This window comes from Macrotis lagotis, chromosome 5 (genome assembly GCF_037893015.1).
Source record: "Macrotis lagotis isolate mMagLag1 chromosome 5, bilby.v1.9.chrom.fasta, whole genome shotgun sequence".
Lineage (NCBI taxonomy): Eukaryota > Metazoa > Chordata > Mammalia > Peramelemorphia > Peramelidae > Macrotis > Macrotis lagotis.
In genome coordinates this window covers 76658722-76802900 of record NC_133662.1, presented here as the reverse complement: position 1 = coordinate 76802900, position 144179 = coordinate 76658722, and the positions used below count along the sequence as shown (strand labels likewise).

Genomic DNA, 144179 nt, shown 5'->3' with positions numbered 1-144179 from the left:
AATGTTAAAGAACCATATAATCTAAGTTATTAAACAATTAGAGATCCATGAGATAGATATGACTGTTTATAACTTAGACTACTCAAGCATATAATATGATAGAAAAGTCTTAAGATGAGTTTCTTCAATCTCAAAAGAAGTGGCTTACTTCTGTTCATCAGTTAATGTTTGTTTGAAGACAGGACTTAAAATTTTGTCTTTCTAAACCAAAGTCCAAAATTCTCTTCACTATATCACAATCTGGTCTCAGACCCTTACCAGCTGTGTAGCCTTTGGTAAGCAAGTAATTTGAAACTTTTTAACCTCAATTTCCTCATCTGAAAAATTAGCTAGAGAAGGAAATGGCAAACACTTTAGTCTCTGTTAAAAAAGCCCCAAATAGAGTCAAAAAGCATCAAATATGATTGAAAAATAACAGAACAACAACCAACCTTGGACAAGTCATTTAAATTCTGTTGTACTCAATTACCTTCTCTATAAGATGATGGTGTTAGATTAGATGATGTCTAAAGTGACTTCCAGTTCTAAATCTATGATCCTATGTCTAAGCTCCTCGAGGAGCAACCATACTTGTGTTTTTGTTGTATCTCTTATGATATTAGGTCCATTAGAGTCATCGACTTTTGCTGAAATATATTTATTTACAAAGACAGTTTTACAAGTATGGAAATAAGCTGTTAAATTGGAGAAATATCTTTTATTGTGGCTGTTTAAACTACATAGCCTTCAATTTTATTAATAGCATATTTTAGCCTACTTCCTCAGAGACCAACTACTACTCTTGGGGTCCAGGGATCACCCTGACTAATCCTGTCACTATAATTCATAAGCCTCATCAGTGTGATTTCCAATATAAATCTGGAAGTAGACACAATTTGCTCTTAGCAAAGATAGTTGCTGTAGTACACACATGGAAAGAATAAATATGCCAAGGCAATTCACAGTTCTAGAACTGTAGGGTCTAGAAGTACTTTTATTCTTCATAGAACTCTGGATAGGTTGTTCAGATTCCATTTTACTGCTCTATTTAGCTGAATTCTCAACCTCTGGCTCTAATACTCACTTGATTTAAAACTGAATCTTCTCTCTGCTTCCATTCTTGAAAGGACTGTCTTTCAAGTCCATATCAGCCTAGAGTGTATGTGGTGTCTGTGTGTGTGTGTGTGTGTGTGTGTGTGTGTGTGTGTGTGTGTGTACAAGCTCTATGAACTAGACCTTGAACTCTCTCTGGGCTTGTCAAACTTTTGCATTGTTTGATGGGATATTTCTAGACAAGATGATGCTAGGCACTATGGCCAAAGATTGGAGATAAAAGAGAAATTCATTCCTCTACCCCTTTCAGAGATCTCTGTTTCATTATTGTACTCTCTTTTACACAGTTCTTTTGAACCTAAATTATACTCTTGAACTGATGAATCCACCCAGGGCAAAACTATTTATAACATAAAGTTTTCTTGTCTACTGAGGTTTCTCTTTTTTAATTCTGTAGAGATGGGGGTTCACACTTCATAAAGGTATCATAGATATGGCTGCAAACTTATAGTTTTTTCAACATTATGTTGCCATATTAAAACATCAGTATGTAATTTATGATTATATCAACTCAATTATGTAAGGGGGAAGATATAAACATATACTTTGTGTATATATGTACATAAACATATATATTATGTGCATAAATCCATATATTATACAATCCATATATATGTATATACATGTATATACATAACCAGAGAGAGATAAAGTACAATGTTGCTTTAACTATCTATCTAAAATACCTATCACTCAATGTAGGCCATCTTAGATGAAAGGATAAAAAACTCCTTAGTACATATTTTTAAAAACCAAATTCCAAGTGATGTTTTCCAGGTGTATTAGACTTTGGGGGAGAATTCTAAATAGAAATTTTCCTTCTTTGTTTTGTCATCAGTAGATAACAATTTGCAGTCAGCCTTGGATGTTTTTGAAGGGGACTGTATCATCATCAGCTTCCCCTCATTTCATGATCTCACATGCAAATGAGCATTGAGTGAAAAGGGTTCCATGCCTAAATTTCTACACTAGAGGACAAGATTGCATCTTTTTGTGGAAAATTCATGAATTGAGAGTTTAAGATATACTGACAATTAATGAAGCTGAAAGCTCCAAATTGCCACAAAGCTGTTATGGTTACAGGAAATCTCTCCACTAAGAAAAGTGAAGTCATGGAAAACCAAATAAAAAGCAAAAATATGAGTTGAGTAAGACTTTGCCAAGAGGGGGAGGGTGATATCAAAAAAAAGAAACTTAGAATTCTTTGGCAAAAGGGAAGAGGGACTTCTTGTCTTTTTAGTAGGCCTACTATAAAATGTGGAGAAAAATCTGTTGGAGCACTGACATCTTTTATCCCAACATGAAATCAGGTTAGTTGTGAGGACCCATCACCATTTCCCCTGGAGGCTGTGATCAGTTTCTAATGTTCCTCAATGTACAAAATAAAAAGAAAAATGTGCTATTCCCTTAGAGACTAATTTATTGAAGTGAGGCTTCCAAATGCCTTCTTTGCGGTAAAACTGGATTATTGGATAAGAACAAACATACTAACCATTGAAGACTGGCATCTCCTGAAATCCAATTTAATCTCTCTCTCTCTCTCTCTCTCTCTCTCTCTCTCTCTCTCTCTCTCTCTCTCTCTCTCTTTCTCTTTCTCCCTCTCTCCCTCTCTCTTGCTCTCATTCTCACTCTCTCTCCCTCCCTCCCTTCTGGTATATGTGGTCATTATTGGATGTTTTCCTTTTAACAAAATGGTGTCATTTTTAAGAATTATTAATTCATTTAAAAACTCTTCAGATAAACTATTCATACATACACATATAAAAGATTTGCCTATAATAGTATATCTGTATTATCTATATCCATATCTTATCTATCTATCTATCTATCTAATTCTAATATTAGAGCAAATTTATTTTATCCAGTCTAAATAGTCATATCTTATATGTAATCAGCTCTATATTTTTCTTACCTAAGAAAGGCATATAGCTTTATGGACTGAACTCCTTTTAAATTGGATCCATGAAATGTACAGGCAAATTTAAAGGTACCATTAGAAGAGAGTCTAACATTATGATTTAGGGGCAATTTTGTGATAAAATGAAACACTCATAAGTCATTGAACAATCAACAAAAAGGAGATATACTTTGTCCTAATATGGCAAGGATACACAACAAGGACATGTTGGCATTTATCCTCAGCTTAATTAAGTAAATTTTCTGCATCTTCTTTTTTTTTGGAAATTCACCTGGTCCTATCACCAGATCATGGGGAAGGGCATGGAATCACTTATGTTTTCAGGTCCCAATCAAGTCTGAGATACCTAGAGAGACTGCATTTGGATGATAGTTTTTATGCTCTTAGGTAACCAAAGAATTAATAAGGAAAGCCAGGGTCAATCAATTTGTCTCCTTTATTTGAAGAAAGCTAATACCTGACCCAAGAGTGAAGGAGGGGAACCTGTGCTTACCTCATTGGATATAGAAAAAGCTGAGCCAGGGAAAGAATGGCCCAATCAGTTCTTTGGGGAAACTTCACCTTTTAGGGAAAACTAATCCTTGCTTCAGGAAGAAAGACAGGCCCAGTCCATGGGGAAGTGCTGGCAGATATTAATCTTATTCTGGGCAAGCTTAGGCTCTAGACCTATTCAACATTACAATTCACATACTCTTGTATAATGATTTATTTTTTTAACCAAACCAAACTAAAGAACATACTATTCAAATTAATGGTATTTATTTAAACAAGTGGCATGGAAAACTGCCTTTCCAAACTTATATATAACTAAGCATATGAAGCTACATTCTTTCATAGATTACCATAATACTGATGATGATGATGATGTTTGTCCTTCATTTTCTATTTTATTTTTTTAGGGTTTTGCAAGGCAAATGGGGTTAAGTGGCTTTCCCAAGGCCACAAGCTAGGTAATTATTAAGTGTCTGAGACCAGATTTGAACCCAGGCAGGTACTCCTGACTCTAGGGCCAGTGCTTTATCCACTATGCCACCTAGCCGCCCCTGTCTTTCATTTTCAAAGAAGAGCATGAAATCAGGGAGATGATGCCATGGCACGCACACAAATTGGGGCTATGCTAAATCACCAGACTCACTTTCTTCTCCAGAGGCATCTGGATGACCAGAGATAGCACTAGATGTGAGGTACTCAGGGTTAAGTGACACAAGGTCACACAGCTAGTAAGTGTCTATGGATGTATTTGAATTAGGTCCTTCTGACTTCAGAACTAGTGCTCTACCCACTGTGCCAGTTAGCTGCCCCATAATACCAATAGGAAATTGAACACAGTGGAGGGAGAGAATTTATGCACACAGATATATGTGTGTGTGTGTATACATATATAAACATCTATATGTTATACATATATATATATGTGTGTGCAAATATAAAGAGAGGGAGGGAGGGAGAGACAGACAGAGAGACAGAAAAACAGAAAGACAGAGAGAGAAAGAGAGAGAGAGAGAATACTCATTCAACTTGTCCTTTTTCTAAGACTGTCCCAACACAAACATATCTATGCCTCTGAAGATGCTGTTCTCATTCTGTAGAATAATGTAGAACTATGCCCAAAAGGCTATAAAACCATACCTACATTTTGACCTAGCAGTTCAACTGCTGAATCTATATTCCAGAGGAGAAGAAATACAAGAAGAAAAGAATTTTAATGTATAGGGATATTTATAGCAGCTCTTTTCTGATGTCAGGGAGCTGGATGCCCACCAGTTGAAGAATGGCTAAACAAATTTTGGAATGTGATTGAAATGAAATGATGTTCTGTCACAGAGTATGTCAGTGCAAAAACAAAACAAGACAAAGCCAACTTATATGAGCAGATGCAATGGGAAGTATATCTTATACAAAGTAACATCAATATTGCAGGATGATCAACTGTGAATGACCTATATTTTCTCAATAATCCTGGGATCTAAGAGAACTCTGAAGGACTTATGGTAAAGAATGATATCCATACCAAAGACAGAACTGATGGTGTCTGAATACAGATTGAAGCACACTTTTTTCACTTTTTTTTCTTGAATTTCTCTTTTTGGGTGGGAGATATGTTTATTTTTACAATAAGACTATTATGGTAATGTTTTTCATTATACACATTTTTAACCTATATCAAGTAACTTACTTTCTCAATGAGGAGTAGTGGGATAATAGAAAGGGAGAGAATTTGGATCTCAAGCATTTGGAAGTAAATGTTGAACCTTATTTTTGCCTATAACTGAGGTATATATACGTATATATATGTATATATATATATATATATATATATAGTCATTAGGAGAATAAAAGAAAATTGAAGAAAAGATAGGAGCACAGTTTTACTAATTTGACTTCAGAAGGACCAAACTCTGAAAGAGCATTGCTACCTGTCATTGATACAAAATGCATTCTACTGACATACAAGGACTATGTACCTTCTTCTACCAAGAGGAATATTCAGAGTTTTTTCTATGAGTCTAGTCCATAGCCCTCAGGTTCATTTCACCTTTTTTTTGAGTCATACACAAAATTGAAGTCAGCACTAGTCCTTCAAGGTGATCGATAATTTGAACTGCTTTGCTTCTGCAGGACTGCCTAGTATTTGGGTTAGGATGAGCAAATTCCTTTTAATTTCTGTCATATCCCTGATCTCAAGCCATGCAGATTAATTTATCAAGTCTAGAAAGTTCTGGGTAGAGTTTGTGATCTTCATTTTAAATTCTTAAATCTGTACTCCAATTTCTGTTCTTTAGATATTAGGGCATATGTTGCATTGATAAGGTACTAGCTATTGAAGAAAGAAATATTGAATAATGGAATGGTTTCTTCTCTTCCACCTATATATCCCTAAGGTCCCTACCCAACAACCCCTACCTGCCTCTATGAATTTTACTTAGTTGGTGGCAAAAGATAGAGAGTATAAATTCCTTAAGAGCTTAGATTATTGTCTTTGTATCCCCAGTACAATGTGCCAGACATAGAGTAGGAGCTTACTATATTTGTATGTGTGTTTGTGTGTGTGTGTGTGTGTGTGTGTGTGTGTGTGTGTGTTTATATAATCAATCCTTAGATTGGAAGTAGCACAATGGATGAAACAAAGGACTTGAATTCAAAAATGCATTTATTTAATTTAGTTATCCAATTCTTCATGATCCTGTTTTGTTTTCTTATAAAAGTACTAAAGTAGTTTTCCATTTATTTCTCCAGCTTATTTTACAGATGAGGAAACTGAGGCAAACATGATTAAGTGATTTACCCAGGGCTACATGGCTAGGTAATGACTGAAGTAGGTTTTGAATTCAGGTCTTTCTGACTCCAGACCCAATACTCTATCCACTGTGCCATTTGCAAATACTTCTGTGTGATCCTGAGTAAACAAATCATTTGACCACCTTGCCTCAGTTTTCCTCCTCTATGAAATTGGGATGATGATAATAATATCATCTCTTTCCCAGAGTAGTAAGGAGGCAAGTAAAGAGGTAAGATTTGTATGGTGTCCCACAAAACTTAAAACACACCATGTAACCCTCCAATTTGATCAATTGAAAAATGAAAGAGTTAATATAAAGTCATCCCAAAAAAGGTTATGTTTTGATAAACATAATCTTGCTGAGGGGAAAACCTGGGCTAACTTTGAAGTGAACAAACCCTTCCCTGAAAAATATGGCCTGTGATTCTCCCTGTGGTTTTCTATTAGTCAGGATCAGAAGAGTTTTATCTATCTTTCCTCTGCAGAATCAGGACCCTTGGTTAAATTAATAGGAAATGGGACTGAATATTGCTCTCCATCCTCTTTTACCTTAATTTTCTATACTAAGGACTTCTTTCCAGGCTTCTCCATTCTCCCTTTCTTTTCTTAATTAGCATGCACCATATGCTGTTTGGATCCTGTTCCTAGTTATGTTTTATATTGAGAAAGTTTCCAAACTTTATAAATAATTTTTTTAAAAAAGTTTGTAAAGGAAAGGAAAACTCAATGAGATTAAAAAAAAAATGAGAGCTAATTAAAAGTAGTTCAAAAGCAATGGTTTAAGAATGAGGCTGGGGAGGAGACATTCAGAATTCCTTGATGGAATGTCTGGTTGAAGACAAAGGTTTGCCTTCAGAAAATGAGCTTTAAAAGTGGAAAGGTGTACAATAAACAGATGATGAAATACGGTTTTTCTCTCAAGGAAGAGAACAGGGGGATCACAGGGACAGACTATTGGGGACCAGACCACATTGTCAGAGAATCAGTGCTTTTACTAGATTGTTTTTGGGGGTTTTTTTTGTTTTTTTTTTTTTGGCCAAAGGAAAAGAGGCAACTAGAGAGAGATAGAATTGAAATAGTGATGATATAAATACAAAAAAAGCATATATAAAATATAAAAAATAAAGAGTGTAGAAGAAAAAGAAAATTGAAGAAAGGGTAGGAGCACAGTTGGAAAGAGTTGGAAGGGGAAAAAATAAAGATTTTTTTAAAACATCTCAAACAATCCCCTGTTGTACACGGCTATGGTGGATGAATAAAATTCCATTAATATCAAAATAGATCATGAAGAATTTTTTTTCCTCCCATCATTCCTTGTTCCTGACTATCACGTAGTTTGGAGCGATCTAGAAGATAACAAGTCTTTGGAGAAAATTATCACTTGATGTATTTCACTAAGGAAAAAACGCTCACGTTTGGTTTTTCTCATTTTGGTAAGATGCTCTTGTTTTACTTTGTACTCTCTGGGACCCTCTCCAGCCTCACATGTCCCTCTTGCCCCAGAGCCCAGTTTCCAACCCCTCAAAGTTTCGGGAACACATGGCAATGCCTGGCCATTTGAATGCGACAATCCCAGAGAACCCCCTCACATACCCCAGCAGAGTGGGGCCCTTGCTCGGGACAGACAACGCTAACCCCTGAACTGAAACACATGAGATCTTGAATGCAGCCTGTTTCTCTTCCCACAACTCTGTAAAATCAAAGTTTGAAACTCTGTAGGAGCTCTTTTAAAATGTCCTGGATGGCTTGCTGCAGACCATATGTTGTTCCAGTCACTGCGACTGCTAACTCCGCATAATCGCATGACTTGCAGCGCTCCGCTACAGACCCGGCTTCACTCGCCTTTGCCTCTGCTGGCGCGGCTCCGTAGATGTTACAGATGCCATGATTCATTTCTTTGAAGTCAATTTGTTTTTTTTAAAAACACCCCTTTCGACAGATTTGGCCAGCCTTCCCACCAGCCAAGCTGATCTCTTAGAACATCTGTCACAGTTGCAGCTCTATCTTCCCAACCTCCACTGACATATGACAATTTGACATTAATAAATAATGAGTCAATGGTGGGCTTAATGCCCATATTATAAGGCATCGAAACTAATATGATCGTCTTTTATCTTCTCCTCAGAGAAATTGAAAAACTTGGTCCCAGCCGACCAGGAAAACACTCCTTAGCCGTATGAAAACGACAAGTTGGTGCCTCCTTGAAAAAAGAAAATCACCATCCAATTCTACACAATTAACAGTATTTTTTTTTAAGAAGACAGCTTGACAAAAGGGATAATAGAGGTGTATCAGGGTATCTGGAGAATTTCAAGGCACAATTCAGCTTCTGATGAGCATTCTTTCAAGTACCACCTCTAATTCCCCTTTGGAAACGGCCGCCTGTTGTTTCTAAGAAATGATGCTTCATCAACATGAAACAACTATATAAATACTTTGTCCTCTTGTTGAATTCCACCAGACAGAAGTAAGTCATGATAGTATGAGCCAATGTAGCTTCCCACATGATGAACATGTCATTGTTATAAACATGTAATTACTCTCAATGTATATGCTATGTGTACATATATTAGCTAGCATTCTTAGCAGGGCAGGATAATTAGCAGGTTTCGTTTATACTGTAACTGGGATAGTTATTAGTTTAATTAAATACTTATGCTTGGATCAGAGGGTCTTCATATAAAAGCATTAGCCAAGCATTAGCTTTCTAGCATGAAATGCAATACTTGTGAAATACAAATAGGTTTGCATTGAATATTTAAGGCCAAGGATGATCTATAATAGAAGCAAACACTCTTAAGTCAAACAAATAATTAGCTTTTATAGACAAAGTATAACGTTTAAGAATCTTTGTGAATCTGTTGTTCTTCTAGCTGCTGGAAACTTTGGTCTTTTGCCAGGCACTTAAATGTAAGATAACTCTAAGCCTTACTTTAGCAACTACATCTCCCCCTTCAGGGGTCCTGGGGTACATCTTAAGAAGGTGAGAGTATTCTCTAATGCTATTGACTAGAATTCTCATTCAGGTGTCTTCCCTCTATTGTTAACTGTCAGTAATTAACATTTAAATTTCAAATAACCAATGAACATTGTTATTTTACAAAAAGAGTATTTATTTTGAAGTTATAATAAGAACAGAAGTACAAATGCTTTCCCCAACATGTGGGGTACATACTCTCCAATCTATCATTTCAGTCTCTGGAAAGAGTAGGTTCAAATTTAATTCAGTTCCTACTAATACTAGTTCCACCAAATTCACATTCAACTGTAACTTTGGGTATGAATGAATCCTTGTCTCAGATACAAGACCTCAATACTATACTGCCTTCGGTGACTCTTGGTGAGTCGGTCTCCTGACCTTGTAGAACTCATAAGGTTTTCTTTTTCCTTTTTTTTTAAAGTTTTTTTCAAGGCAATGGGGTTAAATGGCTTGCCCAAGGCCACACAGCTAGGTAATTATTAAGTGTCTGAGCCTGGATTTGAACTCAGGTCCTCCTGACTCCAGGGCCAGTGCTCTATCCACTGCACCACCTAGCTGCCCCACTCATAATGTCTTCTAATGTCAATCTCTAATCTCATTCACCTAAAAGCAAGAAAGAATGGATATATTGTTGTTGTAGTTATTTACCCTCCCTTTTTGAATAGAATCAAATGACATCACAGGTGATAACTTGCTCTCCAATTGAATTCAAATAAGTCAGTCATCAGTCTCACTCTCTCTTCTTGAGACATCAAAGTCCAGTGACATAACAAAAGGACAACCGGAAATGACCCAGGATGCAGTGAATGACAGATACCTGACCAAACTTTAAGAGCTCAACAGAGACTGCTTTCATGGTAGTTGGAAAAAATTGTTTTCATCTGCCCATTCTGCTGAAAAAAGTTTTCACATGCCTGGGGTAGACATTGCCCTATTTCACCGACTGGTTTGAGGCCCACAATCTGGTTTATCCCATAGCAATTTATAAATGCTTAAATAATAAATTAATAAATGCTTATTCCCTTCCCTTCCCTATCCCCAGGGAACAATATGGTGCAACAGAAATTAGTTGATGGAATTATTCAAGAAAAAATACCAGTTTTTTCTCTTGTCTTTTGAAAGTATATCTAAACCTCTCTGTCCAGACAGTTTACCGGGCCTGCTACAGCTTCTTGGAGTCTTAGGTGAGAATTGGGTGAAGGTGGATACCAAGGGTGAATGCTTAGTTCTGAGAAGAGCTCAGCAAATCCTCACACTAAAAGTGCTAGTTACCCCTCAACACCCCAAGGGCACACTAGAAAGTAGTCGTGAACTCTTAGTTTCATAGCATCTTTGGGCGACAGAAAGCTCTACGGCTCAGAAGCTTGTCTTCCTCCAGAGTTAGCAAAATCAGAAAGAGCTCTGGCCAAATGCTAATTAATACCTTTTTGAATCCACCCCACTTCTAGCTACACCATCAACCAAAAAATTTCATCCTATGTAGCTAGTAGACTAGAACTAGTTATAGATAAGTTGCATATACTCCAGACTCTTTCCAAGACTCTTCCAACCCTACTAAGTAGGGTAGAGAATATAACACTGGTTCTCATATCAAGAAGACTAATTTGAATTCAGCCTGTCACTTATTAGTGTTATGATCCTGGGTAAAATCATATAACCTATATGTTTCTCAGATGTAGTTTTCTTTAACTGTAAAATGGGAAAATTACAACTACCACCCAGGTAGGTGAAATTATAGTGAGATGCTTTTGTTGGGAGTATCAAATGAGATAGTATTTGTAAAACATTTAGCACAGTTTTGGGCTTAATCAATACTTCTTCCCTTCCCCTTTTCTTTCACTACACAAAACCCTGCCTTTATGAAAGTAGGTTCTCCAGTCTCTTCCATTTAAGGGATTAGATTTGTACATGACCCTTTTATATTTCTGTTTTAAATTTTATTGAACCCTTTTGGTTTTTGCTTTACTTTGATTTTACTTAGATTTCCTACTAAGTATTTTTTGTTTGCTTGTTTTAAAGACAGGACTTTACCAGCTGTAAGGAGAGCATTTACACATAGGCCCAATGGCAATACTGAATGTCATGGAAACTTTAATCTGCTTCAGTTTTCTGACCTGGCTCATTTTGCTCCTCCTTAGGCATCCTGATAGCCCTTTGATTCTGGGGTCTTGTCATTTGGTGCCAGATTTAGTGAAGATACTTGACTGGCTACCTGTAGTAGCTAAGAACTCCTAAACTCAAGCCATCCATCAGGCTCATCTTTCCTAGAAGCAGGCATTATAGACATGTAACATCATGTCTAACCTATATTCAGTTATATGTTACCTCCCTTTCTCCCTCTCTGTCCCTTCCCCCATCCCTTATGGAAACATTCCTTGTAACAAATTTTTAACAAAATCAACTCTTTGGTGATAAAACCCTATCTCATTAACATGAGAAAAGGTAAATGAAACAAACTGACATAGTGGCATCACATAAAACATTAGGTACCTGTAGTTCATCCTTTTTTTATTTGTCAAGAAGAAAGTGTATTTCATTATCTTTTCCTCTGGGACCAAAATTGATGATTGCATTTAGTGTAAATTCAGCTGCATTTAAGGGAGAAGAAAACTTTATGTTATTGTAGTATATTGACCTTCATCAATTCTGCTTTGTTCTTTCTTTGTCCTCCATCAATCAAATTTTCAATTGTTCCTCTGAATTTCTTATATTCATTTTTAAACAACCTAGTAATGTAGTCCACTACATCTACATAATAATTAGTAGACAAAAGTCATTAAGATATGATCACTTAATCAACCATCTTCAGTGGCAGCTCTCCATTACTTTTTGGACAAAATATAAACTCTTCTGGTCAGTTTTTAAAGCTTCATGATTTTCTTCCAACTTGTATTTCCTAGTTGATTACAGATTATTCCCCCCTAATACATTCTCACTTCCATCTAAACTGTTTTATTTGTTCTTCTTATTGGCTTTCCTGATCCCTTCAGCTATTGATACCTTGCCCCCAAATCACTGCATTTGTATATCCTATATCTATTTATGATCATATTGTCTTTATGTAAACCTTGGACCTTTTCCCTCTTCTCTTTCCATTCACATGAGTTTAATTATTAATCTATACAGATAACTTAAAGCCAAGGAAAAATAAGATTGAAACCTTCCTCAGACACTTACTGGCTGTGTGATTATGGGCAAGTCACTAAAGTTCTCCAAGTCTTAATTTTTCCATTTGTACAATGAGTTTAAAGATATGATCTATATTCTAGTGTTATGAGGATTAAATGAGAAAAAATGCAAATAATTTTGCAAAGTTTAAATTTCTACATAAATTTAGTATTAATTATTAATAATTCATTATTTAGCAATTATTATCACTACACTTTACTATTTTTTGTTCTTTTTTATTCTCTGCTTCCTCCACCTTATCCTCCCCCTTTTAATGTTCTTGTTCATGTTCTTTTTTTCCCTCCTCCGCCTCCTCCTCTTCTTCTTCTCCTCTTCCTTTCTTCCTCCTTCACCTTCTTTTCCTCCTTCTCTTTTACCAAGTATACCTAATAAGCCTATTCTTAATTTCAAATCATGAACTGCTTCACAGATATCTCCACCTGGATGTCCCATTGACATCATAAATCTCAAGCTGTCCAAAATTAAATTCATATTTTCTTCAAAATCCATTCCCTCCAACTTACCCATTTTAAACAAAATATCATCATCATTCTTTTTTAAGTCCCTTATTTTCACATCCTTGGAATCATTCTTGATTTTCCCACTCTTTTAATTGCCATATACACTCAGTTGTCACAATCTTACTTCCACAATGTTTCTCATCTGTCCCCTTCTCAAGTCACCCACAGTCTTGACCCTACTGTAAATCTCCTTTAGCTCTTAACTAGAGCAATGTACATATCTGGAGTAGTGTAATATAATGCTACGAGTCTCTCTTTCTTACTAATCCACTCTTCATAAAGCTACAAAATTGATAACCCTAAAACACAGCTCTATGTCACTCCTCTCTCCACACTGTTCCCCCTCCAAAAAAAAGTCTTCAGTGATTCTCAGTGACTATTGCCTCAAGGATAGAACACATACTCTTTGTAGGATTTAAAATCCTCTACAACAATGTAACCTAAACTACTTTTTTTCAGTCTTATTACTTACTATTCTCTTTCCTGAATTATCTGTTCTAATCAAAATGCCATGCTAGCTGTTCCTCACACAAAGCATACTATCTCTCATTTCCATATCTTTGCATATATAGACCCTTATATGTGTATTATGTTCTTCTATCATCTGTGCCTTAGGGAATCCTTAGCTAATTTCACAGCACAGCTGAGGTCCACATTTCTACATGAGCTCATTCCTGGTCCTCTCAGGTATTAGGACCCTTTTGCAATCACTGTATCTGTGTAAATGTGTACATAAAAATGTGTATCTGTGTATATGTGCATTATGTTTGGATAATTTACTCATGTGCATAACCTTCCACTATAATATAAGATTTTTTTTTAAGGCCAAGGGATTTTTTGTTTTATTTTCTTTATTTTGCATAGTGTTTGACATGATGATATTTGTCCTTCATTCTTGAAAAAGACCATGACATCAAGGAGGTGATGCCATGATGAGTGCATGGAATGAATTTGAGTGAGGGGGGGATGTGCTAAGTCACCAGTCTCATTTTCTCCTCCAGTCATCTGGATTCAGTGGCTATATGTGAATCAAGAGGATCAGGAGATGGCCCTGAATGTGAGGCAATCAGGGTTCAGTAACTTTCCCAAGGCCACACAGAGGGTGTCAAGTGTCTAAGTCTAGATTCAAACTCCTGTCCTCCTGACTCTAAGACTAGTACTTTATCAACTGCACCACCCTAGCTGCCTCTTATTTGACATATAGTAACAACAAACAGCAGGGGATAGAGAACCAGACCTGGAGTCAGGAAGACATATCCACAAGTTGAAATTCAGTCTCAAACAATCCCTAACTGTGTGAGCCTGGGTAAGTCACATAAAACTGTTTGTCTCAGTTTCCTCATCTGTTAAATGAACAGAGAAGGAAATGGCAAACCACTCCAATATCTTTGCCCAAAACCCCCCCAAATAGGCTCATGGAAAGTCAAAGACAACTGACACAACTGAACAGCAGCACTTAATTCATGTCTAATTAAATTGAGACTCAGTGTTTAATAAAAAGTTAAGTAGAACTATATAGGATAATACTGTAGAGAAGACCTCCTAACCCCAGAGGGTTTGTTCTGTCTGCTGCTTGTATTCACTTTGTTGTTTCTTCTGGAGTGAGTTATGTAGGGGGAAATGACACAGACATGGATGTGTTGGGCTGACACTGCTTCCTGCCCTCACAGCTTGCCCCTCATCTCCTCCCAGTTCAGGGGAAATAAATGTTTTCTGTCCACCAATCTTTTGGAAGGAAATATTCCTTCATGGTAAGCATCCAGTTTATTGTTCTAGGGTAGTGAGAGTGTTTTTGTTGCCTCTTTTGCAGACATGTTGAGACAAAGAAATAAGGAAAGTCTACAGATTCTTCTAACAGATGGATTTTTAAAAAGTAGGTCATGTTATGAGCCCACCAACTTTGACGACATCCCTCCAACTGAAACTGGATTCCAAAGTGTCAGGACAATACAAATGAGGTTCTATAACAGTTTCTGGAGTGGTTACAGCTTCAAGTACAGCTGGGGAAAAAGTTGGTGCAGGGAGGAGGTCTCTGAGGATGTACAAAAAAGTAAAAACCTATACTGAGAAGCATCAGACTCATCATTCCTTCTTCTCAGTTGGTGGCAGAAATTGGGCATGACTTTGGCCTGAAGGAAGTAAATTGATACAAAGATCTCAGAAAAGAATGAATAAAGTTTTTTCCCCCCTTTCAACAAGGCACTTGTTCAAACAAATTATACAGAGGCTCTGGTCTAACTAGTTGAGAGTAGTGTTGCTACCTCACTCTGTTGGGCCAGAATGACTGCCAATTGGTGAAGTGCCAAAGAGGCAAGGTTGTTGGCCTATGAAAATCGGGTGAGTCTCACAGAAAGGCTCCACATGGCCTAGGGTGTGTGGAAGAGAGAGTCCCATTCGATAAAGAAAAATATATGCAACTCAACTTAATGATTTTGAAATGAGAGAAATCAATTATAGGACTCCAGGGACCTACAGGTGCTAAGGAAAAAAGTATGCTTTCAGAGTCTTCAACTGGGCAGCCCAAGGGAAGGGAAATGAAACACCATTTCAGATTCAAGGAGACACACATCTCTACCATAAGATCCCCAGTCTTTGTGCACACTGTCTCAGTGGGAAAAACTAATGCAAATCAGAAGAATAATTTAATTACTAATATGGATTTGCATACAAGAGGAACAAATGAACTTACATCTTCCCTAAACTGTCATTTGGAGACAGCATACTATTTTTTTTAGGTTTTTGCAAGGCAAATGGGGTTAAGTGGCTTGTCCAAGGCCACAGAACTAGGTAATTATTAAGTGTTTAAGGCCGGATTTGAACTCAGGTACTCCTGACTCCAGGGCCGGTGCTCTATTCACTGCGCCACCTAGCCACCCCGATAGCATCCTATTTTAATAAATATCAATATATCATAGAAGAGATGCTGGGGACTCTCTAGGTATCCCAGTCTACACTTGAACAGAAATCATCTTATAGAATTTCTGAGAATATATCATCCTACCTAAACATGAAGACCTCTAGTTTTCTAGTGTCTGGCAACTCATGACTCCCAAAGACAACCCATTATACTTCTTGACAAATCTAATTATTAAGATGTTTCTTCTTTTATTGAGTTAGAATAGGTTACCCTATACTTTTTATCCACGAGTCCTAGTAACTGCCATTTAAGTTCAAGAAAAACATGCACATGATGTCCCTTCAAATGTTTATAGACATCTGTCATGCCTCCGAGATCTCCATTCTGCCGCTTACCCTTCAGAATACTGGGCCTCCATAGACTGTGGTACTGCAATCAGTTCTAGGATTCCTATTCTAGGATTGAACTGTTCTGATTGGGAAACAAGAGCAAAGTCATAGATATGATTATATCTAGCTGATCCTGGACTAGAACATGATTCATATTTCTTCCAGATCCACTCAGACTATTTTCTTGCCAACTTTCCTGATCTTGTATATGAATCTTGCTTCTCTCCTCCAGTCGTTATCTATTTCTTGCTCTGGAAAATGGTAATCAGATCAATATTACCATTACTTTTGAAGAACATGGATCAATTGATTCCCTTGTGACTTTAGTCATTATTCTTATAACTTGCCAGACAAAAAGGCAACCCCCCCCCCCAAAACAACCTGCACCTTTTTCTGGTCACCCCTCCCTTATCTGGATTCCCTAGGATTCCCTAGTCTTATTAGAATGGAAAACCCTTAAGGGTAGAGTCTATGTCAAATTTGTATTTGTATGCCTCCCACTTAGTCAAGTTCTTGGCACCTTCTAAGGGCTTGATAAATGCTTACTGCTCATTCATTCATTCCCCCATTAAGTCTTTCATTTTCTCTCAAATAAGTGCAGTTACTATAATTGAGGATCATATGATTTGATTTTGAGTCATTTTGCCATTTTGGTTACTGCCATTTTCTAGTTATCAATACCCCTCTTAACATATAGCCCACATTAATGAGCATAAATAATGTAGATGTGTTCTGATCAGGGCAGACTCCAGGAGGACTCTAACTTTTCTTGTTCTAAGCACTACAATTCTTTGAAAGCTCTCATAGGCAAAATTTTTTCTTTTGTTTTTTTCTTTTGTGTTTTGTTGGTGACGTATATTTTGCTTAAGGTCTGCTAAAACCTTCAGATCTTTTTCAGATGGACTCTTGCCTGGTCAAGTCTCTCTAATCTTGTCAGCTGTGCATTTGATTTTTAAAAGAAAATCTGTGAGGCATTTCATATTATTTTATTTGTTTACTCTTTCTGGCTGTTATAAACTTTTGGTATATATCCATTTTTTCCTCCCATCATTTTTTTAATTTTCCCTAGCTTCAAGTTTTTCTCAAATTTAGTAAGCATATTAACTATTCTCACTGATAAAAATGTTTAGCATAAATGGGACAAAGACAAAGTCCCAGGACCTCCATATGACTGATGTCATTTCATCTTCAGATAAGCATCAATTAATTAATCACCACATTTAATATATAGTCATTAAACTGATGCAGAAATGCTATAACTGTAGTATTATTCAATTTCCCTTTCTTCAACCTATTTACAAAGATTTTAAAATTCCTTCTGAAATGCAAGGAAACTAACCAGCTATATAAAATTCCCCAAATCTACCAATTGAATAACTTTTTTTCAAAAAAGGCCATTATAATCATTTGACATGATTCATTTTTGAGGAATTCACATTGGTTTGTAGTGATTGCTAAGTGCTCACAAGTGATCTGTTTAATAATCTCATACCCTAAATCCCAAATCCCTTATTTAAAATCCCAGGAAAGATGATGTGGCATCATATGCCTTTCTGGAATTTCTTGTTTTGATCGAAACTCTCACTGTTCTCTAATGGTCAAGCTAGGAGCAAGGTCTACTTCTAGAAGTGTGAATTCCTTCCCCACCTTACCTTTTAAAGGTTCTTAGTCTTAAAGAGATTTATTTTGTTATCAATTTTTCCTTTGTGAATATATCTCAAATCCATCCTCTTCTTTCCTCTGACATTGACACTACCCTGGTGGAAGCCCTCATCATCTCATTCCTGATCTATTTCTGTGGTCCATTAGTCTCCCTCCCCAAATCTATTCCCAATCTGGTTCATCATTTGCTCTTCTTTCAAATGATCCAGACCCTGCCACATCCTATCTACTCTCTCTATTCAATGAACTCCAGTGATTTATTATCACTTCCAGGATCAAATATAAAATCTTCTGTTTGATATTCTGAGTCCTTCACAACCTAGTCTGCTCTTGCCTATCTAAACTACTTACTTATTTCTAATCCTCTGCATACTCTTCAACTCTTCAAGCTGGTGACACTGGCTTCCTTGCTATATTTAGAACAACATTTTCCATCTCTTGATTGGGAATTTTCCCTAGATGATCATAATGTCTGGAATCCCTCTTCATTTTTGTTTCCTAGTTTCAAGTCCTAACTTAAATCCCACCTTCTACAAGAAACCTTTCCTTACCTCTATTAACCATGTCCAATTTATGCTCTGAATATCATGCTTGTCCATAATTGCTTTCATTTGTCTTTATGAGTAGGTATCGTCTTTTACCTTTCTTTGTATCCTTGGCCAGAAACTTTGAGAGGCCATTTTTTTGAATATGCAAGAGGTTATTCTTGCTTCATGTCTTTCTTACCTTTTCTAATCTTGGAATGGACATTATTTTAGTCAAAATGAGATGTGGGAAAGACCTTAACTTAAAAAGGTGGAGGTCTCCCATTGCATCCAGGGGCATCTTCAGTCCAATGTGGCCATTGGATCCAGATGACTCTAGATGATTCCAAAGGAGAAAGTAAGACTGGTGACTTTGCACAGTGCTCCCTCATTTAAATACAAATTGCTTGCATGTCATGACATCATCTCCTTGAGGTAATGCTCTTCTTCAAAGACAAATGACTTTGCACAGTTTAGCACACATGACCCAAAATAATTGTTTAATGAATATATGTTGACTGTCTATCCAAGCTCTCTCTATAGTCATCACGACAAATGAAGAACTCTATGCTAAGTCAAGGATGACAGATGGATTTATTAGTGAATACCTATCATTAAAAACAAAATGTCAGTGGGTGATATATCAACAGTGATGCAATGCACATTTTACATACTGGATATCACAGGAACAAAAATGATAACCATGAAGGTCAAAACTTGAGTAAGGTGGTGTGAAGGGAGAATGAGCTAATGCCCTCAATTTGGACAAAGATTCAAAAAGGAAGGTCTGATGATTAATTTTCTTGTTTGGTAAATTTATACTGTCATGGTAATGAACAAAGATATATCTCAAAGTTAATGTGAAACAGTATTATGTAGCATTAAAAAGCATTCCTCACACCTGCTGGTCATATGCCAGTTTTCTATCCAACTTCAGTAGAAATAAATTCTGGACTTGCATCAATTAAATATGAGTCTATGTCACTAAATAGAACTCTTCTCCTTGACATATACAATTATGTCCCCAAACTCACCAACCTGTTCTACAAATCCACAAGAAAGCAATCAAAATAATTGTTTTTTTCAACAAGAAAGGAAAATGAGCAAGTTGAAGAAATGGGAAAGCATTAATTGGTATTTGTCTAGGGTAGACTGGTCTGTATTTTTCTTCCTCTTCCAGGGAGACATGACTCAGAGTCCATTAAACTGAGCTAGTACTGGCAATAGTCTTGATGTTCACTTGATTACTTGTGGTGGTTTTTGGAGTGATTTGTTTGTGGAAAGCAAGAGTTGGTGAAACAACAGAATCACAGAGTCTCAGAATAGAAGAGATAGCAGAGACCATTCAGTTCAATCCAAATACAGACAAACCGCCCATCTATAACATCTCCAGCATGGGTCACTAAAACTTTGAATGAATACCTATAATTAAGTGGAATCCATTAGACACCCCAGTTGTTCCCATTATATTTTTGAAAAACAAATCTTCACCTCTGAAGCTTTGATTCATGCCTCTTCCTAGTTTTACCTTCTGGGGTCTAGCAGAATAAATCTAACCTTTTTTAACCTAACAATCCTTTAAATCTTTACAGGAACTTGACATACCCCAACTAAGTTTTCTCTAGGAAATATCCCATTTCCTTCAGTTTATCCTCAATGGTATGATCTTAAAGCTCCATGTCATTCTGATCATCCCTTTCTGGATACTCTTCAGTTTATCAACAACCTTCTTAAGACATAACTCATTAAAGAGAACACAATACTCCAGATGTGGTCCAAGGAGAGTAGAGTTAAGCAGGATTATTAGTTCCCTGAGGCAGCTAGGTGGTACAATGGGTAGAATATGAGACCTCGATTCAAGAAGACTCATCGTTGTGAATTCAAATTCACCTTTAAACACCCACTTGCCATATGACTCTGGGAAAGTCCTATTTGCCTCAGTTTCCTCATCTGTTAAAGGAACTGTAGAAGAAATTGCAAACTACTCCAGTATTATGAAGAAAACCCTAAATGGGATTATGAAGAGTTGAATATGATTGAAAATTCCTGAATGACAACAACTATCATTAGGTCCCTACACTTTGCCTCTCTGCCCCTCTTAATGCAGCCTAAGAGAACAGGAACTTTTTAAACATCCATATCACACTGTTAAACCATATGAAATTTTCAACCCACAGGGTTCTTAAATTCTTTTCTAGTAAATTCTTATCTAGTCATGTTTCCCTATGTGATTCTTGTGATTTTCAAACCCTATTAATACTTCAATTTTGTTTTGGTTAATTTATCCCCCCCCATTAAATTTGATACAAGGCTTTAACCTGTCAATACTTTTTGGGGGGGATTCTAATTGTTCCCTACAATAGGAAAGTTATTCCTAATCTGTACATCATCTAAAAATTTATTTATACCTTTATTCAACTCAATGATTTTTTTTAAAAGTAAACAGCTTGGGGCAAAGTATACTCCAAGGAAACTCCTCCAGAGTCTTCCTTCAAGCTGATCTGAACTTGACTATTCAAACAATTATACATTCATCTAATAGTGTCATTCTCTGACTATAACTCAGATGTTATTTGGAGGCTACAGATAGTTATTAGGACTACAGATAAATATCTACAATTGTAGAAGTAAGTGAGTGGGAGAGGGAAAGACATAATCATAGAATTGAAGCAATATTGCACAGTAAATAGAAGGATAGCCTTGGAATTAGGAAGATCTAATTTCAAGACTGATCCTTGAGTTTATTGTTAAATCACTTAACCTCTATTGCCTCAGGGAACTTTGAAAGATTATAAGATATAGACAAGTTGTCTGTATCAGGACAGAGAATTTTTGCACTAATAGTTCCCCATGCTAATAAAATTACAGGTCTGAATCCTATGGCACGATTTAAAAAAAAATCAAGGAATCATTTGAGTTAGAAGAAATTTTGGAAATCATTTAGTACTACCCCATCTGTACAGGTGAGAAGTACAAAAGTCTTTAAGAGTTGAGAACTGAATTACGTTTTCTATTTAGTCTTAGAAGTACCTTGACATATAATTCTAATCACTTTGTAATTGTACAAGAAAAATAAAGGGTTAATGAACACCTTCCAGGAGATGGGTATTGTTAGGCACTAACTTTCTGGTCTGGGGAGTCATTGATTGGCAACAAGTCAGACATAAAAATGTTGACTGGACAGGTGAAACAGCATATTCCAGGTCTGAAAAGATATTTTATTCTTTGTTAATGGTTGTCCAGGAACAGAACATTTCCCTCCCCTAATGTGTAGAATATAAAGATCTGATCAATGACATGCTTCCCACAGCTGGCAGGGAACCAGGTTTTTAAATCCAAAACTATTTTTATAGCTTTTCCAGTTAGAAGAAGGCATCTGGCTATCTGTAGGTGTTTAATCCAGCCTCCATCTGGCATGGAAGGATTTAACTTTTGCTACTTGTAACCAGGTGCTGTGATCTCCTGGGGAGAGACAGAGATCTAGGTGAAGTTGAAGTTGGATTTCCATCCCTTGTATGGTTATTTTTTTTTTTTACTACTGAAACAGGGACATGTGCTAATGAATAAAATACACTTTCATCCTCTCGCCAACAAAATGCCTTGGAGGTAAAGACAGAAGTAGAAACATGGGAGGTATACAAGAAAATAGAGTCCAGAGACTTTCTGCCCTTAACAACACACAAATTGGGGTTTATGAAAACCACAATTTAACTTCAAACAGTTTTTAGATGGATTTCAAGTGTATATTCTGGGATTAAATCATTACCAATCCCCCCAAGGAATAGAAATTTTATCAATCTCCAAAAACTCATTTTATCATTCTTGAAGATATTAATTATTCATTGTCCAGTGTATTGTATTTTATTTTTGCTTTTGTTTATTTTGGCCTGACTAAGAAGAGCTAAGTCTAACTTAATAAGTGTAACATATTTGACAACATATGGACAAAGAGAAAAAGAAAGTTTTTGCTTACCTTCTAAATGATAAACATAGATAGGTTTAGTTTGTGATATTTTTTGTAGCATTTGCCTCATTTTGGGCCAAATTTTATACAATAAAAGGTAGTAAGAGGTATATTAAGATCAGTTCTTGGCTTAGTTCATTATATCAAAATACTGATAACAAAATAACCACTAAAATGTTGTTCAAATAGATATATACTAAATACTTGTACTAGGAATTTCTATACTTTATGCTGTCCTTCATTATAGGTGTGAATTGAATAAGCTGTTGGTTAGTTCTCTCAATTTTACAGGTTTCTTGAACCATGCATCCCACAAGATACTCTTTTTTTTTAAATAGGAATATGCAGTCTCAAGATGAATTTTTCAAAAATATTTCTAAATTGAATATAATCTGACATATTTATCATTTGAATTTTTCCATAATAGTAATACCCATAAAACTATTTGATTTAGAAATGGAAAAGAGCAAAGATCTCATCTCAACCAGAAATTCTTAAATTGGAGTCCATGGAATCTATCTATGGATAGATTTCACACATACATTTATAAATACACATATGTATGTATATATGTATATATGCATTCTTTTGTTCCTTTCTTCCTTCTTTCCTATCTTCTTCTCTTCTTCATCTTTTCCTATAGCAGTTGTTCAGTGATTCAAGCATAAAAGACCCTCAAAAATCTGATTGAATGTCTATACCAAAGGAAATCAAGGCATTAAATATTTTAGAAATCTGTCTTAGTAGAAATGCTAAGAAGACAAAAGAGTTATTACTGGAAAAGAGTAATATCAAAATGGTCTGTCAGTTTAAGGACTTCATTAGAGACTAAAAGAAGGAAAGGTTTTAGCAAAATGACACATATATGTATGTGAATATATCTAAAAATCTTTATTTTCTCATGATGGAAATTTAGCATTTCCTTCTATTAATTATAAATGTGAACATAATAGCAGTAGTAGTAGTAGTAGCAGGAGGAGGAGGAGGAAGAGGAGGAGTGGTAGTAGGAGTAGTAGTACCAGGTGTAGTAGCAGTCTTTTGATTCGAAGAAAATCACACCCACCAGGCTGTTGCTGGCATTATGCTTATTATAGTGAGAGGTATATTGTGCCAAGACATCTTTCTCACTTGTCTTTTCCAGATTCTTTTCACCCCTTCACCTGATTTGATAAGAAACAGGACTTCTGGTGATGGTCTGGAAGCTTCAGGAATCTCTTATCCTTTGAATATGATTTCCTCTCTGTATCAATGAGGCGCCTCAGTGCTCCAATATCTGGCAGCAAAATAACAAGTCACTGTGAACTTTCAGCAACATTGGACTGCAGCAACACTGTTAATCCAAATCTGTCTCTCAATGGAAAAATCATCAATATGACCTTTGGATCCAAAGGATTCACTGGACTGATAAAGGAGTCCAAGTCATGGAAAAGTTTAAGAGCTTCTGATCTATTCTAAGTCTTTCATTTTACAGAAGAGAATGTTAAAGTCCCAGAAGGTTAAAAAACTTGATTTAATTTCCAAAGGTAGTATGTAGCAGAATTCGGATTATTGAGAAAAGATCTATAGGTCACTTCATCTAACTTCACCATTATCTAGATGAGAAATTAAGGCTGAAAAAGAGATAAAATCATATTTCAAGTAGTATTTTTAACTACTCTATGCCTCAGTCTAGATAAACACAAAGGAAATCAGTCAAATAGACCTTTAGGATAATGGTTCTAAAGTCAAAGAATGCAATTGAAAATGGCTATTCAAGAGAATTTCATGTTTTGTATTAAACCAATTGTAGCTTCTACATTTGGATAGAGCTGTAGTATAGTTAGGATTTCAGACCTCCTAGATGCCGAGCCTTTTTATTTCATTTCATTTCATTCATTTATTCATTCATTTTTCATCCATATATATATTTTAAGTTACAAAATTTCTTTCCACCCTCCCTTCCCATCCCACTCCTCTCAGCAGTGAACATTCAGGTTAGCATTGAACATACATATTTTTGATGAACTTGTGTACAAATTAGTCATTTTTGTTATGAGGAATTAGAATTAAGGGAAATAAATACATAGGAGATGACTTTTATAAAGTTTTCATCAGATTCTGAAGGGTTATTGTTTTATTTTGTTTTGTTTTTCTTCCTCTGGATAGGGATAACACTGTCCATAGCTGTTCTAATGTGGTTGTCCTAGCTCTTTGAATGGCTGATGGGAGTTGCTTCCATCAAGGCTGATCATCTCACAATGTTGTTCTTAATGTGTATATTGTTCTCTTAGTTCTGCTTCCTTCACTCAGCATCAGATTCTGTAAGTCATTCCATGTTTCTCTAGCATCCAACCATTTTTGATTTCTTATAGAACAATAATATTCCACTATAAATTGCTTAGCTATTCATCAGTTGAGTGATATTCCCTCAATTTCCAATTCTTTGTCACTACAAAAAGAGCTGCTATGAATATTTTGGAACATATGGGAATTTTCCCATTTTTTTTATGATTTCATCTGGATATAGGTCTAGAATTGTATTTGCTGGGTCAAAGGAAATAAACATTTTTATTACTCTTTGGGCATAGTTCCATATTGCTCTCCAGAATGGTTGGATCCATTCACAACTCCACGAATAATGCATCAATGTCCCAGTCCTCCCATAACCTCCCCATCATTGATCATTTTCCCATTTTTTCATCTTAGACAATCTGCTAGGTGTGTGGTGATAACTCATTATTGTTTTAATTTAATCAATAATGATTTGGAGCATTTTTCACATAATTATATATAACTTTAATTGCTTCATTTGAAAACTGTCTATTCATATCCTTTGGCCATTTATCATTGGGGAGTGACTTGTAATTTTACAAATTTGAAGCAATTATCTATATATTTTAGAAATTAAATCTTTATCAGAACTCCTAGTTGTGAAGATTGTTTCCCAACTGTCTTCTTTCCTTCTAATTTTGGCAGTATTGATTTTATTAATGTAAAACTCTTTTTAATTTAATGCAGCCAAAATATTCATTTTGTGGTTTATAAAATGTATTTTATTTCTTATTTGGTCATAAATGCATCCCCTTTTCATAGATCTGATAGATAATTTCTTGGACTATTAATTTATGGTTTCACTCTTTATGTCTAAATCCTGTACCCATTTTGAACTTATTTTGATATCGGGTGTGAGATGTAGGTCTATGCCTAGTTTTTGCCATACTATTTTCCAGTTTTCCTAATAATTTTTGTCACATAGTGAGTTCTTATCCCACATCCTAAGCTTTTTTTTTATTTTGCTAAGTGTCAAGTAGCTTAGCATTACTGCAAAAGGGATGCTGCTGTTCATCCTTCACTCTCTCTCTCTTTTCTTTACATTCAGAATTCTTTATTTGGATGTGGATAGCATTTTCTTTTTTTGTTTATTTTATATTATTGCAATAATCTTGGTGTGAGAGTAATCATAACCCCCCCCCAAAGATGAGAAACCTCAAGAATAGTGAGAGTCACTTCAGTCTGTATTGAGATTCTAGTGGCTCTGTCTCTGGAATGAGTTGCCTTCCTCATCATGGCTCCCAGAAAAGTTGTTTCAATATTGTTCCCACAGTTGCTATCACTAGTTGTATTCCCTTCCATTCTATTCTTCCCCACTCTCATCTATTCTATGCTCTCTCTCTCTCTCTCTCTCCTTTTAAACTGCCCCTGTAAGTGTTTTGTATCCTAGTACACTCTCCCATGATCTTCCCTCTCCTCTATCACTTCCCCCCTTCCCCCCTCCCCCCCCATTCCTCCTTTACATTACTCACCTGAAGGACTTGGGCAAACCTTGCTGTCCTTGGACAAAACAGTGAGAGTACTTATGTAATCCACTGCATATTTGCTATAATCAGTGTGCTATTGGAGGGAGCTTCCAAATGCATATGTGTTCATTTGTTTAAGTATAAGTACATCATTCTGTACCAAGGAGGCTATAAGATTCTTAAGGATGTTAAAAATGTACTTATTATTACTGCCTTCCTTTTTTTCTTCTTACCCTCCTTCCTTCTTTCCTTCTTCCTTTCTATTTTTCCTTTTCTCCCTTTTCTTATATAGCTTATTCAGTGATTCAAGCATAAGACTCTCAAAAACGTACCTGAATGTCTATACCAAAGAAAATTAATATTTTAGAAATCTGCCTTACTTTTTAAAGAAATGCTCAGAATAGGAAAGAGATGTCATTGAAAAAGAGGGGTATAAAATGGTCTGTGTTTTTAAGAAAGGGCATTGTAGACCAAAAAAGGAAAGATGGTTATAGCAAACTGCTGCCTACTGGCTTCTTTCCAGCTTTGCTCCTTAGGAAATATGATTCTCAACTGGGAAATCAATGACTTGTTTGTGGAAGTAAGTTCTGTGGTCTTGTGGTTTGAACACATTAGGATCCAGCTTTGGAGCCATAGGCAAACATTTTATTCCACAAAAATATAGGAGTGTGAGGTCCTGGTGAACCTGAAAAATTTATATGAAGTGGAGTAGAGGTGGGGAAGGAATAGTGAATTAAGTCCAATTCAATAAACATTTATTAAGTACCAACAACTTCTAGGCACCATGCCAAGTACTTCCAAATAAAAGACAAAAATGAAACTATTTGTGCCATCAAAGAGCTTATATTCTACTTAGGAGATATAGCATGAACATTGAAAATTTAATACTTGAATATAAAAAGAAAGTAACAGAAAGGTATTCCTAAAGGGTGCATGCACTAGCTACAGGAAAGATCAGGAACGATCTCATGTAGGACTAATGAAGTCAAAGTAGATGATAGCATCCCATAAATCTCCCAGAGAAAAACCATGAAGCTCAAAAGTGTTTCCTTGGAGGAAACAACACTGAAACTAAACAATATTCCATCTATAATACCTTCTCCACCCCATCTCTTTTCTTCTCTAAAGGCTCAGGACTTCTGAATTTACTGGAAAAAATATGGTTATGCAAATCATAGACAGGTAGACAGATGATGGATGGATGTATGGATGAATGGATGTATGGATGGACAGTCTAACGGATGGATGGATGGAGTAGGTAACTAGAGCATTATAAAGTATTGATTATGTTTCAGGCAATGTATTAAGAACCAGGAATACAAAACAACTAAGATAGTTACATTTTATTGTAACATAATATTTAAAAGGGAAAAGTAGACTCTGGAAAGGGGAGATTGAACATGGTTTAGAACTGTAACCAATAAATGAGGTGGCTGGTGGAAGACAAAATAATATTAAAGCAAAGGCTGTAATTTTCCTGGATCAGTTTTTGAGATCAGAGGAAGAGTGATATAATGATGAGAGTGGAGGCAAAATGGTTTGGAATTGGTAGCAAGGAAACTTATATGTATTATAATAATAATAAAGATTTTTTTAGTTCATTTTGTCTTTTTGCTATAGCAATGCCTCATTTTTTGATTTTGCAATTTTTTTTCACCTCTCTAGCAAAATTCTCTGTGGAACATGCTTATTATGTTTTATGAAAATAAAATAAAATTTTGATTAATTTTTAAGACTTTCTTGATAACCTATTGAGAAAGAGGTTTACTTTAAGAAAACCAGATTTCTGATTTACTTTCTAAGATGCTCAGATAAATAGAGTATAGGAGACCTTAGAAGTGGAGGCATTTTAGACACTATATAACAGTGACTAATACCTTTCTTTTCATTTCTAAGGGATTTGGTAAGAAAAAGTTAGGTGAAAATATGAAATACTTAGACAAAGTCATGTGTTGTTGCTAACATACTAACAAAGAAACATTTTAAAAGCTTTGAAACATGATTGAAACATTATACCATAATCTCATCCATGAAATCACTGCTCCATCATTGTAGAACTGCTGTTGTTCAATTGTTTTCAGTCATGCCTGACTCTTCATGACCCCATTTAGGGTTTTCTTGGCAAAGTAGTTTGCAATTTCCTTTTCCAGTTCATTTTAGAGATGAGGAAACAAATAACTAGTAAGTATCTAAGCCAGATTTGGACTCAAGAAGAATAATTTTCCTGTCTTCAGACCCAGCCCTCTATCCGATGTACCTACCTGCCTGAATGTGGAATTAAGACATCATATGTTGAATATGTTCTACATCCTCTAGCAACTATTTCTAGAAGAGTAGTCTGACTGACCAAGCATTTTAGTAGGCTGATAGAAACTCATTTTCACCTTTTGTACCTTGATGGGGGAAGATCATCATGGAAATTCAATACCAGTTTCATGAATTTTCCTTTCAGTATGAGTCTTTGATTAGAGATATCTAAAAGGCATCTCTCTATGGCGAGAATGAGCATAACCAATGGTACCCACAGTCATTCAGTTGTTTGTCTTTGTTTCTCTTATATAAATTATTCTCTTGGTTCTGTTCATTTCATTTTGCATTGGTTCATATAAGTCTTCCCACTTTGAAACCATTCCTTTTGACATTTCTTATTCCATTTCATTTATCCTTCAACATTTGTTTATCTGTTTCCCATTTGATATTCCCCTTAGCTTCTATTACTTTGTCACAATAAAAAGAGTTGATATTAATACTTCTGTATATATATATATATATATATATATATATATATATATACATATATGTATATATGACTTTTTGGAATTCCTTTTGCCATCCCTTGTGCAGAAGACTGATCAGGAAACACCAAAATGGACCTTTTCCCATAGGAAGGGAAAAATCATATTCATGTACAATATCTTCCACTGTATACTGACAATAGCTACTTTTGGGAAGGGACACATGGGAGTTGCCTATATTTGTCCTGAAAGAAAAAGACCTAAGGATGAAAGAGCACTATATATTTCTTGAATACGGAAGAGGCATAGGTTTAAGAATCATATTGACCCAAGAGATGAATTCATGCATAATAGCCTTGAAACTCAACTTTTTATGTAGAGGCATGGCAGAGAGGTGGGAAGCTTATGATTTATATGAGTGAATATATATTTTCCTGTTTCTGATCTCCTGAAAATCACTTGGATTTTTGTGCATTTTCTGTGAAGAGACACAAAGAATTTTCTACCCATATCAACATTTACCTTGAGTTATGATATATAGAGGCTAAAGAGAATGGCACTTTCATATGAAAGATTTTCCTAGAGTATTTCCAGGTGAAGACTATAAGCCCCAAAGAGAAAATGCCATTGAAAATGATGACATCTTTATTCTATTGATGTTCAAGTGAGAGTCAGATATGGCTATCTGTCGACCTTTGCTTTGACCCTTTTGTGTGGAAAAGAATCTCTACAGATATACACAACTCATTGCTCAGGTCAGAAATCTGTTGAAGAAATACCACTACCCTCCCTTCAAGATCTATTGTCTTGATTCTGAAGAGGATATAGAGGAAAAAGTAGATGAAGAGAAAGATAAATTTGAGTTCTTTCTTGCTCGGATTACATGAGGAAAATATTGAGATTATCCCTAGTCTGAAAGAGTTTAATATCTGGACATAGAGGAAAACTGATGCTGAAACCACCATTTTTTTCAAGAGTCAGAAGGATGGAGTGATGATGATGATGATGAAGTCTATCCTTCATTCTCAGACTGTGACATCAAGAGGTGTCATATGACATGCATATGAATTGTATTTGAGTGAGGGGGGGTACATCTAGGTTCAATGGGCAGATATGAATCAGGATGATTAGCGATAGCCATAGATATAAGCGAATCAGGGTTAAGGGATTTGCCCAAGGTCACAAAGTTGGTAAATATCTGAGGTAGGATTTGAATTAAGAGCCTTCTAATAAGAATTTGACTGCATCCACAGAGAGACTATGGTACCCACCTTCTGATAGGAATGGATGGACTCAAGGTTCAGAAGGAGGCATGTATTTTTGATTATGGCCATTGAGTAGATTTTTTTTGGCTTAACTATACTATTTACTACAAATGATTATTTAGTTATCTGTTTGTTTTCTGTTTCTAATAGGGGTATATGGCAGAATTAGCAATAGAGATCTGTTTTGGAAAAAAAAAACTTTGCAGCAAATTGATGTTATTTTCAAGATAAATAGGGCAATTCCCTAATTAATACATAGTTTAAGGAGGATAAGGCAGTTTTCAAGACAAGAAACACAAGTTACCTATAGTTAAATAAAAACATGCTCTAAATGACTACTAGAGAAATACAAATTAAAGTAGTTCTGAGATTCTATTTCATACCTATCACAATGTCAAAGATGACAAAAAAGGAAAAATAGTAACTATTGGAGGGACTGTGAGAAAATAGGCACATTAATGTACCATTGATAGACTTGTGAATGAGTATATTCTGGAAAAAAAATTTGGAATTCAAGTAGTCAAATAAAAATTGACTCAGTTATACCACTTCTAGACTTCTACCCAAAAGAGATCAAAGAAAGGGAAAAAAAGTCTTCTCTGTTTTAAAATATTTGTATTTATGTTAGTTTTTTGAATGGTGGTTTAAAAACTGGAAACTAAGGGGAGGGTCTTCAGTTGATGAATGGTTGAATAAGTTGTGGTATATATGAATGTAATTAAATAATACATTGTGTTGTAATAAATAAAGAAATAGGGGAAGCTAGGTGGCACAGTGGATAAAGAACCGGCCCTGGAGTCAGGAGTACCTGGGTTCAAATCCGGTCTCAGACACTTAATAATTACCTAGTTGTGTGGCCTTGGGCAAGCCACTTAACCCCATTTGCCTTGAAAAAACCTAAAAAAACCCCAAACAAATAAAGAAATAGATGATTTCAAAAAGACATGGAAAGATTTTATGATGTAATGATAATGTGAAGTAATTAGAATCATTAAAACAATTTTTATAATATCAACAATATCACAATTTTGAAGACTTTGTAAAATAATGAGGAACGAAATGAGAACCAAGAGAATAATTTACACAATTACTAGAAGTCTATAAAAATAACAACTTAGAAGCCATAAGAACAATAACAATTCATTGTATCCTAAGGACCAGTCATGAACCATGCTATCTGTTTTGTAGAAGTGATTGATTTAGGGAGCAGAATGGGGTATAAATAAATAAATATTTACATACATATGCATATGTTTTTATACATACATACACACATATATCCACTGAAGGAATCTGTTTTCTTAATTATGCAAAAACTTCAGGAACCACTGGTCAAGGCCATGTAAGATCTTAGAATTCTTCCTTTGTATTCAGTGCTTTTGAAGACACCTGCTCCTACTAAAAAATAGGGAGACTATTTCACAGAAATGATAGCAGGCCACAGGCTGAAGTTCTCAGATTATGCAATCAGTCACAAGACTCAGTTACTATATCCTACAGACTGGCAGGTAAGGATACTATTCACATAGCCCAATGCATATCAATAGATCATTACAATGTTCTGTCTTAAGGAAAATCGGTACCCCCAACAATAGGGTGCATAATAAATTTACTGTTCTCTACCTCTTATGTAGACCAATATGTACAAAGTTAGTCATTTTTACCTCTAATTCTTTATTATAGCAAATATACCTTCATGTTATTTGTGTCTATTCCATGTATACTTGGTTTCATTTTTAGTGACTATAGATTTTTTTTATCTTGAGCTTAAATGTGATTGGAAAGGACCAGACTAGTTCTTTTGGAGCACTCATTTTCCTTTCCCTTCCCCAGGCAAGAAATGATCCAGAGGTACAAATGGAGAAGTAGAAGTAGAGATGAAGTTTTGGGAGAGTGGGAGGTTGGCAACCATGATCTGGGATTAATGACCCAACTGCCAAGAGAGAGAGAGAGAGAGAGAGAGAGAGAGAGAGAGAGAGAGAGAGAGAGAGAGAGAGAGAGAGAGAGAGAGAAGATGGAGAGCTGTGTCAGGGGATTTGGAAACTGCAGATTGACAGTGAGATCATATGACTAGATCCACAGCTAGGTGACCCAGCAGATGGTATTAGACATGCAGTCAGTTGAAAACCTGTTTCAGACATTTACTAGTTTTTTGACCCAGAGCAAGTCCCTTAGACCTGTTTGTCTCAGTCTCCTCATGTTTAAAATGAGAAGCTTCTTCTTATTTTTTCTAACCCTAAATCTATGTTGTTATGTTCTAATAATATGGCAGTGGTAGCTGAAACAGCAATAAGAGGTGATTAAGTAGGTTTGTTAATATGTAATTATATATCTTTTTTAGCAAGACCCTCATGCCTATTCAGTAAGGTCTGGGATCAGGAAGATCCAGGAAGACTTTCTAGTTGTATGTCCCTAGGCAAGTCACAGTTTCCTCACCTGCAAAGTGAGGATAATAATAGCACCTTCCAGGCAGGGTTGTAGTAAGGCTCAAACAACATTTATAAGGTGCTTAGAACAGTACTTGACAAATAAAACACTAATGATAACTAACATTTATATCACATGTACTATATATTATATATAATTAAAATTGCTAGACACTATTTAAAAACTTAAAAATTATTATCTCATTCATTCTAGTGGGTGCTATTTAAATGTTTGCCTTTGTTATTTTTATAATCATTGTTATGACCAAAGAAATGTGACCGTTAGTTGTTGGGATAACGTTAAACATTTTTAAAGAGAGAAATCTGCAGGAGAGACTTATTTTTAATTATCTTTTCTGTATCCTTACCAGCTTTCAAGATCTATTCTTTGCTTGTTTGTTCCTATCAGTTCCTGAAGGGAAACAGAATTTGAAAAATATGAGCTAAATAGAGATTAAGATGTGAATTCTGATGTTCCAGGGCCTTACTGTAGGTGGAAGCATCTGAAGCATGATGAAGATTAAAAAAGAGGGAGAGTCTCTGTATGATGAGAGTTGAAATCCTGAGCCACCATATACACATAACTTTTTTAAAATACTGTTCCTTTTCAGTCAATTGGAGAAAATAAAGCTTACATTATTTATTTCACACAACAGTTGGGGAGATAAAATGAGATTTCATTCTGTAAAACATTCCCAAAATGAAAATTGATATATAAATATAAGCTGCTATGATCTCATAGGGTTCTCTCTCTCTATCTCTGACTCTGTCTCTGTCTTTATCTGTCTGTCTCTGTCTCTGTCTCTCTTTCTCTCCCTCCCCTAACCAGTTGTAAATTTTGCAGTCATCAAACCTCTCCTGTTGAGTCCAGACCTTTCTCCTGAATGATGCATAATTCATCCAACAATGTGTCAGATCAACATTATCTCCTGGAATGTAGGAACTTGAAGACCGCCTGCATTTTTCCTAAGCTAGACAAATTGGTCCCAAGGCACATCAAACCAGAGTACAGAATGTGAGGTGTGTCTGCTTCCAGTCCCTTCATTTATCTTCCTTTAATCAAATGGAGTGGACTCATTTTCATTGGAAAGAAAGACTTGTTATCCTTGGCTTTCTTGTCCCTCTCACAGTGTTGTTTTTAGGAATGTGTTAATGGCTACAAAATTCTTTAACACGTCTGCAAGTCCCTTTCTTGTTAGGAGATTCTTCTTAGTTGTGGGAAAAAGGGCTGTCAGGTTGCCCAGTATTTGAAGAAAATGAAAATGTTTCTGACAGGTAGATTATACACAAGCTTCAAACTCCATCTTTATGGAACACACAGTTGAGAGGATCAGAAAGAGTGTTACTTTTCTTGCCAAGCTTGATTCTTTGAGTTTTCTGTCACTGCTCTGGTAGTGGATTCCAGAGCATGGATGACGAAAGGGCAAGTATGGGGAGAGATCAGGGGTGTCTCATTTCAGCATCCTGTTTTGTTCAGGCCCCTTTCCAAAGGGCTGATTTTCTCTATCGACTCTTTCTTTTGTATTTGAAGCAATAGGAAAGCTGACATCTGACACACACCATGTAGCAGGCAGTACTTGTGAAAGATGTAAACAAAAATAGTCAAGGAAACTGGTGAGTTCAGCAAGAATAGTAGCAATTGGGAGACTTATTCTTTGATACTCGCTCGTCAGACTACTTCTCAAGGCAGCAAGATGGCCCAGATAGGATAAAGCACTGGGCCTGGAGTCAGGAAGACCTAAGTTCAAATTTAGCCTTGGACTCTTTATTAATTGTATGACACTGAATGAATCACTTAGCCTCTATCTTTCTCAGTTTCTTTAACTGTAAAATAAGGATAATAGGGGCAGTTAGGTGGCACAGTGAATAGTGTACAGACAGGAGGAACTGAGATTAAATCTGACCTCAGACACTTTCTAGCTATGTATGTGAGGTAAATCACTTAGCCCTGGTAGCCTCCTCCCAATATTTTTTAAAAAAAGCAAAATGAGGATAATAATTCCACCAGTATTTCAGGATTGTTGGGGGATCAAAGGATGAGAGAGAGAGAGAGAGAGACAGAGAAAGACAGAAAGAGACAGAAAGAGAGAGAGAGACAGAGAAGAGAGAAAAGCAGAGAGGCAGAGAAAAAAGAGATACAAAGAGACAGGGAGAAAAAGAGAAAGAGATAGAAAGAGAGACAGAGACAAAGACAAAGAAAGAGAGAATGAGAGAAAGACAGAAAGAGAGAGAGAGAGAGAGAGAGAGAGAGGCAGAGAGAGAGAGAGAGAGAGAGAGAGAGAGAGAGAGAGAGAGAGAGAGAGAGAGAGAGAGAGAGGCAAAGAGAGAAAGAGGCAAAGAAAGAGAAAGAAAGAGGATTTGGATAAGTTCTAGACATTGTGGTTGTCCAGTCATGTCTGACTCTTCATGACCTGGTGGGTCAGAGAAAGTTAATACTGTCCATGATATTTTCTTAATAAAATACTGGAGTGGTTTGCCATTTATTTCTCTAGTACATTAAGGTGAACAGAGATTAAGTGATTTGCCCAGGGTCGTATACCTAGAAAGTATATGACAGCATATTTGAACTCAGTTCCTACTGACTCCAGGCCCAGTGCTCAATCCATTGAGCAACCTAGCTGCCTCCATTGTAAGTATAGAGAATTTGAATTTCTTCTCTAGACAGAAATCAGAATGACAATAATTCACAAATGGGCTTGGGACTCTAGGAAAGGGAGAATGGCATAAGGGGGGGAAATTGGACCTAGAGTCTGAATGATATGGTATTTATGATGCTTATCTGATATCCAACATGGGGTAAGTCACTTAACATCTTAGTATCTCAGCTTCCTCATCTGTAAAAGTGTGGAGGTTTGGTTGAATGCTCTCTTAAGTTCTCTTCCAACTCTAAATCTATGATTCTATTTGAATATTCTCTGGATGACAAGCCATTATCATCATTGGGACTCATAGGTGAGCTAGATACTCAAGCCTAAAGGAATCATAATGGATTCAGACAGGCCTAAAAATGATGCTAGATAGAATATAATAGAAGGAAAGTATTATACTGTGTGGGATTGAGCCATTATTTCTCTAGAATATTTCTAGTTACCTTATTCTGATCTATAAATTCTAAATTTTTGTATATTCATTCCCCTTCTTAATAAATCATAGAAAAACAATAGAATCACTGAACTAAAGTGGATCACAGAGGTCATCTAGTCAATTCCTTCATTTTACAGTAGAGACAATGGGAGATTGAAGTATTCTGATTACATTACACTATGCAGTATCATGCTTTCATGAATCTCAGCTATATGGAGACAGAAGGTAGTAGGTGCTAGAATTGTGCCCCATGAAACAATGGTAAAGGCAGAAAATGTCAGATAATTAGGAATCTGATAGGGAAAGAACACAAGGATGAGGAAAAGGTCAAAAAGAAAAAGAATGGTTTATACAACAGTGAAAAATAAAAGACCTCAGCAAGTAAATGAAGATGTTCTGGAGTGCTTGAGGGGCAGCAGGAGACAGTAGAGTTGGAGACAGTAAGACCTGTATTCAAATCTTACCTCAGTTATAAATTAGTTGTGTAGCCTTGGACAAGTCACAAGCTCTCTGTGCCCTAGAAGTGTTGTAATTAGATTAAAAAGGCAAACACTATTTAATAACCTTCTGGTCATAGTTCAAAATTGCTCTCCAGAATACTTGAATTAATTCACAGCTCTGTCAGCAGTGTGTTAAGAGGACTGTTTTCCTCAAAGTCCCTCTTAGCCTTTATAATTTTTTTCTTTGTTTTCAGCTTTGCTAATCTGAAGAGTAAGAGGTAAACCTTAGAGCCATTTTAATTTTTAATGATTTGGGGTACTGTGTCAAATGACTAATGAGATCTTGCATTTCTCCCCACAAATCTATCTTCTTATATCTGTTGACAATTTTTCAGTTGGAAGTCTCATTCTTAAATATTTGAAATTAGTTTCCTATATATTTTGCAATGCAAAGTTAATGAGAGAAGCTTGTAACAAAGACCCCAATTATCTGCTTCTCTTCCAATTTTAGCTACATTATTTTTATTTGTTGATAATCTTTAATTTTATAAGCAAAAATGCCCATTTTAGATTATGGGATCCTACTTCTTATTTAGTCATGAATTGTTCTTCAATCCAGAGATATGAAAGGGATTTTCTCCTATATGCCTCTAATTTGTTTGTGATGTCACCCATTATATCTGATTCATTTATCTGTTTGGAGCTTATCTTGGTATAGAGTGAGAGATGTTGGTTTATATGTAATTTATATCAGACTGCTTTCCAGTTTTCCCTAATAGATTTTTTTGTCAAATAATTAATTTTTAGCCTCAGTAGTTGGAATCCTTGGATTATCTAGACTACAGAGTTCTTTTGTTTATGCATATGATATACTTAATCAATTCCTAATCTATTTCTTAACCAATACCAAATTATTTTAATAGTTATTATGTTGCAGTAAAGCATGATATCTGGTACTATTGTGCTCAGAGGTTACATTCTTAAAGGAGAATTTTTTTCTCTTAAAGAAATATCATTTAGTCAAAACAAATATAAATAAAAGTCCAAAATTATTTAAGTGTTTATTGTGTGTAGCACCTTAAAAAACACTCAGGTGAGATATGAAGTTTAGACAAAATATGGTCTTTTCCCTCAAAGGGCTTAAAGTAGGCTCAATACTAATATAACTATGATACATCCTTAAATGATAAGTTAGTTGGAACCTTGGTTTTAATTTAATTTAATTTAATTAATTTAAAAATCCTCCTTTTTAAAAATAGTTCTAAATTCTCTCTCTCCAGCTTCTATCTTACCTGTTTAAAAGGCAAGCAATATGATACCCATTATGCATGTCAAGTGAAGCTAAGCATGTTTCCAAATTAGTCACACTGGAAAAAATAGCAGTGAAAATAAATTTTTTAAAATGGATTTTAATCTGTACTCAGAGTTTATCAGTTCTTTCTATGAATGTGGATTTTTTATCATGAATCCTTTAAAAGTATTGAAGATACTTTTAATCAGAATAGCTAAGTTTTTAAATAGTTGATTATAGTAACATATTGCTATTACTGCCCACAATGTCCTCCTGGTTCTGCTGACTTCATTTTGCATTAGTTCATGTAAATCTTCCTAGATTTTTTCTGAAATCATCCCCTTTTTTTCTTTCAGCAAATTTCATCATAATTATATGCCTTGATTTGTTCAGCCATTTGCTGATTGATTTCTATTTCCATTTCCAATTTTATTAGCCAATCTCATAGGTGTGGAGTAATGTTTCAAATTTGGTTTAATTTGCATTTCTTTGATCTGTAGTAATTTTAGAACAGTCTTTTCCTGTGACTATTGAGAACTTTGGTTTCTTCTTAAAACTATCTCTTCTTATCTTTTGACCATTTATCAATTGAAGAATAGCTCTTATTTTTATAAATTTTACTCAATTCCATATATATATATATATGTATTTGAGAAATGAAACTTTTGTAAGAGAAATATGCTGTAAAATTTTCTACTACTTTTCTCCTTTCCTTCTCATTTTGGCAACATTGGTTATGTTTACGCAAAAGTCTTTTAATTTAATGTAATCAAAATTATAAACTTTACCTCCAGTGATTCTCTCTATTGTTTGGTCAGACTCTTCCCTTGTCCGCAGACCTTCCCTTGTCCACAGACCTATGGCTAAAGTTTTCCATGTGCCCTTGATCTTTTGACTCTTTGGACATTTGGTCTTATCTTGGTAAACAGTGTAACATATTGGTCTATATCTAGTTTCTGAAGAGTACGTTCCAGTTTCCTCAACAGTTTTTGTAAGAAATTGAATTTCTTGCCCACAAAGTTGGGATCCTTGGATTATCATACATTAGATGACTATAGTTATTTTCCACCATATATTCTATGCCTAATTATTCCATTGATCAGCAACTCAATTTCTTATCCTGTACCAGAGTGTGTTGAGGATTAATGTTGTTTGAAATCTAGTACCTTCCTTAGCTTTTTTTTATTGATTCTCTTGGTATTCTTGACTTTCTTCTAGATTAATTTCATTATTTTTTCTAGCTCTATAACATAGTTCTTTGACTGTTTAATATGTACAGAATGGAATTAGAAAAAATAATTTAGGTAGAATTGTCATTTTTATTATATCATCTCAATCATCCTATGAACAATTGATATTTCTCCAATATTTAGACCTGTATTTGAATAAAAATGCTTATAATTATGTTCATAAATTTTCTGTGTGATTCTTTTCAGATGGGGTTCCAAGTATTCGATAAAATCTGTAGTTATTTTAAATGAATTTTTTCTCTATGTCTACCTGATAGGTTTCCTTGGTAAGATATAAAAATGCCAATGATTTATGAGGGTTATTTTATAACCCTTTAAAACTGCAGCTCTACTGAAGTTAATTTTTTCAATATTTTTAGCTGATTCTCTAGGGTACTCTAAGTACACCATAATATATCATCTACAGAGATTGATAACTTTATTTCCTTATTGCCTATTTTTATTTCTTTGACTTCTTTTTCTTGTCTTATTACTAAAACAAATATTTCCAGTATAATATTAAATAATGTTGATAAAGAATAACTTTGTTTTACCCCTAATCTCATTAGGAAAGTTTTTAATTATTCCATTAGAGATAATGAAAGCTGGCAGTTTTAGATAGATACTACCTAGCAATTGAGAGAAACGTTCCCTTTAGTTTGTTTCCTTCTCAAGGTGGGGGTGGGGGAGTGAGTTGCAGGGAGAGAATTTGGAACTCAAGTTTTGCAAAAAGAATGAATATTAAGCTTTTATAAATTTAATTAGGAAATATTTCATGAAATGGATAAAAATATAATTTAAAAAATAGTAACCAGAAAAGGAAAATTTCCATTTATTCTTATGCATTTTAGTATTCATGATAAAAATGAGTATTATATTTTATCAAAAGCTTTTTTGCATTTATTAATATAATCATATGATTTTTATTTTTTATTGATAAGGTCAATAATGTCTACATTTTTGCTCTCTGTTTTTTCTCTAGGGATTAGGTGTCAAAACTATATTTGAATAATAAAAAAATTGATAGGACATCTATTTTTACAGTTTGATTATATATTGCTGTAATAGATTGTTGTTTATATGTTTGGAAGAATTTGCTTATAAATTTATTTGATCTTAAGAATTTTTACTTATGGAGTTCACTTATGACTAGTTCAATTTCTTTTTTTTAAAATGAGATTAAGTATTTCGGGTGGCTAGGTCGCACAGTGGATAGAGCACTGGCCTTGGAGTGCTTCAAATCTGACCTCAGACACTTAATAATTACCTAGCCGTGTGGCCTTAGGCAAGCCACTTAACACCATTGTCTTGAAAAATCTAAAAAAAAATAATGAGATTAAATATTTTCTTTCTCCTGTCAATTTTGACAACTTATATTCATATAAATATTCATGCACTTTATTTAAATTGTCAGTTTGCATTAATTAGACATTAGTTTCTAATTGTTTGATTTTTATCTTCATTGGTACTGCATTCACCATTTTCATTTTCATTTTCAATATTTGTAACAATTTTTTGTTATCTTTTTAAAAATCCATTTAACCAATATTTCATTTTTATTTTTCAACTAAAATTAGATCCTAGTTTTATTTATTAGTTCAATGCTGGGTATGTGTTTTTACTTTAGTTTTTTATTATTTATTTAAGGCAATGATATTAAGTGACTTGCCCAAGGTCACACAGCTAGGTAATTATTAAGTATCTGAGGCTGGATTGGAACTCAAGTTCTCCTGACTCCAGGGCCAGTGCTGTATCCACTGTGCCACCTTGCTGCCCCAGTGTTTTACTTTCAATAGTATTAAACTTTTTTTCATTTTCAGAGTTTTTATTTTGATATTTAATTGAGGATTTTTAATTTGTTCTTTTTCCAGTTTTTTCAGTAGCAGGTCTAATTCACTTATCTAGTTTTTCATTCTTCTATTGATGGAACTGTTCAGGAATAGACATTTTCCTTTAACTGCTTTGATTGCATTTCACAAATTTTGATACATTGGCTCATTGTCATTATTTTTAATGAAATCATTTCAATGATTTCAGTTTTTGGTTTGTTTGGGTTTTTTTTTGCTAACTCCTTTGTTATTATTAGATTACTTTGTTCCCAATTATTTTTAATCTATGTATCCAAGGCCTTTAATTGTACATGTTCTCAATCCAGAAGAGCTGCATTTAATATTTTTGTTTTTCTAAGTTTAGTTGTGAAGTTTTTAAGACCTAATACATGGTCAATTTTTGTGAAGGTGTCATGTATAACTGAGATGGTGATGGACTCCCTTATATTTTCATTCAGTTTTCTCTAGAAGTTTATTATATATGACTTCTAAAATTCAATTCATCATTTTAATTTAAAAAAAATTATTTTATGGTTAGATTTTTCTACTTCTGTGAGGAGGAAACTGAGGTCCCCCTACGAGAATAGTTTTCCTATCTATTTTATATTGTAATTCATTTAACTTTTCCTTTAAGTGATTGAATGCTATGCCATTTGTTGCATATAGGTTTTTTTTTAGATTTTGCAAGGCAATGGGGTTAAGTGACTTGCCCAAGGCCACACGGCTAGGTATTTATTAAGTGTCTGAGGTCAAATTTGAACCCAGGTACTCCTGACTCCAAGGCCAGTGCTCTATCCACTGTGCCACCTAGCTGCCCCTTGGGTATAGTTTTGATATTAATATTACATCATTGTCTATGGCACTTTTTAGTAAAATGTAGTTTTCCTGATTATGTCTTTTAATTAGAGTTAGTTTTGCTTGTTTCTTTGTCTGAGGTCATGATTATTAACCATTGCCTCTTTTTACCCTTCAGTCAATAATAGGAGATTCTGTCCCAGTTCCTTATTTTAAATTTTTCTGTTCTGATCCATTTTGTTATCTGTTTCTTTTTTGTGGGTGAATTTATTCCATGCATATTCACAGTTGTTATTTTAAACTATATATTTCTCTCTGTCCTGTCTTCTTCTTCTTCTTCTTCTTCTTCTTCTTCTTCTTCTTCTTCTCCTTCTTCTTCTGCTTCTGCTTCTGCTTCTGCTTCTGCTTCTTCTTCTTCTTCTTCTTCTTCTTCTTCTTCTCTCTCTCTCTCTCTCTCTCTCTCTCTCTCTCTCTCTCTCTCTCTCTCTCTCTGAGTTCAAATCTTTGCTTTGCCATGGATTACAACCTGGTGGAACTGGACTAAGTTAAATTTATTAGTCTTCCTCAGTTTCCTCATCTGAATAATGAGTGCACTAGATAAACTCCAGGAATCCTTCCAATTTTGATTATATAATCTGTGGTTCTTTGTAGAAATTAAAGTGAAAAGAAAAAAAATTTATAATGAATATTACCATATACATCTGGTTTGACTGGTTGACTGAGATTCTTTATTCTATCTGCTATTTGAAAAGTAGAGAAAGAATGAAGATGTAAGAATTATGGGGAAGAGGCAATTCTGAAATGAAATAGTTGAATTAATTTCTCTGAACACTATTAATGGAGTGATGAATGGAGAATACTATCAAAAGAGTAATAGTCCAACTGATAATTAAGTAGTTATTTCACAAGTAGATCAAATACAGTGAGAATCAGAGAATATCCATAAATAGAGAAAAGAATATCTGGAATGCCTGGAAGTCCTCAATGATTATTCTTGGAAGCAGGAAAAAGAATGGAAAGAAAAGGCTGAAAGGTTTCATCGTGCTCTTTTAGAGGATTCAACAGGCTTTTTGCTGAGTTTTCTAATTTTTATTCTGAAAGTGATTGCTTGATATAGTGCTTACCCATCAGTGACTATCATGATGTTGTTCCAGGGCCTTATATTAAGTTTAAAAAGTTTTGAAAGGGATTTCCAAGTCATTTTTTTTGAACTCTCAGAAGCAGGGAGGAGGAACTTTGAACACAAATCTTTGGCTCTAATGTTACCACTCAGGAATATGGAACCAACAAAAATAAAAGAATATTTTTGAAAGACTTGACTAATGACACCTCCCCATCTAGCCATACAGCTCTAACCTGGCTCCAAAATCAATTCCAACAGCTTCCTTGGGAAGGATGAGAAATATTTTTAATTTTCTTAGCCCCTATATGAGTCTCTACTTGTAACCATTTTGAACTAGACAAGAGAGTCACTTTTTTCAGCAAGTTCTAAAGTAATGAGTAAGTTTCACCCAAAGTAGAGCTGCTTATTATATTATATGGTGCAAAACAAATTCAGAGTTAATTTTGTTCCAGTCATGTTGAAATTGATCAACATCCAAAAAATGAATAATAATCTCTATGCATTTAGATCATCCATTTTGGCAGCCATCAGTTACAGGTACACGGACTGGCAGAACAAACTGTGAGGCATTGGTTGGACTCAGGAGAAGCCAAATGACCTTTATGATGTGTATTAGTATAAATTCTTCTGGCAAGAACCAAATCTCAGCTGTAGGGACTGCTGAATAAAATTCCATGAATTCAATTCTGAAGCATGACTCCATAGGGTGAGAATGCTCAAGTTTTAAAGGACTGTCTTTTAGTGGGGGCAGATAGGACCTTGGAATGAGAAATTAGATCTTTATTGTCACATTATCCTTGAGTAGAAACTTCTGTATCAATAACACTATTGCTATAGTGTTTATATATTGATATATAATGAGTTCAAAGACCCTGGAATAGTTGCCATTTAGCTTTGGCTTTATAAGGGATGCACTTATCCAAAAGGTCTTTGAATTCTTCTCAGGAATTATACCTACAATTCCAGTTGTTGATACTGGGTAGACAATAGTAATTTCTCTTTGGGATAGTGAGTTTAATGATCAGCATATAGAGATATTTAAAAATGAGAAAGGGGAAAAAGATGCTAATTTTTGTTACACTTATAAATTCAATTTAAATTAATAATATAGATTTTCTTTTTCTATACAGTGTATGAATAAATACAAAGACAGATCAGTGCCAAAGTCCCAAAGATGTAACAATGGGTAGTCCAATTTATTTCAACTCTTTGTGTTAGTAATCCATACTTAGTTTAATTTTCGTTTCTCTTTTACTATCTCAGAAAACTATTAATGGACCAAAAGGAAAAATAATCAATCACAGATTGGGAAAATTTACAGTAATTAGAAAGCTACTGTCTTTGACTTGCTTCATGAAGTCTCTTTTAATTAATATTTCATTTTTCCAATTACATGATATAAGTTTTTCAACATTTTTTCATTGACATATTCATGTTACATACTTTTCCTTTACCCTTCCTCCCCTTCCCACCCATAGTGATGAACAATCTAGTGAATGTTGAACATGTACATTTGTGTTTATCATGTTTTCATATTACTCATTTTGTATATGAAGAATTAGGACTGAGAGAAAAATGAAAACCATGGGATAGGAAGGAAAAACCGTAAGAGAATTTTTTTTTAAAAAGTGAATATAGTTTTCATTAAAATTATGTGTTTTCTTTTTCCCTTTCCATCTGGATGTGAATTTGCTATTGAGTTTCAAGTACTAGAAAAAGATCATTGAATATGTTTTTTATTCATTTAGTCTTTGCTATGGTACACTTTCTCTTTCTTTTTCTTCTGTTTTAGATAGAGCAGGGCTTCTTAAACTTGGATACATAGATCCTCACATTACAAGGGGGTCTATGGTTTTATTTTTTTTAATTTATTTTAGGTTTTTGCAAGGCAAATGGGGTTAAATGGCTTGCCCAAGGCCACAGAACTAGGTAATTATTAAGTGTCTGTGATCGGATTTGAACCTAGGTACTCCTGACTCCAAGGTTGGTGCTTTATCCACTACACCACCTAGCTGCCCCTATGGGTTTATTTTTTAAAAAATACTTTGAGAATCATATTTCACTATAGGTGAGTTCACTTGTAAGTTCACATATTTTATTTTATGCATTTAAATTATTATTCTGGGGCATCTGTTGATTTCACCAGACTTTCACAAGGGTCCATGACAGAAAAAGAAAAAGAACCTCAATTCTAATTTCTAGCCTGTTTCCAAAATCAATTCCAACAGCTTCCTTGGGAAGGATGAGAAATATTTTTAATTTGCTTAGCCCATATATGAGTCTGTACTTGCAACCTTTCTGAATTAGACAAGAGAGTCACTTTTTTCAGCAAGTTCTAAAGTAATGAGTTAGTTTCACCCACAGTAGAGCTGCTTATTATTTTATATGGTGCAAAACAAAATGTAAGTTAATTTTTTAATCAATTCTAATCAGAATTATGGCTGACTCTCACTAGCAAGAACAGAAAATTTCATGTTATCATTATATAATAATTATACAAATAATTATACAAAGCTCTGTCTCCTTTACTTTCAGTAAGTCTTGAAACTGTCTCTTTTTCCTCTTCAGTTCAATACAGATTTTTCTACACAATAAATAAATAAATAAATACAAAGACAGATCATTGCTGAGAGTAAGTACTCACTCTCCCTTTGGTATGGCTACAGGTCTATCTTTCTAATTTTCTTTTACATCATTCTCTTTTGTACATTCTATATTACGATCAAAATACTTTGTTGTTGTTGACTCTCTGTAATCACGTAAAACATTTTTCCACATTAGTCATTTTGTCGAAGAAAAGTGGAAATAAAAAAAGGATGAAAAATTAGTATGATTTGGTCTGTAATCAAATACTATCAGTTCTTTCTCTGGAGGTGGATAGCATTTTTTTGTCATGATTCCTTGGAGATTATCTAGGATCATTGTGTTGCTTAGAATCTCTTAGTCATTCACAGTTGGTCATCATATTATTGGATGATGGCTTTGTATGATGGAGGTATGATGGGTACTTACAACATATTGTTGTAATTATACACAAGGTCCTTCTGTTTGTGCTCTCTTCACACTGCATTAGTTCATGTAAATCTTTCCAGGTTTTTCTGAAATCATCCTGCTGTCAGTTCCTATAGAACAATAATATTCAATTACAATCATACACTGAAAATTCTTTAGACATTCCCCAATTGATGGACATCTCTTAAATTTCCAATTTTTAACCACCACATAAAGAGTTGCTATAAATATTTTTATACATAAGATCATATATACGGATTGATAATAATACACATGTTCAAAGGCACAACTTTGGAACTATTAGCTTATTTCTTCTTTCTGTCATAGGAACTGATGAAAGATTTTCTGATTCTAAGTTAAACTAAACCACAGTGCTCTTGACTAACACTTTACTGGACAAAATATCCATTGATTGATTTCTTTGATTCTCTGCTTTCCATCTATTCCTTTGCTCAGGTAGACTAACAATGACAATATTTTTTAATTAGTCAGTTTCTTTATATACATATATATGTATGTATGGATATATTTGTACAAATGATTACACTAAAATATCCTTGTTTAAGAGTAAACATAATACCCCCTCCACCCCCCAAATATAGACCCTCATGAGCAATAAAGTAAAGGAAAGAGAAAAAAATAAAAATAAAAAATGTGCTTCAGTCTGTGTTCCAACAACACCAGCTCTGTCATGGATGGTTCACATTCTTTATGGTAAGTTCATCACAAAAGCTTCTTCCATATTTTTCCACCATTGTCATTGCTGATCACAACTCCCTCCATTCATACCTCCCCACTATCATATACTATATGTCCTCTCTCCTTTCACTCTGTCCCTCTCCTTAAATGTGCTGTAGGGTAGCTGAGTGGCTCAGCAGACTGATCCCTGGCCCTGGGGTCAAGAGGCCTTGAGCCCACATACCAACCCTATGGCCCAGCAACCACCCTGTGTTCCTGGACAGGCCATCCAATATCAGCCCCTTGAAAGAAGTAAAAAATAGAATGTGTTATACCTGACCACTCTCCCCTATGATCCACTCTCTTCTCCATCACTCACACCACCCCCTTCCCCTTGTCTCCCTTCTCTCCTTTTTGCTCTAGATGTCTATACCCCATTGAGAATATATGCTATTTCCTCTTCAAGCCACCTCTGATGAGAGTGAAGGTTCCCTAATTCTCCCTTGCCTTCCCCTTTCCATATCAATGCAATAGCTCATTGCAATAAAAAAACTTATTATATGAAATATCTTATCCCATTCCATCTCTCCTTTCTCTTACTCCCAGTACATTTCCATTTTAACTATGACTCTATTTTTACAATATATTATATCTTTGAATTCAGCTCTCCTCTGCTTCATCTATAAAAGCTCCTTCTACCTGCTCTATTAAATGAGAAGTTTCATATAAATATTATCAGTATCATTTTTCTGTGCATGAATACATACAGTTCATTATCATTAAGTCCCTCATATTTTACCCTTCTCCTCCACTCTCTATGCTTCACCTAAGTCCTTTACTTGAAGGTCAAACTTTCTGTTCAGCTCTGGTTGCTTCAACAGGAACAATTGAAATTCCCCTGGTTCATTGAAAGTCCGTCTTTTCCCCTGGAAGAGTATGTTCAGATTTGCTGGGTAGTTGATTCTCAGATTCATTCCAAGATCTTTTGCCTTCTGGAATATTGTATTCCTAGCCCTACAAGCCCTTAACATAGTTGCTGCTAAGTTCTGTGTGATCCCGACTGCAGTTCCACAACATTTGAATTGTGTCCTTCTGGCTGTAATAGTTCTCTTTGACTTGGGAGTTCTGGAACTTGGCTATAATATTCCTGGTGGTTGGTTTTTTTGGATCTCTTTCTGGGGGAGATCGGTGAATTCTCTCAATTTCTATTTTGCCCACTGCTTCTAGGATATCTGGGCAATTTTCCTGTAGGAATTCTTTAAAAATGAGGTCAAGGCTCTTTTCCTGATCATGAATTTCAGGTATACCAATAATTTTTTTTCAAGGCAATGGGGTTAAGTGGCTTGCCCAAGGCCACACAGTTAGGTAATTATTGAGTGTCTGAGGCTGGATTTGAACTCAGGTACTCCTGACTCCAAGGCCAGTGCTCTATCCACTGCACCACCTAGCTGCCCCCATCCCAATAATTTTTAAATTATCTTTCCTGAATCAATTTTCCAGATCAGTTATTTTTTCAATGAGATGTTTCACATTTTCTTCTAATTTTTCATTCTTTTGTTGTTAAAGTATTGTGTCCTGACTTCTCATAAAGTCAACAGCTTCTTTTAGCTCCATTCTAGTTTTGAAGGATTTTTTCCCCAGAGAGTTTTCTTATCTCCTTTTTCCGTCTGGCCAATTCTGCTTTTTTAAAGCATTCTTCTCCTCAATAACTTTTTGAACTGTTTTTTAACATATTATTTTCTTCAGCATTTTTTTATCTCCTTGACTAAGCTGCTGACTTCTTTTTCATGTTTTTCCTTCATCTCTTTCATTTCTTTTCCCAATTTTTCTTCTATCTCTCTTAAATTTTTTTCTGAGCTCTGTTGTAGCCCGAGCCAAATTTCCATTTTTCTTGGAGTCTTTAGATGCAGAAGCTTGTACTTCCTCATCTTCAGATTGAGTATTTTGATCCTTCTTGGGATCATAAACTATGTATTTTTCAATGGTGTTCATCGTTTTTCTCTGTTTACACATTTCTCCAACCTGTGCCCGGTTTTGGAGTGCTTCCCGAGCTTTTGAGTATTATTAGGACACACCCCCCACAAGGATTTCAGTGTATGAGGCTCTGTCTCCCCTCCTAGTCTGTGAATGACCACAAGCGTACCCCTCTTCTACGGGGCTGAGGTGGCAGGGCCCTGCTGTTCTATGGGGAAGCCTAAACGGTGAACAGGATCTTAATGTAGTCAGATCCCCAGAGTCCTGTTCCAGGTACAGAGGACAGACATCAGAAGTCTCTTTCCACTCCCCTAGTTGCCTGGGGCCTACTGTTTTCCAGCTCTGCCTCATTCAGTTTCCTGGATCAGGCCACCACTACTTGCTGAGTGCCTTGAGGGCTGGGCTTCACATACTCACTCTGGCAGAGGTCCCCCTGATGATCTTCCAAGTTGTACCCAGTGCTCCCTGGGGTGTAGATCAGGAAACTGCCCCCGTTGCCATGAACCATGGTTCCCAGGCACCCTGGGGCTGCCTCTGGGAGGCTGAAGTTCCTTCACTCTGGCAGGTCACCCCTCTAACCAGGTGGAGCAGGGCCTTTCTGCTATTTTCCAGGTTACCTTGGTCTAGAGAATTGCTTCACTGGATCCCTCTGTGGGTTCTGTCTCTCAAAAATTTAGTTAGAGTCATAATTTTATGATGTTTGAAATATTATGGAGAAAACACCTAGGAGAGGCTCTTCTCCTGTTGTCATCTTGGCTCTGCTCCCCCAAATTATAGTCAATTTCAAATCTACTTGATGCCATTTTAAATTTTTATTTCTCAATTTGAAAATTATTTAGAGTAAATATTTCATATTACTATAGATAGTTTTGATTTCTTTGTCTGAACTGTCTGTCTATCCTTTGTCCTTATGAATTGAAGAATGGCTGTATTATTATAAATTTGACTCAGTTCCCTATACATTCAAGAAATGAGTGAGGGTTTTTTTTTAAACCAGAATTACTTATATATAAGTCCCCCCCTTTTCTGCTTTCTTTTTTTAATTTTGGTTGCATTGGGTCTTTTTTTGTGCAAAAATGCATTGTAAACAAAATTATCCAGTTTATATTTTGTAATGCTTTCTGTAACTTCCTTAAATTCTTCCCTTGTCTATATAACTGACAGGTAAACTTTCCCATGCTCCCCTAATTTGCTTGTGATAGTGCCCTTTATATCTAAATCATATGACCATTTTGACCTTAACTTGTTATACTGTGTGAGATGTTGGCCATATAGTTTAGTTTCTGCCAGGGTGTTTTCTAATTTACCTATCAGTATGGAGCAAGTAATGAGTTTTTGTCCCCAAAGCTTTGCTCTTTGAATTTGTCTAACATTAAATTCTTATGGTCATTTATTACAATATATTCTGTAACTAATCCAGTTCTACTTGTCTACCACTCCATTTCTTAGTCAATAGCATTCTTTGAATGATTACTGCTTTATAATACAGTTTGAGATCTGATATAGCTATACCACCTTCCTTCACAGTTTTTTTCATTGATTTCCTTGATATTGTAGGCCTTTTATTCTTTCAGATGAATTTTGTTACAATCCCCACATTTACATACTAGGATATTGAGACTCAGAGAGGTTAGATTTTCCTAAAGGAAAACAGAGCAGATTCAAACCCAGGTCTTTGATTCTAAATCCAACACGGGTTCCACTCCATTACTATTCTTGCCTCTTTGGAGACCTTCTAGTTTTTATTACTGAAGTTTCTGTGGCTCTCTGACTTAATTAAATGCCATTTCTCTAAGAAGTCAAATCTTTTGCCTTCCTAAAGCTTTTAAATATAATATAAACAAAATAGAACAGAACAGCGAAAAATATTTGCACAGGAGTTTTGGGAAAGATCCAAAACAGACCTTAGGTTTTTTTTAAGTGAATAAGGTTATAGGGAGGTTTCATGGAATTTAAAATTTAAATTTTCAGTGTTTACAAATCTAACAATGCTTCCTGTTTTGGGGTCCAGGATAACTAGGGCTATTATGCTAATTTCCTTCTCTTAGGAGCCCATCTCTCCCTTGGACGGACCTTTATTTGTGGTCCAGCCTGAGTTCCATCCTGGGGGAACCTGGTCACCTAGAAGAGGAGTCAGACTCCTTTTCTCCTACTGTTTGGTTCATTAAATCCCCCACCATGGTTCCCTGGACCCATTATAGTTAAATTACAGGTGCACGAGCTGGCTGCCTATACTGCAGTACCTCACATCTCTCACCCGGACATGTGAACACTTACTCACTCTCTGGACTGGCCCTCTGAACTCAACTTATCCTTACTTTGGCAGGTCTGAATTCTAGAGAAGGACCACTATCATGTGGTTATACACAAATTCTTTGGATCCTAGGGATAAACCTGTTGTAGGAAAAATATACTTCCCCAATCTTCAATATGGACAGCTAAGTAGCATGGATTGAACACCAAGACTGGAGCCAGTAATACTCATATTCATGAGTTCAAATCTGACCTCAAAAACATTATCTGCATGACCCTGGGCAAGTTACTTAATCCAGTTTGCCTCAGTTTTCTCCTCTGTGTAAGAAGTTGGAGAAAGAAATGGCAAACCACTCTCTTGACCAAGAAAACCCCAAATGAGGTAATGAAGAATAGGACATGACTGAACAACAATAATAACCTTCAATATATGTTTTGGTTTACACAACTAGTTACATAAAATGGCACTTTTAGATCTGAAATATATAACTATATACATAAAGTAAAGCAAAAGTAATAATATCATAGGTACTTACATATTAAGGTTTCAAACTTACTTGATGCCATTCCAAAATCTATTATTTTACCACCACCACCACCTTTCTTATATTTCTGAGTTCAGAATCTGCTTCATTTTGTGAACAACTCAACTTTAGCTTGTCTATATCTTAATTATCACATTCTCATTTTTTATATTACCAGATAAATTACATTTTGATGTCTCAATTTCCTTAGTTTACCACAGATATTGCCACATTTCAGAGTTTTCAAGTCACTATTTCCGTATCTCTCAAAGTTACTGTTTTCCCTTAGAACACAGAGCAGCTTTAATTCAACCCTTAAATTAGAATTAATTTAACAAATCCTAAGGGCCACTACATTTCTCTTAGGTCATTGCTCATGTCTACAGTCTCCATAAATAGAAAGTTACTCAACATGTAATATTAAATAGTCATGGGACCCACAAAAGAATTGCTAAAAGTACTAAAAACTCACACTATGCCCTTGACAGAAACAAACTAAAAAAGCAGAAGGAATACCTATGGTCATACCCTGTCAAGTAATTGATACTTAAAACCACATCTAGACATGAAGTAGTTTGCAGTATTGCCTGATAGGGTATGCTATATTTCACATTCACTCTGAATAATATGTAAAGTCCACGTCTTCTGGCAAATTGGGGCAGGAGTTGAGTTCCTTAGCCTGTGGGTGGTATACTTTCTGGAACATGAACTTTCTCTTTTCAATCACTTTTACCCAATGGACTCAAGACCCCTGAACCTCTCAAATTCAGAAAGTCACCAATTCTATACAAATCCCTTAAAATTGATGTTTAGACTCATATTTAAGAAAGAAAACGCCAAATAAAAATACATCCATCAACTCAGAAAAAAAAAAAATCTTACCCACTTGAATCTCCTTACCTTAGCTGCCACAAGGAAGTGACATGATTATATTGAGTAAGACTTTGATCCTTCACTCTCTCTCCTTATAGGATGCTTCAGGTTTAGGAGATATTACCTGGAGAATTGAAGGAAACAATGCTAAGAGATGCCTATCAATTTTGACTGACATAGCACCTTACCTCTTTGCCATCGTTAGGAGAACAAGGGGCCATTCAGGTTTTGCTGCCTTCTAACAAAGATTTAGGTCTTTTTTTTTCAAGGTCAACATATTTCTACTTCATTGGTCAGGCAAATTCAGCACTTGCTCTGTTGGAAGGTTTCTGAGGGTACATTGAAAGCATGTTCATTTGTGGCATAATCCACTTCAACCCTCAATACATGAGTCCATGGAAAAGGGATAATAAACCATCAGGAAAAGAAAATATTTTACTTTTTCAAATCTGTGCTTCCTGACTTCTTATATGACTTTTTTTTCAGGATTGAGTACTATTTATTGAATTGGTTTGTTTGGGTGAGTAAGCTATTCATTTGAGTATAAATTAGTCACTTTGGAAGGTTGTATCTACTCTCTGTGGTAAGTGAGTGTTTTGTAAGACAGAGTTGTTTCAATGCATTACATAGTCTCTTAAGTCCTGAAAACCTTCCCAGATAAACCTTATTAATTCCAACTACTCCAGTGACTGCCTAAATACTTCTGTAATATATATTAATCAGACTTTTTAAGAATCATAAAACTTTTTTTTTTCAAATGGGTGATTCCCTCTTCATAATGAATAGCTGTGGAAATTATGCTGAGAATATTTTTTTCCAAAACACTTGTTTTTCAAAAATCTATATCTCTAAATATACTAAATATTCTAAATGGTTGCATTTTTAAGAGTAAATTTGTTTTTTAGAACAGTCAAAATAATTGGATGTCATCCTGATGAGTAAAGTGACATTTTCAAACTGGGCAATATCATTTTTATAAGGAGGAGAAAAAGAGAGGAGATGATAAAATGAGATGAGTGCTTGAATATATTCCATCATAATCCATGACTTCTTCATCTCAGGGGACTACTGTAGATTCAGGAAATGACTGAATCTTGACTCTTTCTCCTTTTTACACAATACACACTTTGGGGATTGTTCTGTCCTCTTTTCTCTAAGGTCTCAGAGGAATGCTAAAGATCACTGTGCCCCAAATCTCCTGTTCTCTGGCATTGGCACTCAGATGCTGAATTGACTCTGTTTTCTATTGGACCCTAAGTCATTATTTAACTGACTCTCTATCCCTGCACAAATGCACAATGAATGACTTATTAATGGTTTTCTTTTCCATAAAAGGATTCTAGCTATCTTTTGAGGAATATCAGCACCATTGTCATGGTATAGAGATATTACTTTCAAGGAGGTTACATTCATTTCATTGTAAAATTTCTATTACATTTATTTGAGAAATTGTACTTCTTTATATATTTCTGTATTTCTGCAGTAGAGTTTGGATGATTGTTGGGAAAGGACCTTTCTTTCCAGTATCTTATACTGCCAGGCAATCATCAGAATCTTCCTAAGACAATTCAAATGGAAGTGATTCAGTATCTTGGTATGGCACTAGTAGACTGTTCATGTTTCACAGGCATACAACAATGAAGTCAGTAAAATGGCTCAATAGATATTCAGTTTGACAGTCAGTCTAATTTCTCTTCCACACTTTCCTTGGGAGACTCTCAAATACTGAGCTAGCTCTGGCAATATGTGTGCCAATCTCATTATCAATGTGCATGTCCCTGGGGGGGGGATTGCCAAGATAAGTGAACTTTTTCATTTGTTATCAGTGGTTCCACATGGTGTGGTACTGGTTGATGGACCACCTGTGTTTTCTTGGTGTTAAGCCCAAATTAACACATACAGAAGAGTATTAATAAGTTGGTCATTTTGTTTGTTTAAAAGGGCCTTCTCAAGATCCTTCTTATTTTTTTGCAAGGCAATGGGGTTAAGTGACTTACGCAAGGTCACACAGCTAGGTAATTATTAAGTGTCTGAGGTCACATTTGAACTCGGGTCCTATGGGGCTGGTGCTCTATCCATTGTGCCACCTAGCTGGTCCTGTCAAGATCCTTCTAAAGAATTTTGGAATTGATTTATGACATGGAGGTACTAGCACAGTACTGCCTAGCATGGTGGGGATACACAAATCAAATAAGCCACTATGAGCACAGCAGAATTGAAGTAGCCCAAAAGAATTGTGATACAGATTTAGAGAATTTACCCCAGATGTTCACATGGACTATTTGTTCCCAACCTGGAGAAGAGCAATCCAAGTTCATATTCATCTCATTTAGGCACAGTTGAATACACTGTAACTTGACTCTAACATAATGATGTCATATTGGTCCTCTTCAAGAATGAAGTTCAACAACCATTTCTGTATATGCAAATACTTAAATTGATTTGTGACATTACTGGAATTTTGCTCTCTCCATCAGCATATATTTCAGTTAGTTCTGAGTTTCTTATCCTATACAGTTTTTAATTCCTATCTCTCCACAAGTTTCCTTCACAGGAATTGATCAAAAGTGCTGGAGAATTTTCTATGACTCTTAATATTTTATGGATACCAGTGTAACACTCAGACTGTCCATGTACTATCCTTTACTCTCTCTTGTTACATGATCACACCACATCGTTTTCTTGACATTCACATCTATGACTCCTCATAAGTAACTTATAATCATTATTATGCTTCAGCCCACTTATACCTTTATATTCTTTTACTGTTTTTCTATTCCCCTTCCAGTCACCTACCATTTGGATTCTTCTGTGATCATGGTTTTTTCATGATATTACAACATGGTATTAGCAAGAATATCTTGGAATTTAAAAGATGTTATTTTTTTCCCCAGCAAGGAGTAGCTTGGGATAATTTAATATATTATGAATCTTCTCAAATGCAATCCAATCCAATCTCTTTCCATCAAACTTGGGTTCAGACTCATTTTCTATCTGAAGTTTCTGTGCAAGTATTTTGTACCAATGGAATAGTACAAGAGAACATCCACCTGATTTTATAGTACTAACCTGAGTAGTATGTTCCTTCTTTGGTTTGTTTTTCTACAATAGATGACTATGTCATTCTCTTTTGATTTAACATTAATATTGGTATAGTACATTAATAATGGACCTGTATATATTTGTCTTATTGTTTTCTTGATGTGTCTTTTTAGAGTGTATGTGAATTTTTCCCCCATGCCTGCTTCTTCAAGAGCAAGGACCATTTGTCTCTTACTTCCTTTAGAATTTCTCTGCTCATATACACACACACACACACACACACACACACACACACACACACACATATATATATATATATATATATATATATATATTGCTCTAATATGATTAGAGTGATCAAGGAGTGCTTATAATGGTGATAACAACAGCCACAGAGCATATACATAATTTAGTTGAGAATCATGATTACATTTGAATAGGAACTTCTCAGTTGGCAAATGTAATCGTCAACTGCTCTGCAAATTATAGCCTTGAAGAGTCTTGCAGAGTCACTGAAAGATTAGAAGACTTGCCTAAGGTCTCCTAGCCTAAATGATTCAGAGACTGGATTTGAACCTGATCATTCTGACTTTGAAGCTGACTATAAACTGGGAAACACTGTCTCTCAATTTGAATGTAAATGAAGTTTGATGGTCACAAAGTGCTTTGCACATATCCATCTTCTATCTTTATAACAATGTAGGGTGATATTATTTTATGCTATATATTATATTGTAAATGATATTATTTCTATATTTAGATGAAAGTACTGAGGTTCAAAGAAGTTAAATTGTTTGTCCAAAATAAATGGTGGAGCATAGGATTTTAGACTCTCAAATCCAAATATACTCTCCATTCCCATTAGCTATCCTAGATTGCCCAGTTGACAGGCAACAGGCAGCTTGCTTACTAAGTTATGATCCTCTGGTCTTCTGAGTATGACCTTCTTATGACATATATATTAAGAAAAATAGTCCAAACAATGACCTCATTTATTCAGTGTAAGCTTGGTATGTGTCATCCAATCACCAAGTAACTGGTGAATTTATTAATGTTATTTAATGAAATGACTTCGTAATTTGCCAAGTTGTCCATGCCATAAATATGATTTTCAATTTTCTTTATTGAAAAGATGAACTTTTATACAGTGATTTTCCTCTAGAATAGTGTTTCTTAGCCCAGATTGTAAATGGAGATAAATTATCTATCATTAGTTGTCTTGGGGTAGGAGGAATAACACTTAGCTTTGAATAGTTTTAAAGTAATTCAAATGATAATTTGAAATTTTTCAAATAAAGTGATTCAATAATAATGACAGTGACAATGACTGCTATATAATACTTCTTTTTTTTTTAGGTTTTTTTGCAAGGCAAATGGGGTTAAGTGGTTTGCCCAAGGCCACACAGCTAGGTAATTATTAATTGTCTGAGACTAGATTTGAACCCAGGTACTCCTGACTCCAAGGCCAGTGCTTTATCCACTACGCCACCTAGCCGCCCCTATATAATACTTCTAAGGGAGAATTTAATTTGTAGGAATACTGAGAATATAAAGTTTTCATTAATTGAACTCATTTAAACTTCTAAAATAAGCAAAAATATATTTTTCTTTGGAAACACTTCATTCAAATTAAAAAAACAACTTTGGAATAGCACTGTCTTGCAGACCCATATATCTTCCTTGATCCTGAATACTTCATCCCTATTCCTTAGTCAATATCATCAAGAAGAAGTAAACTTTGTGGAGAAAGCCTGCTATCTCCACCACAACAATCGAACACCTATTCCTCACCAATTGCTCACCAACTGCCACCAATGGGTCAGCCAAGGCACTTTACTGGAATAATAAAGCACTCTGAGGGATGGGATTTAGGGCTGATATGTTCCAATTGGATCATATCATAGCTCCCACTTTGACCACCTTCTCCCTTCAGATCCAGGTGGAAATAATCTCAAACCTGTGCCCAAGAATCAGAAGTATATCCAAGACCTCACCAGACCTGCTGCTTTCAGTCTAATTCCATCTACCTAAGATAAATCTTTGTTGAGATAAAATCCTATAACTTCCTCTGCATGTATTATATAGGCCCCACCACTTCAGCAGCTAGACCTACTTGAAAACTCTGAAGAGAAATTTCTTAGCAGTAAAGTCACTAGTCCTTTCAAATGACTCAATATCAGAAATGGAAATGATTCCATCAATGGAAATGATATTAAAGAAGATTAATATCTGCATTGCTTTGAACCCTAAGGATCATTGAGTCTTTCAATCTGACTTGCAACAGAAAACTATATTTGTTGCCTCCCTTAATAGAATAGGGGTAGCTAGATAGAACAATGGATACACAACCAAGTTTGTGTATCCTCTTCCTCCTCCACCCCCACCTCCTCCTCTTCCATCAGCATAGAAACCATTGATTACAACAAATGGAGCCTGTGGACTACTGTGGACAAGTTCACTTACCTTGGCATTGTCCCTTCCAAGGAGGTACACATTGACAATGAGGTTGACTCACGCATTGTTAAAGATAGCTCAATATTTGGGAGGCTCCAAAAGAAAGTGTGGGAGGGAATAGGAATTAGACTGACTACTAAACTTAAGGCCTACAGAGTCATTGTGCTGACCTCATTGCTTTATGCCTGTGAAATCTGGACAATCTACTAGTGCCATGTCAGGAAACTGAATCACTTCCATTTAAATTGTCTTAGGAAGATTCTGAAGATCATCTGATAGAGAGAGCAACTGTGATGGGCTGGACATATTGTAAGAATACCAGATGTACACTTGTCCAAAAAACTATTTTATGAGAACTTACACAGGGCAAGCACTCACAAGGAGGTCAGAAGAAGTGATACTGAGACACTCTGAAGGGGGCTCATTGAAGAAATTTAAAATTGATTGTATGGCATTGGAGACACAAGATTGTCTAGCATAGCATACCCTCATCAGTGAGGTTGCTGCACTCTATGAGGAAGGCAGAATTGAAGCAACTCAAAGGAAACAAGACATACATAAGTTTAGAATACCCACCCTCGATGATTACATGGACTATTTGTGCCCAACCTGTGGTAGAGCATATCCAGCTCATTATTGGACTGATTAGCCACAGTCAGACACAATAATTTGTCTCAAACATAGAAATGTCATTTTGCTCTTCTTTGATGATGAAGGACAAGAACCATTCCTTTCATACACATATGGAAACATAGCTTAATATTAAGAGAAGATTTGGGAAGAAGTCCCCAGGACCAGGGGTGTGCTGGAATCCATTTAAACTGGCTCAGAGGGGCGGCTAGGTGGCGTAGTGGATAAAGCACCAGCCTTGGAGTCAGGAGTACCTGGGTTCAAATCTGGTCTCAGATACTTAATAATTACCTAGCTGTGTGGCCTTGGGCAAGCCACTTAAGCCCATTTGCCTTGAAAAACAAACAAAAAAACCCCTGTAAACTGGCTCAGAAAAGGTAATTGTTTAATTTTCAGTATGACCACTGAAAAGCACATATTTTACAAATTGAAACTGAATCTAATGATTTATTATTTGCCCAGACTTCTAAAAAGGAGGATTAGAAAAATGTTAATGATTATGATTAAGCATAACAGTATGTCATGGGTACTTTTTTGAGATCTGGTTGTTAAATATTCATTAACACATCCTCAAATCAGAACTTACTTATGGTTTGTAGGTTTTCTCTAATGAATATTTTGCTCCCACCTTCTTCACCCCCCTTCATTCCACTTAGCTGAGATCTTTCAGATCTCCTTAATCATTAAGGTCACCAGTTTTGAGGTAGAAGGATTAACTGAATTTGAGAGTGGCAGCAGAGAAGAACAATGGATTTGACACCAGACCTTTGGGTTTGGATCCTGATTCTGCAGCTTAGCAGCTATTTATAAAATGGAGTGTTTTGACAAGAAAATTTCTAAGGTTCCTTCTAACTTAGGATCACCTGATCCTATAAAGTTAGCCATCAGTTTTGAGTGATTTTTGGAATGCTATTAGGTAAAATGACTTATAGTTCCACAGTATTCCTTTCCTATTCACAATCTTTTTAAAAAAATTCAACATGATCCATATCTGTATTTTCATAATAAAACTGGAAATGAGAACAAGTCTTTGCTAGTTCTTTACTCCCATTTCATCCTTTTTACCCACCAATCCATCACTGTGCAAAATGCACCATCTTCAAGGAGCATACTTTCTATCTGAAGAGAAGTCAGAAAATGTATAAATCACCCTCCTTTGGCTCCCCGTTTAAAAATTCCTTTGGAGTCAAACGACCTAGATTTCCAATGCCAGTTTTGCTCCTACTCTGACCTTGGGCAAATCATTTAACCTACCAGAGCCTCTTTCCTCATCAATAAAATGAGGATGCTAGTTTATTTTTCATTTTAGTTTCCCTAGTCCAATCCCTTCACTTTATATATGAAGGAAGGAAAGATCAAAGAGATTAAGTGACGTTACCCAAACCTATAGTCAGTGCAGAGCAGGTATTTGAAACTAGATTTTCTAATGCAAACGTTTTATTCTTTTCACTGTGAATTGGGACTTGAAAAATGTTAAGATAAGTGAAGAGGAAGAGGAAATGACAAGGGGGAGGGAATTCCAGATGTAGGGAACCTCATGAGCAAACAGTCTGTGAACCTCTTTTAAATACTCAGCACTGAATTTTAAGACTAAACCCCATTTAAAATTTCTTTACATTCTTATTCAATACTAGATAACCAGTCTCTCAACAACCAGTCTCACATGTACATGAATATCTACTTTAAATGGACTCATATGCATATTAATGTGCATGTATGTACAAATGCATATGAATACTCATATACATGTATGTACAATATATTTTCTCATATGTCTATAATTATACACACACAGGGGACAGCTAGGTGTTCCAGTAGTTAGAATCCTGGGACTGAAGTCAGGAATACTCTTCTTTGTGATTTCCCATCTGACTTCAAACATCTAGTAGTGTGACTCTATTTGCCTCAATTCCTCAGCTGTAAAATGAATTAGAAAAGGAAATTGCAAACCATTCCAGCATCTTTTCCAAGAAAACCCCAAATAGGATCATGAAGAGTTGGACTCAACTTCTTTTATATGCAAAGTTTAAGTCTAATTGAATAAATTTGTTCCATGATTTGCTCTAATTGTAATATCTATCTTTATGTGTGATTGTGATTTAAATTTTTCCTACCAACCATTCAATCAAAATTAAAATGTTGCATACTCAATTACATTGATTAGAGAAGATAATTTCCTTTCTACTCAAATTTGGCAATTATATGTCAGTATAAATAACTACAGTGAAGGTAAAAATTATTCTGGCATCTCAAATTTGATTAAAGGGACATTTTTTATAGAAGTAATATATTTCTATGTTTTGGATCCAAAGCTTAATATTTTAGTATAGAAATACAGTAGGCTAATTTACTAGCAAAGCTACCATTTGGTAAAAAGCTTATAATAGAAAAGCATGTTTTTTTTTAAAGTTTCTCTCAATAGGCAGATACAGATCTCTATATAGGCAGATTAATTGCATGAGGACCTTTCTTTGATACATAATAAATAATGTTGAACTTTTTTTCTTTCAGAATGTTTTTGATTCTGAGACTTAGATAAGTAAGGAGATGACAAGTTAAAAATTCCTTTAAGATGCAAAAAACCTGGAATTTATTCTTAAATGGCCTTTGGGCTTCTTTAGCCCCAAAAGCTTCAATAAGAGAAGGTGACTTCACTTGTCTTCTATCTGTGAAGACTATGACATCTGAACAAGCTGATGCTGTTTGGTATTTAGTCTGTAGAAGAGAATCAAAATATCATCTGGCAGATTTGTTAAAATTCATGGACAAAGGGGATGGTCTCTTGAGTTGTGACTTGCTGTCCAATGAAGGCATCTCTGAGTTGACAGCTGAGAGAATACAATTGAGTTTCATCAGTAAGGCTAACTAGAGTTGCCTGACTTTTCCCTGGATGAAATTCTGAACAAGTTCACTTTTTTCTAGAAGGTTCTGACTTTCTGATACCAGTCTGAAACAGTGTCATATTCCATTGGTATATATAATTTCTTTGCTCAACTCTGATTATAATTTTAAAAGAGAGAAATAAGGAGAAAAGAAGTAGTTTAGGAACTATCCTCAAAAGACTACAATTTGGGAAAAAAATTAAATAATGAGATTAGATAATTGGAAGGAGAAAAGACAGCTAGAATTATGATGTCATTAGTGTGAAGAGCTCCCAAAATGGAAATTCCCTCCACTGCAGCAGTTCAATACTTCTTCAACTTGAAGACTCAGAGAGTTCCAAGGAACAATCAGAGTCAAATGACCTACTTATGGTGAAGCCTATAACAAATGTCCTTTATTAATTCATTTATCCTCATTTAAGTCTTCCTGATTCCAAGGCTAGCCCTATTCGCCATATAACACAGTGTCCCTTAGTCAATTATTAAATAGGGAAAATGACAATTACAGAAAATAATGTAGCCTAGTAATGCTATTTATATTCCAGGAAAGCTTTCATACAATTAAAATATTTTGTTCATAATTAATTGCTTACTTTGTAATCCCATTGATGGGTATTTCTTCTTTATTGTAGGACTGATCTTGTATTTAAAGTCTATATTTTACTCAATTCAACTATTTTGTTTTAGTACTATGTACGAAGCACAGTGTTAGGTGATACAGAGAGTTGCAAAAATTAACTAAGAAATGATGCTTTCCTATATAACATTTGTAATCTAGTGAACTCACACACTCTTAAATTTGACATAGGTAGAGAGCAGATACAAGGATAGAATGAAGAATGTGCTATCAAATCAATGTGTTAGTTGGTTTAATCTGTTTATTTTTTTGTTAACAGAGGAGTGTGGGTGCATATGGGAAATGTTAGCAATGCAAAAAAGGGAAAGAATAAAATATTTTTAAAAGTCACCTAGAATGGGAAAGATACTAATTCTTATTTCTGAGAATATAAGAGAACTTCACCCAACACATGCAACCTGTGTGACTTTGGGCAAGTTATTTAATTTCCATACAGCATAAAATTCCTTTTTTGTAAAATGAGGTGGTTAAAGAAGATGACCTCTGAGGTTCCTTTCAACTTCAGAACTATGATCTCATAAAGTCTTTCCAGAGTTACCATTTTAGGAAGGTACAAAGGTCAGATATTCCTTCATTTTCCATGCAGATATATTCTTCTAGACTTCTCCAGCATGGATCTGAGTCTGGTACTTTTTCTCCCACCTCTTCTTTTCAATTTCCTTTTGCATGCTGTCTTTATTAAATTAAAAGCTTCTTGAAGAGAGGGATTGTCTTTTGCCTTCCTTTGTAACTTCATAACTTAATATTATCACTTAAATGATCACTGAATATTACAGGACTTGTTCATATTATAAAAACATTGCAAGTATTAAATTAGTCACTCTGCTTTACAAATCCCAGAGCTTTCTGCCATATCTATCTCTCTTCCATGTTGATTTCTCATAGACCCATACCTTTTAAGGAAGTATTTTCAGAAGCTCCTTCTGCACAAAGACCCCAAAGCATCTGATGTATTTTTACTATGTTGGCTTAAGATATATTGCTTCTGTGTGCCAGATTTCATGTTGTCCATGAGACACTGGGTGAAATTATTAGGGATTGAATCCCCCTCCCAATCCTCCAAAGGACACTAGATTAAGGCCTATGTTCAAAATTATACATTCCTATAAGCACATACACTTCTAAGTAAATCCTGCCAAAACTGGATCATATATCTGAAACATTTTGGCAGGTTCCTATTAGGTGTTGGACACTCCAGTGCAATGGGAAAAGGTCACTAAGCAGACCCTCCAAAACAAAGCCCAGTAAAGCATTTTATATGGAATGCTCAGCATTTTCTTTAAAACTGACACACAAATTTTATGTGGGTTATTAAATTCACAAAAATGAAAAAAAAGCAAACAAGGGACTATTTTCCCAAGTCATGGCATAGAGCAAGTGTCTCTATGGTATGTGTTTTTACTTGAAACTTTCTCAATATAAAAACGCAGAAGCCATCCAAAGGCAAATGTCAGGGCGGCTTGTACTCCACTGGAATAGATCACAGTATAAATAGAGCTGTAACAAAATTAAAATTCCAGCTGAATACTTGTCCAGGAATAGGTTCTCTAGATTGAAAGGTTACCAGGAGCAAAGCAGACCTTCTGGCCACCAAATATAAGATGGATTTTCTTTGTATGGTTATTATGTTCCCTATGATTCTATCACTTATATTGACATTTAAATTTTCTTGCTTTTTCTTCATCCCCACTCCCGATCTAAAAACAGCTTTCTTCCATTTTGAAATTAGGCATTTCAAGTGGAAAGCACACTTGCTGTGGAGAAAGAAGATCTAGGATTGTGTAAACTTGGGTACATCATACAGTTTCTTTCAGCCTTGGTTTCTTTACCTTCAAAATTTAAGAGTTGAACTAGATGAATTATAAGGTCCCTTCCACCTTTATAGAACAAGAATTATTTATAGAGTCAGTCTTCACTTTTTACACTGGAGACAAGTGAGACGCAGAAAAATTAAGTGGTTTGCCCAAGGTCACATTAAATATTAAATGAAATCAAAGGAGGCCAGACTTTATTGTTTCATTTTACAGATGAGTAAATTGAGGGAACCTGCTCTACTGGATGCAGATAGAGGAAGAATTTGAACTGAGGAATTTGGAATGCAGAATCTTTTACCTCTACCGAAATCCAAATACTGAATGAATGCTAACATCAATGTTCCTTCTCTACTCTTTCTCTTTGTACTTCTCCGGCATTCTTACCATGCCAAGAGGAGAACAAGAGCAATATGGTTTCTGAAAAATTAAGAAAACTCTATACTATGCACAAAAAGTTGACTGTTTCTCACATAACAGAATCTCAGTGCCTGCCATTGCTTAGACCAAACACCCAGATAATCAGTTGATTTTACCCCATTTTTCATAGATACTTGAGTGCTCTGTAACTACTTCCTCAAAGAGTTTACAGTTTAATTAGGTTAATTATTTCCAACAGAACAAACAAAACCATAAAATGTTGAGGACAATTATTACCCCCTTCTTTCTATTTTGCTTAACCCATTATGAAATAGAATTGGAGTGAGATGTTCTAGACTTTGTTTCTTTGTTTCTTTTTTGGGCTTATCTTCATACTGAGGTTATAGGCACAATGAACTTTTACAACAGAGGGAAAGAGTTAAAAATAAATAAAAATCATTGGAACATAGATAATGTTAATATGTAGTCTTCTAAATCAATATGCATCCCCATTAGGATCCTTAAGTATAGTTTAGTGGCCCAGTTTATATTTGTTTGACAACACTGTTCTACACTGTTGTATGGTATGTCATTGCTTTGTACCACATGTAATTGCAAAAATAAGTCACTCTTTGCCACCCAAGCAGATAGTTGCTACGCACATCTGTCAGTCAAATGCAAAAGATTGCCCTGGAAGCTGAGGGAATCAATCACAACTTGGACACTTGTGCAGTGTCAACTAATTTTAGTTACTGAGGCCAGGAACACTACGCAGAGTGATTGGCAAGGCACTTGTTTCAGACACAGTGAGGGTTACGTCTGCCCTTATGGCAAACAACTGCACAAATAGGAAACAGGCTGAGCCTGGGGGACTTGCTTCAACAAATTATTTGAAGTATGAGTCTACCTCCTATCTGTATTTATTATTCCAGCTCTTGGTCTAAGGAGGATTTAAAAAAAAAAACCCTGTTTACTTTAAACTGTTCCCATTAAGTGATCAGAGTTGCCTACATCTTTTGCACTCTTCCTATGGATGTTAGGGAAAGTAAAATGACCAGGATGAAAACCTGAAGGACAAGGCAAGAAATTACAGATTGGTCAGAGTTGCACTTACTTTTTTCCTTCTTATGTTTCTCAAGTGAGTTCTCCTCCAAACAATGCTTGGCCTGAGAAATGTGTTGATAAATGCTTAAGACCAAGTTTCTATAAGGTGGGAAAAATACACTTTTAAACTTAATTTGCATTTTTAGCATATCTTCCACATTGCATTCATGGTAATCTCTAGTCATTCTGATCAATGTCTTGCCCCCAAACCAGATGGCTCTGCAGAAGAAGTGAGGTTGGTGACAGCACAGCCCTGCCTCACTTAAATCCAATTCACTTTCATGTCATGACATCATCTTCCAGATGATATGATCCTCTTTGAGAACAAAGGACAAACAATAACATACTTAAGTCTAGACAATCAGCAAAACAATAAACCAAACTATGATTTGTAATGTTTTTTGATTTCAAGTTGTATAGAGATGCTCTAATCAAAAATTTAACTATCATCTCTGAGCTGGTTCACTCAGCTTCAGCCCACCTCTGCCTGGCTGAATAATTACCTTCCAGACAAGAAATACAAATACTTGGAAAATGAATTTTGGATCATGAAAAGTTGAGGTACATTAGTTAGTTCTGTTTTGTTCTCTCTTTCTCCCTTACCCAACAGCATCTTACCACTCATGAGATTTCTCCTTGGGAAAAGAGACCCCCAGAGACCTGGAGGAAAATTCAATGGAAGTATGTATTTAGAACTATTTGGGAAATGGATATGGAGAAAAACATGCCTGTGTCTTTCTCTTGCCTTACATGTCAGATACTGGCACCAAATGATGACATACAAAGAGGCCCATTCAGGTTTTATTGCCCTCACAGTTAGGCACCCTCCCCTGGGGCAGCCAACAGCCAGGGAAAAGTGGACATGTTGAGACTTTCCTGGATTAGTGACTGCCAGCAAAGTAACTTCCCAGTCTTCAGGCCCAGTTTCCTGGCATCTCTGTCTCTAGCTATAATTTCCAAGATCCCCAACTTGGTGGTTTCTCTAAGGGTGCCAGATTCTGTGGATGTATTCTATTCTTAGCTGTAGATCAAACATTCCATTCTGAACTGAGTAAAAGGATATTTAAATAAACTCAAGGTGTTAAGAGGATAAGATGTGAATATTTTAACACTTCAACATATAAAACACAGGTTAACAAAAAGCTGATGTCTGAAATCTTAATAGGGCTTGACCTCTGTGGTAAGAGTTCTCAGTGACTAAATAGAGAGCACTAAGTGTGGATAGATCAAGAATCATTAAAGCTGGCAGGCACCTTAGATATAATTTAGTACAGTCTCCTAATTTTACATGTGAGTAAACTGAGACACACAGAGTTGACATGCCTTGCTCAAGCTCATAGTTAGACATGGTACTCAAATCTCTTTACTTCCATGACAACACTAGCTCTTGGGCACCATTATGTCCTTTGTGGACCCCAGAAATATAGCCATGATATTTTCCTTTTTTGCCATAAATATCTCATTAAATGGGATTATTAGTAATAGAAGGGTCAGAGATTAGAACTGAAAGAGAATTTAGAGGCCATCTAACCAAATGCCCTCATAAAATGTGTAGCTAGAGAAGGGAAATAATTTGACCAAGTTCAGATATTACATGACAGAAATAGCATTTAAACCATATTATCTGAATTCAGAGTTAGTGATTATTCCATTCTGCAGGAAGATAGATGGAACAATAGATAGAATACCAGTCCTTGAATCAAAATTACCTAGATTCAAATCCAACCTCAGATAATTACCATCTATGTGACTCTGGGTAAGGCATTTAATCTCTGCTTGCCTCAGTTTCTTCATCTATAAAATGAGGCACCTACCTACCAGGATTATTGTTGTGAGAATCAAATGAGATTTTGTAAAGTATTTAGAATAGTTTCATGACAGTTGTTATTGTTTCCTATTGGAGATATATATGTATATATATATATATATATACATACATACATACATACATACATACATATATCCAGCCACAAATGAAGAAATACGCAATGTTTAGTAAGGAAAATTGTTTAGAGAATTTATGAAATGTATCAAGTGAATCAAAAATAAGCAGGATTCAAATCTGATTTATCCAGATGATTTGGCCAAATGCATAGGTTTTACAAACTAATTGCTCTTTATTTTGTATTATTTCTGCATAAATTCATATGAAATATCAATCTAAGGAAATTCTGACACACTTGAATATATATATATATATTAACCTAACTTTGGTAAAGAATGTTGCAAGTAAGAAAAATGGCTTTGGACATATGAGCTGTGCAATCAGTCTCATTTCCAATTCCAGGGGAGGACTAACAGTAAACTTATAATATGCTGGTATAGGCAGGGGCAGTTTTATTCCAGTCCTGCTGACTTGCATTCCCCAGAGCCTGCTTACCAGTTGCAAAAGTCACTCTAGTGAGTGACTGCCTAATTTCATCTTTTATGGTCCCTAACTTTTATGTCAAGGGGGAAGAGGACAGACTCCAAACAGGGAAAAGCATAGAGAGAGACACACTGAAATCCAGCTTAGGAGGAGATGGTGTCTTTTGTAGTGTATTCTATCTATGCCCATTGTTACCTGTTCTTAGCTTTTGGTTATTCTATGAGGTCTAAATTATATACCCAGTAAAACTGCATCTAGAAGGAAAGGACTTTCTATTCACTGGGTCTTGAGCCTATATGAAATATCTTGAATTTAGTTCCAAATCAACTTTTTTTTTAAGTTTTTGCAAGGCAATGGGGTTAAGTGGCTTGCCCAAGGCTACACAGCTAGACAATTATTAAGTGTCTGACCCGGATTTGAACTCAGGTACTCCTGACTCCAGGTTGCCACCTAGCTGCCCCTCAAATCAGCATCTTGAAGAGTATAAAGAAAAAAAAATAAATGTGTGGAAAGGATTGTTTAAATCCCTAAAGTAATGTTGCAAAATAACTAAGTTTAAACCAAATATTTTTGTCAATTATGTGGCTATTTTGTCTATCAGTTGTTATTGTGTAGATATCTATTAAATTTCAGATGATTGACTTTGTTCTTTTTTTTGTTGTTTTCATGTTTAATTATCTATGGAGTTAACAGGAAACTAATATCTATCTTATGTTTTAGGGTTTGACAGACATTTAGCAATTTATCACTTATTACATTCTCTGGAATTTTGTTAAAAGTTTCATTTAGAAATGATTACACACTTATAATTGTATATATCTATACATATACATATATTTCAACATGTATATATGTCTCTGTATATATAAATATATGCATATATATACACATATGTGTGTATACAACACATACAGCTACAGACGCATAAACATATGCACATAATCTTTAACCTGAGTCACTTTTCTGACCAAGGCTTCTTTACCCCTCCATATATAGCCTGAAGGCTCTCCATTCCTGACTTCTCTCATATTGATGCAGAATTTATTATGAATATTTAATCAGCTTTAGCACTACTAATTCAAAATTTTCAAACTCAAGAAACTCACCAACATCAACTGCCCAGCAGTAAGGATTGCAAGCATTTATCTCTACAAACCAGTCATTAAGTTCTTCATAAATAAAGACTGGAAAGGTCAATTGTAGAAATCTTAATTTAGTAACTTAGTTATCTAAATTGACAGAAAACCAAAATAAACAAAACCAAATAATTTATTTAACTAATTAAAACTTAATTTAAATAAAATATTTTAATCAAATTTAATAGATAATCATTTTACATAAATAATAGAATGAGATAAGTAACCAAAACCTAGAATAATATTAATTTAATATTGCTATATAAAGGCTAAGACTGAATATAAAGTTAACTTACAGGGAACTGAGAAAAGTAGATTTACTTTTATAAGCAAGTGTTGAAGACCAGGATAAAACCATAAGAACTTTTATGTCTTGTGAAGTGATTATTTTTTTCATTTGTAATAGGATGAGGGATATATTGATGAGCCCCTCCCTGCTCTGTAGATATATCTCCAACTCCAGCCCTGAAATATTTGGCATTTTGTGATGACACAGCATTCTGGAAGCAGGAGAGGAAGGGGTATATGTCTAAGGAAGATTGGATCCAGGAAGAACTCTCTATAAGGTAAATTTTAAAGGAATAAACAATTGCTCTTGTTCTCTTTTTTTCCTCCTCTCCTGAGGGTATCACATGGAATTCTTTCTATGAACCATCTAGTGAGGATGGAAGAGAGACTCTTATTCCTTACACTCATAGCAGTCAATGCAGCTATTGTACCACCAAAACTAGAATTAAGAACCTAAAGTGAGTAAGATTTGAGTTCAAATCCAGCCTCAGATATTTACTACCTTTTATGGCCCTGGACAAGTCACTTAACTTCTATTGTCCTTAGTTTTTAGTTATAAAATGTGGATAACAAGAGAATTTGAGAAATCAGGAGCATTTGAGTTGCTCAATTGGTTGCCTGAAAGCAGTTGGCAGTTTACGCAATTATACAGAGAAGATGAACACAAAGAAATGATGATATAAAACCCTGGGCTGGGTGATCCAAAGACCTTGGAAGTAGCTGTTTGCAAATGCAGAGCAGATTGAACTGTCCCATTAGGCATTCCATGTATTAATGTATTAAGTGTCTACATCTTAGGAGAATGTAGTAAGAATTAGAGTTACTATTGATATTTTAAGACATTGTTCATTTGTCCTTATGAGTGTTTTGAGCATTTTTTCTTTGTGGAGGAAATGAATAGTTATCTTTTAACTTATGTATATATACATCTATATATAGATATAGATATAGATTAGATATAGATATAGATATAGATATAGATGTAGATGTAGAAGTAGATGTAGATGTAGATGTAGATGTAGATGTAGATATAGATGTAGATGTAGATATAGAGAGATAGAGATAGAGATAGAGATAGAGATAGAGATAGAGATAGAGATAGAGATAGAGATAGAGATAGAGATAGAGATAGAGATAGATAGATACAGGTACAGATAGATATAGATATAGAGATAGAGATAGAGATAGATATAGATATAGATATAGATAGATATAGATATAGATATAGATATATAGATGCTTTGAAGACTTTTAAATCAATTATGCTTCTTTCCCTACCTCCCTTTTGTAGGGAGACCTTAGATGTGAGTCAAATTAATTTTCCCAAAATTTTGGGGTGGGGGAATAAAAAACCTCAACAAACCAGTGAGTAGGAGAACAAGTTTGATCTATATTAAAGATACTCTCTGAGAACTGAGCCTGAGTGCCATGTACCTCCAAAGCTAGGTCATCCATACCTCAAGAGGATTGTTTTACTTTTATAAATATATGCAGCTAATATTGCTAATATTTGCTATAATATTTAATCATTTAAATTTTTAATTAGCATACAGTATTAACTTCAACAATTAATGTTTCATGATTAATATAAATTCTAATATTTAAGCAATATTGATAAATATATTTTATCTACAAATACTTATTTAATTTCTTATTTTAGCAAGAATGTTAACTGACTGATTTAATATATTGTTTAAATTTATCTATATGTATATATTTTTTTGTCTATTGAATTTATAATTACATGTCTGTTACTTTGCCTCCTTACTTTTGTATTCTCTTGTGGTATTTTTAAACACCTAAGGGGTTAAATGCTATTATCAGGGAGTAGGAAAAAAGGAAAGAGAAGAAATTCAGTGTTTTTCCACTACAATAGGGGCAGGGAATCCAGGCAAGTTAAAATGAAAACCAAGTGCAGATTATCAACTATCTGAGCCTGGACTGGCTGATAGAGAAAAACAAGAAAATAATAGGTATAGGATTACCAAGGGTAGATAGGTCCTCCTTTCCTGGGTCCAATCTATGATGATTCTATATATCTCCTTCATTTAAACTTTTTTTTAAAACAACCACTGTTTATCTTGATTCTACTCTTTTTTTACTGGCCAACATCAAGACTTAATTCTCTGGAGCTCCATTCTGGGTTCTGTCTTCTTGAATACAATGACTTACTGACCCTCAATTTAGTCTATATCGAAAAATAGAGACTTACCCCCTTACTTTGCCCCTGCCTTGCTGGAAAGAGCACACTAATTTTCTTTTAAGTACTAAGGAGTAGCTAGGTGGTACAATGGATAAAGCGCTGTAGTTAGGAGGACCTGAGTTCAAGTGTGACCTCAGACACTTAACACTTATTAGCTGTGTGACCTTGGGCAAGTCACTTAAACCTGATTGCCTCACATCCAGGGCCATCTCCAGTCATCCTGATTCAGATAAGGTGTCTGGATCTGGAGGTTCCAGGGGAGATGGCTCCAGAGGAGAAAGTGAGGTTGCTGCAAACCCCCCTCAAATCTGATTTTCTTACATGTCATGGGATCTCTTCCCTGAAGTCATCCTTCTAGAATGAAGGACAAGCAACAACAAATTCAACTCAGTGTTATAGAGTACTATAGCAAACAGAGCTGATTTTGAACTTTAATTACTGCTTCTGATACCTAGTGATGGGTATGACCCTGCACAGATTCCTCAGTCCAGTCCAGAGTCATTCAGCCCAGATCTGAACTCATCACTCCCTACTAAACAAACTTCAGTATCTTCCTATCACTTCCAAGATCAAATGCAAAAATCCTGTTTTACATTCAAAGTCTCAAAAGTCTAGTTCTCACTCCGTCTTTCTAGCTTTCTTATACTTTACACTCACTCTTCCATCTAGTGTCACTAGTTTTCTTGCTATTCCAGAGACAAGACATTCCATCCCTTAACTCTGGACATTTTCAGTTTGTTCCACATGCATGGGGTTTTCTTGCCCCATCATCTCAGATTCTTGGCTTGCCTTTCATGACTTCCTTCAAGTTCCAACTAAAATCCTATCTTGTCCTAGAATCCTTTCTCAACTCCTCTTACTTACTTCTTATTCCTTCCTTCTATTGATTATTTCTAATTTATCTTGCAATTTTTAACCTTAATTTCTTTGAATATGGCTAAGCTTCTTGAGGGCAGGGACTGTCTTTTGCCTTTCCGGGCAACTCCAAGACTTTCTTGGCACACAGTAGCTGTTTAATAAATATTTTTTTTGTCTGACTGATTGACCGCCTGTCTGAACTTTTCACTGGTCAGATAACTGAAATTTGCATAACATATAAAATGGCATTGGAAGAAGTTGGTCCCTATTTGGGAGTTCATTAAACCACTGAAATCACAGGGCCCAGTCCATCTTCTCATTTCCACCCTTTGATTAAAAAGTTTCAGCTATTAATCTCTATAATGATTGAATAATTTAAGTTGAAGAAAATCTTAACTTTAGTTTTCACCTCCAAATATATGGGAAGGTACATTTTAATCTCCTGGGAGACTGAAGAAAAGAGAATGGGAACTAAACCCATTTTTCCCCAAAGTTAAGAAGTTGGAAGTTTTGAACGTTTTTATATTTTGGACCTTTTTTGCAGCCTGATGAAGCTTATGGAAGCAAAGTAAAGTTTTAAAATGCATAAAATAAATAACACTATTAAAGGAAACCAGTTCTATTGAAACATATTTTCAAAATATTAATAAAACAAGTTAACAAATCCTCAAGTTAAGAATCCCATTCTAGGTCTTGTCCTGGAATATTGGCTTATCAATTCTATATAGACTAGATTCTTGGTTTCTTGACAATGGATTTGAGCTAGAAAAGCTATGAGGAGATTCAACACTTCTTGGATCAGATTCTCCATCCCTCTGGCTATAGTATCTTGATATACCTTGACCTACAGTAGAGGTCCCATTCATTCCCTAGAAGAGGTCCCATTCTTTCCTTCTTTTAGGTTTCAACTCTGCAAGAAACAACTCCCTTTTCAGATGCTAGTTGGCCATAAATTATAGACTTAGAAATCTTGTTCTGAACAAAAAAGACACTCCCCTATCTTACTTTCAGGCTTCTTCAGTGATGGTCACTTTCTTTGACTTAAGGATCATAAGACTTTGAATATGAGACTACAGAATTTAGAGTTCAACATTTTTCAAATGAGGAAATTAAACTTCAAGAAGGGTTAAGTGATTTTTCCAAGGTCATGTAGGGCATGACCCTCAAGTCAGGATTCAGACCTAGGTTCTCTGAGGTCAAATGTAATCATTTTCTCCTATGACATCACATCATCCAGGCAATATGATTTTTTTTCATCCACTTTCTTCTCTATTGTACATGGTTAGACAAGTTCCTCTCCTATTGTGAAAAATGATGTAATTTGTGGGTATGAACATTTAGAGAACCTTACCTACACAAGAAAACTCTCACTATATCATAAAGAAAATAGGGGATACTTCCTCTTGGAATTTATTGAAGACATCTTCTTTGACAATGGTGAAAACTTCTGGTGAATATATATCACTGTTTTTAACATCTCTTATCGATATAATCAGCTCATAGCTGAGCATAATTATCTCTTTAGTCAATTCATCTGAAAGTCTTTTATATTTTATACATACATGTATGTATGCATACACACATACACACATATATGTGTATGTATGTATGTATATATGTATGTATGTATAAATGTTTTAGGAAGAGAACACTCTCACCTCACAAACAATGATGGAAAAAATCAATCTCCATAGGATTTGGTGTGATGTTCAACTAAACCACATAAATCCAAGAAAATTTGTAGATAAAATCAAAACTGAGGAAGAGAAGGTACTTCTACAAAACACATAAAATTAAAAAAGTAGCCAAGATGACTTAATCATCTAATTATATATGGGCTGAGTTTTCATTTTTATAAGATCTTTATGAGAATGGTCTGTATAGGATTAAGAACTTCCTTGATGAAAACATGAGAGGGGCCCAGACAGACTTTCTTTTATGGATATTTTCAATGGCAGATAATATTCTAATAACCTTATAACTTACTAGGAGCAATAGATACTATAAGATACTACTATTTATTATTTATTAATTTTATTAAGACATTTCACTTGCTAGAAGAAAACGTAGCTTTAAAGGTTCTCTGAATGACAACTCTACATTGCAAAGCAATTATAAAAATTCAACCAAAATACATAAAGACAAGACTTGTAAAACATGAAGAATGTACACGTAACTCTTTAAGCATTCATTTTACATTCTCAGATAAAAATGAAAGACCTCTTTCAACTTTATATCATAAGGTATGAGATAGCAAATATGCTACCCTTCAGTTTCAAGCAAAGAAACACTTACTTCATTCAACAGCTAAGTGGGCTGCTATCTTCCACTCATTATATCTGTGATTTACAAGGACCATATAGGCATGAGTTAGTTATGTCAAAGACGGCCAGTATAAAACACCACAAATGGGAATTTTATCTTTTAGCCCACTATGGAGTCATTGCCTAAGATACACTTCTCAGCCTGCATACAATTAATCTATGTAAACCATTATCTTCACCCAGAAGACTCAACTTAAGACTGCTGGACAAGAATCATATCTTAAATATGTTTGACAACCAGAGTCCCAGGATAGCTTGAATACCCTACTATAAAATCTTCCTCTCTGGCACAAGGCAGTTGCCAGTGTGAAAGAACAAGAGAATTATCTTTCAAGGAATTTGTTGACAAGCTGGGGAGTGAACATTTCACCAAAAATCAAAGTGTGATTTTTATCCCAAGCTTCCAAAATATCCTTTAAACTGTGGACTATTCAGTAATTAAGATTATTCATAATCTTGAGATTTTGGGTTATAACCTCTATTTTGTTCTAGAAATTATAATAAAAATTGAATCCACTTTTGGGGCATCCAATATATTTAATGTTAATACTTTATTAGGTGTTTCCTAGTAACATTATTTGGAATTATAAAAAAAGCAGAATTGAAGCTTCTTTAAGAATTGTCATTAAATGTAATTCATTTAGAGAAAAGGATAGATTCATAAATTCTTATCACCTCTTAACAGTTATAATATTAAACCAAAAAATCCTTTTTGATACAAAAATGCCTCCAGAGTGAGTTTTTAGTTTGTGCTTATTACTATACATGCTTCATTTTTCTTCAGTCTTTTAGTGATCCCTTTTTTAAAATCATAGGCTCTCAATTTTTTTGATCTCTAAGTAATTATTGAAGACTAGCCTAAGGACTTTTGTTTATGAGGTTTATGTCCGCATGTATGCTAGGATGTTTTAATAACCACTCTTTAGAAAGCAATTTTAGAAAAAGCACAAATTTAATCTGTAATATTAATATTTTCATCACTTTCTTAAAAATAAATAATCAACAAAACATCAAATCAAGACACAATTTGTAGCATTTGTCTATTTCTAGGGTATCAATGTTCACACTAAAAACTTAACAATCAGCTCTCACACTACATCACTATTTACAACTTGTTATAGTTACTGTTATTGTTGTCATTGTTGTCTTTGACATCAGTGTTGAAGACATCTAGGTAGCGCAGTGGATAAAATATCAGACCTGAATTAAGATTTGACCTCAGACACTAGCTGTGTGAACCTGAAAAAGTCACTTACTTCTGTTTGCCTCAGTTTTCTCATCTATAAAATGATGTGGAAAAGGAAATGACAAATCACTTTAATATCTTTGTCAAAAAGACCCCAGATAGAGTCATGACCAAAACAACATGAACAACAACAAAATCCCACTAGATTGATTATACTTATTAAGCTAAAATATCTTAGCACTGTTTTTAAAATGTGGACACCAAAATCAAAATAAATAAAAATCTTTCTTTAAAAAAAGTGTGGACACCCTGAAAGAGCCTCAGGAACAATTTAGGAAGGGGGGGAGATAGGTGGCACAATGGATAAAGACTTGGGCCTGGAGTCAGAAAGACCTGAATTCATATCTAACCTCAAACACTTACTGATGGTTTGGTCTTGCACAATATCTTGTGTAATTCTTGCTTTCCTCAGCTGTTCTCAACTGTAAAATGGAGATAGCAATATTTATTCCTTTAAAAAAAAGAAAGAGAAGTGGAGATCTATAGAAAGCATTGGTAAAGTGAGATAATACTTTTAGATAAGTAGGATATTAAATTATTCTTTTAGTTGTTTCTACATTTGCAATTAAACTAGGAATGAGAAGAAAGAAATTAATTTAGACCTTGGTTTTTTCTATTATATACTTATTAGGTTAAAAGAGACAGCTTAAGTTTATAGAAAATAATTGGCCAACCATTCTTCCTTTTGTTCATTCAATATTTATAGTATCTATATAATAATTAACATTATCACTTCAGCAACAAGATGCTTTACAGTTTAAAGAGCTTTCCTCACAGTACTCAGTCAACAAATTCCAGTCACTGTTTGTTAGGGATTCAATGAAAGAAAAAAAAAACAGTCCCTGCTCCCAAAGAATTCACAATTTAATGAGGTGACAATGCAAAATAACTATGTACATATAGTGCATATATATAATATGACATATATAAAATAAATATTTTAATATATAATTATATTCAAATATTTGCATATATATAGAAATAATATATGCACATATCTATATACAAAGTTTTAAATACAGAGGATATTGTTGTTAGTTGTGTCTTCTCCATTTGGGTTTTCTTGGCAAAGATAATGGAGTGGTTTACCATTTCCTTCTCTTTAGCTCATTTTAGATGAGGAAACTGAGTAAAACTGAGTTAAGTGACCTACTCAGGGTCGCACATCTAGTAAATGTCTAAAATCAGATTTGAACTCAGGTCTTCCTGATTCTAGATGAGGCACTCTATCCACTGTCACACCTAGCTGGATAGATAGATAGATAGATGGATGGATAGATGGATATAGATAGATAGATAGTAGATAGGTAGATAGATAGGTAGGGAGAGAGAGAGAGAGAGAGACAGAGACAGAGACAGAGATACAGAGAGACAGAGAGACAGAGAGAGACAGAGAGAGACAGAGAGATAGGCTGGTAAATGTTTAACAACCCTCTCTGGGGGAGGAAATATTTGTATGAAATGAAAGAGATCAGTTGGAAATTGGAAAGGGCATAATTTGAACTGAACCTTAAAGGATGGGATGGATTTCAGCAATCAGAGATAAGAAACTGATGAATTGGAAGGAATAGTGCTTGATCTGAGCCTTAGAAGATGCTTTGGATTTCATCAGTGAAAAATGGGGATTGATGATTCGGGGGAGGAAACAGGTAAAAGAACAGGGGAGTCTGATTGGGGCATGATGAATCCAATTTGGCTGAAGGATAGAGTACACCCTATGTACCTTCATGTGAAGAGGAGGTAAAGCTGGAAAAAGACCAGATGGCCCAAGGTCTTAACTCCCTGGCAAAAATTGTTAGCAATTAATTTTCAGATTATGAGGACCTATTGCTGTTTCTTGAGGTAAGGGGGGGATAGAGTTAGAAGAAAGCAAAAGAAACACATTGAAGACTTAGGCATGTTCTAGAATATGGAAAACATAAAAATTAAATGATTGAAATACTGGGCAATTTGTAATTAAACACTACCTACCCATCAACCAAAATGAACTTTTGTTTCTCCTGTAATCTCTGGATTTCAAAGGTCTATTTTAGATCTTTAATTTCAAACTAATATTTCCTGGGGTACCACAGTTTAAACAATTCTGCAGAATCTATTCCCCACTGCTGAGATAAGTTGTAAAACCAGAATTTCCCTTGACCACTTTAGATTATAAGAATTTCTGGAGTACTTTTCAAAAGCATTAGATTACTGCTCAGGCCAAACTCTATTTTGGATAATTGTGTTCTTCCAATAGAACTAATTCCCTATATAATTTCTACTATAAAAGAGACTCTTCATTTTCTTCCCTGAAAAATCTTATTTCACCCCACAAGCTGGCTACCTTTCAGTGTAGGGAGAGAATTCCAGTGATTTCTGTATTGGGGTGGAGCTACGGAAACAAATTTGAAAGCTATTTCTGAGACTAAGGGGCCAAAACTCACTCAAATATAGTTCAAGAACCAGTAATAGAGTTCACACTACTGGCTACGAAGAGAGATACTGGAAAAGTCACGTATCCCTCCGATCAACACACTTAGTTCAACCAATTTTATTCTATTAAGGATGCAGATCAAAATACATTGTTAACTTCAAAGGACATCACAGAATCTTAGATTTAGTTAGATAGGATTTTAGGAGTTAATATTTTACAGAACTTTGGAGATTTTGCTCAAAGGTAGTAGAGAGGTAGTAGAGGTAGTAAGAACAGCTTGCATTTGAACCCAGCTTATCAGTGCCTAAATCCAACACTTTTATCATGGCACTAGAAAAATATGTGAACCTAGAGCAATAGACCTCTGATACCTGGATGACTTTGGATATGTTACTTGACCTTCCTGGGCCTCAGTTTCCTCACCTGTCAAAATGTCAGGGGGTGGGGGAGGTTGTATTAGATAGCCTTTGAGGACTGTTCCAATTCTTTTCCCTACTCCACTTGATTAACAACATAAAATATTTTTAACTAGAATGAATTAATGAATAAATGAATTAGTTGATCAAACAAAAATTTAGCCTTTCATGTGCCAGGTACTGATTGTGCTATGAGCCGAAAAAAGTACCAAAAAAATGAAACAAATCCTATTCCAAGGAGTTTATATTTTACTGGAGGAAGACAAGAATGAAGAAATGAATGCATGGATAAACAAACAAATGGATAAATAACTGGAATTTATTAAGTTCCTACATCCTTTAATTTATTAAGTTCAGAAAAGAATTTATTCATTTTGCTCAAAGTCATAGGTCCTGCCATAATGGTTCAACTAAACTGTCTACATATGAAAATTATTGTATTGAAAATTATGTATTGAAAATGGAGAAAACTGAGGTAGGAAGACAATTTGAGATTACTACAATCGTCAAAGACCACTACTAAAGTGAAGGCAGTGGGACAAAGGTAAAAATTGATAAAACTTGGTCTTATGGTGGTAATTGCAATGTTTTTTGATCTTTCTCATCTCATACATGTGATTTTGGTTATATTAGAACTTCTGGAGATCACTACTTTTCTCTGTACTTAATGACACACACTTACCGACTTTTGTGCACACTAAAAATTGATGTTTCCAAGAAACATGGGGCACCAAAAGAGGTTCCCTCCTTCATCCCATTCTTTTTTGCTTTCTATATCATCCTAATGAAGTATTACTTACTTTGAAAGCTTTGACCACAGTGCCTCAGTTCCCAAACTGTTGGGTCCAGTCTTGGTCTTCCTTCTGAGCTTAGGACCTACAAATACAATTCCTTACAAGAATTTGTTGCCTAGATGATCATAATACTTCTAAAATAACCAAAATCTATAACCAAAATCTATTCTTTTCTTTTAAACCTGTTCCCTTTCTATTGATGGTAAAATTAAACTCATCTCCTATGTTGAAATATTGGAACTTTTTAAGAAATGTTCCTTTAACCCTACTTCTAGTATTTTCAAGGATCAAAAATATGAATTTTTACCTTTGTCCCCACTGCCTTCACTTTAGTGGGGGTCTTAGACGATTGTAGTAATCTTAAATTAAGTCTTACTACAATTTTCTTCATTTTCAACATACTTTTCATATGTAGACTAATATGAAAGCTATTGATCCTTTAAATATACATAGCTTGGACTCCTTCAATCAGGCATATACTGAGGCATACATTGAATAACTTTCAAGCAAAACCACAACTCATGAGCCCCCAGCAATATTTCTTTTACTAGATCAACCAGAGTCCATATTAGTTCAAGACAAAAGATATTTCAACAGCATAGCAAAATGAGAGCCAGAAAACATTTCCCCTATTCACAAAGATGTATACTTTTTTTTAGGTTTTTGCAAGGCAAATGGGGTTAAGTGGCTTGCCTAAGGCCACACAGCTAGGTAATTATTAAATGTCTGAGACCGGATTTGAACCCAGGTACTCCTGACTCCAGGGCTGGTGCTTTATCCACTGCGCCACCTAGCCACCCAGATGTATAATTTTCTAAGGAGTCCTATATCACAAGTGAGAGATAATTTTTGTTTTTTGTCCTGTATTCTCAAAGAGAACCAATAACAACAGAAAGGTTATGTCTTGACTTGCAAATGACTTGTATTTAAGGGAGACAAGGCTGTACAAAGTCACTAGCCTTACTCTTTCCTTCAGAGCTATATGGGTTCAGTGGCAAGACACAGATGAAGATGACTAGAGATGGCCCCAGATGCAGTGGAAACCTTGGCCTTTTTGAGTTAAAATCTTTCCTAGGTCTCAGTTCATTTGAGGCAATGTCCATTCTATGATTAAGGTTAGGAAAAAATGAGGCAAAAAATAACTTCTTTTACTTGGTTGAAAGAAAAATCAAATCTGGGAGGGGAGAATACTTAAAATTTCTAACCAAAACAGAAACAATTGATATTTATACTCCCTCTGAATCACCAAAACCCAAACTATGATGAGGTGGGAATGGGATCTATTATTGGCTAATCAGGGAGAGCCAGAGTGATATGGGGAATATACAAATCAGGAAATATACCTAACCAGGACAATTCATGGTTTTAGAATTGCATCTGATTTGGAACTATTCTGTCTCTCATTCCATCACTAGTAGCACTTCCACAGAATTGCTGTTGTAATCTGTTGGTCTAGTACTATTACTGAACTACAAACTGATTGTTAACTGCTAGGCTGGTCTCTCCACTGTGCCACTTTCTCCTGGATCTCCCTGACTCTGCTACCTGCCCTACCTCTATGGGACTTCTGCTCCCTTCTGCTGGTATTCCTATGAATTAGAAGTGTTCTGTGCATCTAAGAGAGAAGCAACTTCTGTTCTACATGCCTGACACTAATAACAACAAAAATATCTGCTCTTCCAATACCTAGATCTCCTCATGTTACTCTTCTCTATAATCTTCCCTGGTTTCCTACTGGCGATAAGACAAAGTTAAAGCTCTTTGCCTAGCATTCATTAAAGGTTTTATATTATCTATCACCAATCTACTTTTTCAGTCCTATCTTATATTATTGAACTCATGCATGCTTCTCTCCAGTTGAACTACTTTTTCGACCCAAATGTACTTCATACTGTTTCTGTGCCTCTAGTTACATTATTCCCTTTGTTCTCCACTTCTTGTTAAATTCTTATCTAATCTTTAAAGTACAATTCAAAGCTGTACTCTCCAATACATCTTCCTTTCTCACATTGTCTGTATTGATTTACACCCAAGGGCAGTTCATAACACTTTGTATCTGTAACGAATTTTAAAAAATTATTGATTCATTTTATTTGGATAATAACAAACACTTCCTAACAACCACCCTAAAAGTATTCCCCACCCCAATAACATTTCCTGAAAATAATTTCTCAACCATTCACAGAAAAGAAAGCTGTTTTCTTTTAATTTGAAAGTGTGGCACCAACCAAGACTCTTAAATCTCACCAGAGTTTTGCTAGCTCTAGATCTTGACTTAACATTTTTTTGGTCATTGCATTTAGAGATTTCCTGATTCTCTTTTCTCCCGCATCAGTTTCTCTGACTTTTTTGTTTCTTTGAATCCTTCACATACATCATTCCATATAGTATAGTAATGTTTCATCAAATTGATATACCACAACTTCAAGGAAATTAGCATTTTTTATTATTTTTGCAAGGCAATAGGGTTAAGTGCCCAAGATTACACAGCTAGGTAATTATTGGATGTCTGTGGTTGGATTTGAACTCAGGTCCTCCTGACTCCAGGATGGGCACTCTATCCACTGCACCACCAAATTTCCCTTGCATTTAGTATATATTTTAAAAGAATATTTAATTTTAATAATATTCTGAGTTCCAAGATTTACTATATTTTAATCCATACTTTAGTTCTCTATGAATGTTGCCTTCACTGCTATTAGACAGTTAAATTCTATTAGGACAATAGCTATGTTTAATAGAGCATTTATATTTCCTTCTTCTGCCTTCCTTCAGTGCTCTCTTCCTCCCCCCCAAAAGCACAATTTTTTATGATTTCACATGTAAAGGCTCAAAGGGATGCAGAGAGATACAATTTCCAAACCTGACTGTGGCCACACAGATTTCTTGTTCCACTTTGCTTCAATAATAGTGAAAGGCTGAGAGACCAGGTGGAATTCAAATAGATTTCTCAGAAAGTTGTACAGTCACACTGGATAACAAAAGTGTTTTTTGAAAACAGACCCCAGAATTCTAGATCCAATTTTATTTTTGCTCTATCTAGGAGTAACTCTGTTACCAATGTGATTTTTGCTGTCTATGCTTGATTCTTAAGACCTCTTGGAGTCTGGGGATTGACTTCTAAGACTGGGTCCTTGTTCCTATTAGCCCATTTCTCTATGTCTGGGTCCTTAGTTTGTACCATCTCCCCAGATTCATTTTGGGTTCCTGCTGCCTCCTTTTTAGATTTCTTTAGCTTGATCTAGCCATTCTACTAGCATATATATTACTTTCCATCTTCTCCTTGGTTGAACTGATTTCCCAAGTCCTCAGACAAGTCTGGATATTTAGAATAACCATAGTTTGATCGCCATCAGATCCTCCCTGCCTTGATATTTCAGGCTTACTGGGATCTGTTTCTCTTCCTTACATTGGTGACAAGAATTAGTTAACATTGTAATCAATGTGTGCTTGAGATCAAGTCCTAGGTACAATTACAGGATAGAATGATGAGGTTGGAAAACATATTGTTATAAAAGAAGGAAATCATGAAAAGCCATCTAAATTCTTGGATTTATAAAAAATACCACATTGGCCCTCAAAGGACTACATTCTTTATCCCTCTGACTCCAAAGTTCAGTTGTCTAAAACTGCGAGTAGCCTTCAATCATGCTCTTAGAGAACAGTAATAAAAATAAAAGTTATGAATAGAAAAGTAGTAATAAAAATCTATAAACTTTGAAAAAATTGAAAGAAATATTTTTGAAAAAATCTTTTCAAAGTAGATATATTTAATGTTTCTTTTGTATTTTGTATTTCTATTGTATTTTTCAGCTGCATGTTTTCTCTATAAACATGTTTATTTTTATTGATTTTTTTGTTTTTTAATCTTTATTTCCAAGATATTGAACTCTCTTTCCTTTTCTGGACAGTCAATCCCTTAATAAAGAGTAGGGAGAGAGAAAGAAAGAGGGGGGGGAACGGTTTCTCAGAAACAATATATTTCCTTAATCTGACAATATATGTGATTTTTCATATCCATAGTCCTCTACTTCTTCAAATAAGGGAAAGAAGTACATTTTCTTAACTTTTCTTGGGGATCAGCCTAGTAATTATAATGACACAGCATTCAAACTTCCCCCAAACATACACACAAACTCACATACATACACACATACACAACCATACATACTTATATATGTATATGTATGTGTGTATGTATATATATATATATATATATATATGTATAATTGAACAGGTTTAGCCCATATATCTTCCCAGACTGCCATAAGATATTCTATGCATTGATCAACATGGTATTCTTATTTTTTCCCTTTATTGTATCAACATTTATTAAGTACCTACTATGGATGTGGTGCTAGCAATACAAAGAAAGACAAAAACAATCCCCGCTCTCAAGACACTTTTCAAATTGTTCCTACTTCAACACTCTCAAAGACATACTAGCTCTGATTAAATAAATTTTTTCAGATCATTTTAGCAGACCAAAGATCAGTCTAAGCACTATACATAAAGACAGCATAGGACAGTGGCAATGGCATGAGCGCTTGAATCACAGGATGTGTGTTCATTCACTGCTTGTGGTGCTTACTATCTGTGTGACAATGGGAAGTTAAGTTGGAATTCTGAGGCATCAATGTTCTGATCAGTATACTAAGAGAGGTATGAAGAAGATAATCTTCCAGTCATAGAACTATGATCACACGAGTCAGGAAGACCAGGGATCAGATCTCACTTCAAAAATATTTTTGCTGCATGAACCTGGGCAAGTGATTTAATTTCCCTTTGCCTTACTTTCTTAAGTTGTGAAGTAGGGATTATGCCTTTGGAATTTACCCCACATGGTTGTTGAGAGGAATAAATGTAATAATACAGATACACATATATAACTAATAAAAGATCTAATATAATCATGTTATTATCTTATTGTGGGTTATTAAATTATACATGTCTATTTGGGATTGATTCCTTTTTCTGAATGTACATTTCATATATTTATATGCAAAAGAAGAATAGATTAAAGTAAACAATTATCTGACAAAAAAGAATGACATTTGCAAAATGACTGTTGGCTTTTCAAAATAAGTGGTGAATTTCAATTGTTTTGTTTTTGTTTTTTTGGACACAGGCCAAGTCAAGTTTTGACTTCAGCATCTATGTAATTTCATTCTTTCCCCTCCATCCCTGCAGTATAATCTTTGGTCTATTGCTTCAGATCCATAAACAAACTTCTTTTACCTGTTTTTATTAAACCAATCTCCCTGTTTTCCACTTATCTTTTTAGTCAATTATAAAGCATTCCTGACAAATCACACCTGTCATCAAAAGAAAGTCTGTTTACTAGCAATGTGCCTTTGTGTTTTGCCAGGTCCTTAGTCTAGTTATGAGGTCATACTCTAAACCTTTCCAACATGGTAGAACCAGTCAGAATGTGCATTTCATTGGCATAGTTTTCATGTTATCAAAGTCTATGAAATTTGCTATGTTTTAGTGGCCAGGAAATGATTTAATACGGATGTGTAAGTTATCCTCAAGTCCATCCATAGAGAAACCGTTGACTTATCAGAGTTAAGATCAGAATTTATTATAAACAAAAAGAAAAATTGTAATGAATAGAAGACATGGCATACAATTAGGAAGACATTACCTTAAATCATTTAATCAAACTACTGAAAAAGTTTAAATGGAAAATGGACAACAGAGATGACAAAGACACTGATTTAATAATTGAATTCTGAAGCTATACCAGAGTAAATTAATTGCTCCAACAGGGAGGCAAAAAGAACTCTTTAGAATGCTTTAGTATGCACTTAACTTTCTTACAAAGTCCATCAATAGAGCTTCCACAGGCAGCCCAAGGTTAGCAGAGAAACTATCTGTAAAATCTTACAAAGAAGGATGATGGACATTTATGAGCAAAACTGTCTCATAAAGCATTGAAGATAAAATCAACCTGAAGAAAGCTTGGCAAGATAGTCACCTGAAGAAAGTCATCTCAAGAAAATCTGGGGATGAACATGGAAGTAGGAGTACAGAATAAAACTGGAAATGATTTTTAAAAACTATGACAACAGACTATTTTTTCACCTCTGGAAAAGTGTAAACACCACACTTGGACCCTAATGCCTCAGTCCCTGAAGTGCTTAAAAAGGAAATAGAGATGGTACTAAAGAGAGCAAAGAAAAGGAAAATCAGCTGGATTACATCAACTATATAAAGAAGATATTGTGCTAGAGGAAATACAGTTGTGTGTGTGTGTTGAGGGACCAATTTATATGGTATATAAAGCATAGGAAGAAACCAAAGGCATGGCAAAATTCTTGAATCTACTTGATTCTATAAAAAACAATAGTGACTGAGAAAACATCCATAATAACCACACTAAATGCTTATTCTTCTATATCCATAAATATTTTTTTTAAAATTAGGATGATCTATACATAAATTGAGGGTATACTTGATAAAGGAACAAGAAAGCTTCCATTGACAACATTCAATAATAGAACACATCTTCACTATCTCACAGTTGACTAAAAGATTAGAGAATGTAAGATCTTATTGTTTTTTTATTGTAAGTTTATTGAAAAGATATCAAAAATTGATTATACAGAATAATATAGTACCTTCAGGCTCTTTTACAATGAGAGGTCTCTTCTATCCATTTATAAAGATCAATAAGGATTCTTTAGAAGATATATATATATATATATATATATATATATATATATATAATATATTATATATAAAACAACAGAAACAGTGTTGTTCAGTGACCCACTGATAATAAAAATCAGGAGAGGTATTTTAGAAAAATGAAGAGGATACACAGGGTGTACAGGCCAAAGAATGATACCCTGTAAATCATGTGGTACTCCAGCTCCTTTTTGAGGATATATTTTATGGAATTTTAACATTCCTTAAGATAGTGTGGAGCCTCTCAAAAACAAAACTTTCATGACTTGATGTTTAGCTTATCTCTGAAAGATAAGAGATAAAAATGGTAGAATGTCTATTGTCCATGTTTAAACATGTATCTGAAAGAATACCTATTGGATCTTTTCAAATAACATGTATATCTGAGACAAATAATATATAGGAACAGTGATCTGGCACTACTAGTGAATAGGAAGAGAAATACAGTTTGTATTGTTTTAATGAAATTGAAAATCATCCAGACTTCCCATAACAGTAAAGATCCATCTTTTCAATATAAACATTTTATTGTTATGTTATGTTTGTAAGAACTGGTATTGGGGCAGCTAGGTGGCACAGTGGAGAAAGCATCGGCCCTGGAGTCAGGAGTACCTGGGTTCAAATCCAGTCTCATACACTTAATAATTACCTAGCTGTGTGGCCTTGGGCAAGCCACTTAACCCCATTTGCCTTGCAAAAACCTTATAAAAAAAACTGGTATTACTCCACGAAGCTAATGATGAGAATCACACAAGGGACAATGGAAAAATTCATGGTGGGTATGAACATGTTGCATCATAGAACCAACATGGATCTCCAAAAATAGCAAGAGTAAAAGATTTCATCAAGGAATTGAATGAGAGGGAGAGAGGGAGAGAGAGAGCACTGGTATATCTTTAGTGGATGAGCAGGAATGTTAAGGTTGGGACCTACATCATTAGAGGGAACTCCTAAATTGATGAAATCATGGATCCTTTTGAGAATTTGTATATCCCCTAAGTTTGTTGAGGTCAAGGTTCATGTCTCATTCTTATTTTGGCTTACCTCAGATTACCTAATATGTTGCCTTATAAATATTCAATAAAAATTTGTTGAATGGAGAATGCATAAACAAAGTTCCGATTCCTGTCTCTAAGGAGTATAGGCTGTAATTTAGAAGACTAGACTATAAAAACAAATCAAATAGAAAAAAAATACAAATTCACATATGACTAATTTGATTAAGTAAAGATTTACTTAAATAGTATGTGCAAAGCACTACTCTAGTTTCCAGACTGTGTGGGTTAGACAAGGCAACAGGAATTTACAAAGGAAGGGTCTATGAGGACTATAATATTTGAGAAAAAGAACTTCATTTAAGATGTAGCATTTGAGTCAATCCTTGTAGGATGAGGAAGTTTCAGAAAAATGAAGGGGTGAGGAAAGTATGAAATTAAGAGACCATAATTGGGGAGAAAAACAGAAATAGATATGAGTTTAGCATAACTTTGGGAAAATAAAGAGACTTGTCTAACGTTGGAGCGAGGGTTTTATGTTAAGAAATAGTTTAATCTCAAAAGTAAACTTTTTGGGGGGGTGGCTAGGTGGTGCAGTGGACAGAGCATCGGCCCTGGAGTCAGGAGTACCTGAGTTCAAATCCGGCCTCAGACATTTAATAATTACCTAGCTATGTGGCCTAGGGCAAGCTACTTAACCCCATTTGCCGTACAAAAATCCTAAAGAAAAAAGAAAACTTTTTTAATGTTTAGAAATATTTTATTTATTTTGAGTTTTATAATTTTCTTCTAATCTTGCTTCCCTCCCCCACCCCCACAGAAGGCAATATGTTAGTTTTTACATTATTTCCATGATATACATTGATCTACGTTGAATGTGATGAGAGAGAAATCATATCCTTAAGGAAGAAAAATAAAGTATAAGAAATAGCAAAATTACACAATAAGATAACAGGTTTGTTTTCCTAAATTAAAGGTCTTTGGTCTTTTGTTCAAACTCCACAATTCTTTCTCTGGATACAGATGGTATTATCCATCACAGATAGCCCAAAATTTTCCCAGATTGTTGCACTGATGGAATGAGCAAGTCCATCAAGGTTGATCATCACCCTCATGTTACTGTTAGGGTGTACAGTGCTTTTCTGATTCTGCTCATCTTGTTCAGCATCAGTTCATGCAAATCCTTCCAGGCTTCCCTGAATTCCCATCCCTCCTGGTTTCTAATAGAACAATAGTGTTCCATCACATACATATACCACGGTCTGTTCAGCCATTCCCCAACTGATGGACATTCACTCAATTTCCAATTCTTTGCCACCACTAACAGACCTGCAATGAATATTTTTGTACATGTGATGTTTTTACCCTTTTTCCTGATCTCTTCAGGGAATAGATCCAGTAGTGGTATTGCTGGATCAAAGGTTATGCACATTTTTATTACCCTTTGAGTGTAATTCTAAATTGCTCTCCAGAAATGTTGGATGAGTTCACAGTTCCACCAACAATGTATCAGTGTCCCAGATTTCCTGTATCCCTTCCAATATTGATCATTGTCCTTTCTTTTCATATTGGCAAGTCTGAGAGATGTGAGGTGGTACCTCAGAGATGCTTTAATTTGCATTTCTCTAATAAGTAATGATCTAGAGCAAGTTTTCATATGACTATGGATCACTTTTATTTCCTCATATGTAAATTGTCTTTGCATATCCTTTGACTATTTGTCAATTGGGGAATGTCTTTTTTTTCCAAAAGTAAACTTTTAAAATCTCTTTTCTTTTTGCATTACAGTCATTTCTGTATATTCTCATCCTCATTTGGTTAGTTTTTTTTGAAACTATATATATATATATATATATATATATATATATATATATATATATAAAATCAGCTCATACAACAGGTTGGCAACTTCAGTCTTCGGAAAGTTTCGAACAGTTTAATTTTTTTTGTTTTTTACATGGCAACAGGGTTAAGTGACTTGCCCAAGGTCACATAACTAAGTAAGTATTAAATGTCTGAGAATGGATTCAAACTCATGTCTTGCTCTGGACTCCAGGGTTGGTGCTCTATCCACTGCACTATCTAGCCAGTAAATTTATTTTTTAAAATAAATTTTATAAGTATCTTAGTTTTTATGTCACCTACATTTCTCAATGTATCCCTTTCCATCACCTTTCCAAAAAGAAATACTTTATAACCAGGAGCAATTAAGAAAAAAAAGTTAAAAAAAAACTAAACCTATCCAAAAAGTCTTGACTTTGTATAAAATATTCCATACCTATAGTTTCTCATCTCTGCAATAAAGTCAGGGAAAGTGTTTTATATTTCTTCTTTCAGTCCAAGATTATCATTACTTTAATCATTATATTTTGTTGTTGTTCTTTCATTTATATTGAAATTTTTGAGGAGGACAAGGAAATGAGATATGACTGACTTAGATTAAGGCTTTTATGTTGAGAAATGGTAGATTAGGTATATTGTTTTCTGGGTTCTGCTTACTTCACTTTTTGGATTGACTTCCACAGAAGACTGTATATATACATATATATATATATATATATATATATATATATATATGTATATATACACATACACAAATAGATTAGATAGATGTTGATGTAAATGGAGATGCAGTAGATATCAAATATATATATATATATATGTATATATATCGGTGTGTATGTATTTCCCTGTTTTACTATATTCATTATTTCTTATAGCACAATATTATTCCATTCCATTTATATATTACAATGGGTATAGACATTTTCCAATTGAAAGGCACATACTTTGGTTCTAGTTTTTTTGTTTCTGCAAATAGTACTGATGGAAATATTTGATGTCTAGAGCATTTCTTTTTTTCTCTTAACCTTCTTGGGTTGTGTGGAATCTTGGTGACAAAAAGGATTTAGACATTTTAGTTGCTTTCTGAGAATAATTCTAAATTGCTTTCCAGAACAGTTGAACCAATTCACAGCTCCACTCTTGGTGAACTAGTATTCATACATTTCTACAATACCTCCAGCATTGATTATTTATCTGTTTTATCATCTTTGTCAATTTATTATGTGTGCAGTATAACATCAGAGACAATTTTACTTAAATTTCCTTAATAGTTATTTTAGCAATTATTGCTCCACTGTGTACTCTTCTTATTTACTCTGCCTATTTTTTCCATCTCTCCCCACCTCCCTCCCCTCACTACTTTTTTTTGCATGGGGGAGGGAATGGTTATCTTGTGATTATATGCACCACTAAAGAGGACTTTCTTTACAGACTGGCAAATTTCAATAATTTGAGTATTATTTTATTTTATTATTTCAATTACTTACAAAGATGGTTTTCAACATTCATCTTTCTGTAAGCTTTTCCACATTTTTATCTTCCTTCCCTTCCTGTCCCTATGATTTGTTATAAATGTACGATCATTTATTTCTCTAATATGTAATCATATAGAGCTAATAACTTGGGGGACATTGAGAGTTAATTGACATAATACAATCAGCATATGTGAAAACAAGGTTTGAACCCAGGTCTTCTTGACTCCAAGAACAGCCCTACCCACTTATACTTCCTTCCTCTTCGAGACTCATAATGAATATGGATACACAAATATGCATCTAATAAACTATTTTTATTGCATAGCAACTAAACAATATTTATTTTACTGGAGGAAAGAAAATAATCCTTTAAAAATAGTCACCAAATCTCTCTTTCCAACAAATTCATTTTAAAGCATTCCCAAATCATACCTTTTGTGTCTATATAAAAGTTGGAATAATGCTAAACTCTTCAAAGTCCTTTGGGGACCCAAAAGGATTGTTTAGAAGGACCCTCAAAATTTCACAACCAAAGGAAGTAGATGTGAAAAATTCAGTTTGTACACGGTATTTTGTTACATACCATGTGAGGGAAATCATATGATAATTTCCTTTTTTCTGATATTTATTATTTAACTTCCTATTCTACCACTTCGGGAAAATTGTGTATTATTCCCAAACTATTGACTGTACTCTGAATACACATTTACTTTAGACACTGAATCGTTCTGAGGATCAAATGAGATATTATTTTTAAACTGCCTAGAGTAGTCTCAGGCAAATAGTAGACACTTAAAAAAATGCTTCTTTACTTCATCTTCCTTCTTTAGTGAATGACCAGTCACTAGTGTTAATGGCAGAATAATTGCCTTGGGTTACCCACTCCTTGTTTTATTCCCAGTGTAGTAATCTGACTTTGATAGTATGAGTCAATAGCTATAAAATACTGTTTCCTTTATATGCATTTTTCCATTATTCTCAGGGGGCATATCAGCCTGTATGTGTGGGAACCACTCATACACACACATGCATTCACATTTGGATGGAGTTTTATAAATTGTTCTTTTAACTAATGCACAGAACAACTGTATGAAGAATAACAATGTAATCTTTTCCTTACCAATTTAAACGGAAAGCCTTAGAAATCTAAAAAAGTAAACTTTCAAAAAGGCAGATTTGGAATCACACTTTAAAGTCTCCAAGTCTGAAGATTATGATTGAATTCAGGAAGCCTTATCTTCCTAAAAGTGAGACACTTCCTGAAGGAAATGTGCTGGTAACAAGGAGTCTAATAATATTTGAGCCTAAGTGTCTTTCTGAATCTTTTTTCCACTCTGTACTTGACAAATACTACTTTTCCAGTGATGAGGCCACACATATGGCCATTGAATAGTAGCCTCTTTAGTTCTATCATCACTGGGTTTCTCTGGAGGAGCTAGAGAAAAAAGTTGACATTTCTGAAGGGTAATTAATGTTGAGATCTAGTCTCTATTTCAATCACCTGACTATCAATCAACATTTGCAAGGCTGGAGTTCAATTAATTGATGACACCCTAGAGGCATCCAAAGCAGTTAACAAGTCGCTAAGACTTGGTGAGAAAATAAGCAGTAAGTGCAAATCTCTCATAAATTTACATTGCTGGGTTCCATCTCTCAATTTATCCTCCTTTGACCATACCCAAGTGTTACTAATACTCTGCAAGAGAGAAGTATGGAATCCCAAACTCAAAATGGCATGATGTTTCAAAATGAAGCAAAACAAAGTATTAATTTTCCACTGCTACAATCCTCTAAATCCCTAAATGTATTTCATTTTAAGGAAGAATTTAATCTCAGATATCCCTCTAAAAAGTATACTTCAATTATTTTTCAAAAGATCAACAACTGTGTTTATGCACTTATATCTGGAGAGTAATTTATTGAGATGTTGACAAAACAAGGCATTTGTGATTGGCTGTATGTGATAAGACTAAGGGTTAAAGGGTAGAAAGACTATACCAAAATGTTGATGCTAGAATAAGAAAATATATTTCATTGTTTGAGAGACCCAGGAAACTCATGTGCTATTTTGAACCTTTGACCCAAAAACTCTATATCATTACATGTAGAGCAAGTTTCTTTGGTAACTAGTGGAGAGATTGTCAAAGCTAATGGTTTCTAACATTGAGATCACATATCTGTCATCTCTGTCAATGAAAAAAATTGAAAAAGGATACTTGAAAAAAAGGAACCTTAAAATCTAGTACATTTCTCTTGTTTTTCAGTGAGAAAATGGAGGCCCAAAAAAGAAAAAAAAATTCTTTCCAGGTTTAATCAGGAAGGAAATAGCAGTGTAGGCTTTGAAGTCAGATCCTCTGATTCCAATTCCAGAGATTTCTCTATTACAACATCTTGAGATAAGGATGCCTTTTTCCCCCTAGAAGTACTAACCTGTATCTTCGGGGGGGGGGGGGGGAGTGGTACCATCAACCATATATGCTATAAAAACATAATAGATACCCAAACTATTTTCTTTTTTTTTTAAAAAAACATCATTCAACTTATTTATTCTTAATATATCTGACCTGTTTCTCATAAACAATGAGGTATCTTTGGAAAAAAAGAAGAAAAAAAGAAAGAGACAAAAAACAAAACAGTTCAGCCAAACTCAAAAGCATATTCAGTATTGTATACTCATCTCTTAAAAGAAGGGTTGATTTTGTTATCTTGGGCCAAGCATGGTCATTATAATTATACAGTTCCATTTTTTAAAAAAATTCAGTTTACATTAATGTAAACATTATTTTCATGGTTCCATTTGCTTTAGTTTGAACCAGTTCTTATTTTTTCCTATGCTTCTCTGAATTCTTCATATTCATTGTTTCCAATTCTGCAAAAATTAAATACTTTAACCACAAGAAGAAAAATGAAATCATTGAAAAAATTCCTGATGTTTGGAAGGATTGAAGACAAAAGGAAAAGGGAATGACAGAGGATGAGATGGAGATATAATGTCATGGAAACAATGAACATGAAATTGGATAGACTTGAAGAGATAGTTGAAGATGGAAGACCCTGGAATATTATGAACCAGGAGATCAGAAAGAGTCAGTCTTGATTAACAACAAGTTTTGTAATAATAATGAATGGAAAAATAGCCCTATCTCTGCACACCAAAGAGAAAAAAATAGAAGTTTTCTTGTAACCCGAGTCATTCTCTAGAGGTAAAAAGCATATGTACTCTAAATTAAAAAGTATCTCCTTTAAATTAAATATTCATATAAACCTATCTCAGAAAAAGAAATGGACTAGGAAGAAAAAATCTCCAGGGACAGATGGATACTCAAGTGAATTCTACCAAACATTCAAGCAGCAATTATTCTGTTCTTATTCTATATAAACTATGTTAAAAATAGGTGAAGAAGGGATTGTGGCAAATTCCTTCTATGACACCAATATGGTCAAAACAAGGAAAGAAAATTGTAGATCAATTTCCCTAATGAATATGGATGCAAAAATTTTAAATAAAATATCAGCAAAGTTATTACAGCAAATCATCACTAGGATAATACCAATAATCAAGCAAGATTTATACCAGGAATACAGGATTGATTCAATATTAGGAAAACTATCAGTATATTGTCCATATCAATAACAAACCCAACAGAAATCATATTATTTCAATAGATGCTAAAAAAATCTATTGACAAAATACAACACCCATCCCTATTATTCCTATGCATTAGAGAGCATAGGAATAATTGGAGTGTTCCTTACAAAGATAAACAGTATCTATCCAAATCTATCAATCGGCATTATATGTAATGGGGGATAACTAGAAGCATTCCCTAATAGATCAGAGTAAAACAAGGATGCCCATTAACAGCACTATATTTCACTATTTTATTAGAAATGTTAGATTTAGCAATGGGAAGAAAAAGAAATTGAAGGAATGAGAATAAGTAATGAAGAAACAATGCTTTCACTCTTTGTAATGGATATGATGGTATACTTAGAGAATTCTAGAAAATCATTTTAAAAAAACTACTTGAAACAGCAATTTTAACAAAGTCAGAGGATATAAAAATGAACCCACATAGATCATCAGCATTTCTATATATTGCTAACAAGACACAGTAGCAAGTGATAGAGAAATTATTTTAAAGTAATTGTAGAATACCTGCCAAGACAAATTCAAAAACTATATAAAAACAACTCTAAAACACTTTTCATGTAAATAAAATCCGATCCAAACAATTGGACAAATACCAATTGCTCATGAGTGGACTGAACTACACAATAAAAATGACAATTCAACCTAAATTAAATTACTTATTCAGTGCCATACCAAACTTTCAAAAATTACTTTATGGAGCTAGAAAAAATGACAACTAAATTCATATGAAGGAACAAAAGAATATCAAAGGAATTAATGAAAAAATTGCAAAGGAAGATACAATATATTATAAAGCATCAAAACTGTTAGTGCTATCTAAGAAATAGTGGTGAATAAGTAGAATAGTTTGACTGCAAAAGAAATAGTAGTAAATGACTATAATATTCTGCTGTTTGATTAAACCCCAAAATTCCAACTTCTAGATTAAGAATTCACTTTTTGATTAAAAAATTTATTGGGAAAACCGGAAGATAGTATGGCAGGAACTAGGCATAAACCAACATTTCACATCATATACCAAGATAAAATCAAACTGGATAGAAATTTATACATAAAAGGTGATTATCATCAGTCAATTAGGAGAAAAAGAAATAGTTTATCTGACAGATATGGGGAAAGGGGAGTAATTTATGACCAAAGAGATAGAGAACTTTATAAAATGCAAAATAGATATTATGATTGCATTTAAATTGAAAACTTTTTTGCACAAATAAAACTGATGAAACCAAGATTAAAAGTTGGGAAACAATTTTTACCACTAATGTTTCTGACAAAGAATTCATTTCTAAAATATAGAGAGAACTGAGTCAAATTTACAGGTCATTCATCAATTGTTAAATGTCAAAGGATAAGAACAGAAAATCTCAGATGAAGAAATTTAAGCTATCTATATTCATATGAAAAAAATGCTCTAAATCATTATTAAGTAATGAAATACAAAATAAAACAACTCTGAGTTATCATTCATACCTATAAGACTGACCAATATGGCTAAAAAAGAAAAATGTTCTATGTTGGAGGGGATGTGGGAAAACTGCAGCACTAATGCATTGGTGGTAGAGTTGTGAACTGACCTAACCTTTCTGGAGAATAATTTGGAATTATGGCCAAAGAGCAATAAAAGAGTAAAACTGTGCATACTCTTTGATTTAGCAATACTTCTACTTGTGATGAAAAATACCATCCATATCCAGAGAAGGTATTGTGGAGTTTAAATGCAGAAAAAAGTTTACTGTCTTCAATTTTTAAAAGTTGTCTTAGGTATCATGTTTTTTTTTCTCTAATGGTTTTTTCCATTTTTATTTGATTCTTCTTACCCAGCATGATTAACATGGATCTATGTTTAGTAGGGTTATATATGTAGAGCCTATATTAGATTGTTTTCTATCCGGGGGCGAATGAAGGGAAAGAAGGGAGGGAGAAACAGTAAAACTCAAAATTTGCAAAAAAAATGGAAGTCTACTGCCAAGACAAACTCAAAAGGTATATGAAAATAACTATAAAACACTTTACATACACATAAAATCAGCTCTAAATTAATTGGACCAATGTTGATTGCCATACTGTTGTGTGTAGTTGGAAAAATATATAAAATTATTTCCTACCATAAAAAAGGACTATACCTCTTCTATTACCAACAATGAGTTTATTAATATACATTTCTATCTATATTCTGTCAGGTATTAGATTCTGTGCACCTTGAGGACAGAATCTTGATCTGAATTTTTCTCTCTGAACAAAAGTGTTCATTATTATAAGTCTCAACCACCTGTCTGTCCTGGACCTATGGTATCCAGTCTAAACTTTTATTACAAATACTTGGTACCTGATGTCTGTCTTGCTGGGTAGTCCATTCATTGTCAAAACAGATCTTGCTTAAAAGGTAACAATGAAAAGGAAATCATGTTGTACCTGAAATCAAAAGATGCATGTTGGAATCCTGCATCTGGTTAAGCATTCATGGATAATTCTCTTAACTCCAATAAGCCTCAATTTCCTCCGTGTAAAATGTGATGAACAATATGTAAAAGTACTGTCACTGAGGATTGTTGTGATTCTTGAATGAGATAATGAACTCAAAGGACTTTGCAAACTATAGAGCACTATAAAAGTGTCAGCTGCTGTTATTACAACTCCTTTGGATTTTCATTTTGGATATAAACTCCTAAAGGCAGTCACAAAATTCAATCCATTATCAGTTAAGGAAGCTCACTATCATATAAACTAAACTAATTTCTCTAATCCCCAGTAAAACAAATCTAAGTTCCAGGAAGCATAGACAACATTTCCCCAGACTACACTGGGGAACCCCTGTGATATCTCTACGACTCATAAAAATAGCACAGAGCTTATGGGGAATGTTTTTCATTTGTTTCTCTCTAGCACAACTCATTTGAGATGAGATGCATCTTGAAAGCTAGAATTGAAAATCTGAGATGTCTTTTTCTTATCAAGGTCAAGCTGTTATAATCCTGTCAAGTTGCCCTGAATTAATAAAAGAAATTACCCCTAAGCTCCCCCCATTCTTCACCCCCTATAATATGACAGAGCTTGAAGCTCCAAAGAAGCACCCTGTTCTGTAACATAAGGGCATTATTCTCAATCTTTATCACAATTTACTAACAATTTCTGAGACAGAATGGGAATAGATTAGTTTTATTTTTCATTTTTGGAATATTCATATTCACTTTTGGAATTATGCACTTAAATGTGGGTTTGTGCATTGTGAAATTTCAAATTTAAATAAGATTCTTTTTTATAATTTTTAAAGAAGCATAATACTGTTTATTCATTCATTTTAACTGTTTAAGAACCAGGGACATGTTCAATTTTTCTATTTTCTGTCTTCCTGCTGTAATTTTTGTAAAAAAGATTTTGGCCTAAATGGCATCTAAGATGCTTCCATTTTTATATCTACCATCTTTTAGTGACATGATTACAGTAAAGATCTGAGGGGGATTGAGAGGGGACACTGCACTTTTGAGGAAAAGTGTTTGGAAATAGAATTGAGGAAACCAACCTAGTGAGTCACAGAATGATGTCTCCCTCAATACTACCAATCTTTGCTAATTAAATCCTGGCAACACAAACAACTTTCATCTCCAGGAGAAATAGAGGGAAATATATGGCATGAAGAATAGTGAACTTGAAAAAAAAACGAAGAAATGTGTTTATATTGGGACAGGAGAGTATTCAGAAGACCATTATCATGGAAGTGAGTCTATAATAATAACTTACATTTATGTAGCATTTAAGATTTATAAAGAACTTTGCAAATATTTACTCATTTTATTCCCACAATAGTCTCTATTGTTCTCTCCATTTAACACTTTGGGAAAATGAGACAGAGAAAGGTTGTGACCTCCTCCTGTTCAAATATCTAGTAGATATCTGAAACTAGATTTGAATTCAGGTCTTTCTAATTGCAGATCCTGAACTCTTGCCACTTATAGCAAATAGCTGCCTTCAAATGTACTGCCAAGGAAGAATGAAGAATTTTCTTCCTGACAGAAATTTCAACATCGTATAAACCATATTCTTCCTGAGATGCTTTATATGTAAGTACTGCCCAAAGGCAGGGGCTAAATTAGATTATTTCCTAATCTTCTTTCAAGTCAATAGCGTTAAATTCTTTTACAGTTCCTCTCCATTAAATTTCATAATGAAGATGTTGTCTCTCAGTCATAGTAAAGAAGTGGCCAGCTTGTCTGGGATGACTTATAATGACTTCCAATTCACAGATTTAGCAACACAACTCATGCATAACTTAAGTATGTGTGTATATATGGATGCATATATATTCATATGATATAAATCATTGTTTTATTCTGTTCATGCTTATGATAGGGAAAACAAGATTCCAAAGACATAAAGAAAACCAAATTTGCTATAATTACACTGTTGCCCAAAGTTTTGAATAGGTTTCCTGAAGAGCACCCATTCTTACTCCTCACCGAGGTCTCTCTGGAAGATAAGGTGGGCTGAGTCTATAACAGATATATATCTATGCCACACCTGAGTCAGCTGTTTCATATTAGTTGGCACATCCATTCACCTTTATTACATGGATAACATTAGTTTGTCCCAAAGTGTCTAGATCAACTGTAAATTTCTGGCAGTGGTTGGACTCTGTGTATGTCTCTGATGTTATAGGGTATATGAGGAAACATTACCCACTCCCTTTTGAAATAAATGGGATATGTGTGTTGGGGGAATGGAACATTAACTTTTCAGCTAAATTCAAAATATATATATATATATATATGATATATTGTCAGGGGTTCATCATATGAGACAGTGTGCCTCAGCATTTGTGGGGCCACAAGATTTTATGAGGCAGAAGATTTCATAAGTTTTAAGTGTCCCAGATGTGGAGGTTTGGTCCTGATTCAGAAAGAAATGTCTGGAATCAATCCAAATTCCAAGTTGGGGAAATAGCAGGGATTGTGTTTTTTTGCCTGTGCTCAGAGTTTGTAATGTAAGACTTTTATCGGTCAGAAAGTCCCACATCATTATATATTTAATACTTTGGGGGGGGGGAGAAAAACTGGACAACAGGGAACTAATCCCGCTATAACTCCTAATCTTGCTCTTTAATCAATTTTTTTTGGCCACAAATACCAGTTGATTCACAGCATCCAAAATGAAGTTTGTATGTATAATAATTGGGTTAGATTCCCTGAGATTGTGAAGACAAATGCCATTCATCCCCAAAGCCTAAACTTACCTAATACCAAAATATGGTCAATGCAATTAACAATAATACTTAAATCTTTCTTTCTAGGGTAGAATGCTTCCCAAAATACCCCAGATGCCATTTGTTTTCTTTTTCTGGTATTTGTCTTCCTTTGGATTTCTCTCTGGAAGCTATTTATTTCATAGCAACTCAGTATAGGGATCTACCCTTTTATTTTATCAATAAGTAATCTTGTATTATTTATTAACATAATTTTTGAAAGATTAGATTTATCTTGAATTTTACAATTTCCCCTGATCTTGTTTCCCTCCCCCCACCCCTACAGAAGGCAGTTTCTTAATTTTTACATTATTTCCATGATATGCATTGACTAACAAATAATTTTAAATAGCCAACTCAGTCATACGATGGATAGAACACAGGTCATGAAATCAGAAAGATTTCTCTTTATGAGTTCAAATCGGATTTTAGATATTTCCTAGCTGTGAGACTCTGGGCAAGTCATTTAACCCTGTTTGCCTCAGTTTTTTCATCTGATCAAATAAGCTAGAAAAGGAAATGGTGAACCAGTTCAGTATCTTTGTTGTGATCTCAAATGGGATCATAGAGAATTTGGCACGATTAAGAAAAAAAATTGCATGTGGCATAATAGAAAAAGTACTATATTTGGTGATAAGATTAAATGCTAGTTTTATTTTTTCCCTCACTATGACCTAAGGGAAGTCAATTCATCTCTCTGGATGACAGTTTCCTCACTAAAAGATGAGGAAGACCAAATTAGATCATATTGAAGATCATTTTAGCTTTAAAATTCTGTATTCTGTCTATTCAACCATCCTTAAAATATTGTCAACATCTGGCTGCTTACTTTTCAATTTTTTATTTGTGAAAGACATAATAGTATTCAATCTGGAACCAGGAAAGTTGGCCTCACTGAATCATGTTAAGAGAATTGAAAAGGAAATATTCATTAGTGAATCATTCAGAGTCTCCTTCATTCAGAACTGTCCTTAGAATAGATTGTTCGACCTTTAGATCTGATAGACAGCCAGACTGCAGAAGACTGTATCACACCACAACTGGTCACCAGATACCCCCATATGGATCTGTCAAAAACATCTCAAATTCTACATGTGCAAAACAGAAATCATCATTTTCCCCTTGAAACCCACCCATCTTCCTGACTTCCCTATTTCTAATAAGAATACCACTATCCTTCCAATTACCCAAGTTCCCAACTTTAGAGTCATCTTTGATTTTTAACTCTCCCTCATAATCCATATCCTATTAGTGTCCAAACCTTGTTGATTTTACTTCCACATCTCTCTCTAATAAAGTAAGCACCCTAGGTGTTCATGTGGACTATGTGTGTCCAACCTATGGCAGAGCATTCCAAGCTCATACTGATCTGATTAGTCACAGTAGGACATGCTACAATTTGTCTCAAACATAGTGATGTCATTTTGGTCTTCATCCATAAAGTAAGAAAAGAATCTTATCATACCAAAAATATCTTCTCCATTTACAGAACCATTACCTGAATTCAGTCCCTTATCATTTCTTATCTAGACTATTGAGATGGCTCTCTAATTCATTATCTCTCTCTCCAAACAAATCTCCATGGTTACTGGAAGGATATTCTTTTTTTTTTACCTTAAAGATTTTATTTATTTTGAGTTTTACAATTTTTACCCTAATCTTACTTCTTTCCCCCACCCCCCACAGAAGGCAATTTAACAGTCTTTATATCATTTCCATGCTATACATTGATCCAAATTGAATGTCATGAGAGAGAAATCACATCCTTAAGGAAGAAACATAAAGTAAAGGAGATAGCAAGATCAGACAATAAGATATCAATTTTTTTCCAAATTAAAGGTAATAGTTCTGGGTATTTGTTCAAACTCCACAGTTGTTTCTCTGGATACAGATGGTAGTCTCTATTGCAGATAACCCCAAATTGTCCCTGATTGTTGCACTAATGGAATGAGGGAGTCCATCAACGTTGATCATCACCCCCACGTTGTTGTTAGGGTGTACAATGTTTTTCTGGTTCTGCTCATCTCATTCAGTATCAATTCATGCAAATCCCTCTAGGCTTCCTTGAATTCCCATCCTTCCTGGTTTCTAATAGAACAATAGTGTTCCATGACATACATATACCATAGTTTGCTAAGCCATTCCCCAAACAGGACTGCTATGAATATTTTTGTACAAGTGATGTTTCTACCATTTTTCATCATACTCAGTAGTGGTATTGCTGGATCAGAGGGTATGCACATTTTTGTTGCCCTTTGGACATAGTTCCAAATTGCTCTCCTGAAAGGTTGGATAAGTTCACAGCTCCACCAACAATGTAATAGTGCCCCAGATTTCCCATATTCCTTCCAACATTGATTATTGTTCTTTCTGATCATATTGACCAGTCTGAGAGGTGTGAGGTGGTACCAAAGATACTTTAATTTGAATTTCTCTAATAAGTAATGATTTAGAGCAATTTTTCATATGACAATGTATTGCTTTGATCTTCTCATCTGTATATTGCTTTTGCATATCCTTTGACCATTTGTCAATTGAGGAATGGCTTTTTTTAAAAATTGACTCAGTTCTCTGTATATTTTAGAAATGAGTCCTTTGTCAGAAACAGTTGTAAAGATTGTTTCCCAGTTTAATACATTTCTTTTGATCTTAGTTACAGTGGCTTTGTCTGTGAAAAAGCTTTTTAATGTAATGGAATCAAAATCATTTAGTTTGTTTTTAGTGATGTTCTCCATCTCTTAGTCATAATCTGCTTCCCTTTCCATAGATCTGACAGGTAAACTAGTCCTTGATCTTCTAGTTTGCTTGAACTGATATTCTTTTTTTGTTTGTTTGTTTGGTTGGGTTTTTGCAAGGCAAATGGGGTTGAGTGACTTGCCCTGCGTCACACAGCTAGGTAATTATTAAGTGTCTGAACCCAGGGCCGATGCTTTATCCACTGTGCCACCGAGCCGCCCCAACTGTGCCACCGAGCCGCCCCCTTGATATGATATTCCTAAAATAAAGTTTTGACCATTTCCCTGTCTTATATTAAAATTTTCAATCATTCCCTCTAAAAGAAGGTACAAACATCATTTAAAGTCATACACAATCTGATTTCACCTTATCTTTGTTACTCTATTACTCTATCTCATCCACTCTGCATTTCAGCAAAACCATCTTACCTACTCTGCCCTATTGTTATTCAGTCATTTCAGCCATGTTCAACACTCCACAATCCCATTTGGGTTTTCATGCTAAAGATACTACAGTGATTTGTCATTTCCATCTCCAGCTTATTTTACTGGATGAGGAAACTGAAGTAAACAGGGTTAAATGACTTGCCCAAGGTCACACAATCAGTATCTGAAGATGGATTTGAACTCATTTTCCTGACTTTAGGTTCTGTCTACTGCTCTACCTAATGGTCCCATATTCTGCCTTATATATGATCTCATATATTTATCTCCCAACCTTTGTATAAGTGATCTGTTCTCCATTCATGAAAAGCATGCTTTCCTTACATTCTCTTCTTAAATCCTTTGCTCTCAGAAAGCCTTACCTCAAGTACTATGTTTTACATGATGTCTTTCCTGATCTACCCTCCCTCCTTCCTGAAATTATTTGGCAATTTCTTATTGGCTGTGCCCCACCAGAAATTACTTTGTATATTTTATATATATATATATATATATATATATATATATATATATATATATATATATATATATAAATATATGTATATATCTGCATACACACAGACACACATACAAACATATATAATATATATTGGAGAGAGAGAGAGAGAGAGAGAGAGAGAGAGAGAGAGAGAGGGAGAGAGATTGTTTCTCCCTAGTAGAATATATGCTCTGTGAGGGCAAGGGCTTTCATTTTTGTCCCTATAATAACCACGGGGCCTGGCATATAATGGGTAGTTAATAACTACCTTTATTGAGTTGACTTTCATAAAATAGGAACATGTTCTCCTAAATAGTCCCATTTACTCCAACAATTGATCTCATACAGCATATATTTCAGATCTCCCACCATCCCAGTCACCCTCCTCCAGTTTGTTTCATCAGAAATACTGAGAATATCCTTTCAATGGCTATCCAACTTCTCCTTGAGAATTTTAGGCTATGAATTCAACCCATAATTTCTCAAAGTTCTTTGAAATCTGTCCATCTGTTTCCAGAGTATTTGTTAGACTATGCACAATTTTCTCTTTCTCATTTATTTTAAATTCTATGATGATATGGTTACTTCTTACCAAGTTCTATTTATTTCTAATTTGGCAACAAGTTTTTACACTTCAGTAATTGTAACTTCCCTCATTGTTAAAAATGTAACAACTCAAGTCAACAATATTCATTTTAATTATTATTTGAAAAATGAAATCATCATGAAGATAAGTTAGAACTTCTCAAATCCTTCACATTTAACAGAGTTCTGGTATGTGCACATTTTCCTTCACACCATGTCATGACTGCACATCAGGTTTTTGATCTTATTCCTAAAATCATCATCTATTTACTAATTTTGGTCATCTATTCTGTAAGATACTCCTAACATGTTATTACTTCTTTTTCTCCTCCAATCTATCCTCATTCAAATGTATAAAATCATGCTTCAGATACATATATGCATGCATACACAGTTTTCTCTCTCCTCTCCCTCTCCCCTTTCAGTTTACAAGGTTTTTATTCGATTTTTATTCAATTTGGTACACATATTTGCTAGCACTCATACATGCACTTCATAACTGGCAAGAATGAAATGTTTTTAAGCCATAGTACAGATATCCAGATCCTATTTTTTTAAACATTGTCTTCTATACTAGTCTTTTGGTTCCTAAATCTAAATTTCTCCATGTCTTTACTCTATTGTAAGGGACCATATTTAGCATTCTTCTCACCTAATTCCTAATATAGTGCATTGAAACTGGAAGTGGAAAGATCATAGGACCAAGAATCAAATTTTCTACAGAGGAAGGATGTGAATCTTAGTTTATCTTTATTTTCCTTGGGATTGATCATAATTACTTGAACTGTATAGGTACTTTTAAATGCTTGCTGAATGTTGTTGAATGAGTTTATTTAAATGGAATAGATCATATTTATCTTTCCAATAGTTTGAATCATTTCCTTCAAGAAGCAAGTGCAGTTTATTAAAGATACTGATGAAATCAACATGAAAATCTTATGGGATTTCTATTCACCTACTGCTAATATTTCTATATTGCATTGCTGTTTCTGCTTTGAATGGTCTTTTTTTTTCTTTCTAATTCTATTCTCAGCCAATTGCTTAAAAGTGATGAATAAATCGAAAGATACTAGTGGCTTTCATGTCCTGATGTATACTATATTGTGCTATTCTTAACTAATTTTCTCAACTCATAGTTTGTGGTACCCAGGGTGGGTGGGTTGGCTATTAGTATGAAAGAGGGAGAGAGGGAGAGAGGGAGAGAGGGAGAGAGGGAGAGAGGGAGAGAGGGAGAGAGGGAGAGAGGGAGAGAGGGAGAGAGAGAGAGAGAGATTTTTTCCTTCTCCCAATAACTATTCTTTCAGGATCTGGATTCTTCAATTCCCTCCCAAACCCACTCAACTGAATGGCTCCAAACTAGCTTGTTATTTTATATATAAAGCAAAGTTTGTCCAGGTTTTTTTGACCAATCATAATATATGTCCATATAATGTCTTTTTGCCCAGTGATAAATATTTTGTTACTTTCAATGAAATAAAGTCATATTTATATCTAGTCTACACTTTAAATTGATTAGCTCAAGCTGTGTGGTTCTTCTGTGAAGAATCTGTCATATAACAGGAGTGATTGCTATTTACTAACTGGAAAATAGGTAATCATATTTTAAAGGAACATTTCTTAACTGGTTTCTTTATCAGAGCCATCCATTTGTATTGAATCATATTTTTTCTTTTAAAGAAGATCAATTTCTGAACTAGTTAGAGAAGTTATAGATAGCTACATATCAGAAATATGACAGCATCAGCATTAAATTCATCTCAAGGTGCAACCCTACTACAGGGGCTATGGTAGTTGTTACCTAAGTGAGGGGATTCTGTTACCCTGAAACTCTACCATAGAAGAGTTTAGGTGGTGCAATGGAAAGTGTGCTAGGTCTGGAGTCAGGAATAACTAAGTTCAAATCCAGCCTCAGACACTGTAACCCTGGGCAAGTCACTTAAGCTCTGTAGACCTCAAGTGATAGGGAAATAATAGTGCCTACCTTTCAGAGTTGTTAGAATCAAATGAAACAATATTCGAAAAGTACTTTGCACTAAATGTGGGCCATAATGGGTAATTATTAAATGCGTATTTCCTACCTCCTCCATATTATTACAGCCCTTGGGAATAGGGAGTGTGACATGGTCCCACCCTTTGTTTTGAAGATGAGGTGGGATTGGATTTCAGGGAAAAATACATAGGATGGAGGTGCTGGGAAGGGAGTAATTGGAAGGAGGTAATGACAGGATCATTGATAACTATTATAGAGGTAAACTATATTATTAAATAGAAAGGTAGAATTTCAATGCCACAAAAGCTTGTGTTTCAGTTTTAGTTATTGTATTATATTTTTTGTTCTTATATTAAAAAAATTAAATAGTTTCTTTCACAGAACATCAAAGCTGGGAACTGTGCTTTCTAGTAAGGAAGATTGCTTCACAGGATCATTTTCTGACCATTTAGAAAGAGTATTTTTCTCTACTGACTTCTTTGCTAATTTGTTTCATAATTATATGAATTTCAGATGGATAATTTTTTTAAAGATCTTGGACTATATCCATTAAACCTATTCATGTGATATACTACCATGGGAAAACCCTTTAAATTATATAATTTATTGCCTCTATATTTAGAGATCAGAAAGACAAAGAAACATCTTGTTTTCTACATTAACCAATAAACTCATCCAATAAAAAGTTTTTAAGTACCCAACAATGAGTAAATTACTTTGTGTCAGCAGGAAAAAAACTTCTCTACTGAATTACAGTTTAGAAGAGGAAATAAGACAAATAGCTAACCAGGTGAAATTTAAGGAAAGCACCAAATGTTTGGAAGCTTACAAGGAAGGAAGGAGTGTAACTACAAGAAGTCTTAAGTCTTGCTTTTGCTCTCCTCATTCAACTGGACATACAGTTTCCTAAGTTTCCAATGAACTCTTTGAAGTCCAAAATGAATGGTTTTTTCCCCTCTGTCTTCATCCTTCTTGACTTTTCTGGATTCTTTGATTTCTGTTAATCATTCTCTTCCCCTAGATATTCTCTTTCTTTTTGTTTTGTAACATTACTCTGTCCTGGTTCTGTTCCTACATGTCTGATTACTCCTCAGTCTTCCTTTTATGCATCTTTCTCCAGTCTCTATCTACTAACTCTCAGTGTCTCCCAAGGCTGGGTTTGGATCTTCTTTTATCTTTCTCTTCATTATCTCTAGCTAGTGATCACAGCAGTTCCCAATGATTCAATTTTCCTCTCTATGCAAATGATGCTAATATTTAATTTATCCAAATGAAACTTTTCCCTGACTTTCAGTCTTTGTTACCAATATTGAATTAATTATTTAGTAGAAACCTCAAATTTCATACTTCCATTGATGTGTGAGGTAGGACCAAAATCAAAAGGAATATAGAAAATTGGGAAACAATTTCTACTAGTGTTACTGACAAAGGACTCTTTTCTAAAATATATGGACAACTGGGTCAAATTTATTAAAAACAAATAAATAAGTCAATCCCCAATTGACAAATGGTTGAAGGATTTTGCAAAGGAAATTTGCAAAGGAAATTGCAAAGGAAATTCTCAGAAATCAAATCTATCTATAGTCATATGAAAAAATGCTCTAAATCACTATTGGAAGAGAAATGAAAATTAAAGCATCTCTGAGTATCTCCTCACACCTCTCAGATTATCTAAAATGACCAGAAAGGATAATGATCAATGTTGGAGGGGATGTGGGTAATCTGGGACCCTAATGTATTATTGGTGGAGTTGTGAACTGATCCAACCTTTCTGGAGAGCAATTTGGAACTATGTCCAAAGGGCATAAAAATGTGCATGACCTTTGATATAACAATACCACTATTGGGTCTATATCCTGAAAAAAACACATCAACACAGGTAAAAAATCCCACATGTACAAAAATATTCACAACTTTATTTGCAGTGGCAAAGAATTGCAAGTTGAAGGAATGCCCATCAATTGGGGAATGCCTGAACAAATTATGGTATATGTATGTGATGGAACACTATTGTTCTATAAGAAAACATTAGGGATGGGATTTCAGAGAAGTTTGGAAAAACTTGCATGAATTGATGTTAAATGAGATGAGCAGAACCAAAAGAACATTGTACACACAAACAGCAACATAGGGTGATGATCAACCTTGATGGACTTACTCCATGAGTACAATGAACAAGGACAATTTTAGGGGATCTCTGATGGAGGATACTACCTGTATCTTGAGAAGGCACTATGGAGCTTAAATGAAGATGAAAGATTATTAATTTCAATTTTAAAAGTGTCTTATGTATATGTATATATAATTTTACTATCTCTAATATTTTCTTTTTGATCTGTTTCTTTCACAACACAGTCAATTTTGATCTATGCATAACATGGATACAGATATAACAACTATATCAGATTCTCTTCTGTTAGGAGGAATAGAAAGGAAGGGGGGGAGAGAGAAAATGTTATAAAACTCAAAGCCCTGCAAAAATGATTGGAAAAACTATATGTATTTAATTGGAAAACAAATAAAATATTTATATGGAAAAAAGAGGAAAAAAGAATGTAAGATTCTTGAGGAAATGAAATATTTTCCTTTTGCATTTAGTATCCTCAATACTTATCACAGTTCTTAGCATACAGAAGGAATTTAATAAATTCTCATTGTTACTTTCAAGATATTTCTAAACCAATCTGCCTAAACATTGATGATCGTTCTCACTTTCCTGATTCCCCTGCCTCTGGAGCTTTGGAATTTGTCCCTGGTTTCACCTGAATTCTGTAGAGCAATTTTCAGTTTATTGTGCCCAGAACCAGTCCCCAAAGTCATTTACTAACATTTTCCAAACCAATGATATGCTTTCAAGTTCTCTTCTATCAAGTTCTCTTCTATCCCCCTCTCCAAATTCCTCTTTCTCCATTAAAATATAAACTCCTTGAAGACAGGAACTGTATTTTTTTCATTTGTTTATATCTCCAGCTCTTTGCACAGTTTTGCACAAAGGTGCATTTATTAAATAAAGGCATTTCACAAATAAATATTTTACTATTTATTCATTCTGATCCTGTCTTTACCTTGCTATTCTCATAATTAGATAACAAGTACTCTCTATCTCAAGATTGTTCTTGAGATTTTAAAACTTGTTAAAATCCAATAGAGATTGTTCTCCATAGTCATCCAAGAATAAAAAAACTCACAATTATAACATTGTTTTAAGGTTTACAACAACCTGTCACATAGAAATATTTGACAAAAGAGAAAATAGGCTAAGAAAGATTTTTAAAAGTTTTTATTCATGTTTAGTTTTCACATCACAATAATTTTCCATGATTTCCATTTTTCATTCTTCCAAAGGGTTATCCATGTGACAAATAATGTTTTTTAAAGGTTGAAATCAGTATAGGTGATCAATACTTTGACAAGTCTGAAAATAAGTTCAGTGTATATATTGGTCACTTTTAATCCTCCCATCTTTGCAAAAGAGTAGGGTTATTGTGTCGTCTCATAGCTTTTCTGTTATGCCATGCTTATTCTTTTTTAATTTTGTGATATTAACTTGTTTTTATGTGTGTTTATACGTGTGGTTTGTGCTTTCTGGGTTATACTGTTGTAATTGTATATATTGTTTTCTTGCTTCTTCACTTGACATCAGTTCATGTGGATTCTTTTCATGGTTCTTTATAATCATATCCTATTATATTAATATATCACAATTTGCTTCATCATTCTTCAATTAATGAGTACCTACTTTCTTTTCAATTCTTTACTATTGGAAAAATTACCACTATGAATATTTTATTACATATGAATACTTTCTTCTTATTAATGACTTCATTGAGATATGAGCCTACCAGTGGAATCTATGGGTCATAGGTTATGGATGCTGTAGTTATTTTCTTTGCACAATTCCAATGTGCTTCCCAAAATGGCTATTCTGAGTCACAACAATGTAATAGTATTCCTGTCTTTTCAAAAACTGTTTCACATTGACTCTTCCAACTTTTTCTCACCTTTACCAATTTGTAAAACATAAGATAATACCCCCAAACCATTTGGACATGCATTCCATTAATTATTTTTCATTTGAACCATTATTTTATATGATTACTTAGAATATTCTTGAAATTATTATTTTGAGAATCGTTCATTGATTTGGAATCATGCCCTAAGGATAATTAAACTGTGCATACCCATTGACTCAGCAATACCACCTCTACCTTTGTTTCTCAAGAAGATGAAAGAAAAAGAAGAACAAAGCACTATAGGTATAAAAATATTTCCAGCAATTCTTGGTGATGGCATTGAGGGGATATCTATCAATTGGGGAATAGGTTCATATGTTGCATATGATTGTGTTGGAATACTACTAGGCTTTAAGAAATAATGAGAAGTATGGTTTCAGATAAACTTGGAAGACTTATATGAATTGATTGAAAGTGAGTAGGACAAAAAGAACCTCACATACAATAACAGCACTACTATGATTTAGTTATTCTACACAATACAATGATCCAAGGCAGTTCCAAAAGACTCGAGTTAAAAAACGCAATCTAACTCCAAAGAGGGAACTGATGAACTCTTGAATGTGGAATGAAGTATATATATTTCAATTTATTATTTTTATTCATCTATTTTTATTATTAATTAGAATATTTTATGTTTGATTTTTAATTTCATTTTTGCAACATGGCTAATATAGAAATGTTTGCCTGACTTTATCAGTATAATGAGCATTGTAATGCTTGCCTTCCCAATAGGAGGTGCTGGAGGGAAGGAGAGAATTTGGAACTTAATTTTTTTTTAATGCTGAAAATAAATAAATGATATACATATATATGACCATGTATATACATATGAATGTATGTAAATATATATATATATATGAATTAATGAAAGAAAACTCTTCATATGCTTTGACCACATATATTGAGGAATTGTTTTTGTCCATATATATATATATATATATATATATATATATATATATATATATACATATATATGTATATATTAATTATTTCTATAGCTTGGATAGCAAACTCTTTCTGAGAAATTTCAATATTTTTTACACTTAATTTCCTTTTTATTTTAGGTGCATTCATTTTGTTTGTGCAGAAGCTTCTTAGGTTCGTATAATAGAAGATATTATCTATTTGGTCTTTTGTAGTTGTTTCTATTTCTTGTTTGGCTAAGAATGCATTTTCTACCCAGAGGTATGGATAGATGGTCAAATTTTTGTTTTTTTTTTCATAGTGTGATTTTTAAAATTAAGATTGTGTTTCTATTTAGAATGCAATATAGGATATAATGAGGTATTCATGTAGACCCATTTTTCTGCCATATTATTTTCAAGTTTCTCAACAGTTTTTTTTAAATTAAATACAGTTATCCTAACTGATGCTTTCCCTCTTATCAAAAACTGGGCTTTGAATTCCACTATTTCTAATTTTCTTTTGTTTAGTCAGTTCTATTAATCTAGTTCTGAATTTTTTTTAACCTGTATCATATGGTTTTGATGATTGAGGCTTATAATATATTTTAAGGTCTAGGAATGCTATTTCCCATTTATCTGTACATCTTATTATTTTCATTGATGTCTTAGATCTTTAATTTTCCAAATGAATTTTGATATTATTTTATTAACTAATATAATACACCCTTTTGATACTTTGTTTGACATAACTAAATTACATTTGGTAGTATTGTTGTCATTTTTATTATATAGGTGTTGATCAGCCACAAACATTAAAAACTTCTTCAACTATTCAATTTATTACTTATTTCCAAAAACATGTCATTGAATTTATACAAGTATTTTCTGAACTTTAATAGAATGATTACCAGATATTGTATGCATTTTACAGTTGAGATTTCCCATTCTTTTATTGCCTCTTGGGTTTTATTTACATAGAAACACTATTGATTTTTGAGGGATGATTTTGTAGCTTGCAACTTTGCTGAAGCTATAAATTATCTTTGGTGATTCTTTAGGATTTTTAAACTAAACCATCATATCACTGGCAAATAGGAATAGTTTCATTTCCTCTAAACTTATCTTTTAAATTTTGAATTTTTTTTTATTTTTTTACTATTGCTAGCATTTAAAGAATGATATAAAAATAAAGTGGGGAAAGTAAGCATCTTTGATTAATATTCACAATTATGGGAAAAGTTTTCATATCCCTACTAAAAATGAAATTTGTTTGTTTTGGTTTTATACAGATGATTTTACATTTTAAAAGTATTTTTATGTCCTTATTTTGTAGGATTTTTAATGACAAATGAGTGATATTCTCTGTCAAAGTTTTTTTTTTCCCCTGAATAGAGACAGAGATATGGACTTGAATCTTTCTGTTTTTAATATATTAATTTTGTTTATTGTTTTCCTAACATTTCCTAACATTCCTAACATCCTTGCATTTCTCATATAAATCCAACATGATCATAATGAATGACTTTTTGGATGAGTCATTATATCTGTTTGACAGTATTTTATTTAAAATTTTTGAATTGATATTCTTAATGATATTGATATATATATATATATATATATATATAATTAATTTTTCTGTATTTTATTCTTCCTAGTATAGTTGTAAGGCCTATATTTTTATCATAAAAGGAGTCTGGTAGGGCATTTTCCTTCTCAAGTTTTGAGACTAATATGTGTAATAGTGGTAGTAATTGCTTTTTAAAAATTTGAAAGAATTCTGTGAATTCATCAGGACCAAGACTTTGTTTCTCTGGTATTTCCTGTTCAACTATATATTTTTTTCTTTTTCTTAGACTGAATCATTTGTGATATCTATTTTGTCTTATTAGTTTGCATATTTTATATTTTTGCTATTATCTTATTTCTTTTTAGTTTTCCAATATTTTTATGATTTTATTATGATTTCACTTTATAAATTTGTTGTTGTATTGGCTTGATTTTCTGCCCTCTTTTTTAAATCAGATTGGTTAAAGGTTTATCAATTTTATTAATCTTTTCAAAGAATTAGCCTTTAGTTTTCTTTATAATTTCTATGGTTTCTTTGATTTCTAGTTCATCAATTTCTCCTCTAATTTTTAATGTCTCTTTTTCAGTGTATATTTTAGGCTTGCTTATTTAATAGCTTTCTAGTTTTTAAAGGTCATGTGCAATTCATTTTTTGCTTTGTTAAAATAGGTTTTTAGGGAGCTGATATCAACGCTAAAATTGAGGACTAATTTAACTCCCTTAAATTTCAATATATTATTTCATTATAATTTCTCTCAAATAATTATTATTTCATTGATTTGTTCTTTAGCTTACTCATTATTTAGGCTTTCATTTTTCATCTCTATTTGGGTTCATGTCTTTTGTGTGTGTGTTGTGTGTTCTGATTGTAATTTTTATCACTTTATGGTACATATAAATACATATATATATGATATGTGTATATGTATATGTAGAGAGATATACTATTTCTACTTTATTACACTTATTTGCATTCATTTTACTTTGCTTTCATCTGTAATAAATTTTTTTTCTAAAAGTTTCACAGTATGTAATATATTCTATATATATTTTATGTACAAATATATTCTGTAGCAGTCCCCCTTTCTAACATACCATATGTCTTACAAATCTTTTACCTTTTTCCAGGAATTTGTTTATCTTTCTTTCAGACTTGTCCAGAATTGAAAGACATTGAAATCTCCTGTGAGAATTTTAATGCTAGATCTTCCTATAATTCAGTTAATTTTTCCTTTATGAATTTAGATGATAAAGAAATTAAAGCACACAAGTTTCCTGTGGCTATTGGTTTATTCTCTATGATTCCTTTCAGCCATAGTGCAGTTTCCTCATTTATTTTATGGTGTGAATGTTTGTTTTTGCTTTCTCTAATACTATTATGGCAACTACTGCTTTTTTGGATTTTCTTGCTACATATTAAATTTGGTCTCATCCCTCATTTTTATTCTGTGTCTTTATTTTAGATATGTTTATTATAAGCAATGGATTATGGGATTTTGTTTACTTATCCACTTTGTCACTTTTTTATTTATCAGATTGTTTAAACCATTTACTTTTGAAGTTATAAGTTAGAGTACTGATTTTCTTTGTCCTGTTTTCCCCAAGTTAAGATTTTTTTAAGAAATCTGTGAACACAGTACTATTTTGCTTCATCTATTTTAAGGCAATAACTTAATCTTTTTTTATATTTTTTTCAAAGCAAATGGGGTTAAGTGGCCTGCCCAAGGCCACACAGCTAGGTAATTATTAAGTGTCTAATGCAGGATTTGAACTCAGCTACTCCTGACTCCAGGGATGGTACTCTATCCACTGTGCCACCTAGCTGCCCCAATAGGTTAATCTCTTTTTAAGGCAATCTTATTCACATGGTTCTCTTCCCCTCAACTCAAGGCCCACATCTACCACCTTCCCTTGTTTTAGAGCTTTGCTTAATTTATTTGGAAAAATATTAATATTTAGAGCATCTTCTTGAGGAAACATATAAGTCCTTTGTCCCATCCCCATACCTTATCTCACATCAGAACAGGTGTAAATATCTTCTGTCTTCAAAGCAAAATGAAAATCTCTCACACACACACACACACACACACACACACACACACACACACAAACCCACAAGTTCTGCAGGGTTGGAGGATTGCCATTCATGCCTGGCATGGATCCACCTCCTGTTTTTATATGCTTTTTATGCAAAGTAGCTGCCATCTTCTTTGCTTTCCTGGAAAATTGGGCATCGAGGTCTTGGAATATTGGGGCAGAAACAGCAGCAGAAGCATCAAGAGTAAACCAGTTAAGAGAGGATTTCAGGATGAAAACATCTCCTTGGTATTTAACCAATTGTATTCAGTGCAGGTTAAATGTGAAATACCTCATGAGCAGCCTTGTTGCAAAGGGCATAATTGGCTTAAATATTATTTTCTCGATTGTAATCATACTATGATTCTTTATTACTTAGTTTTTCCTTTTTGGTGTGGGAATACAACTTTCTTTCCATGTTTGATTAAAATCTGTGTCTGGATAGTTTCCCCTTCCCACTCCTACTATCCTGGGGAGAACTCTTAGACTAAAGCCAAAAAATAGAATTATTCCATGTGATTCTGACATGAGAATGGAAGTGAATCTCAAGGATTCCAGTTTTCCTATTGCAGATACAGACGACTTCAGAGAAATGAACTAAGGGCAAATAGAAGGGGCACAGAAAGGACAGGTCTACTGTTCTATAAATTTTATAGGAGGAATTGAAGAAGAGGGGGTGATCAGATAAGAGTTACTGTCAATGTCCAAGCTAGTGAGAATGAGGATCTGAATTACAGTAGAGTCAATTAGGAGAAGGGGGCAAATTTATTCATATTTTAGAAATATAAATGACAAAACAAGTCAGATTGAAGGAGAGGAGTGAGGAATGAGTGAAATTCAACATAAGTGGTTTCAAGAATGGGTGACTAGTATGCAGTGTTCCTATTAACAATGCTCTGTTTTTGTTTTCAAATCCCTTCACACAATTTCTTAATCTTTACCTCCCTTTTTGTACTCTGTGATCTAGCAAAACCAGCCTCTTTGTTGTTCCTTGCATGTGGCACCCCATATCCCCACCGTCATTTGAACTGGATGGCTCTCATGTCTGGAAAGTTCTTCCTTCTCCTCTCTAACTCTCGATTTCCCAGGTTTCCATCAAACCTCAACTAAAACTCCATCTTCTACAAAATGACCTTTCATTTCCTAGTTCTCAATATTAATGTCTTTAGTATTAATGACCTCCTTTTCTGTGATCATCTCCAATTGACCTGTGTATATTTAGCCTAGTTGTTTTTGCCATCTCTCCCATTAAAATGTGGGCTCCTTTAGGGTTAGGATTACTTTTTGTCCTTCATTATATCCTCAGTGCCTATTAGCATAATGACTGGCACATGGTAAACACTTAATAAAAGTTTGTTTACTTGACAGGAAAGAAGTTAAGAGAAGGAATAGGTTTAGGGGGTTAAAGATGATGTGTTAGGTTTTGGATATACTGAGTGTGAAGGGCCAGTGACATATTTAGGAAACAGGAATTTAAAGGTAGAGTTCAGAAGAGAGTTTACAACTGAAGATGTAGATTTGGGAATCATTTGCCTGGAGGTAATAAATCAAGTTTGTGAGAGTGAATGAAATCACCATGGGAAAAAGAAAAGAAAGGAGAGGAGGGGGCCAAAAAATAAGACTCTGGAAAAAGAGGAGCTGAGGAAAGAGAAAGAAAAAAAATGCCGCCAGGAAAAAAAAGTTCAAAAGTCTTTTTAAGAAGGGGTAGACAATTGTCAGGTGCTACAGAGAAGTAAAGATGTAAAAGGAGGTCTAAGAAAGAGTCTGCAAATTGGGAGATCATTGGTCATCTCTGAGAGTGTCGACTTTAGAAGAATTCTGGGAAAGGAAACCAGACTGAAAAGGGTGGAGAGCAATTATATCATGAGGAAGATGACAGAAAATGTAAAGATCTAATTTGTTAGGATTCTTATGAGAGAGAGAGAGAGAGAGAGAGAGAGAGAGAGAGAGAGAGAGAGAGAGAGAGAGAGAGAGGAAAGTAGTTTTAAGGTGTAGTAAAATCAAAGGGAAATTTGTTTTTAAAATACTATAGCATGTGTTCCCAAAATCCAGATCAAAAATTTGAAGTTTCTTACTTTTAAATCAACTCTCTGGCTTATATTTTTGCCCTGTGCAAATAATTAGGAATTTCTGAAGTTATCATAAATCTAATTACTCAGTAGGTCATTCTTTTAAAGACCCAAGTTAGGAACAATTTTGAAATAATGAGAAACTTAAAGAATAATTTAATGAATGAATGAATGATCAAAAAGCAATAATTGATTTACAATGTGCCTAACTCAGTAATCCACAGTAAAGCAATAAAATACAGTCATTGAAGTTATCCCCATTTATATTCTTTTAAGGTTCTAGGGCATCCTTATTCCAATTTCCACTCTCATAGACAATATTGGTCCTAGAACCAGTCTGTATATGCTTCCTTAGGGTTTTAAGGCTACCTTTGAGGAATCAAGAGGGTATTCTAATATTCTTAAGACCAAACTAATATACTTACCCTCCAATATGATCAATTGAGAATTAAGAGGCAGTTAGTTGGCACAGTGGATAGAGCACTGTCCCTGGAGTCAGGAGTACCTGAGTTCAAATCCAACCTCAGATACTTGATAATTACCTAGTTATGTGACCCTGTGCAAGTCACTTAACTCTGTGGTCTAGCAAAAAAAAACAACCCAACAACATTTCAGAAGGAGAATCAGTTTAGTCAGGTAGCTTTGAGAAGAGGCTTTTTCTAAGATGATATAAACCTTCTAAAACATTCACCCCCTTCCAAATTCTGTGATATACTCTCCTACAATTCCATATTAATTCTAGGGAAAAGTTGATTCAAACTTAAATAGCACATGACAAGGGGAAATTCATAGTTTTTGATTGTTGAAATCATTTTTTTTCAATTTTGAGAAATACTTTGGAAATTCATAATATATTTGGGTCCAGTCTGACTTTGACCCTTAGTATAGGCATTGCTTCCAGCTAATCCAGTACTGCCAGAACACTGATGAAAAGTCCATTAATTTCTGGAGTCTTTCAAAGTTCAAAAAGTCTTTCTCCAGGCAAAGGATTGAAGGTTAGGGGAAATCCAAAATCAGTATAACCAATGACCAATAACTTCTTTGGGAGAGATTAAGAAGGAATTCTCTCTCCTCATTTGCCACTCACTGGAATCTCTATTTCCTATTCTACCTAGCTCCATGTTTTTTGAGACACATAAGGCATGCTGAAATCACTCAACCAATTGGAACAGAATTCCTCTCTGGTGGCATTTCAAATGACTTTCAAAGATGTTTTAAGTTTAATCTAAATTCTTTGATTAATAGGTAGCGTGGTTTCAACAACACTATTAGACTGTTGAGTTCAGTCCTATCTCCCTTCTCCCCTTGCCTAGAATAATTTGTTCTTCAAAAATTCATAACTCTTAATAAGAAAGGCTATGACTCAGGAAAGGCTCAGTCACTTTACAACTGAAGTAGGAAGTTGGAAATATTAGAGCCAATCTCCTGCTTCTCCATTACTATATCACCTAGGTTTCTGCAATGCTTCAATAGACTGGATATCCTTTGTCATTGCTCTGCTTATCTCATTTGTCTCTGCTACTTGGCAAAAAGATTAAAACCATTTCTGCAAATATTATCTTTCCTTTGGAGGTAGTTATTCCCACATCATTAATATTTACAGATGCCTTTTTTGCTCCATGAAGCCTCCATTTCTCTCTACTAAACAATAGTTGTGTCATGGGCATATGAACTATAGCAATTGTTGACTTATGTCTTCCAATTCATGCTTGAGCTCTGGACCCAAGTATCTTGAAAAACGCCATCTTTCCTTATAGGACATAACTAATATGATGAGAGACCTATGAATATTTCTAAGCAAAGAGGAAATAAAAACACATGGAGTAAGGTCAATGATGAGTAAAAGAGAAGAGATAACTGATCAATTTATATGCCAAGAAAGAATGATGGGAGCAATGATCTTAGAAAGACAGAATATTTCTTCTGGGACAAAAAGAAAAGGTAGAAATGGAACAAATTTTGAGATAAAGGAAAGGGTAAAGGAGCCTCAGATATGATAGGCTGGAGCTCAAAGAGGTAAGGTAATCTGCAGAAAATGGAAGGGAGGTTGTAAGGGTCTCATATTGAAATGGTTATTTCACATGAAAGTGTATCTTTGAAGCTATTTCTTCCTCTTATTATAATTCTGAAGTGTTTCCTTTGGCTTAGAACCAGTTACCTCTTTGTCTAATATATGGATATGGTGATTGTCATATGTTCCCTTCACCCATAATTCTGTCATACAGTCAGTGGGCTGGAGGATGTAGAAAGATCTCTATGTCTATTCCTAATTTTCTCTTCCCAACTCCCACTCAGAGGCCCAACTACACTTACACCATTCTTTAAAAAATGACTTTGAACTTTTAAAATCCGACTAACCTCAAGACACAGAATATTAATTTTGAGAAGACTCTGTAAGATAAGTCCACTAGTGAGGTTTATAATTAGTAAGAATTTAAAACTCCCTGTAGTCACAATTCCCCTTTTTTTTCCAGCAATGACTGACATATAAGCAAGGAGAAGAATAATTTTCTAGCTTTAAAAATAGCAAAGAAAATAAGAATCATGACTTTCCAGACTATTGTTTTACAGTTACTCATTAAAGTACATGAAGAGAGGTTAATGCAGTGTCTTTGAGGGAAATCCATTTTTAGGTCTGGAATCAAAAAATGAAAGTGATACCTAGCAAAATTACTTAATGGTTGTCATAAAGATTGGCAAAGCTACATGGATAGTCAATACTGAAACTTTGGGGAAGGCAGCACTTCCATGTAACTCCATGGTCTATTGTTGATGTTTAATGTGACAGGTTTGGGAACTGAACTTTTAAATTCAATAACCCAAATGTGCTAACTAAACTGACAGGAGATTGATTTGTAAACCACAAAGACCAATTAATTGATTATCATGAAGGATATAACTTGGCTGAGAACTGGGACTAGTTAATTTCAGATAACTCTCTTTGTGGGTAGATGCACTAAGGAGTTCACATTAGAATCAAGAAGTTATTCAGTGAGCATGGGATTAGAGTTAAGGTAAATGGGTGTTAAACATCTTTTCTAACAAATTTGAAAGCTGAAAAATCTTTATTCAACAGCAGGAGTATTTAAGTCTAAAAAAATGAGATATGCTTGAACGTACGCATCTTATCCAAGCAGTACTAGAAAAAATAAATTTGGCTCATGAGGATCCCAATCCTTCTAGGGGCTCTTGGGTATCACTACCATATACATCTCTCAGGTTGACATATATTTTTAATCAGTCTTCTCCCCCCACCCCAATTGTTCGCTTACCTAGGACACAGAGGGAGACCATTTAATCTCATTCAAAAATTAAACCCTCAAATCACACAGTAGGATGATTAATCTTCAGAAAATTTCTTATAAACAATGGATTTCCATCCATAGTATCTTAAATTAAAGGATTATTGAATTTCAGCATTAAATGGAACCTCAGACAGTCATTTATTCCAACCCAAACCTGGAAAGTTCCCAAAGAGGGTGACTATACTGAAGAAAGTCATTCCACTCTTGGACAGTTCTAATTATTTGGGAATTTTGTTTTCCTCCCACCCATATACACTAAGACTTAATTTATCCTTTATACTATTGCTCTTAGTTATCTCCCAAATATATCACAAAACATCTGTACAGATGCTTGAAAATTGTGTTCTTTCTATGTCTTTTATTTTCCAGGTTAAACATTTCTAGCTTCTTCAGTATTCTTATATTTCTTGGCTTCAATATTATTTATCATTGTTGTTCTATCCTTGAGGGATCTGAACGAAGAAATGAGGAAAACACTGAACGTTGAGCCATCCTTATTTTCAAGGCATTTGCAATTTTATTAACTGGTAAAAAATCTACCTGAATTTGCTAAAAATAAAAATAAATTATTTAAATCATTTAAATGGCTCAGATTAGGCACTCTGCTTCCCTCCTCCAACAAAATTAGGTTAATCTGGCACACTTTATTCATCCTAAAACTATGCTGGTTTTTTGTCATTCTCATTCATATCTACAACAATAAATTCTAGAATTTTGACAGGAATCCAAACTTAGCCCACTAACCCATGATTTAAAAGTTTTAGTATCTTACATTTTTTGATGAAAGAAACAATGTTTGCTCTTCTCCAATCCTGTGGTACTTCTCTCTCCTGTGTTCCATGTTTTTTTTTTTTTTCATATATCACTGCTAATACCTCAATAAGCATATTACCAGTTCTTTTGGTGCTTAATGATGTAATTTGTCTGGATCAAGAGACTTGAACTCATGAAGGACATCTAGGTGTGCTCTTAATATATTGTTATGAATGTTGAGTACCAGTTTTTTTCCAATAGCCATTTTGTTCTTTCCTTTTCAGAATAAATATCAGTCTCTTTGACTGGTAAAATAAAAACACAAAGTAAGAAAATTTGATATTCTTCTACACATTGTCAGATATCATTCTTCCATCTACCCTAAACATTGGCTATATGCCTTCTTTGAATCACCTCTTTTTCATGATGGTATATATACACCTATATACACAAATATAGGTATTATATATATATATATATATATATATATTATGTATATATATTTACATGTACATGCCAATATGTATTCTTGTATGTAATACCTGAATGTGTGACAGAAACAGGTCTGGACACATTTAGTTGTATACTGTTTAGTCATGTCAGTAGTGTCTGATTCTTCATGATCTCATTTGGGATATTCTTGGCAAAGACATTTAAATAGTTTGCATTTCTTTCTCCAACTCATTTTCACATGTCAAACAGGGTTAAGTTCTGTTGTCCAAGGTCACCCAGCTAGTAAATGTGCGAAGTCAAATGGGAATTCACAAAGATGAGTCTTCCTGACTTCAGTCTCAGGTCTCTATCCATTGTAACATCTATCTGCCCATATGTATGTGTGTATATGTGTGTGTGTGTCCATATATATGGAGATATAAATATTATATATATATATATATATATATATATATATATATATACACACACACACACACACATACACGTTTTGAGTTCAAATTCATTCTCAGAAACTTGCTAGCTATGTGATCTTGGGCAAGTCACTTGACCTCTATTTGTCTCAACTGTAAAATATCCATAATAAGCTATCTTTCAGGGTTGTTGTGAGGATCAAATGAGGATATGTTTAATAAAGTATTTAACAAAGCATCTGGCACATAGCAGATTCTATATAAATGTTTCTTTCCTTATATATATGTATATATATATATGTATATCTCTATATCTATCTAGATATACATATATGTATGTGTATATATGATACGTGTATATTATATATTACATATATTATATATATTTGGAAGTTTTTGTGCCAGAGGGTATATTTGGTCTTCTATTTCTCTTTCTTTGATACCAAAAAGCCTATGCAATCACTACAGTGCTATACTAATGGATATTTTGATGATCTTAGAAGAGCCATATAAAATAAATTAAAAAGTAAAGCAGTCAAAAGGGGAAGAAATAATTATATAGCATTAAATTTCTTTTTTAAATTTTTCTGGAGAAAAATATGTGAAAGTTTATTTAGTTTTTATTTTTCTCCAGATACATGTAAAATAATTTCTAACATTCATTTTTAAAACTGTGAATTCCAAATTCTCTCCCTATCACCCCATTCCCCTCATTGAAAAGGTAAGCAATTCAATTTAGGCTACACATGTGCAGTAAAAACCATTAAATTTTAATATAAAAATACTTTTCAAAAAATGTTTCAGTAGGAAGATGATAGGATTGAAGCTCATGTATATATACAAATCAAATTAAAGAGTTGGGGATGTTTAGCCTGGGGAAAAGAAAATTTCAGAGGAAAATGAAAGTTATAATTAAGTATTTGAAGAGCTATTAAGGTGGAAGACAGATGAGGTATGTTCAATCTGGTCCCAAAGAACAGAGTTATAAGCGAGGGATACCAGTGAGAAAAAATGACATCAGTAATCTGTTCTAAAACATAATGGGCTGAATGACCACTGAGAAAGGAGATGGAGAAAATTCTTACTCATATTAAGGTCATATTAGATGGCCTCAAAATTCCCTTCCAATTCTTAGGTTGTATGAGTCTTGGGATTTGAGGAAGTGGTCTATACTTAAATTTAAACAGCAGCCTTAGATTGAGATAGAAAAGTCAAAAATATTTGGGCTCACTCTCCTGCCTGAAAGTCATATGGACCCTGTCCTTTCACAACTGAGATATTAAATATATTTGTCAGCTTTAACCATGGTCCAGCAACTTTTATGAAAAATCAATTGGGTGTTGAGTTAGGTATCTAGGTTGACTTAGAGGAATGTCACAAGTTCTTAGAACAAGAGGGTTCTTGCACTCATTTTGAGAGAGAGAGAGAGAGAAAGAGAGAGAGAGAGAGAGAGAGAGAGAGAGAGAGAGAGAGAGAGAGAGAGAGAATCACCAGAAATACAGAGACAGAGAAAGACAAGAACACAGAGAGGGGAGAAAGAAAGACAGGAAAGAAAATGAGAGGGAGAAGAGGAGATAGAAAGGGAAGGGAGGAAGGAAGAAAAGAAAAGTAAAACATGAAAGAAAAATTCAGCCATTTATCTGATGGTGTTATTCCCATGACCCTCTAGGCAGCTTCTGGGAAACCAAAGTCTTTGGATTCTGGGGGGAGAAGGGGCAGCATAGCGGGAAGTTTGAAAGAAATACTGATGATTAGTTAAGTTTGGATGTACTTGGTTGGCACATTCATTCTACCACCAGAAATCATATGCTGATACTTGCCTAGCATTATGGTACACTGAAGTGCCTTGCTTATATGGGGGAAAAGAAACCAGTTCAAAGTCCAAGATACCCACAATATCTAGATCATTATCAATAATTCTATTTCCTATTGAATCAGGACATGGGGTGGTTCTGGAAAAGGCAAGTGAGAAGGATGCCTTGCATAGCATACCTATCACTATAATAAACATAATTGTGTTAGTTATAAAACTATTAATTTAGTTTTCATGGTTGTCTTCAAAAATCAAAGGACAACTATTATTATTATATACCTAACCCTCTATCATCTAAGTACATGTTTCGTATTTTGCTTATTAGTCCCATTTCTCTATCATGAGGTAGGAAGTATTCTTCTTATTCATTTTACTGGAATCATTATTAATATATAATTAATTAATTAAAAATTTAAGTCATTTACATTTTTAATAATTATTTTTATAATCCTGATGCTATTATAATATCAATTGTCCTTCTGGTTCTCCTCACTTTCCTTTTCATCAGTTAATGCAAGACTTTCCATGATTCTTTGAAACAGTTTTTTTCTCTTTTCAAACAGCATCATAGTATTCTATAACTTTATATACTAGAACATAGTCCATTATTCCTCAACTCATGAGCATTCCTTTATTTTCCAGTTTATTTTTTATCACTACAAAAAAAACTGCTATAAATATTTTTGACTTAAAAGAGCTTTTCCTTCTCTATATAGTTCTAGTGATGGTATGTTTAGATCAAAGAGCAGGCATTCTTTAATAACATTTGTTCATAATTCCAAATTGCCTTCCAAAATGTTTGGACCCCTTCACAACTCCACCTGCATTATATCAACATGCCCATTTCCCCATAATCCCTCAATTATCTGGAGTGTTTTTTTTTTCTTTTTTGGTTATCTTTGTAATAAGAACTTGTAAATATAGATAAATAGATTAAATGATAATTAGATAGCTAGATGGACAGGTAGATTAGATTTGATTAGATAGATAGACAGATTTTTTCCCCTTTGAGATCTATTTATTCATATCCTTAGACCATTTGTCAACTGAGGCAATCACTTTTGTGATTTTTATGAGGAAATGAGACCATCACAGAAACTTGATGCAAAGGTTTTCCCCTCCAGCTAATTGCTTCTCTTTTATCATTAAGCTGTATAGTAGAATTTTTGCAGTATTTATTTCTGCAATTTTATTTTATGCAATTGAAATTATTCATTTTCTAAGATCTTCTCCATCTCTTGTTTATAATGTGACCCTTTGAGCATCAATGAGCAGAGAGTGTATGACACCCTACTCCTAACCCTGAAGAAAAACTTTATAAACAGATAGCTTGAGTTAAATGTAAAAACAAAGAGGATGTAGGTGAAATTTTCAGTCTCTATTCAGACACCCCTGTCCTACTGCGTCTTTTGGCTCCCAGTATTTTCACTGGCTGATCTTTTACACCTGGTATGTTCTCACTTTGCATCTCCACCTCTTGACTTCCTTCAGGTGCAAGTTAACATTTCACCTTCTATAGGAAATCTTTCCTGCTGTTCCCCTTAATTCAAGTGCCTTCTTCCTATTGGTTATTTCCTACTTATCCTGTATATTGTCTGTGGATTTTCCATATTGTCTTCCCCCATTAGATTGTGAGCTCTCAGAGGATAAACTGTCTATTGCTTTTTTTTATGTCCACAGTACTCAGTATAGTGACTGGCAAATAGTAGACACTTAATAAATGTTTGCTGATTGACTGAATGACCTCTAAGGTCACTTTAAATCTCTGGTGACATGGTGTCATTGCATCCAAAAGACACAAAAAGTTTTGTCCATTGACTCTGTTTTTGTTTCAAAGGGAGAACAAAAGAAAACTAAAAACAAACAGCAAATGTGCAACTGTTTCTTTCTCCAGATATGAACTAGGAGAAGGAAGGCACAAGCTTTGTCGGAATTAATTGCATTGTGGTTAAGATTTTTCCCTCCTGTAGCTTGTGATCTCTGAAGCTCCACTCAGCATGTCATCTGTTCTTTCATCCTCACAGAGACAACCAACTCCTTTTTTCCTGTATGCAGCTCTGTCTTTGTCTTCTAATCTTTTTATGATTCTTCCCCCAATAAACTTCATTCAAGACCTACCAGGACCACCACTAGGAGATAATCATTTCAAAAGCATAGTGCCATATAGTATCTCTTCTACTTTTTTTCTGACTGGCCATCACTGCCCCCCAAAAACAAAGAAACAAACAAACAAATAATGCTGTTAGGATGAGAATCTTTCAGTGAGTCCTGACTTCTGGTTGAGGGCAGTACAGATGTTCACCCAGCAGTGGGTGTTGTCTCTCTTGATCTCATCATCGCCTTTGGATGCTTTCAGTCAGTAGAACTGCAGAGTTAACCTCTGTCCCAGAAAGACAGTTCCTTATCTTTCATTACCTTCCAGGCTCTTCATGTGAAAATCTCCCCATTGAACCACATGAAACACAATCTTGTATGGAAAAAAAAGGCAGTGGCCAGGAAAGTCTCTCCCCCACCAGGCAGTAGCTACACACAGCCAAGAAAGCCCTGAAAACCTGATTTGTAGCAATGTCATTTTCTCCTGCATTTAACAGACCTCTTTCCATGAGCAGAGAGCTCAAGATGGCTTATTAACACGGGCCATTTTAGCACTTCCTTCCTTATGCCATAACAGCCCCTTCTGTAAGGTTTCTCGTTAAGAGACGAGTGGCAGATATTGACAGACTGCAGAGCGTGGCTGTGGGCTTCGCTCATTAATTACACCCAATGGATTTGATCCAGTCTGAGATCTATTTCAATATGTTTAAAACAAAACATTATTTTAGATCTGTTGTTCTTTTTTTTTTGAAATTATTTTTCCACTTAGCAGACCTCTATTTTCTCTCCTGTTTCTCTCTCTCTCTCTCTCTCTCTCTCTCTCTGCAATTAAACAAGAAAGAAAACCCTCAAAGCAAAAGCAAAAATGCATAGTTAAGAAAAATAAATACCTATATTGCTCATGATCAAAATATATCTTCTGCCTTCTGAGTTCATTTTCTTTATGCTTGTAAGTGGGTTGGGTGCTTCCTCTTCTTGTCGATTATTGAACAGAGTTCAAGTCTTTCAAAGTTGCTTTTCTTTATAATGTTGCTGTCTTTGTATAAATTATTCGGTTTCTGCCTACTGAAGTTGACATTTTCAAAAGAATCACTTCAATCTTGCAAAAATGACTCTGTTATATTCCTAAATTATGAGCTCAGATTATAAAAAGTGAGAACCATCAGCTTTTATTTTTCCTAAGCATATAAGAAAAACTCCAGTTGGATGCCCTTCCCCCCTCTCATTGGGAACAGGAAAGAGTCAACTCCTGTTTCTCATGCCACCTCACATATCATGCCTGATGAAGTCAAATGCTTCCCTTCTTGCCCGCTGGGGCTAAGTTTTAAAGACCTGATTAATGTGAAACTGGCTTAAACCTCCAGGTCACAAAGGTGCCCTGAGTCTCCCTTTTGGTTTTTATGATGGTAAAGGCCTGGGTAAGTTTGGCTCAAGGTTTAATGTCAGAGTTATAAGCTTTGGGAGGGTTTTGTGACCACCTTCCATTGGTCACACTCCTATTCCATTTTCCTCAGAGTGCAGGAGAGTGGAAATACAAATCCAGGATCTAGTCTGTTAGTTTGTCTGTGGCTATGAGACCATCAAACAGACCCTGTTAGGAAATGTCTAATCAAAGTCCTAAGGTGAGATTCTACATGTTTAAGCAGGCATTTCCTCCAATTTCTTCATTTTCAGACTTCTAGAGAGATAGGAGAACCTCAACAAGCCCTCAGTAGTCTATATTTTGTGACTTCAAACTTGTACTGGTAAGGAGGGGCAGTTTTTCTTACCTGTCTCCCCCACATGTGCACACACTCCAAGTTCAAATGTCCACCCAACTAGACAGAATTAATGCACCATTAATAGGGTAGTTAGTGGTTTAAAGGTGTTGATACATGCAACAGTGGGGATTGTTTAGTCACACCATACATGCTGGGCTAGGGTTGGTGAGCAGGCAGGCCCCCTCAAGGCCTCTTTGCTATCCATACTGGCCAACTACAGCTTAATCTGACAAGGATAATGTGCAGAATGTAAATATTACCATTTGTTGCATGTCATCTCAGATCAGACACTAATTTGCAAATGTAATTTATCATGTCTAAAGAAAACCAAAATGACAGCTTTGACCAGTATTTGGTATCTTTGTGTTAACAATAACTCATTTCTGATTGTTATTGTTACAGGCGGAGACCATGTCTCAACATGTTCTAAGAGGAGCACGTGCCATCCATCCTGTTGGTTGCTGTGCCAAGACCTCTTTTCCATTATCTTTCAAAACATTTCCCTTCTTTTTCCTTGCTTTTTATCATGAATCGTGAGAAGTAAATGTTCCAAAGACTTTCCAGAATCTAGAGTCTAGAATAAAAAATGCTGGGTATGCTTACATCTAAGACTTGATAGAACTATTTAATTGAAATTGGGTCTCAGTTATGCTGCCTCTCCCCACATATGATGGTGGGCAGATTATTTTTAGTCAAATTAAAAGGACCAGAGTGACTAAATTGCTGAAAGGATGAATGAAGCCAGATGTAGATGCCCTGTATATGTTTATTTGTGGCACCACACATCAAGGCAACAGACTGGTGTGGTATGAAGTCAATTCCATCTTAAAAATATGTAAATGTCCACTTGTACTGGGCACTGAAGAAACAAAGACAAAAAATGGAACAATAGGACATTTCTCTTAAATAGAAAAAAAAGTACACAAATATTGCTTTTGAATTATGTCTGATCCTCCATGACTTCATTCTTGGCAAAGGAACCACAGTGGTTTTGCCATTTCCTTGTCCAACTCACTTTATAGATGAGGAAACTGAGGCAAACAGGATTCAGTGACTTTCCCAGAGTCACACAGTTAATAAATATTTGTCTGAGACTAGATTTGAACTCAACAAGATGAATCTTCCTGAGTCCATGCCCAGCACTCTCTCTGCTATGTCACCTAGCTGCCCCAGCACATAAGTACAAAAATACAAAGTAGAGTAATACAAGTGGTTTCAGGAGGGAACCTTCTATTAACAACTTGGAAGGGAAGGAATTCAGAAAGGTTTTTATGTTGGAAATGTCACCCAAGTTACCCTTTGAAGGCAGCAAGGGATTTTAAGAGGCAGGGGCAAGAAGTGAATGGGTTCAAGGCAGGATGAACCACTGGAGCAATGGTACATAAAGATGAGAGACACAATATCTAATATGAAGAACAACTAGCCCATCATTTTGATTAGAACAGAGAGTATATAAAAGAAAAGATATGGAGGTAGGCGATGAACCTCTGTTGTCAATGATGAAGGAAACTTATAGATAGGGAAACTTTCTGTTCCAGTGTTAGGTCACATAAAAAAGAATTATATAAATGCCTCAGGAAGGTTAGATTGGCAGCCAGACTGCATTGGGTTTTAAATGTTGAAGTAAAGATTTTGTACTTTATGATGAAGGTACTAAAAGAAGTAACATTCAAGGTTTTTGAGTATAGACAGAAGGGGAAACATCATTATGCTTGTGGTACAATTAGTGTGGAAGTACTGGATTTAGAGTCAGAAGATGTGGTTTCACAGATCCTGTCTCCACTGTTTGCTACTTATATGATCTTGGGCAAAAACATTTCATATTTTTGGATCTCAGTTTCTTCATTTTATCAGGAGGCTAAAACAAGATTATTATTAAGGTTACTTCTAGCTCAAGAGCTTATAATCTTAAATTAACCCATAGATGTGCCAATAAGCCCTGCTTTTCAATGAAGCAGGTATCTTTAGAATCTATTCTATCTGGGATATGGATATTCAAGCACTAATTCTGTCACAGAAGCAAAATCATCTGTCAGAGAACTTTGGACTGGTGGAGTCTCTTTGACTTAGAGAGTTTCCCATTGGTTTGCTGTTTTTTTTTTCCTTCTTTCTCTCATTACTTTGAGAGTTGGTGGAAGATTTTTCCTTAACAGGCTCATGATTTGTTTGATATTCCTTAAAATCACAGAAATCCATTGACAAACAAGTTCTTGAAAAACCGATTTGCATATGTGAAAATCATCAATATTGAATCCAATAAATCATATATTTCCTCCATCCCAATCACAGGCAGTACTCAGTTCAAAGTGGAGATCAGTTATTTCTGGTTTAAAAAATTAAATTAATTTTTTTAAAAAAATGCTATTTCAGAGAAGAAATAAATCTGTCTAATCTCTTTTGCCTTCACATGAACAGAAAAGCTGATGTAAGCCCAGCTGGAAGGGTTGGATTTTTGTTTATCTTTCCCTAGAAACAATGCTCCATCATGGGTCTCTCATCAGGCCCTAGGTTTCTCCAAGTGCTGAATGGACCAAGGAATAGAACTATGGAGGTGAGCCAGAGTCAGCTCTTTCCTATAGAGATCACTGTTTGTGTTCTTTGAATTTAAAAGCTCAGACAGCTGCTTTGATTCAGTGGACCTAACTTTCTAAGATTTCCCTGACCTCTACTTAAACCAGTTTTGAGACAGATTTCTTGTGTCATCGCCTGAGGAACTCCAAGGAGGAAGATGAATTACTCACAATAGGGATACAGCATTAAGAAGTCAAAAATCCAGATAAAACATTCCTGGGTGAAAATTACCCCATGTTACCCTCAGGAATCTAAAGGATTGATCAATGTAGAAGGAGTCGAGTCTTCTTTGTCACTGTGCTTTTCGTTATTTTTTCTTTTTAATCTGGGCCAGGTCACCTAAGAGCTATGGGTCTTAGTTGCTCCATTGGGTGTATTCATTTGCCAATAAGACAGTTTGTGAAAGACTTTTGCTGATACTTAAAAATCAAGGAAATATTTTTTTTCATGAATTCAGGATGCTAACTGAAGCATTCCTTTCGATCTCCTTTTAGGGAGTCTGGATGGATTATTCCATTAATACTGGGAGCTTCCTATGTGGAGACTCTCTCTAAAGAAACATATTTGCAACACATCTGTAACATTCATGTAACCCATGACTGAAAGACAATTTGCAAAGATGGATTTAGAGGAGATGGATTACTGAATGTTCCAGCCTTTATAAGGGACAGAGTTGAAAGAATTTAAGAGAAGAGAGAACTTGGTCTTCTGGTTGCCAACTTTAAGAAAGAAGATACAAGGTTTCATATTGCAGATTATTTTCTATGATGGTCTTGTTCTTCCTGTCTCTGTCTCTATCACCTTGTCTCTTTGTGTTTGTCTCTGTCTGTTTGTCTGTCTGTCTCTATCTCTTTCTGTCTCTCTGTCTCTCTCCCTCCTCTCTCTCTCAACTGATCAATGTGGAGTGAAAGTACTAACTTCCTCCCCTGGAATAGATTTGAAACTTCTTCAACTTATACAAAGGTATGCTTCTGAAAGTTAAATATCTTGCCTACAATTACTCAGTTACATGCCAGTCAGTGATAGGACCTGAACACAGGTCTTCGTTGCTCCAAAGCTGTCTCTCTATCTATAATGCTACATTGCCTCAATAAAACATTAAAATTATTGTTATTATTCAGAAGATATTTTTATGGTATGTTTTTTAATAAAAATTTCTTTTTTTCTCCTGCCCACTTCCCCTCAACAATAAAAAAGAGAAAATAGAAACTCTCATAACACATGTGCTTAATCAAGCATAACAAATCCTCACATTGATCATATCCCAAAATATTTGTTTCATTCTGCATTTTAAGCCCATCACTTCTTTAGCATGAGATGAATAATATACTTCATCTCTGGTCCTTTTGAATTGTGACATTGCACAGTCCTAAAGTCTTTCAAATTTTTTTCCCCCTCTTTGCTGTTGTTGTCATTATATAAATTATTTTCCTAGTTCTGTTCTCAGTATGTCTGCATCAGTTCAATTTCATTCCCATTTTCATCTGGAACAATTCATTTCATAATTTCCTATGAGACAATATTTTATTATATTTATATACCATAATTTGTTTAATTACTCATATATTGGTAAACCTTTAGTTTCCTTTTTATTTTTAATTTTTGCTACTACAAAGAAAATTGCATTGGTGGATCTTTTTCTGCTTTTAGCATGTTTATAAATTTGAGAGTCAGAATCTCAGACTAGGCTTAAATTTGCATTTTTCTAATTATTAATGATTTGAAATATTTTTAAATGGAGTGGGTTGATGGTTAACGTGTCTTCTTTTATAAACTGTCTATTTAATCATCCAATGACAATATGTATTCTGTGGAATGACTCTTATTCTAGTCCATTTGAATCCATTCCTTGTATCTTAGATAAGACACTGTTATTAGAGGTTCTTGCTACAACGATTGTTCCTCTAATTATTCAGGGTTAATTCTAACATGAAACTTCAAACTGAAATGATCAGTAAAAGGTCTAGTTATAGGCCAACATTATGGTAACACTTTTATTCCATTAACAGAGAGCATTAGGAGGAATTTTCATTTGTTGTAATCCCATATTCACATACTATTTTAACCTTTTATTAATACACAAGGTACATCACTATAACTAGATGAATTTTGTTTTTATTCCCAGAGTTATTACAAAGAAATCTGTAGGGTCAGGTCTGGTCCATTTTTAACTTCCATTAGAATACAGCCTAGATAAGGACAATGACAACCTAATTAGTTTGGGGTGAGTTGTGAATGGTCTAAGTTAAAATTTGCCTCAACTTATTTCATAAGATTTTAAATTGTAAGGAAGCACTTCTAATTCCAAGTCATAGTGAGAAATGCCCTCCCTAGCCAAATTCAGTAAACAGCTTCCTAACAGCTCAACTGAATAGCCCAAGTATAGTTAAATAACTAGGCTTCCATTTTACTAATTACTACAAGGCAGTCAGAGATAGGGGGCTGCCAGATAGAGCTTCAAGGGATGTGCTGGTGTTAGACTACAGAGTCCTTCTCTGAAATTGGTGAGCATGAAAGGAATGTGCTGTGAATTCCTCGCCACTGTTTATCTGTGTGAGCTGGGCAGATAGGGAGCTTGACAGTGAAATTCTAACCCTAAAAACTGATGAAATGCCAGTTTCCTGCATCCCTGAGACCTTACAGTGTATCTCTTCTTGCTTCATAAGGGAGTGACTGGTATTTGAGTGCTGATAACAGCAATCTTGGGGGTGGGACTGAGCCAAGGGAAAGCATTCCAGAAAAAAAAGAAAATAGAGTAAGGAAAAATAGCCTTCAGTGAGAGGGACAGAGATACCCCATGCTTTTCCTCAGGCCATCCATGTGTATCTGAGATTTAAACTGAGACTGGGATCCAATCTTCTGGAAGCAAATGGAAAGTCCATAAGTCTTTTATTTAAACTAGAAGTGGTGAATTTGGTCTTGTTTGTCAGTGTATTAAAATTGCTTAGGACCATCTTGCATGCCAGGGACTGGGCATAAGAGTAAGAGGACTCAAAGACTGAAATTCTAGTTGAAGGTATTTGACTCTGTCAAAATCCTTCAACTGAAATTATATTTTAAAATAGTCTTCTAGTGGTAGGAAATGGGGTATAAAACAAAACTTTCTCAGACTCTCTAAGGGGTATTGTTTGAATATTATCTCATAAATAGTTCCTAAGATTCAAATCTATTATTATGCACATGGAGAAACTGATTCCCAGGGAAGTCAAATGGCATCCCAAGGTCAAACAGGTAGTATTAAAACTAGAGGGGATATTAGAAGTCATCTAATTCATACCCCTGATTTTAAGCAAAAGGAAACTGAGGCTTGCTTAAAGTTGCAGAGGGAAAATTCATATCTTCCTGGGTTCAAACAAAGTTTTATTTCTACCCTACCTCTCTGTCTTAGTGTTAGTTGTTTCTCTCTTTAGGATAGGAAAGGGACATGTAGTTTTATTGGTATATGGAATTCTCCAGTAAGAAAAGTTTCTCTACTCAAACAGGTTGTCACCTTCTCTGCAAATAAGGGTCTTGGAAAGTTGCCTAAAGCATTGAGATATTAAATAACTTATATAGCCAAATCCATCAGAAGTGAGACTCGAACCAGGTCTTTCTGGCTCTAGCTCCTATGCAATACTGCTTTCCTTAATGATCTGCTTTTCCCTCACTCCATTTGTAGCATGTAGAATTGTTCAGTCAACTTCAACAGTTAAAAAAATACAGAAGTTACTGTAAGGCTAAATGACCTAAAAATAAAACAAAACAAACAAAAACACCATCAAACTATTATTTTCCCTAAAGTCTGGCTAATGATTTAAGGAGGACAAAAAAAGCAAAAAAAAAAAATTGTAAGAGACTGTGTTAGGTCAGCAGTAGAATCTGCAAAAATAGACATAAACAGGGGCTTTAGGATTGCAGTAGCAAAGGATTGTGGGTCAGAAGGACACATGGCCAAGTGGAATTCAAACTGGCCAACTGGGAGAAAACTACAGGCTTTGGGAAAATGTCTAAATGTCAGAGAAATTGTAATTTAACATACTCATAAACACCTTAGTGACAGGAAAGCTGCTTCAACAATGTTTACACCATTGAGAGGGAATGGGGGAAGGGAGTGGTGGGCGAGCATTTATCATCTTACTGAGTAATAATGAAGTTTATCCTCTGACAGATACCATAGTGTTTTTAGACAAAATGCACAGCTTGGAACACTCCCTAGCTGCTGGGAGTTCCCTGCCTCCCTGCTTTCAAATGACTCTCTCTCTCAGCTGCTAGTTTCCAGGGACTTGAATATCTGGTAGCAAATTTCTTTTTTCTGAAAAGTATTTTCCAGGGTTTCTCACTTTTCTTTTTCATTTTATGTTGCTTGCTGAAAGCACCTGAAGAAATGTATTGTGATAGAAAAGTAGTTTTAGTGGAAAGAATACTGGATTGGTCACAGGGGTCATGAGTCTTTGGTTCTAATGCCTTATTTAATACTTATCATTTATGTGATTCCTTGAACAAGCCGTTACTTCTCTTATCAATCTAGTTAGAAGACTTGACTGCACATATTCTATAATATCTATTGCTCTTTCCTAGCTTCAAATTCAAGGAGAATTAGAGAGTTCTACCATCAATTAGCTGTTTGACCTTGTTGTCAAATTTGACTCTTTGTGACCCCAGCTGGAATTTTCTTAGCAAAACCACTGGAATGGTTTACCATTTTTTTCTTTTCTACCAGATTAAGGCAAACCGAGGTTGAGTGACTTGCCCATGGTCTCAAATCTAGGTATTGTCTGCATTTGAACTCAGATCTTTCTGACTCTGGGGCCAGTACTCAATCTGTATGATCTTTTGTATGATTTGATTTATATGATTTGATATATTTGTATGATCTTTTTTTTTAAAAAATATTTATTTATTTTCATCTATTTGTACGTGCATATTTCCAAGTTATAAAATTTCCCTCCACCCTCCCTCCCCAACCCCCTTCCCCTCAGCAGGCAACAGTCAAGCTAGCATTTTAAATACATATTTTATTAAACGTGTTTACAAATTAGTAATTTTTGGCATGAGGAATTAGGATTGAGGGAGATACATCAGAGATGATTTTGTGTTATTTTCCCCTCATTAGAAATTAAGCTCTTGGGGCAGCTAGGTGGCGTAGTGGATAAAGCACCAGCTTGGGAGTCAGGAGTACCTGGGTTCAAATCCACTTAATAACTGCCTAGCTGTGTGGCCTTGGGCAAGCCACTTAACCCCATTTGCCTTGTAAAAACCTTAAAAAGAAAGAAATTAAGCTCTTTTATGGCAGAGGCTAGTTTTCTTTTTTGTTTATATCTGTTAACTTTAGCACTTAGCAAAAGCCTGGAACATAATAAGGATTTAATAAATGCTTGTTGCCTTCCTACCTGCCTTTAATGGGCTTGGTTTTTTAGGATGCAAAGACAAAAAATGAATTGATTGTTGCCCTCAAGAAGCTTATATTCAACAGTTATGTGAAAGTATATCATTCTTCCCACTCCTACCACAGCCTGGATTCATTTCTTCTCTTGCTTTTCTCTAATTATCCCTGTAAGTATATATTCATTACTCATAAAGGCTTGGCAAAATATCCCTCTTTGCTGCAAAATTCATGTGGGAATCAACTCTTGGTTTATCTGCCAATGAGTACTTAGCAGCTTCTTTAGATAACCATATTGGCTCTTTAGGAACACCACTGGGAAGAGTCATTGATATGTATTACCAAAGTAAGTACTTGCCACTTTAAGAGATGCTGGTACCCAAGCCAACCCTGGAATAAGATCTGTAATAATCCAGACCTTCAGAAGAGTGTGTCTCTTGGCCTAGGAAAAGGAAAGTACATCCTGACCACCTTGGCCAGAGCTTGCAATATGCTTTATTATGACAAGCAATATCCCAGTTAATTTATTAATTTTCCTCATTTTATGCTTCCACCCTATTTGTAATGTTTTCTCCTAAGCCCCCTGGAAAGTGTAAAAGAGGAATTTTACTGTCATCACTTGCCTACTTTGCCATAGAAAATAAGGATTTATGCTGGGGAGAAGAAAAAAGGGCAGATTTTCATTTAACTACTGACATCATATTCACAGGGGAGAAGAGACTGGATAAAGATTTGCGTAGGTTGCTAAGCATTTTCCTTTTACTTAGATGACTATTATCTTGTGTATGGACTGAATGACCCAAGGGATTGCAGACACTTACTAACTTCCTGGCAAGATGATATCAAATAGGTAAGGAATCCAATAGTCTATATTTAAAGGATAACAAGCCCAGCTCTGCACTTTGCATCTCAGAATACTTATCACACTGAGCAAGGACAAAAAGGGGAGAAACCGTCTCTCTCCATCTAATTCTTGTGTCCTTTCTTTAGGCTGTTGGCAATACCAATATCATAGTTTGTACCAGTCCTTGTACTATAGAGAAGATAAAGTGAGCCTGATATGTCCTTCATGGTTGACTGATTAACCACTCTGTTTGTAGCATGAGGAGAGTTTATAGCAGAGAGAGCACTGATCTTGGAGCGAGGAAGACCTTAATTCAAGCTCTTACTCTGGACAAGTCATGAAAACTCTCAAGGATTTAGGCTTGTATAGAGAAGAGGTTTCTTCAATCTGAAGATGTCTTTGACATGAAATCACAGATCCAATTTCTGGAATGAATAAATGAATGATCTACTTTGTTCCAGATATTGTACTAGAGATAGAAAGACAAAATTAAATCCAGTGCTGTTGTCAAAGAACATGAAATCTCTCAAGAGCCAACATATACAGTAGAGATTGTGTGTATATATATATATATATATTTATGTATATGCATATATATAAACAGATATGTGTGTTATATATGCATACATATACCAACAGATATTTATATGTATATACAAAACTATAATTTTGGAAGGGACTCACCTGTGTGTTTGCCCCAATCCTTTAAAATCTATGTCACACTTGTAATGGAAAGCACCACCCACATCCACAGAAAGAACTGTGGAGTTCTTTCAGCTCAAATGCTGAAAATGTAGCTCAAAGCGTATTATTTTCACTCTTTTAAATGTTTCTTTCTTTCTTGTTTTTCTTTTTTGTTCCAATTCTTTTGCAACATGACTAATATGAAACTATGTTCAAAATTGTGCATGTATAATCCATATCAGATTACTTATTGTTTTGGGGAGGGGGGAAAGGAGGAAGGGAGAAAAATAAGAGCTATCTTCATATATGTAATTGGAAAAATATTATTAAGATAAAAAAGAACATGAAATAAAATCTATATTACAAGACAAAGGATAAGAAATGGGATTTCCTCAGTGAGCTGTCCCACTCTACCTCAACCAGTCACACTACACAATCCACGGCATTGTACTAAGATAGACAGCTGAATGATGTTTTCCTCCTGATCCTGAAAATCAAGAATTTTATGAAAAGCAAAAGAAAAGGGGAGTTCAATTCAATCAATTAACCAGCTTTTTCCAAGGAACTGGTAAGAACCTTTTTCAGAACACCAGTAACTAGTTACTTGACTAGATTCAACTAGCTATTATCCAATTAGGTGGTAAAAAATGATAGAAAACCAGAATGAACTGATTTCGCACAAGCTTATGAGTATGGTTTCTCTCCTGCTTTTTGTCAGAATCTCTTTTTGCAAGGCCTTCATTTCTTCCAAAACCTCCTCATATTTCATTTCTTGATTTTTTCTTCATTGAAGATGGATTTACAGAATGAGCTCAACATCTCAGCATATTTGGGAGGCATGATTAATCCAATGCCCTGGCTCATTTATTAGCAGGTCTGCCTTCTCTCTCATCATCTTTTCTCCTCTGATAGATTTGCCCTTCTAATACTCTTTAACCCTTTGGGGCTTACATTGTCTCCCTGGGCTTTTTTCTGCTTCCCTTATCTCTATCCTTTTAGCCTTAACTGATGCAGTTTGTTTTTGTTGGGTTTCCTCCTCTTCTCTTAAGAGCTTAAAAGGTTATAAGGAATTGAACACTTCACAGTGATTACTTTTCTCTTCTTGCATTACTCTATGTCAGTTAAAGTATAATCTGGCATACTTTGTTGAAAGCTCATAGGTTAGACCAGCCTTTATTTACCCACATAGCTGTATCTTCATCCTTATTCCCAAAGTAATATCGTAATCCTAGTGTGTTTAAATAACTCAAATTTTCCTTTGAAAACAATGAAATTTTTACAACCTATGAATTTCTTCTTTTGAAACTGAATCAACCAGTCATTGCTGTTTTGCTCACCATTTATTCTGACTTTAAATCAACAAAATACAGCTGCCCTCAATAGAGAGGTTTTTTTGTTTTTGTTTTTGTTTTTTTAACCTTCACAATTTTACTGTGGTGGCCCAGAAAAATCTCTAGCTTTTCAAGGCCTCTAGGTGCTACACATACAGCTCTATTATAAATTCAAGGAAAGAAAATATGATTTTTAACTCAGTAATATTGCCTTCTTTCTCTTTTTTTCTTTCTTCTCTTCCTTCCTCTCTCTAAGGAGATTATTTAATATCTTCAGACCTTAGTTCCTTTATGAATGCCCTCCAACTTTAGATCTATGAGTCTATGATTTGATACATTACCTCTGCTCTAGAGATTTCCCTTTCTCCTTCCTGGCATCCCTCTCCTGCCCCAACTCTAGACTTGCCCACATATCTGAATTCTACCTGTCTAGAATATTGCAAAAATTTCCTATAATATCAGAGGAAGGAAACTACCCAACAAGGCTCCTGTCTAAGAACAAAATAAAACAAAATAAGGCAAACAAACAAAAGTCCTTGGTGATTTCCCAAACTTTTATGATCGTAATTGTGAAAAATAGCCAATATGTATGGCATCAAAGAAATGGACAAATGACCAAGATCCTGAAGTTAAACAGGTGCCAGGATAGGAAGGTATCTCTCATCTTGATCAATGATCCTCTGCAAATTCTTCACATTATTCAACCAAAAATTAGGTCCCTTAGGTATCCTGCCCTCTTTGGAAAACCAGTTGTATTTATTTATCTTGTGTGATTTTGATCCTGGTAGATACTTGACTTCTCTTCCTTCCTCCTCTTCTGTGTCCTTCCCACTCTATAATGCTTCAATTTAAATATCCTCACTTATATTAAATTACATCTACTAATAATTTAAAGACTATTGCTTTCAGTATCATTAATTTGTTCCTTTTATTATTAAGCCAAGCCTAAAAGCACCTTCAACAGATGAGAACAATTGTACTTTCTGTAAGTTCTAAATAATATGTATTTCTTTATTATAATATAAAACTAGGAAACCCCAAAGAGTTTTAGTTAAAAGTGACACTTTCCTATTGTCATGGCTTTAATTTGGATCTTGAGTCACTTTCTCCCATTGTTGTACCAACAATTGATACTGTGGAGTAGAACACCTCATCAATATGGGGTTTCTCTATTACCATGCAATTCACAATCCAACCATAAGATCTCAATAGTCTCCATAGAAGATACCCTGAACATTCAGGTCTGTCCTTTCTTCCTTCATTCATTCTTCCATTACTTCCTCTTTTTTCCTTCCTTCTTTTCTTCTTTGCTTTCTTTCTTTTTTCTTCTCCTTTATTTCTTTCTTCCCTTTTTCTTTCTCTTTCTGGCTTTCTTTCTTTTTATTCTCTTCCTCTTTCTTTCCTTTCTCTTTTTCTTTTTGACTTTCTTTTGTCTTTTCCTTCCTTTCTTCCTCTTTTTATCTTTCCTCATTTCTTTCCTTCTTCCTCTTCTTTTTCTTTCTTCTCTTACTTCCTCTCTCTAACTTTCCTTCTTTATTCTTTCTTCTTCTTTTTCCTTCCTTCTCATCTTTTCTTTTTTCATTGTGAGTTTCCCATATGGAAGAAACCATTAATCAATGATGTGCATTGTATAATGTATCCCCCTCCAGGACAGGATAATTCCCTATTCCCTTCCTCATTCTCTCCAAATAAATAGGTAAGGTCTCATGATACTAGGTATTACAGATCTATTATAAATTCAAGGAAAGAAAATGTGACTTTTAACTCAGTAAACCTGTCTGTTTTTTTTTGTTCATATCAAAAACAGAAGATACATTGAAAATACATTTGCAGGGGTGGCTAGGTGGGACAGTGGACAGAGCACCGGCCCTGGAGTCAGGAGTACCTGAGTTCAAATCCAGCCTCAGACACTTAATAATTACCTAATTATGTGGCCTTGGGCAAGCCACTTAACCCAATTGCCTTGCAAAAATAAAAGAGAGAAAATACATTTGCAAGTGGCAGTATACCTATCCTTGAATTGCAACTTGAAATCCAACTAGTCAAGATATATGTTTTAATACTGTCCAAGAAGTACCTGATCAGGGCTGTCTAGGACTATGTACTGAATAGCCCACTGGTTATCCAGGGTTTGCAGTCTTCTGAACCTAGGATTGTATAAGATATTCAAGTATGCTTTAAGGAAGTTACCTACACCAATCAATATAACAATTATAATAAGAAAAGAATGTACATACATATTAATTCAATTCAGCATTTATATTGATACTCATGCAAATACCCTAATCTCCCAATTACTCAACTTACCCATTTCTTTTTTTTTTAGGTTTTTGCAAGGCAAACAGGGTTAAGTGGCTTGCCCAAGGCCACACAGCTAGGTAATTATTAAGTGTCTGAGACCGGATTTGAACCCAGGTACTCCTGACTCCAGGGCTGGTGCTTTATCCACTATGCCACCTAGCCGCCCCAGCTCACCCATTTCTTGAGGCCAAATTCTCTACCCCATCTCAGGTACACAAAAGATGGTCATACCCTAAACATTTAATTTCTTTTATCTGATTGTTTATTGTCATTCTATATCTTCTTCTGCCTCACAACTCCAACCCCTATTGTTGATCTTCACCATGACTCCCAATCTTTCACTATTCGGTTTCTGCCTTTGGTATCATCCTTGCACTAGCTACCCTCTCTTTTATTCCTTGTTTCAGCCTTTTGATAATCCAATTCAACTCTATATTGTCCTTTTTTTCTCAACTCCCTAGTTTGTTTAGTCCAGCAAACTCTAGCTTTGGTCTATTCCTAGAATTCATTGATTTTACTAATAGACCTCATGAATGATGCTAGAGAAAGTCATGAAACTGGGTTGACTGAGTTCACTACAGATTTATAATATATAGTCTAAACTGGGTCCTCACTGAAGCAAGATAATTCAGTTCATACCTCCCTAATCAATTCACTTTCCCACTCACCATGGCAAACCTTTTTTTGACTCCTTAAACCTCCCACAGCTTTCCCTCCCTCATTCTCTCAACTGAGATACTTGCATCATATTTCATGCAAAAAAATTGAGGTTTTTAGCCAAGGACTTTCTTTTCTCTCCTCCTTCTCATTTCACATCAGTCAAATGCCTTCCACTACTATCTTCTGATTCACTCCTGAAGAAAGGCAAATCCTTTTACATGCACAAGGGAACTTATTTCTACTTGCCTTTCCTAGAAGATTTCCCCCCATATCATCTATACTCTTCCACTAATCTTGTTTATGGCTACTTTCTTATTTCCTATAAATGGAAACTTGTATACATCATCCTCAAAAACAAAAAAAATTCAACCTTGATTTATCTTATTTTCACTATCCTTCTATATTTCTCTTTGAAGCGAAACTCTTTTCCTATCAGCCTCAATAAATTACATAATCACTTTTTATCCATCATTTTCTTTCAAGATGTTAGAATGATGTGATAGATATTATCTAACTTGATGAAAATTATGTCAATTTATTTTAAAGTCATCACAGAACAAAAGGAAATATTAAATTGTGGGCAATCAAATTAGAACAAATGTCTCACTTATGTGAACCTGTGCCTGAAATTTGCCAAAATCAGGTTCCAATTTAGATGCTTCTCATAAATCACTTTCTTTGTCTTATCTCCTCTCAATTTTCACCTAGATTTCTAACAGGAACATCTGAATTAAAGTCATTTGATTCCCACCTAGTGTATTTCCTGAGAATCAGACAATAACTCACATCTAGATCTCTACAGAAAAAGCAGAAATCCTTTTCTTTCCATGCAACCATTCAAACTAACAACATCTTTCAAATTCAGTACATGCTTTATTTCATCCCTCAGGTAATTTGGAACACAAGGAACAAACACCTGAAAGCATAAGCAGTCATTACTGCTCTCTTTCTCTCCCATGAGTCCCACCTTCCCCAGATACCTATCCACTTCTCCAGACTTATAGTGCCACCATGTGGTTGAGGCTCCCCATAAAGGAAATACACATTGGGTAGAGATGAGATCACGCTCTCTACCCAACCATAGAGTAAGAGATGAATAGTCTGAGTGCTTATTTGACTGTTACCCAGTTTTGTCTATAGGCTATGAACAATAACTTCTTAAGTAAAATGTGACTTATACAGCTAGGAATGCACTATTTGTACATATAGTTATATTATTATTTATTCTTAGAAAAAGTTTAATTCTACAAATATCTTTTATCTTGAAGATCTAGAAGATTATTTTCTAATGATTATAAAACTGAAGATCTGTAACATGATTGTGAATAAATGTGTAATTGTGAATCTCAAAGTGAGGCTGATTAGAGAAAATAGTTCATTAGTGAAAATTCCCTGTTATTTTCCATCTAATCCCTATTTTTCATAGCATGAGATTTTTGTAACCTTTTTTCTTTTCTTTTTTTTAAATTAGTTAAGAAAGAGGTGGAAAAACATGATGGAATTGTCTCTGCATCTAAAGTCAGAGGAACCAGGTTCAAATCCTATTTCTTCCTCAAGGTAATCATCTAACTTCTCTGGCAACTCTAATATTCTTTCCAGCTCTAAAGTATCTGATTTTGTGACCTCATCACATCTATTTTATAGATAATCATAAAAAGACTTTTCTTAAAGGGGCAAGTTTTAAGCCTATGATTTTTTTTTGGCTCTAATCCCAGTCTGAATCTTAAATTTTCTCATTTGGGATAAAAAGGATTCTGTGATCTTGAGCACATCACACAACCTCTTTATTTCCATGTAAATCCCTAAAACTCTTAAATTGCATTGGTAGAGAAAGTTCCTCACTGGGAACTCCCATTCTGATGAAATCAAAGCTTTAGTTTTCTCATCCCACCCAATCAAAAATTTTATATCAACAGCACCAATCTCCTGGACCTAGCCATCCACCTAACACTCATTCATAGGGTTCTAGTCTTTTTTATCAGTCTTGTAACTGAACCTTCCTTTAATCATTATCTCCTCTAATTGGACTATGAATTCCTTGAGAACAGAGTCTATGCCACTGTCCTGGTATCCTTGGAGCTTTATATCTGGATCATAGTATGTAATTAAAACTGCTTATATATTCATCTAACCTTTTTAAAATGTTCTGCAGGTAAGCACAAAGTTTTTACTTCTTTGGAAGTTTGCCTTTTGTAGGTTGTTGTTGTCTGTTTGTTGATTCTCCTTATATCCAAATGTAGAACATGTTTCCTTGAGGAAGTCTTTCTTAATTATTTCACTTTAATAACACTTTCACTCTAAATTCATTGTGGATTTTCATGATATTGCTTTTAACTGTTAGTATGATTTTATGTTGGGTAGTTGGGTGGTGCAATGGATAGAGTACCCAGTCTGGAATCAGGAAGATTCATTATCCTGATTTCAAATTCAGCCTCATTTGCTATCTTGGAGACCCTGAGCAAGTCTCTTAACCCTGTTTTCCTTAGTTTCTTCTTTTTCAGGGTTTTTTTTAGGGATAAGTGACTTTTCCAAGATCACACAGCTAGGTAATTAGTAAGTGTCTGAGTTCTGATTTAACTCAGGTCCTCCTGACTACAGGGCTGGTGTTCTCTTCACTGTGCCACCTAGCTGCCCCCACAGTTTCAACTTTTATAAAATTAAATATATGGCAAGCCATTCTAGTGTTGTTGACAAAAAAAAATCCCAAAGAGTCTCTTGAAGAGTCAAATATGACTAACATGATTGAACAACAAATATTTTTATAATCATTATGTTTCATGTTTTTTAACTCCCAACTAGATCAGAAGTATTTCTGAAATAAGTTTCCAATCTTCCTTATCCTGTGACAAAAATAGACCTTGGTGGTAGGAGAGACCTTAAAAGTGCAACCCCCTTACAGACATAGGAAACTTTCTTAGTAAGTCAATAAGTATTCATTAAGAAGTCTTTATATATCAGCCACTGTGCCAAGTGCTGAGAATACAAATATGAGCAAAAAAAGAAAGAAAGACCCTTCCTTCAAGGAACTCACATTGCAATGGGGGAAAACAATATGTACAAAAGGAGCTGAAAGGGAGAGGAGGAGAAACACCCAACAAGTGACAAAATCTGTAGAAGGGATAATTGTTCTGGACCTTTCCTCAAAATGGAAGTTTTAGAAAGTGCTTATCAATGGGAATAGGGTTGCTCAAGCAGAGGGAAAAGGCAGCTGAAGCATAGAGGGAAGGCTGAGAGTGATATTCCCCAAAGCAGCCAGCCAACATTTTCCACAGCATAGAGGGAGTGCAATCTATATTAGTATAAGGAGTACCCAATCTTGTGAAATTATGGAACCATAGAAGTCTCAGACTGAGTAAGTAAAAAAGAGTGATATATATTTCTTTGGAGTCAGGAATTCCATTTTGCTCAAAATCTCTTGGTGTTACTTTTTATTTTGGACCAGACACATAATTTCATTAGTCTAAAAAATTACAAGTGAGGAAATTTCCTTTATCAGTAAAGAACAGTACCCTCTGCCTGGGACTCTGCAAAAGTCACGAAGTGACTTGCCCAGGATCACATAGACAGCATGTATCAAAGAAACCAAATGGACCCAAGTCCTCCCGACTTCAAAGCTGACTCTCTCTATCTGCTATACCATGCTGCTTCTCATTACTTCTTTCTTTTTTGTGGATTAGTCTTATGATTTCATTGGTTTAGTGAATTCCTGGTGAGGAAACCTCCTTTCTCAATGCATGTTGTTATCTCCTCTTTATAATCTTAGAGAGTGACCAAGCATGATACCATATGCCTGTCATCTCTGCCCCTGGATCATCCCAGTTGGGAATTTTGAATTGCAGTAAGACTAAAACCAAATAGGTGTCCATATTAGGTCTGGCATGAATAGAGTGAGTCCCCAGGAGTGGAAGATTACCATAATGCCTGAGAAGTAGTGCACTGGTCATGGTTGGAAAAGATGCAAGCTAAAGCTACTGACTGTCAGCAGTGGGACTATTTCTTTGAGTGGCTACTGCATTTCCAACCTGGGTTCGGTAGAAAAATTCATTTCCTGGGTGAATAATGAAAAGTTAAATGACTTGCCCATGGCCAAACAACATCTGTGTGTATGAGACAGGATCCTCCTGTGTTCCAAGGTCAACTCTGTCTGCTGCTAAATGCAACCTACTTCTCATAAATTTGGCTCAATGTAATCAACCTTTCTTCCACCCTAACCCTGCCTGTAGATGGCTTTTATTTTTTATTGATATTTTATTTTCCCAAATACATGTTATGAAAGTTTTTCAACATTCATCCATATGCATATGTATATTTTTATGATACAAAATTTCCTTTCACCCTCCCTTCCCACTTCCCCTCCCCTCAGTGGCGAACAGTCAGATTAATATTGTACATACACATTGTGTTATGTGGAATTAGGTGGTATGGGAATTGTGGAATTGTGGGC

General features: G+C 34.7%; 1 long non-coding RNA gene across 4 annotated transcripts; it reads right to left on the bottom strand.

Annotated features, from left to right (window-relative positions):
• Positions 1-44561: 44561 nt before the first annotated feature.
• LOC141489768 (uncharacterized) lies at positions 44562-126043 on the bottom strand. Of its 4 annotated transcripts, none has more exons than XR_012468979.1 (4): positions 125992-126037; positions 95618-95703; positions 51690-51786; positions 44562-45470 (listed from the first exon to the last, which is right to left on the bottom strand). It is a non-coding gene; the product is annotated as an uncharacterized LOC141489768 (long non-coding RNA). The 4 variants fall into 4 exon arrangements; XR_012468982.1 differs by lacking the exon at positions 95618-95703 and adding an exon at positions 119469-119754 and having other exon boundaries at positions 125992-126033; XR_012468980.1 differs by lacking the exon at positions 95618-95703 and adding an exon at positions 75369-75456 and having other exon boundaries at positions 125992-126033.
• Positions 126044-144179: the final 18136 nt, after the last annotated feature.